This window comes from Lynx rufus, unplaced genomic scaffold (assembly GCF_022079265.1).
Source record: "Lynx rufus isolate CCGP_SWC_20201006 ecotype Redwood Valley unplaced genomic scaffold, mLynRuf1.p SCAF_17, whole genome shotgun sequence".
Classification (NCBI taxonomy): Eukaryota; Metazoa; Chordata; class Mammalia; order Carnivora; family Felidae; genus Lynx; species Lynx rufus.
The window spans coordinates 39,706,680-39,850,858 of record NW_025814831.1 but is presented as its reverse complement, the minus strand read 5'-3'; the positions used below and the strand labels follow the sequence as shown (position 1 = coordinate 39,850,858).

General features: G+C 38.2%; 1 protein-coding gene across 1 annotated transcript; it reads left to right on the top strand.

The window, feature by feature from the left end:
- Positions 1-31,467: 31,467 nt before the first annotated feature.
- SYT16 (synaptotagmin 16) lies at positions 31,468-125,184 on the top strand. Its single transcript, XM_047079921.1, has 6 exons — positions 31,468-31,990; positions 95,880-96,092; positions 101,654-101,910; positions 107,189-107,629; positions 110,461-110,650; positions 124,871-125,184. Exons 1-6 carry the CDS (start codon positions 31,468-31,470, stop codon positions 125,182-125,184), a joined length of 1,938 nt encoding a protein of 645 aa, XP_046935877.1.
- The last annotated feature ends 18,995 nt before the right edge of the window (positions 125,185-144,179 follow it).

The window sequence follows — 144,179 nt, the reverse complement described above, 5'->3', positions numbered from 1 at the left end:
AAAATCCAAAATGCTGGCAGTGATGAGTGGTAAGATTCAAAATGACCATTTTTTACATCTCCCATTATTATCAACATTTTCTACTACATGAATGAATTGTTTTTTCTTTAACATCTCTAAAAATAATAGAAATTTTATCCAATAAAAATATTTTATGAACCAAGAAGGTAAAATCAATACAGACAATTTAGTATTTTCCCAGTAGTCAAAATGACTGGAAGGAAGTACAGAAAATCTTAATAATGGTTTTCTTAATTTTTTCTGTATTTTGCAGATTTTATGTAATGAACCTCATGTTGCTTTCTAATGGAAAAATATACCTTTTTCAAAAATAAAGATTTAGTTTTATTAATGAATGACTTTGGGTACAAATGTTTCTGCTTATGAATGATAGATGAACTCTCTTTTTTCCTAAGGCTGAATGTTATGTAAATCATGTTCTGTGTTTAGTGGTACTGACCCACTTGAGGTATATCTTTACTTTCCAGAAGTTTTTATTGATAGGTATATTCATCAATGTACTGAACACAGATGAGTTCAACATTTATTCATGTATTAAATATTTATTGAGTACCTAACCTATGTTAGCTGCTGAGAGTGCAATGAGTAATTAAAACATAGCCCTTATTCTTATGAAGTTATGTCTTACTTGAAAACTGTTGAAAAGCTTTTAGGTGTGCAGTGGGTGGGAACACACAGTAGAAGCATCTAGCCTGGTTAAGAGGAACAAGAAAGGATTTCAGAAGAAGTGCAGTATCAGAATTAGCCAGAAGAGAGGTAAGCATTTGTCCCACACAGTTGAAATAGCCTATCCAAAGGTCTGAAGGTGAGCTAGGTTTGGGAGACCAGATATAGATGAATACACTGGCAATAAAAAGTTTGATGTTGGGGAGTGATGAGTGATAAAGGCTGAAATCAGTAGCTATGTCATAAATGGACTCATAAACCAAGGCAATAAATTCAAATTTTGTGCTTTGGGTAATGGGAAGCCATTGGAGGGTATATTAGTTTCCTGGCAGTCCCATGACAGATTACCAGAAAATTTATGGCTTAAAACAACAGCAATTTATGATCTCTAAGTTTTTGATGCCAGAAGTCCAAAATCAAGATGTCAGCAGGGTTGGTTTCTCTGGAATCTCTGGGGGAGAATCTGTTCCCTGACTCTTCCCTAGCCTTTGATAGCTGCTGGAAACCTTGGTATTGCTAATCTAGTGGTGCTAGATGCTAATGCAAGTGGTTTCAGAGGTAAGAAAGTAGAGAACAGTACAAGAAATACTCAGAAGATGGTTGTAGAGGGGAAAAGCGAGAGGGCTGTGGTTGAGGAGCACATGGTGAAGAGAGGTTTTTAAAGGTTGGGAGATACTTGATGCACTAAAAAAATGTTTATCTTATTTTTGAGAGAGAGAAAGCATAGGTGCATGTGAGCAGGGGAGGGGCAGAGACCTAGAATCCCAAGCAGGCTCCACACTCTCAGCACAGAGCCTGATGTAGGTAGGGCTCAAACTCACAAACAGTGAGATCATGACCTGAGCCGAAATCAAGAATAGGATGCTTAACTGACTAAGCCACTCGGGCGCATTGATGCATTTTTAATGCAGGTGAGAAAGATGTTGTATATACAAGGGGAAGTAGCTGAAAATACAGAAGCGAGGGGCAAAAATATAGGGATAATTGTTTTGACGAAAGGGAGAGAGATGGGGTCCAGAGAACAGACTGCACACAAAGCAATACATGCATTCCATATTTGACTGCTCCTAGATATATTTTTTAAATTAAAGTTTAGTTAATGCAAATGTTACATTAGTTTCAGGTGTACAGCATAGAGATTCGACAAGTTTATACATTATGTCATACTCACCACAGGTGTAGCTACCATCTGTCACCATACAATGCTATTATAATACCACTGAATATATTCCTTAGCCTGTACCTTTCATCCCCATGATTTATACACTCCATAGCTGGAAACCTGTATCCCTCTCTGCCTTTCACCCATTTTGCCCAGCCCCTCCCATCTGGTACCCATCAATCCTTTGTATTTATGAGTTTGTTTCTGCTTTTTTTTTTTTTTTTGTAGATTCCATACCTAAGTGAAATCATATGGTATTTGTCTTTCTCAGTCTGACTTACTTTACTTAGCATACTACCCTCTAGGTCCATCCATGTTGTTCTAAATGACAGGGCCTCATTCTTTTTTTATGGCTGAGTAATGTTCCATTGTGTATGTACACCATATTCTCTTTATCCATTTATGTATTGATGGACAGTTAGGTTGCTTCCATATCTTGGCTATTGTAAATAATGCTGCAATAAGCATAGAGGTGCATATCTCTTTTCAAATCACTGCTCCTAGATATATTAACAGCTCTGTAAAGATGAAGGTGGTGATGTTGGGGAAGATGGTTGCTCCTGTTTGAGAACTCACTATGTGTCAGGTGCCACGCTGATTATTTTCCATGGGTTACCACATTTAATCCTTGATATAGCTGTCTTTATTATCTCCTTGTATTGCTTAGGAAACTGAAGCACAGAGAGGTTAAATAATTTGCCCAAGGCCACTTGTGGTAGAGTGTGATTTCCTCACAGGCAGCATAACTACAGAACCCACACCACTAAGCACTACTACCTATGCTGCCTCTGAAGAGAGGGGAGACAATGAATATGTGCATACTTTCCTCATGTTATGTGCTGGCTTTGATTGCAGACACTATCATTTTGCAGACTACCAAGCTATTATCTTGCCTGCCATTTTTTGTTTTGTTCTTTCGTCGGCTTGCCACTAGGTCAGTGAGGCAGTACCACTTACTTTCTTGATCTTTTCATGGCATCGGACCTAGTTTGAATCATCCTTTCTCTGTTTTTCTGGATGGTAGGGTGAGGTAAATATTATCCCTTCATATTATTAGTCTACAGATTAAACCTGCCCAGGGATTAAAGCTGCTTTTAGGAGACTCATTTTCATAAGCTTTCACAGATACCCAACTCCCTTGAATAACTCTTATTGACACCTGCTCTGTAATTAATTCCTTAATACCAGTTGATTTCTGGATTTCTTTACTGAGAGAAGTCTTGGCTCAAATGCCATTTCTTTAGAGGAGTCTTTCCTCAATCCTGAATTAGTTCTGGTCTCCCTGCTATATGCACCTCAGAGCTGAACTCAAAGGTTGGGATTCTTTAAGGTAGGTATACTGGGTAGCACTTAACCAAAGTTAAGTAACACTCAGGATATTTTGATGAGGAGGAGGAGAAGGCAGAAGATGGAATTTAAGTTTTTAGAATTCTAAAATATTAGCAGTCAAAATATACTTCTAATTTCTTACATGGATGGCATGGATGAGGAATTTTCTTGTCACCATTGATGATGATAATCATCATATTACATAGTTGGATTTGTAAAAATATATCCAGGAAATGACTTTTTCTCCAGTTGCGAATATTGATAAATGCAGATGTCTGAAAGTTTGTCTCAAGTGATTATTTTTTTAAGCTTTAGGCAGCTGTGTTTTTAAGGGACTTGCTTTTATAACACTGATCAACCATTTCCAACTCAACCCATTTGACAGATGTCTCTCTTACAGTTTGTGTGTTTGAAACTGAATATTAGTCTGAGGATAGGAACAAGAGGAGTTCTATTCCAGATGGAAGAGAGCACATGTGCAAAAGTATACAGGTCTGTCATCTGAAGAGCCAGCCTAGCAGGATGTACCAGACAACAGTCTTTTCCCTTTCTCTGTACACAGTCCTGGGGATGCCAGCAAGTGTGAAGACTTGTAGAGTATTTGCCACTCTAATTAACAAACATAAACCTTAATCAGTTGATAGAACTAAAAGTTGGTTTACTTTAATAGTGATGATTTTTTTTTCTTTTGTGTTCTTTTGCCAGTTCCTCCTGAAGCCATTGGCTTCTTATCTGCAGTTGGTGTCTTTATTGTTCTTCTGGTTGTCCTCTTCCTCTTCATCAATAAGAAGATATATTTAGAAAAAATAGGACTTCCGTGCCTGGAACAACGAGGGAAAAGGAAGCACTCTAAAGACAAGATTGGGATCCGTGAGGGACTGGGTAAGGATGATGTTTCACATTCTCTCGAGCTTGACGACTTGCTGTGGTTTGGGTCGGTGGGGGGAATGTCACTGTTTCCAGGATAGGCCCCATTAAGAAATCACATGTGAGCTGTTTGGCCACTGCTGTGGTAGACATGATGAATGGATATTACTAAAAAAATACATTAGTCTTATGAAAGTAATGCCCTCCTTCGTGTTTGAAGAGTAGATGGGAAAAGGCTGACCACCACTTCCTGTCATCTTAGCTTTTTAGATGTTTGTGTTGAGTTTCCCTCTGACTAATGCTTGACCAAAAAATAGTTTTTCACTGACAAGAGCCTTGATATGTTTTAGTCTCATTATATTGGAACAGTGTTGACCTTTCAGTTCAGTTGGATGTTTTTGACTTTTGTTGCTCAGTACCATTTCCCACCCCATATGGCAACACTTTTCCAAAGGTGGTTTTTACTCCTTAAGCTCACCGAATCTAGTACATCATTTACTAACAGCCTTCAATTTGTTGGAGGAAAATAACATACTTAAAGAAATAAGTGGCTTCCTGTTCTTAAAGGACATATTTTATTTTCAATTGCTGAAGTGTAGAACTTTGTGGTACAGGAGGTTACCACAGAGTGACGGTTATCATCACACAGAAGCCAGACATTTAAAGATAATGCTCTTATCTTACAGGTAACAACTTTGCTCTCTCTCTCCCTCTTTCTTTTTTTTTCTTTTTTCTTTTTTTGTAAATCAGTCTAATTTTCACTTCCTCCCATGACCCATATGGGGCATGATGTCACTGAGGGAGGAACAATCTTATTTTTTTGAGCAGGGACAAGGCCTTGAGAAACACACATTCCTACCTCCTGGGCATGTGTGAAGGGAGCGTGGACCAAGGAATATACTCAACTTATTGATATGGCAGCTTTTGCAGCCGTGGTTCAGCCTTATTGGTCTAAGAAAAGGCATATCCAGAGATAAATGTGTATTAACTATCTACTGCTTCATAATAAATATCCCAAAGTATGAGCACCTAGAACAATAAATATTTATTATTATGCAGTTTCTGAAGTTCACAAATTTGAGATTGGTTTAGTGGATAGTTATAGATCAGGGTCTCTCATGAGGCTGCTGTTAGAATGTCAGCTGCGGTCATGTAAAGGCGTGACTAAGGCTGATGGACTCGCTTCCAGGATGGCAGGAGGGCCCAGTTTCTATCCACATGAAACCCTCCACAGGGCAATTGGACTATATTTATGACATGGCAGCTGGCTTCCCTGAGTAGGAGATCCAAGAGAAGGGAGCAAGAAAGAAGCACAGTTCCTTTTAGGACTGAGTCTGGGAAGTCCTACATTGTCACTTCCACCATATGCTAGTGATTTACTACTTTGTGCTTAGAGTCTGCACTCAAGGGAAGGGAAATTATGCTCCACTTTTGAAGGGAAGAGTATCAAAGAGTGTGTGCACGTATTTTTATAATCATAGGAGATAACGTCGGGGGTGTAAATTGCAGATCTGGAAATCTGTTTGGCATTGCTGCTGTTGTAGCCTTATTTTTTGAATACCACTTGGGACATCTGACTCATCTTCTGAAAATAGAATGAAATATTTTAAATAGAGTTTGTCAGGTGAAATCTGGGACTTACAAATGGTTTAACCACTACTATCCCAGCTAGGGCATAGATGTATAAGATAAATAGACTTCTACTTGGTCATGGGGTGGTATGGAGGTAAGATTCATAGTGATTCCACCTTTCCCCTTAAACAGTTGGTGGCCACTAGTTGTGTGACCTGGCGAATTATGGAGCCATTCTTTTTTTTTTCTTTTCAAATTTATTTTATTTTTAAATGCTTATTTACTTTGAGAGAGAAAGAGAAAGAAAAAAAGAATGAGCTGGGGAGGGGTGCGGGGGCGGGTAGAGGGTCTGAAGCGGGCTCTATGCTGACAGCAGAGAGCCCAATGTGGGGCTCAAATTCACAAACCATGAGACCATGACCTGAGCCAATGTCGGAAGTTCAACTGATCCACCCACCCAGGTGCCCCAAACATTTCTTTTGAGAGAAAGAGAGAAAGCGTGCATGCAAGCAGGGGAGGGGAAGAAAGAAAGAGAGAGAGAGAATCCAAGAAATCTCCCATCAGTGCAGATCCCGATAGGGGGCTCAGTCCCACCAACCAAGAGATCATGACCTGAGCTGAAATCCAGAGTTGGACACTTAACCAACTGAGCCACCCACGTCACCCCTGGAACCATTCTAAACTTCAATTTCCTCATACAGTGTGGAGGTTCCTCAAAAAATTAAAAATAGACCTACCCTATCACCCAGCAATAGCACTGCTAGGAATTTACCCAAGGGATACAGGAGTACTGATGCATAGGGGCACTTGTACCCCAATGTTCATAGCAGCACTCTCAACAATAGCCAAATTATGGAAAGAGCCAAAATGTCCATTAACTGATGAATGGATAAAAAATTGTGGTTTATATACACAATGGAGTACTATGTGGCAATGAGAAAGAATGAAATATGGCCCTTTGTAGCAACATGGATGGAACTGGAGAGTGTGATGCTAAGTGAAATAAGCCATACAGAGAAAGACAGATACCATATGGTTTCACTCTTATGTGGATCCTGAGAAAGTTAACAGAAACCCATGGGGGAAGGGAAGGAAAAAAAAAAGAGGTTAGAGTGGAAGAGAGCCAAGGCGTAAGAGACTCTTAAAAACTGAGAACAAACTGAGGATTGATGGGGGGTGGGATGAAGGGAGGGTGTGTGATGGGTATTGAGGAGGGCACCTTTTGGGATGAGCACTGGGTGTTGTATGGAAACCTATTTGACAATACACTTCATATATTGAAAAAAAAATTAAAAAAAATTGTTAGAGATTAGCACAATGTGAAAGCAAAAAAAAAATAAACTTCAATTTCCTCATCTCTATATTGGCATAATCAATAAATGTTCTATAGGGTTGATCCAGATAAATGAATTATTTTTGTAAAGGTACCAGCATGGTGCCTATGGTGAAAGTCCTAGTAGAACCATAGCTGTGCAGTGTTAGCAAAATACGAATCACAGTAATGGCATCTAGGAATGACATCACCCACAAACACATCACATTCATCGCTTAAACTGGGAGATTAAAATTGGTGAGGTTTTCTCCTTTGCAAACTATAATGGGTACAAAGAACTAAGGTTAGAGCTATTTAAGATTTTTGTCCTGTTTGACATGTTATCTGAGTATTTTAGAGACAATTACGAATTATACTTGCAAATAAGTTGAAGTTTGAAGATAATGTTGAAACAATAACAATAAAGCATGAACTAGGAGCTGTCAGCTGAAGAAACGCTGAGAAATCCATGTCTCAAACTCAGAGTGGGTTCATAAAAAGGGAGCTTTAAAAATAGTTTAATTAGGAGACTCTCCAAATTATGTCTAAGAACCATACACCTTCATTATGACATTTCTCCCTTTAAAAGTTTAATTATCAATAAAAAAGTCTAATTATCACCGATCAAAAGTCTTTTTGAAAAATGTAGTTCTAGCCCAGATTTTATTTAGCATTGATATTTGCCTTAATTATCATCCTCAGAGCACTGCTTTCTCAGTGAAATTGGGATATTCTTAACATAATTTGACAAATGTAAAGAAGTAAGGAAGGCAGCCTGATGTGGTGGAAAGATGCACAGTAAAGGCAGCCAGAGCTTAGTTTCGTCCTAATTAGCTGTGATATTTTGGGAATCTCGCTTCACCTCTCTGGGCCTTAAATCTTCATTTTCAAATTGATGAGTCTGGACTAGGTTTCTCACAATTTCTATTGTGCAGTCCTGACAGATTCTTAGGGTTACTATAGCAATTTCTTCTCTTGGTCTCAGTCTATGAATGGATGAGACCTAATAAAAATGATTAAAAATCAACTAGAGCATCCCACTCTTAGATTGAACCATATGAAATTGCCATTTTTATGGATCAAAAAATGGCTGAATATCTGCAACCTACTCATTGTATTCTAATATACATAAAGTTCTGAAAAATAAAATAATTATTTTCATTTGTGTGGTAATATCATGGAGGCAGGACTGACAATCTATTTTCTGAAACCATCATGCACAATAACTTACCTGACAAAAATGCTTTCTTTTAGGCTATAAAGTTTTCAAATTTCAAAGAAATTTATACCTATGGTTCTATCTGGATTTAGGTATCAGGAGAAAGAAACTGTTAACTGTTTCTTCCTAATAACACAGATAGTAGTAATAATTAGACAGTGATAATTAATAGCTATCATTTACTTAGCATTAATATTGCCATGCACCTGCTAAGTATGTTACATGCATTACTTTTCTTTATACAAAGAATGTGTGTTGTTTGGGGAAAGGGTGGATGCTAGTTGGAACAAAAGAGGCATTGTCCAGCTTTGAGATAAAAACTTGATTAAAAATAAAATTCCAATACTGAGGTAATAGTTTTTAAAGAAGCCTGGCCTTGCAAGAGAGAAAGGGAGAGAGTAATTTTGTTTTTTTGTTTCTTTATAGATCAAAGGCACCATTTAGAAGTTGGAGCAAAGAACAAACAGAGGGTTACTGGAGGGGTTTGGGAGGGGGAATGGGCTAAATGGGTAAGGGGCATTAAGGAATCTACTCCTGAAATCATTGTTGCACTATATGCTAACTAACTTGGATGTAAATTTAAAAAATAAAATAAAAAATAAACAAACATTTAAAAAAAGAAAGTTGGAGCAAAGAGCTTTAGTTTAAGAGGCACAATGTAAGAAGGGATAGAGGATATGCTATGTGGAGAGTTAGTCCCAGCTCATGGCTTGGAAAGATGGCAGGGAAAGAGAGACAGAGGGCTTGAGACATTGTATGGACCCTGAGAAGGGTGGTGGATGTGGGTGTTAAAGTACTTGAGGTGAGATTAGAATCCAACATGGCCTGAGGAGGAGGCAGAAAGCAGTGTCCCTTGTGTTTCCCATTTAGAACTGTGGTAGGAGACTGCCTCACATGTGTCCCATGTGGGCCAAGGGCAGCTGCAACAGGTAAAGCATAGGTGGGACTGGAAGGAGAAAGAACTTAAGAAGACTCCCAGGTAGTTCCTCAAGTGAGCATTTCACAGCATGGGATTTAGAAATTTGTGCATGGCCCTGTGGGTAGGAGAAGATAGCAGAGGGATGAGAATCCATTAGCCTAGCAGGGAACTGTTGCAACTTGGGGTGAGGCAGGACTGTATTAGAGGCTGGGGGTGAGCTACCTGGAGCCTCCTGCAATCAGGGCCTGTTTCATGGGCATGCACCCATGCCTAGAAGGAATTCTGTGCTTGGTTTAATGCTCTGATATTGCCATTTAAAAATTCTTAATGATTTGTAAGCCAAGGTTTTTGTGTTCTCACTTTGCATTGGGTCTTACAAATTTTTTAGTTCATGTTGCCTGAAATTATCACCAGGAAGTACTGCAGATGTGAAAACGTCACAGGGAAAGCTATAGGGATAGAAGCCAATTTCTCTGAAAGTCAGGTGAGCCAGGGCGGGGAATGGCACATCATGGTAAATAAGCTTACACCTATGCTCCCTAATATATTGGAAAAAGAAGGTGGGAGTGGAAATCCCAAACACTGGGTACTTATCCAAAATGAAGTTGACTGAATTACTTTCAGTGGCCAACCTGAAGTTTTGTTTCTTGACACTGAACATGGGGTGGGGGGGAGGTGCACAGAGAGACAGGAGTGCCGTGAGACAACATGAAGACAAGCTTCTGTACATTTAGGCAAAGCTGGTGCTCACCTGGTGCTCAGCAGTAAAGCTGAGTATCAGCGGGAGCTCAGAAGCAAGGTGGTTCAAATGTGGCAATTTCTCCCTGCCAGCTGAGAAGAAGGCCCAGTTGACTGGTTCCTCCCCAAGACCACCCTCACCTCTTTATCTGAAGCTAAATGGTTAGCTTCTGGCCCAACAGGGGCCTCCCAGCTATGCCATTTCCTTCTGCTTGAGATGTGATGGCTGCTGTTGTCAAATATTTCTTATCTCATTTCTGCATTTAGGTTATTTAGGTCAGAATACGTACAGGGGCGCCTGGGTGGCGCAGTCGGTTAAGCGTCCGACTTCAGCCAGGTCACGATCTCGCGGTCCGTGAGTTCGAGCCCCGCATCAGGCTCTGGGCTGATGGCTCAGAGCCTGGAACCTGTTTCCGATTCTGTGTCTCCCTCTCTCTCTGCCCCTCCCCCGTTCATGCTCTGTCTCTCTCTGTCCCAAAAATAAATAAACGTTGAAAAAAAATTTTTTTTAAATAAAAAAAAAATACGTACAAGTACAACTTTCTCAGTCTACAATTCAATAAACAGATCTTATTATCTCCGTTTTGTTGATGAAGAAACTGAAGTTCAGAGAGACATTTTTCCTCCCCAAGCTATTTTTTTTAAATTTTTTTTTCAACGTTTATTTATTTTTTGGGACAGAGAGAGACACAGAGCATGAACGGGGGAGGGGCAGAGAGAGAGGGAGACACAGAATCGGAAGCAGGCTCCAGGCTCTGAGCCATCAGCCCAGAGCCTGACACGGGGCTTGAACTCACGGACCGCGAGATCGTGACCTGGCTGAAGTCGGACGCTTAACCGACTGCGCCACCCAGGCGCCCCTTCCTCCCCAAGCTATTAAGTGGCAGAGCTGGGACTCTTGTTCAAGAGCACCTTATGCTGGAGGCCCAGACCTTACTTTTTTCCACCCACCTAATCTTCCCAATTCAGTCCATTATTTCATGCTTTTGAACTTCTGGGATGTGAAAAAAATAAGGGAAAGGAGGTTTTGGTTTCTTGTGGCTGCCATACAAAATGTCATGAACTTGGTGTCTTATAACAACATGAATTTATTTTTGGTACCATTCTGGAGACCAAAATTTTAAAATCAGGGTGTCAGCAGGTCCATACTCTCCTAGCTCCAACCTCCTTCTCCATCTTCACATTGCTTTCTCCTGTTTGTGTCTCTGCTGTTTCATTTGTTATTGGATTTAGGTTTTATCCTGATAATATAGGAATATCTCATCTAAAGATCATTAACTACATCTGCAAAGACCCTCCCAACATTTGTGGGTTCCAAGGATTAGGACACGGGCATATCTTTTTTGTGGGGGACACCGTTCAGCCGCTACAAGGGGGGAGGATGTGGCAGCATCACCTGGAAATGGTTTTTAACCATTCCAGATTATGAGAGTTGATGAAGAATTGAATGCAGGATTCTCTTTTCTCCATTTTCCTCAGTGATATTCCACATGTCCCATCTGGGGTTAGAATGATTCTTACAAAGAGACAACAAAAGCTTATCAAGTGTTTATGATATGGATTGTGATATCCATCAGGGTGCTTTCCAACTGAAAGCCCATTTGAACTACACTGGGTCTCAATCCTGGAAAACTTAAAAAAAACAAAACAAATCAAAACCCAAATCCTACTGCAAACTAATTAAATCATAATAGAGAGCAACAGTGGCAGTGACGGAAAAAACTATATAGCTTTAAAAAGAATACTAGGTGACCTAAAAGTGCAGGCAGGGTGGAGTACCATTGATGGATGCAGGGTAGGCTTATGGCTAACTTCCTCTTTCAGGTCAGGAAGGATAGTATGTGAGCAGAGTGGTCTTTTTGTATATTAATATAATTTATTGTCAAATTGGCTTACATACAACACCCAGTGCTCATCCAACAAGTGCCCTCCTCATCCCTATTACCCGTTTTCCCCTCTCCCCTACCCCCCATCCTCCCTCATTTTGTTCTCTGTATTTATTTATTTTAATTTATTTTAATTATGAAATTTATTGTCAAATTGGTTTCCATACAACACCCAGTGCTCATCCCAACAGGTGCCCTCAATACTCATGTTCTCTGTATTTAACAGTCTTTATGGTTTGCCTCCTTCCCTCTCTGTTAACTATTTTTTTCCCTTCCCTTCTCAAGTTAAGTTTCTCAAGATCCACATATGAGTGAAAATATATGATATTTGTCATTCTCTGACTTATTTCACTCAGCATAATACCTTCCATTTCCATCCACATTGCTGCAAATGGCATGATTTCATCCTTTCTCATTGCCAAGTAGTATTCCACTGTATATATAAACCACATCTTCTTTATCCATTCATCAGTTGATAGACATTTAGGCTCTTTCCATACTTTGGCTATTGTTGAAAGTGCTGCTGTAAATATTGGGGTACATGTGCCCCTATAAATCAGCACTCCTATATCCCTAGCAGTGCTATTGCTGGGTCATATGGTAGTTCTAATTTTAATTTTTTGAGGAACCTCCACACTGTTTTCCAGAGAGGCTGCACCAGTTTGCATTCCCACCAGCAGTGCAAGAGGGTTCTCATTTCTCCACATCCTCGCTAGCATCTGTAGTTTCCTGATTTGTTCATTTTAGTCCCTCTGACAGGTGTGAGGTGGTATCTCAGTGTAGCTTTGATTTGTATTTCCCTGATGATGAGTGATGTTAAACATCTTTTCATGTGGCAGTTGGCCATCTGGATGTCTTCTTTGGAAAAGTGGCTATTCATATCTTCCTGCCCGTTTCTTCACTGGATTATTTGTTTTGGGTGTTGAGTTTGGTAAGTTCTTTATAGATTTTTGGATACTAGCCCTTTATCCGCTATATCATTTGCAAATATCTTTTCCCATTCCATCGGTTGCCTTTTAGTTTTGTTGATTGTTTCCTTTGCAGTGCAGAAGCTTTTTATTTGATGAGGTCCCAATAGTTCATTTTGCTTTTAATTCCCTTGCCTTTGGAGATGTGTCGAGTAAGAAATTGCTGCAGCTGAGGTCACCCACAAATGTATGGCCAACTAATCTTTGACAAAGCAGGAAAGAGCATCCAATGGAAAAAAGACAATTTCTTTAGCAAATGGTGCTGGGAGAACTGGACAGCAACATGCAGAAGAATGAAACTAGACCACTGTCTTACACCATACACAAAAATAAACCCAAAATGGATGAAAGAGCTAAATGTGAGACAGGAAACCATCAATACCCTGGAGGAGAAAGCAGGCAACAACCTCTTCAACCTGAGCAGAGTATTAACACTGGCCAAATACACCCGTCCTTCTGCCCCCAAGGTATCGAAACAGTTCTAACTTGGTCATTAAGAAAGCTTTTTCCTTTATGATAGCTTCCCTTTCCAAAGCTCCATGAATACCATGACACAACCAGCAGTTTACTTCTGTATGTAGATTAAAAAAATAAGACAGATGCCTGGGTAGCTCAGTTGTTTAAGTGTCCAACTTTGGCTCAGGTCATGATCTTGTGGTTTGTGAGTTCAGGCCCTGCCTCAGGGGCTCTGTGTTGACAGCTCAGAACCTGGAGCCTGTTTCAGATTCTGTGTCTCCTTCTCTCTCTGCTCCTCCCCCGCTTTGGCTGTCTCTCTCTCTTTCTCTCTCTCTCTCTTTATCCATTCATCAGTTGATAGACATTTAGGCTCTTTCCATACTTTGGCTAAAATGAATAAACATTAAAAAAATAAGATATTTAGAAGAAGTACCTACTTTGTAAGGTTATTCAGAGTTTCCAAATTATAATCAATTTCAATTCATATTCAAGATTCTGAAAGTTTTATAATTTTTTAGTGAATTTGACCCAAACAGAAGAGTTTGGCTGTTTCATTGATAAAGCTTCCAGCATTTTCTGAATGATTTTGATAATATTTCATTTTCCTTTTATGCCCAAATAAGAAAGAGAAATGACAAATAGATAAAAAGAAATAAAAATATAAAGAGTACTCACCAGCAGATATGAATGGTTTCACTTTTTATTTTTGACTCCTTGAGGTGAGAGAGACTTTTAGCCATGTGCACATCTTACAGTTGTAAGTAACTAGCATCAACTTCTTTGTACATTATGTTTAGTATGATTGATAAATTAATTATAGGCAGAAAAGGGTGGGGTTTTTTTAAAGGATACTGTAAACACAGCCTGGTCCATACTCTACTGAAAGGTTTTAGATGCCATCTTTAGCGCTGTGCATTATTTTACCTGTACCCAGAATTTAGGTTTCTTCACCTATAGATCTGTGCATTGGTTTTAGGCTCAGACTACTTAGATGAATTGTAAATGGATCAAATAGTTTGGAATTTTAAAGAAGTTCAATATTTTCTTTTTCATTTCTTTCTAATAGGATAAATGAAAACTATAAATGCCATTGAAATGCTTTTTATACAATTTACCAACTTTGGGATTACACAATAATATGTTTTAGAATTATGGATTAAATAATATATAGAACTACCCTCCATCTCTCCCCATTTTTGCTCTCAAATGTGGGATTTCAGAGTGGAATAAATGGAATAGCCCCTCTATACTTCTGATGTCACTCTTCCCCAGTGAAGAATACGCAAAACGAGACCCAGCTTGAAGTGTAGCACCTAGAGTAAAAGATTCATATCTTTTACTATATCTAAATTGAATAGTAATCTCTCTTCTGATTTTATTTTTTTATTATTTTTTTTTGTTTTTATTTTTGGGACAGAGAGAGACAGAGCATGAACAGGGGAGGGGCAGAGAGAGAGGTAGACATAGAATCGGAAACAGGCTCCAGGCTCTGAGCCATCAGCCCAGAGCCTGATGCGGGGCTTGAACTCCCGGACCGCGAGATCGTGACCTGGCTGAAGTCGGACGCTTAACCGACTGCGCCACCCAGGCGCCCCTCTCTCTTCTGATTTTAAGGCCTTAATTTGTGTAGAATATGCATTTCTCTAACTATGTGTTATATTAGGTTGAACTCTATGAAATTACTATTTTTGTAGGTTGGCAGTTTCATATCATTCAACATAATACATGAGACGAAAAATTGAGAATTAAGGCGCTGTAAAGGTTTCAACACTAAGACAAGTCATGGCATGTGTCATTGTGCTGTCTAGGTACTTGTTTTATTGACTTATTTTAATTGAGAATATTTCTTCATGGACCTATCAAAGTATGACTAATTGCACCTTGTTTGGTGGATGCAAATTCCAAGGAATTCAGTTGAGAATTTACTGGTTTGAGAATTTCATTCATCCATTCAGTACTATTTGTAAGGAATCTGTGTTATGCTACAGTGTGCTAAGTGCTAGAAATAAAATGGTGAAAGAGAAAGATATAGTCCCTACTCTCTTGGAAATTAATTAATTAAATTTTTATATGAAGAAGGACAAAAAACTGAAAGTAAAGAGACAAAATGTAGATTGTTACAAATACTATTGGGGACTAAAATAATAATTGTTAAGGTGGGGAGATTTACTCTAGATGGGGTTGAACACATCTTGCTCATTGCTGGGTAGAGAGAGAAACACACACCATACCACACCACACCACATTATTATTGGGTCTGTTTCTCTGGAGAACCCTTATTAATACAGCTCCTATAGCTGCTACAGACTTTTTAGTTATCATGCCCTTTATCTAAATTTATCTCTATATCTATCTTCACCTATAACTATGCCTATATCTAAATTGTTAATATAAATATAAATAAATATATAATGGAGAGAAATATAGATCTCCATCTGTATGTCTGTGGAGGTGGAGAGATGGAGAGAGGGAGAGAGACAGAGAGAGAGAGAGAGAGAGAGAGAGAGAGATTATTTTAAGGAATTAGTTTATGCAATTATAGAGGCTGGCAAGTCCAAAATTTACAGGGTGGGCTGATAGGCTAGAAACCCAAGGAGGAGCTGATGTTGTAGTTGAAGTCCAAAGGTTGTCTGCTGTCTGAATTTCTTCTTGCTCTTGGGAGGTGAATCTTTGTTCTGTTAAGGTCCTCAATTGATTGGATGAGGCTCACCCACATTATGGAGGGCATTCTGCTTTACACAAAGCCTACCAATTTAAACATTAATCTCATCCACAGAAAACACCCTCACAGAAATATCCAGAGTAATGTTTGATCAAATACCTAGGCACCATGGCTCAGTCAGGTTGACACATAATATTAACCATCACATGCACTTACTTAACATCTGCGTTTTCTTGTTTCCTTCAATGTATTATGGTAAAGAGGTTGAGAAGAGAGCTTCACTTTTTAAAATTTTTTATTATTGAAATACAAGAAAGTAGAGAGAGAATTGTATAATGAACCCCCATATACCAATCACTCAGCTTCAACAATTACTAACACAGACCACTCATTTCTAAATTATACCCTATTGTCTCCATTTCCTTATTTTCCTTGGGAAATAGTGGGAATAAATTTGTTCCTTTAAAATCTCTCAGCCTTTACTATTTGTTTTCTTGCAAGTTAGATTATGGGTTATTATCCTCTGCTCAAGAATCTGACCCAGCAAATGAACATGTTACACGCTAGCTGATTGCTGGAGATGGGAGATATTAGATTAAAGGTTCAGAAGACCTTTGACAAATCTGGGTACATTTACAGTTGGAATATGAGGAGCTCTGCTTTTTGAGCTATTTATATAAGAGTGTATAATGAGTTACCTTAGAAACAGATTCTTGTGGCATTTGAGCTTCCTCTGTGATGCTAGGATATTAATAAAAATAAAGCTGAAGCTCTCTGTAAGTGTGCTGTGAAAATGTTTAACACCTAAGTTTGAGAGCTCCCTAAACACACATCACTATCTCAGAAGCTGTAGAAAATTTCTTTCATGATTTTTCACTTTACCAATGACTCTGTAACATATGGAGGTGTGTGTGTGTGTGTGTGTGTGTGTGTGTGTGTGTGTGTACACTTAGGAACAATTAATGTCAGTGATATAACATATATGGGCAGAAACTTTGGGGCCTTTTTGCATTTGAAATAGTCATAGAATGGAATTTTATGACAGAGTTCTAGGTAGACGTCTGTAAACCTTAGCAATCTACACAGTATACCATTTATACAGAAGTAAGTGTTTATTGCTTGGTGGATTGAAGGTCTTCCTCCTCTCCTTCAGCACAGACCCTCAAGATTATATGAGGAAGCCTTAAACACACATCCTTTAATGGAGATACTGAAACCAATTCACCAACTTTATGGATAGCTTTGAGAGACTTTGATGCGGTGGAAATGAACCTGTTAGTTTCACTTATAGATCAAGAGATTGCTTGCAAGTTTAAAGCTTGTGCATTTACACATGCTAACAAATGGCATAATTAACAACAGTTCTCTTTGTGATATCTTCCAGGTCTACAGAGTGTCTGGAGGATACCAAAGGTGGTAAAAGTGACATTTACCAGATTTTTGTAGGTTTTTGTGCTTTTCTTGTCAGCAAGACAACCATGCTCGTTATACTTTAAGAAGATATATGCCTTAGTTAAAAGAAAAATTTAGTTGATGGGTGGGTGGCAAGAAGAAAGGATTGTTTGCATAGAATAGTTAGTAGTATAGATCATTTTCTGCAGTAAAGTGGGTGTCTATCCTTTTTTATGCTTAACTAGCTATTTGAGTAATCAGTTTTAAACTAGTTATTGGAGTAACAGCTTTAAAATATCACCGTTTTTCTTAGCCTGACAGATTAAAGTAAAAGAAAGGGCATGTCTGTACTTACACGTTTCCATAAAAATATCTGCATTCCTCTAAAACCTCTTAAATGGAGCAAATGCTTTATTCATAAAAGCTCTCATAATAATTGCAAGTCTATGTTATTCTGGGCTGGCTGAATGAGGTTTAACAACAAGGTGACAGCTATTATTTGAAGTGTGTGAAATTAGGAATTCCAGAAATGTTTTGAATCTTACTTTCTTAGTTTTTATACTCCGGGTCTTCAAAACAGTTCTCAATACTTAGGAACAATTAATGCCAGTGATACAGAATGAAATTACTATCTGCTTGAAAATTTTTCTTTTTTGTTTTTCCCCGGTGAGCAATGGCTATAGAATGGTAATTTACAGTTGTCATTCCACAAAAGTGTGAGCCACTTATTGCAAGACAGGGTGTTGGAGAAAACCTTACCTTTAAGGCATCTGAATGTGTATTATTTTAAAATTATTTTTAAACAAAAAATAAATCATGGCATTATAAGGCACATTACAGAAAGTATAGTGAAATTCTCAATGTCTTACCTGGACTCCTTGGCAGAAAGCTCTTTTAAAAAATAAAGCTTTTTTTTTTTTTAATCTTCCCAATTCCCTCCATCACTTTACTGCCCCTAAAGAAGTAATGCTTACAAAGCTGTACTCAGTAGCTCATCATTCTATATTGGAAAGATGTCAGACCTTTAAAAATTTGTTATTTTTCTCATGGGTTGGCTTTGTGTCAAAGACCTAAGTTGGTATTAGTTTGAAGAACATCTTAGGGCAAGAGTTCCATTTAGAATTTCCTCCAAAGAACCTGAGAAACTTAACAGGAACCCATGGGGGAGGGGAAGGAAAAAAAAAAAAGAGGTTAGAGTGGGAGAGAGCCAAAGCATAAGAGACTGTTAAAAACTGAGAACAAACTGAGGGTTGATGGGGGGTGGGAGGGAGGGGCGGGTGGGTGATGGGTATTGAGGAGGGCACCTTTTGGGATGAGCACTGGGTGTTGTATGGAAACCAAGTTGTCAATAAACTTCATATAAAAAAAAAATAAATAAAACTTTATCATAGCTTAAAAAAAAAAAAAGAACCTAAAACTAACCAAAATGTGTATTTTGTGTGGCACTGTGTTTAGAAATGGGATCCCAATGTGAAATGTCATTTTCCATATCAGTTGGAGTTTTTTTTTTTTTCATTAGCTGCTCTATTGTAGGACTCCTATTTATACTAGTATGCTTTTTGGAATGAAATGTTAGTATTTCATTACTAGAAAGTAGACTCTCATTCATAATGGGTGATGGTAGTAAATCCTCATTGGACTAAACTGTGCTAACAGAAGACTGCGGGAGTATTTGCTAATCCTCAGCAAGCAAGCTTTCATATCTTTTAGTGAGAAATTGGAAGGATTGAAAGAGAAAGAGAAGAAAAAAGTAAAAGGCATTGTTGGTGTAATAGAAATATAACTAGCATTTTGGTTTAAATGAAGAAATACAATCTGTGCAACTATATATAATGCTATAAAATAGATCACACGTGTATGTAGAACTAGTTAAGAACATTTGGATCCACTATTATGCTGGGAAAACAGTGCTTTCCAGTTCTTATGTGAAATTCCCTGCCAGTGGGAAGGGAAATGTGAAAGGAATGTTTTCAAATGTTCTTTGATTGGGGCCACTTTGGCCAGGCAGACCTGAGAGACATTGTGTACCACCCCCCTAACCTACTTGTGTTTGCAACCACAAACATCCCATTAAATGTGCTGCTTTTGATGGGCTCCCAGGGGGAACTGATTATTAATGTTTGTCAGACACAGAAGTATTGACATTGTTGTGTTATTAGCATTACTATTCTAACAGCCCAGTCATCAAGGACCCCAGGAGACCTTGTTTTGATAACCACTAATGAAGGAGATACAATGTATGGCAGTAGTCATTTTTGTAATGAACAATTTTACTACCTACTTAGTTTGAAGGTTATGTAAACAAATGAAAAGGGAAAACATAAGGAAAAATACTGAACACTTGTTAGCATTGATTTAGGTTATGAATTACAACTCAAGACTATTGATATGTTCATTCATAGACAGAAGGGGGCCAATATAAATAATAATATGAGGCCATGTCCTAAGACCTAGCAGAAACGTGTATAATATAATAGATTAATAATTTGTTCTGGAATGGTTTTCTGGCTATATATGAAAGTTTTCTTAGATATGATTCATCTTTCCTTCATCACAAATATAGTGGGATCAAAATTAAAAGGTATAATTGTTGGTTTCAGGGTGTCTTTCAGAGATGGAATAACGTCACCAATCTGTGCTGATCATAGCAGTGACAGTTGGGAGTTGTGGTTAGAGACCCTTCTGAGATTCTGCAAAAAGCGTATTCTGATATTTACATCTATTGATTGCCCGTTATATGGTAGTCACTCAACTAGATGCTGAAAACAGGAAAAGGCAAAACTTAACCTGCTACCTGATCTCATGGAGCTTCTAATTTCATGGGGAAGACAGATGTTAAAAGAAATAATTACATAAGTTATCAATAAGCTACAATTATAACCCTTTAAGTCTCCACCAAAAGACTGGAACTGAAAAATGAATTTAGTAAAGTTTCAGGATACAAAATCATTGTACAGAAATCGGTTGCATTCATATACACTAATAATGAAGCAGCAGAAAGTGAAATGAAGAAAACAATCCCATTTACAATAACACCAAAACAATAAAATATCTATGAATAAACTTAACCAAAGAGATGAAAGACCTGTACTCTGAAAACTATAAAATATGGATGAAAGAAATTCAAGATGATGCAAAAAAAAAAAAAAAAAAAAAAAAGGAAAGACATTCTGCACTCATGGGTTGGAATTCTGCACTCATGGGTTGGAAGAAGAAATATTGCTAAAATATATATACTACTCAAAGCAATATATGGATTTAGTGTAATCCCTATCAAAATACTAACACCATCTTTTTCACGGAACTAGAAGAAACAATCCTAAAATTTGTATGGAACTACAAAAGAATAGCCAAAGCAATCTTGAAAAAGAAAAACAAAACTGAAGTATCACAATTCCAGATTTCAAGTTCTATTACAAAATGGTAGTAATTAATACAGTATGGTACTGGCATAAAAATAGACACATCGATCAAGAGAATAGAACAGAAAACCCAGAAATAAACCATCGATCATATGGTCAATTAATCTTCAACAAAGGAAGAATGGATGTACAATGGGAAAAAGACAGTCTTTTTAGCAAATGGTGTGGGGAAACTGGACAGCTACATGCAAAAGAATGAAACTGGACCACATTCTTTCACCATACACAAAAATAAACTCAAAACAGATTAATGACCTAAATGTGAGACCTGAAACCATCAAAATCCTTGAAGAGAACACAGGCAGTAATCTCTCTGACGTTGGCCATAGCAACATTTTCCTAGGTATGTCTCCTGCAGCAAGGGAAATAAAAGTAAAAATAAACTGTTGGGACCACATCAAAATAAAAAGCTTCTGCACAGCAAAGGAACCAGCCAATAAAACTAAAAGGCAACCTATAGAATGTGAGTAGATATTTGCAAATTCTATATCTAGTAGAGGGTTAGTATCCAAAATATATAAAGACTTGATACAACTCCGTACCCAATAAACAAATAATCCAATCAAGGAATGGGTAGAATGGGGTACCTGGGTGGCTCAGTCAGTTAAACGTCTGGCTCTTGATTTAGGCTCAGGTCATGATCTCACAGTTTGTGAGATCAAGCCATGTGTCAGCCTCTATGTGCTGACAGTGTGGAGACTGTTTGGGATTCTTTTTCTCCCTCTCTTTCTTGCTTCTTCCCTGCTCATGCACGCATGTGTGCACTTTCTCTCTCTCAAATATAAATAAATAAACATTAAACAAAAAGGGCAGAAGATATGAACAGACATTTCTCTAAAGATATTCAGACAGCCAATAGACACATGGAAAGATGATCAACATCACTCATCATCAGGGAAATGCAAATCAAAACTACAATAAGATGTTACTTCATACCTGCCAGAATGGCTAAAATAAAAAACACAAGAAACAATAAGTGTTGGTGAGAATGTGGAGAAAAAGGAACCCTTTTGCACCATCGTGGGAATGCAAATTCTGCAGCCACTGCAGAAAACAGTATGGAGGTTCCTCAAAAAGTTAAAAATAGAACTATCCTATAATCCAAGAATTGCATTACTGAGTATTTACTCTGCTAATTCGAGGGGATACATGACCCCTATGTTTATTGCATCATTATTTACAATAGCCAAACTGGAAGCAGCCCAAGTGTTCATCGACTGATGAATAAAGAAGATGTGGCATATATATAATATATAACATATAACATATAATATGTAATATATATAAATGAATGAATGAAAGGAAGATTATTCAGCCATAAAAAGGAATGAAATCTTGCAACAATATGGTAGAGGTAGAGAGTAAGAGAAGTAAGTTATTCAGAGAAAGACAAATACCATATGATCTAATTTATATGTGGAATTTAAGAAACAAAACAAGCAAAAGGGGAAAAAAGGAGAGAGAGAGGGACAAACCAAGCAACAGACTTTTAACTATAGAGAACAAACTGATGGTCACCAGAGGCGAGGTGGGTGGGGGAATTAAAAAAATAAGTTATAATTATAATACAACAAGTGTTAATAAGAAGGAATCAGAGGTGTTAAGAGAGACTATTTTAGGGGTGCCTGGGTAGCTCAGTTGGTTGAATGTCTGACTCATGATTTCAGCTCAGGTCATGATCCCAAGGTTATGGGATCCAGCCTCGTGTCAGGCTCTGTGATGAGCATGGAACCTGCTTAAGATTTTCTCTCTCTCTCCTGCTGCACCTCTCCCCTGCACAATCAATCAATCAATGAATAAAACAGACTGTTTCAGGGGGACATAACTGAGGCTGGATTATGGGATGCTGGTTATCAGGCTGAGCCCTGAAAGTGGATGGATGGACTTTGGGGGACAAGGGAAGGAAGCCTGGAGGGAGGAGCACAGTCTTAGATAGTGGGAGGAGCCTGTTGAGGTAAGATGCTGAAGGGAGGAGGTTAGATACTGAAGAACAGAGAGCAAAAAGAGAGTGGTTAAAGACAAGAAGGGATCAAATCATGTATGGCCTTCTAAGTCCTGTGGAAAATTTTGGACTTTGAAGCAATAAGAAGTAATTGTAAGTCATTTCAAACATGGAATGACATAATCAGATATGTTTCTTAAAAAATTATGGAGGCCATTCCATGGATATAATAGATGGTCCAAAATATTCAATGGGCTTATGAAATTTAGAGAATATCTTAAAGGTGCTATTTGTTACAATAGCAAAAACATTGAGCAATTTAAAACTCTTGTTGAGCCAAGATCATCTTTTTAAGATCTTTTTGATATTATTTATGCTCAAACACAAAGCTGTCTGTTGGATAGTTTGAAAAATATATTTAAAAATAAGTTTTCCTCAGGGGTGCCTGGGTTGCTCAGTCGTTTAGGTGTCCAACGTCTGCTCAGGTCACGATCTCGTGGTTCACGAATTCAAGCCCGCGTCAGGCTCTGTGCTAACAGCTCAGAGCCTGGAGCCTGCTTCAGATTCTGTGTCTCCCTCTGTCTCTATCCCTCCCATGCCATATTCTCTCTCTCGCTCTCTGTCTCTCAATCTGTCTCAAAAATAAATAAAAACATTTAAAAAATAAAAAAAGTAAGTTTTCCTCAACTTAAGCAGTAGTTTAGAAATTTTTAAAACCTTTATTATACTTACTTTGGAAAAGTAATCCCAATAATTTTAATTTTTAAAGGTTTCATTAGTGAAATAGGTAGGAAAGGTGGAGTGGAAACAAAATGAGAATAGACTTTGGAGTCAAACAAACCTGAATTTGAACTCACATTGGCCACTTATGAGGAAAGTACCTTTACATGTTTTATTTTGCAGGTTTCTTATTGACATTTTATGAAGATTTGGAGTAGTGGTTAAAGCAAGAATTTGGAATTCAAAGGAGAATTGGAATGCTAATTCCATTCTTTATTATAAGCATGAACCTTGAGGCAAATCACTTGCCCTTTCTAAGCCTCAGTTTTTTCAACTATAAAATGGGAAAGCTAGTATCTTTCACAAAAAGTTTTTATTGATAGAAGTTGTCAGAAAACATTGCATGTTGTAAGATTCTTGGCAAATGTTAGCTATAATGATAGTATTGTGTTTCTGGGGTCTTGGCGTATTAGGGAAAGGATTACAAGAGTTTAATATGTTTTTACCTTTTAAAATATAATAGATTTAGTGCTCGCTTCAGCAGCACATAGACTAAAATGTCACAGATTTGGCTTTAGTCATGAATAACTGATATGAAGTGCCTGTTGTGTACTAGACTCTGTTGTAGGTGCTTTAGAACTGTTGTGTAATTTCATTTCCACAGTGAATTTCAAAACAGGGGGTTGTGCTCCCCATAGTGCAGATGAGGACACAGGTGCACCCCGTTAACATGTTTTGCCCCATGCCGTGGTGTAACTGAGAGATTATCCAACACTGAGCCTTGTTTTGTGTGATTTCAAAGCCATTGCTATTGCTTTTATTCATGCAGTCTCATTTTTCTCAATATCTACTGATGAAAGTATATTTTGATTATAGGGCAATTTCACATTTAGCTTTAAGCTAATTGTCCCCTACCAAAGCCCAATGGCAAAGGGTCTGTTGTATTGCACATGCCCCAGTAATAAAAATATGGCTGTATTATATCCATATTGTTTACATAAATAATCCTCAGTAGTCCATTTTTATATTTAAGATTCCAGCATTTAGAAAACATTTTGGACAAATGCTGTAAAAGTTATTTCATCTTTACCCACATAACAAATTTTCTCTTAACAGAAAACATATTCCTACCCACATAACAAATTTTCTCTTAACAGAAAACACCTGTAGTCTCTTTTGAATCATTTAAAGATGGATTACAGCCCATTTTATAGTTCTTATTTTGACTCCATATATTATTCATGTTTATAAGTTTTCTTGCTCATATTGTCATAAAAATTATAGACTTAATTAGCCTCATGACCACTCTAAGAAGTCAATAATAAATAACCCACATTTAATAGATGACACAAGGAAGTTAACTGATGGCTGTGAGAAGCCACTTTGAATAAACCCAGTATTTAAAAAAATTTTTTTTATTATTGAAGTATATTTGGCATACAGTGTTATATTAATTTCAGTGTATATTAATACAACATAGTGATTTGACAATTCTTACATTATCTAGTGCTTACCTTGGTAGGTGTAGATGCCATCTGTCACCATACAGCATTATTACAGTATTATTGATTTATTATTGATTATATTCCCTAACTTGTACTTTTCATCCTTGTGACTTACTCATTTTACAATTCGAAGTTTGTACCTCTTAATCCCCTTCATCTATTTCACCATTCCAGTACTCTTGACTTTTATTTATGACTGCCCTACTGATCTTGGTAGAAAATAAGAAGAGTAGACTTTCCAAGGTGATTTCTCCATTAAAAATGGCTAAACATTAACACACTTCAATAGATGAACTTGTGTAAGATTTTGATTTGGGGCTAGGTTACCTGGGGACCATATTATTGGAAACATTTTCTTTTCTCCCAGAATGTGTTTGACTCTCTCCAGGAGCTCATAATCCTTTAAAAATCACACACGCATACAGACTTCCACATTTTCTTTCACCAAAATAACATCCATTTTTAAGGCATATCTCCCAGAAGCCAGTATTTCTTCTTAGGTGATAGCTTTCCTCCCTCCCTCCAAACATCTGTCATTAGATAGAAAATGGGGTCAGAAAGATTTAACTAACAGCCTTTAAAGGACCGTGAGCATTATTATTCTGGGTATGGAACCACTCCTTTTCTGCTCACAATTACCCTTGGTGAGGATGGTCAAAATACATGACAAAGCATATGACTCAGGAATTTGATAGTTTCCCCCCCTACAGAAACAACTCTTTACTGTTTAGTTACTTCCTATGTTTAAAATGACCTTAATTAAACACTTTTATAATTAAAATTAATAGAGAAAAATTCTAATTAAAATGCTATTTAAAGAAATGTAATGTAGCCCTAGGAATATATCAATGGTTTTCCTTTCACTTTTATTTATTGGTTGTTACTAATTCTTTAAAAAAATTTTTTTTGGGGGGCGCCTGGGTGGCGCAGTGGGTTAAGCGTCCGACTTCAGCCAGGTCACGATCTCGCGGTCCGTGAGTTCGAGCCCCGCGTCAGGCTCTGGGCTGATGGCTCGGAGCCTGGAGCCTGTTTCCGATTCTGTGTCTCCCTCTCTCTCTGACCCTCCCCCGTTCATGCTCTGTCTCTCTCTGTCCCAAAAATAAATAAAAACGTTGAAAAAAAATTAAAAAAAAATTTTTTTTGAGTAGAGTTGACACATAATGTTACATTAGTTTCAGGTGTATAACATAATGATTCAATTTCTCTATACATTATGCTATGCTCACGACAAGTGTAGCTACCATCTGTCACCATAAAATGCTATTGCAGTATCATTGACTATATTCCCTATGCTGGACCTTTTATTCCTGTGAGTTGGTTGTTAACTAATTCTTTATTAGATTGCCAGTTTATTCTGAGTATTTTGAGAAGCTGTAAACTAGCCTTGATTATGTTTATGGTAGGAGCTTTTATGTTACACACACACACACATACCTTTTTTTTTTTTTTAATACTTGGAATAATGAAGTATCATGAACTTTCAATTTGAATGGTGAGCCTTCTCAGATACCACAGACTTTATCTGTATTTTTCCTTCTAATCCAAGGACCTGGACTGTCTTTTCTTTACTACTTTTCCTATGTGTTTAAAAATAATTATTGTGACACCACACGTCAGTTTGTCTTTTCAGCTGTAAGAAAGTTCCTGAAGAACTAGGATACGAGGTATACATCTGCTATTACCTTTGGTGTGCTCTACCAAGCTAGTTGAGATTTACCCAAGAAACAAAGATATTTCCCTGGTTACTCTGCTAGCACTTAGTTCTTTTGGCTTTATACTGCTTTAGTATAAAATGAAATGTCTCCAGTGTTGCTAAGTAGGTAATTTTTCATGTTCCAGCTTTAGGTGCCCTTTCTTTTTTAGTATTGTAGAATATAACAATTGGACACTGTTTAATATATAGATGGATATTGGATATTTGGCCCCTTTCTAATTGCTCCAAAATCATCTGACAGTGGTTATTGACAAAGGTACAGAACCAATCTTTGAAAAGGCAACTTAATGCTGAATATATCCAGGCTCAATATTATAATGCTTTTTGGCCCACACTGGTAAATTCTTGGGTTTCAAAGCAGAAAGGAACTATTAAGGGTTATCTAGTGAGTTAACTCCACTTTATAGATGAAGAAAATTGTTCATTAGTAACATTCATTCATTCATTCACATAGCAAACATTAGATAAAGAGCCCTTACCCTGTGTGGGTCCTAGAATTATTAATTCTAAATAGTGTCCATTGGAAGAGGAAGATTGACAAATAATTACCATATCCAGTGAAAACTTACATCATAAAGACACATTTAAAGTACTCAGAGGCCACACCTTTGACTGTAGAAGTGTTGACATATGCAATAGGAGTTTCATTGTAAAGAATGAGTAAGTATCTCCCAGGCAGGCCAGGGAGAGAAGGCATCTGGGCAGAGCAAACAGAAGTCAGGGAAGAGCACAGTTACTATGACAAATGCTTAGTGTGTTAGTGTGACTGGAACATAGGACTTTACAATGAGGGGTGGTGAAGAATAGCCAAGTTATCACTGTGGGGCAGTGTTATTGGGAACAGCTCATACAGAGCTAGACATTCTGTCAGGACAAGAGGGATGGCTTTGTGAGTTGTGAAGCAATTGAAATACTTCCAAACTGGTTGATAAATAGCCACTGATCTGAGACTCCACCTCCCAGAAGTCCTCACATCCAGTGATTCATCAGTTAGAGTTGGCAACTTACAGGAGGTCTCTAGGACCCCTCCAGTACTAAGGTTAGTTAGGTAGTGCTGATTGTTCTTTTTTTTTTTTTTTTTTTAATTTTGGATAAGAGAGAGCATGCATGTGAGCCAGGAAGAGAGAGAGGGAGAGAGAGAAAGAGAAAGGGAGGGAGGGAGGGAGAGAGGGAAGGAGGGAGGGAGGGAGGATCTTAAGCAGGCTTACACCCAGCTCAGAGCCCTACCCAGTGCTCCAACTCACGAACCCATGAGATCATGACCTGAACTGAAATCAAGAGTCAGATGCTTAACTGACTGAGTCTCCCAGGCACCCCTGATTGTTCATTTTTTGAGCATCTCTTCTCTTGTATGCCATAGTAAAGAATGTGAACTTTATCCTATAGGGTAGGACTTAAAAATTCAGATGCTTCCAGGGGGTCAGGCAGGCTACATAAAAATGAATAAAGCAAGTAGGTACATATAACAGGGAGAGATGAGGACTGTAGTGAATTGGAGGCATCAAAATTAATTTTTAAAGAACTCTGCATCAATAAACACAGAGTTTGGTGATTTTGACAGATGGGCTGCCAATGCTCAAATTCTGCACTATAAGTAATAGGAAAACCTCAGTAGGGTTTCTTTTTTGATTTTCCTTTTAAACTAGGGGAGTGATATAAGCTTTATTTTTTTTAGAAAAATTGCCTAGAGGCTTTGATAGACAGAGATTACAAAAGAAAGAGATATGAGACCCAGAACATGGGCTGTTACATTTGCAACAACGTGGATGGTTCTACTCATGTGGAATTTGAGAAACTTAACAGAAGACCATGGGGGAAGGGAAGGAAAAAAGTAGTTAGAAATTGAGAGGGAGCCAAACCATAAGAGACTCTTAAATACAAAGAAAAAACTGAGGGTTGATGGGGGGGGGCAGGGGTGAGGGGAAAATGGGTGATGGGCATTGGGGGGGCACTTGTTTTGATGAGCACTGGGTGTTGTATGTAAGTAATGAATCATGGGAATCTATGCTGAAATTAAGAGCACATTGTATACTCTGTATATAAGCTAACTTGACAATGAATTATATGTGTAAAAAATTATCCTATGGACGTAGAATAAAAGGCTGGTTATCTTTGGGTGATGGAGACTATGCCTTATTACCTCTTTTATTTTTGCTTATCTTTTTTCCCTAAAATTTCTAAAATAAACCTATTTTGTGGGAAAAAAAGAACAGAGGCTATTACTAGTTCAAAGATTGGATGAGAAAACCCTGGCTTAAATTAAAAGATTTTGGATTGAATATGAAAATAAAGTTTTCTCTGTGTAATAAAACAATAGAAAGGATTATTAAGGAAGATATGCAATCTGTGTCTTAAAACGTTTCAAGTACTGAAAGACAGTGTTAGAAGCTAAACCCAGTGATTTCTCAGGGAACTTTCTAGGTCTGTGATCATCTGAAGCACAACTGAGGCACAATATTTGTGGAGGAAAAACAAACAAAAACTGTGTGGGTGGTGAAATGGAGTGGAAGAAATGCTGAAAGAACACTTTTATAATACCCTGCAGGGGATTTGTGTGGTGATGTTAAGATGTTTTCAACAATTCTGAGGTCTATTCATCAATTTAGTGAATTTGAGTACACACTTTATGCTACACACTGTTCTAGGCACAATATTAAATAGCACTCATTAGTTCATTTCTTGAGAATTGACTACATACTTAGCACACTTCTAGACATTGTGGATAAGCTAGGGAATAAAACCTACAGTCCCTGCCCTCTAGGAATATCTATTCTAGGGGAGGAGACAGACAATAGACCTGATTGAAGGTCAGGTTATGGTGAGCAAACCTCAAGGGATGGATTGAGGCTGGAGAAGATTTGAGACGGAAACCAACTAGGTATGTAATATCTGGGAAGATTAGAGTGTAGGAAAAGTGATCACTCTACAAACATAATGGAAGAGTCTTCATAGACCTAAAGCTAGCAGAACTAGGAATGTAAGGGAGCAGAGGTGAAGAGAGAAAGTCACAGATGTGAGTCTATGGTGTTGAACCCTTATAGTAGCAAAAGTTATGTGCTAGTTTTGACGGCTGAATTTGAGATTTTGGTGAGACCCCCAAGTGTCGCTCTTTCCTCAGATCAGCATCTCTCAAACTTTGGTGTGTGTCAGAGTCACCTGAGAAACTTGACAAAAATAAAAAGATCCAGGGTGTATTCCTTCAACCAGTCTGAGACTTTTTTTTTTTTTTTTTTTAATTAGATTACCGGGTTATTCTCCCACAAAGTTTGTGAACCACTAGCTTAGATAACCAGGGACACAAACCTGTATAGAGGGATTGAGCTAAGGGCTGGAGATGTATATTTTGTATACAAAAATGTTGAGCCTTATTGGATGGATCAGCTCTCCCAGGTGATGAGTATTGTTTATTGATGAATCAATGCATGTATGAATGGCTATTACAAAAACTAAAAAAAAAAAAAAAAAAAAAAAAAAGCTAGAAGGAAAATTTTAGGAGAAGGTAGGCAATCCTATCAATTGCAGTAGCCTGAGGTCAAGAAGACTGAAATATACAGGAGTGCTGGTAGACTGAGTCAGAAGGAAGCTATTGCTATAGAAGAGATGGGGTAGTTAAGCATGATCAGTGAATTTAGGCTCTGCCATCATTTATAGCGTTCATCCTGAGCTGTTGATGAGCATTGTTAGGGCAATAAGATATATATAAATATTCACACACATATATATAAATAAATAACATATATATATATACACACACATATATATATGTATATATACACACATATATATACACACACACATATATATGTATATATACACATATATACATATATATGTGTGTGTGTATATATATATGAATATATATATGTGTATATATATACACTATATATATACACACACACATATATATGTGTGTATATATATACACACACATATATATATGTGTATATATATACACACATATATATGTACTATATATATATACACACATATATACACATATATATGTGTGTATATATATATACACACAATACACATACATATGTATATGAATTTATGTATATGTTTGTATGCATGCATGTGTATAAAAGTATAGATGTTTAGCTCTAGAATCTTCGTTGTGCCCTGTTGCTATGTTGATGTCCTTATAGCCCCCTCCTTCAGGTTGTGAATCTTATGGGAAGGAAGGTCTCTCAGGAGTCTTGCAGGCTGTAGAGGGATGTCTTGGGGAGGCTGGAACACAGACAAAGGCAACCAGATGTGAGGATAATGTCTCCAGTAAGCTGCATACTCCACTTGCCACTCTGTTTTGCAGTAGTTCTTTGCTCCCCAAGAATATAAATGATTTCTAGAAATTGCACAAAAATATAAAATCTTACTTTAAGATCTGTTAAAAGCTTTTTAATTCCAGACACACATCTCCTTTGAATGGATAAATCTTTGTGTCATGAAGCAGAGATGCTTATTAGCCTGCTCACTGGGATCTGCAGGTTCGTAGATGAAGCATCCAACCTTTCTTGTATTTTGAAATGTCATGTCCAACTGCCTCTTAATGAAGATTCATTTATCCTTTTCACATTGTTAAGTATGGTCTATGGGGATAGACTTCTCTCAGTCCACATGAATAGAGCCCATTACTGCTGATGGAAGTTTTGCACATGCCTGAGTAGGTGAATAGGCATTGAAATAATCTACATTTAGATTTCCACAGTCATTTTTACTTAGCTACTTTCAGACTTCAATGATGATCTCTTTTTGTCTCCAAATGTTGTTTGACATTGATTATAGGTTATCTGGTAATGGGTCTGAGGTTGTTACTTTAATAGGTGTAAGTATTTCTTTCCTCTGTTTCAGCTGAGAAGTTTTGAGAGTGAACTATTCACAGCCATTAAGAGATCTCCAATTTAATTTGTCATCATGCTTATTCTGTAGTTCACATTAAGTCCAGAGTACTGAAGGAACTGAACAAGTGGACTTGTAGACATCAGATAGCTGGCCATGGTGTTGGCCATGGCATCCCAGGATGGTCAGAACTTCTTCCAGCCTCTCTCTTCCTGGATATCCCGGGTTTATGAAGCTCTCCAGCAAGCAGGAGATATGTTATCTGCTTCGCTGGTTAACTTAAACAAGCAAGACTCTAAATTAAGTGAAAAGCTAGACCAGGACTTAGATGATATTCAGATTCAGGAAGCTTACTTTGAAGATGAAGAACAAGGCAATGATTGGCGTCAAGAGGATGAAAATCCCTTGTTTCTTGAAGTGGATCATTTCTCCTGTTGTAATAGTGATTTGCAGGACTCTGCTCAAAGTTCAAGCCCCAGACTTAGCCAACCTGAAAAGGACTCCTGTTCCATAATGTCCCAGTGGCCCAGTCAGACCCTTGATGACCAAAAGCCACCACATATGGTCTCTTCTATTGCTGAGGAACAACGTCACCTTGAAAAGCAAAGAAGTGGTCTTCAGCACAGCTTTGACAGCCAGCTCTCTGGTATTTTAGAAAATGTTAATGGAAAAATGCAAGGTAAGGTAGCCAGTGATTATTTTCTCTGGGTTCTGCCAAAGGACATTTCTACAAATTTTATTTTGACTTGTTTTAGTTATCATATGAATTTTATTTTTCTCTCTCTTTAAACGTTTCCACATACTGGCTTCTTATTGAGAGGTATACTCCTTAGGAATATTTTCAATGTATAAAACGTTGGGAGATCTGTATTTGTGGGTTCCATACTCCAGAACAATAGTTCAGAGCAAGCAAAATGGTGAAAACAAGTTTGTGGGCTCTGTTTGAGAAGCCCTTGTGCATATGTCATGCTTTTTAAACGATCTTTTAAAATGTTCTCTTTTTTTCACTTGGTTAGGAATCTCTAGATGTTACTATATTATTCGGTGTGAAATCCTGTGCAAAAAGCCATACTTGTTGCAAAATTTTTAGTTGATAACACTCCAAGAACACTTTTCACAGCGTTTCACTGAGACGTGATGTGAGATGACAGTAGATAGGAAATCTCTGAAATAAGAATAGCTTGATTTTCTTTAAGCCCTGAGTGGAAAGGACACATTTACAACAAACTGTCTTTAGAGCTTTATCCTGTCAGATATGTTGAATATAGTGAAAATGTAATTAACTCTGTAAAAGTAGCTATAGTATGTCCTGGCATGAATTTCTCATGTTTCTAACGCTCTAAGCCTGAAGTAAGAACATTCGACTTGGTTGAGGGACTGAGGTACCTGACAGGCCAAGAAAGGTGTTGGGTGTGTATATGTGATGTGTGCTTGTAATGCATACATATATCACCAAGATTCTTGGATCTTTTATGTGACTTAAAGGTGATGTCACTAATTCCTTTCTTTTTGGGGGAAGCAGACTTTTCTGGAATACTTCACAGCCTCTTCATCCATTTTCAGTGATTCCTCTTAGTTTTATCTTTTTAAGGAAACATTTTATCCAGATACATGAAATCTTAGAAAATGAGGAAACATAATTTCATATTCTTTTTATAGTACTTTCTTGATACTCTTACTTAAATTAATGTTGAAATGCTAGAATAAATTGGTAAAAACAAGGGAGGCTGATATTCTTTCTGAATATGACAAACTTATAAATAAATTCAATTTCAAGCTTTTAAAAATTATCTGTAGAGATAATTTTAGAAACATCTGGGCAACCAATAGGATTTCTTAGATTTGACTTGAAATTTCTATTCCTAATTTAGAAAATTCTTGCTAAAGTTGAACTGTATTTAAAATGATTAACATGAATTTGGCTTAATAGTTGCTTGAAATTGGATTTTTAAAATTTGTGTAATTGTTGTAATAATCTAACGGCAGTAAAACAATGTGTTTATTGGTTTATTCAGGGGATGTTTATTCTGTGGATCATAGCCTCCCAGAAGGCAGGAGCCACATCATAGATTAATTTTTGTATCCCCAACTTCAAGCATAATGCTAGGTATATAATAGGACACCAAATAATAATTAATGATGGAACATCATTACAACAAGGTAAGCTAACAACTCTAAGATATAGATACTATTATTTTTCTCACATCACAGTTGAGAAGATTATGCTTAGAGAACTTGAGAATATACCCAAGATCCATATTTAGAAAGAGGCACAGCTCAGGAAGTCCAATTCGAGAGTTTATACATATTATTTCTCTTTTTTTTCCTCTCCCTTTTTCAAGTTATAATTTGCATATAGTAAAATTCATCCTTGTTAGTATATGGCTCTGTTTTAATACACAGTCTTGTAACCACTGCCACAACTGAGGTATAAACCATTCCATCACCTCAAAAAAAATTCCCCCAAGTCCCTTTGTACTCATTTCTCTACCACCAGCTCCAGGAAATTGCTGGTACATTTTCTTTCTATCATTTTGTCTTCTCCAGAATGCTATATAAATGGAAATATGCAGATGGTAGCCTTTTGAATCTGGCTTCTTTTATTATGTGCCTACAGTAATGCATTTGAGATTCATCCATGTTGCTGTGTGTTTCAGTAGTTTGCTGCTTCTTTTTTTTTTTTTTTAATTGCTGAGTCGTATTCCACTGCATGAATGCACCACAGTTTGTTGATCCATTCATCAGTTGAGGGATATTTGGGTTGTTTCCAGTTTTTAGCAATGTAAATAAAGCTGCTATAAACATTTGCGAAACAGGTTTGGGTGCAAATGTAAGTTTTCATTACCTAGGAGTAGGTCATATGGGAAGTATACGTTTAACTTTAAGAAATTCTGCTGTTAGCTGAATACCACTTCACATTCCCAAAATTAATGTAGTCACTCATTTTCACTTTACCATAGTGTTATCATAAAATGTTTTTCAGCCATTCTCACAGGTGTGTACTGATAGCTCTTATTGGGAGATCACTCTCCTCTGGTCTCCAGTCTGTCCTATGAGCAAAGTCACAAACAGCCTCTTATTTTAGACTATCTTTTCAAGGATGTTTGTATGACAAAGAGCCTTGGAAGATAGAGATAGCATCTCTCTTCAGAGCAGAGAGAAGATTTGTTTGCCTTTCAGGCTAATAAAGATAATGTCTCTCTTCAGGGCAAAACTTAGGCAGATTTGCTTGCAAATGGTAGAGATTTCACAAGCTGGGTCTTCCTTGGCTGTGACATGGCTTCCATGCTGGGCATCTATCTGAGCCTGCCTCTGCATCGCCCCCGTAGTACTTGGAGAGTGGGGGACTGACGTGAATGTGATGTTCATGTTGTATGTGGTGCTGTAATAAAACATCCTTTGTCTCTGACTCAAGTCTTATGTCTTCTGCCAACATCCATAAAAATTGTAGCAGGCAAAGTTGTTAGTGTGCAAGTAGGATAAAATCTCAAGGCCTTTCATAGGTTTTAACTCTTGTTTTGATTTTAATTTTCATTTCCCCAATAACTAATGACTTCGAGCATCTTTTCATGCAGTTATCTATCATCTGTGTGGCTTCTTTAGTAAAGTCTTCAAATCTTTTGCCCACTGTTATTGAACTGCTTTTTAATCTTCAAGACTTGAGTGTTATGTTTATATTCGGAGTATGAGATACTTTTCTGGATCTTTTCTATTGGTCTACAATTTACAAATATTCTCTCCCAGTTTTGTGGCTTGTCTTTTCCTTCTCTTAATGGTGTCCCTTGAAGAACAGAGATTCTTAATTACATCAAGTTTTTTATTTTTATGAATTGTGCTTTTGTTATCATATTTAAGAAATCTTTGTATAGCCTAAGGTTACAAAGACATTTTTCTGTGTTTTATTCTGGAAATTTTAGAGATATGGGTTTTACATTTAGGGATATACATTTTGAGGTAATTTTTAAATATGATATGAAGTATGGATGAAAGTGTTTCCCTCCCACCCTCAATATAGATGTCCATTATTCCTATCTCATTTGTTGAAATGTTTATTTTCCATTATGTGCTTTGGGATCTTTGTCAGAAATATATTATCTATACATGAGTGGGTCTATTGCTGGACTCTATATTTTCCCAATAATCTATATTTGTATTCTTTCTCTAATATCACACTGTCCTGATTCCTATAACTTTTTTTTTAATTTTAGAGAAAGCATGTGAGCAGGGGAGAGCAGCAGAGAGGAGGAGGAGGAGGGGAGAGAGAGAGAGAGAGAAAGAAAGAAAGAGAGAGAGAATGAATCTTAAGCAGGCCCCATGCCCAGTGTGGAGCCCCATGTGGGGCTCAATCCCATGACCCTTGGATCATGATCTGAGCTGAAATCAAGAGTCAGATGCTTAACTGACTGAGCCACTCAGGTACCCTTGATTCCTATAGCTTTATAATAGGTCTGGAAATCAGGTAGTGTGGGCCATCCAACTTTATTATTTTAAAACATTGTTTTGGTTATATTTGCTTCTCCATTTAATTTTTATTTTTTTATCATTTTAATTTAAATTTTAGTTAGTTAACATATAGTGTAATATTGGTTTCAGGAGTAGATTTTAGTGATTCATCACTTATATATAACTTCCAGTGCTCATCCTAACAAGTGCCCTCCTTAATACCCATAACTTATTTAGCTCATCCCCTTACCCACCTCCCCTTCAAGCAACCCTCAGTTTGTTCTCTATCATTAAGAGTCTTTTGTGGTTTGATTCCTATATACATTTTAGAATAAACTTTTGATTAAAAAATTATGCTGGGAATTTGATTGGAATTGTGTTGAATCCACAGATCAGTTTGGAGGGAATGATATGTTGATAATATTTGTTTTTCAATTCATGAACATGGTATATTGCTTTATTTAGTGCTTGGAATTTTTTCCATCTGTTTTGTAGTTTCCAGCATAAAGGGTCTCATACATATTTTGTTAGATTTATACCTAAGTATTTCCTCTTTGGGGATGCTTTTGTAAAGAATACTTTTAAAACTTTAAATTTAAAACTGCTGCTTGCTAGTATGTAAAAATGCCATTGACTTTTGTATAATGGCCTTATATTTTGCAATCTCTCTAAACCCACTGTTAGTTCTAATTGTTTTTTGTAGGTATTTTGGGATTTTCTACATAGAAAATAATACAATTAGTGGGAAAAAGGACAGTTTTATTTCTTCCTTCCCAATATCCCTGTTATTGATTTATCTTAACTGATTATGCTCTATTGAGCACTCTGTTGAATAAGAGTGATGAAAATGGATATCTTTGCCTTGATCTTGAGCTTACTAGAAAAGCTTTGTCTTTCACTATTACTTAGTATTTAGGTGTAGGTATCTGTAGATGCACTTTATTTTATTGAAGAAGTTCCCTTCTATAGGTTTGCTATGAGTTTTTATCAAAAAGGAGTTCTGTAAAATGCTGTTTTGCAAATATTGAGATGATTATGTGATCTTTCTTGGTTAGTCTGTTGAAATGAATTACACTGATTAATTTTTGAGTGTTGAAGTTGTCTTGCATACCCAGGATAAAATCCACTTGATCATGGTACTGTTCTTTTCATGTATTGCTGGATTTGTTTTGCCATTGTTTTGTTGAGGATTTTGTTTTCCTTCTGTTTTCATTAGGGATAGTAGGCCTTCATTAGGATAGTAGGGATAGTAGTTTTCTTTTCTTGTACTCTTTGTGTAGTTTTGGTATCTGGATAATGTTGGCCTCACAATGAATTCACAATGAATTCTGAAACATTTTTCCTTTCCTGTAGTCTAGAAAAATTTGAATTAAACAAGCATTATTTGTTTCTCAGAAGTTTTCTATAGTTTTCCAGCGAACCCATCTGAACCAGGAATTTTGTGTGTTGAGAAGTAGAGATGGGGAGGGGGAATATTTTCAACTACAAATTCAGTTTCTTTAGTATGTATAGGATTATTCAAGTTATATGTCTTTTTTCTTGAGTGATTTTATGCAGTTTGTGTTTTTCAAGAATTTTTAAAATGTCATCTATGTTGTTAAATTTATAGACATAGTGTTTCCTTGCTATCTTTTAAATGTTTTAAATTTCCTGATATTGGTGATTTTTGTCTTCATATTTTGCAGAGGGTGTGGTCTGTCCGAGTAAATTATTATCTAATTTATATATCTTTTTTTCCAAAGAACTAGTTTTTGGTTTTATTAATTTTTCTCGATTGTTCTTCTGTTCCTGATTTTATTGCTTTCTACTATTATCTTTATTATTTTCTTCTGCTTGCTTTCGTTATAATTTGTTCTTACTTTTTTCTAATATAATTATTAAATGTATACATTTCCCTATAAGAACTGCTTTATGTGCATCCAATAATTATTAATAACTTGTCATTAGAAAATATTTTCTCGTTTCCCTTTGACTTTTTTTGATACGTGGTTTACTTAAAAGTATGTTGGTTATGTTCCAAATATTGGAAATATTTTAGATAAGTTTCTGTTACTAATTTCTAGTTTAATTCAGTATGGTCTAAGTATATATTTTATATAATTTTGTGGGTTTTTTTAATTAAAGTTTGTTTTATCGTTCTGAATATGTTCTGACTTGTTGAATGTTTCCTATGTACTTGAAAAAGACTATGTATTTTGCTGTTGTTGGGCACAGTGTTCTATAAATTACTTCACGTTTTTTGAGGATGTTTTTCTCAGATTTTTTTTTATATACTTATTTTATCCACTGATTTTGCCAACTGATTTTGTCTGGATTACTGAGAGAAAAGTATTGCAGTTTCTAACTCTTCTTGTGGATTTGGCTATTTTTCTTTCCAGTTCTAGCAGTTTTTGCTTCATGTAGTTTGAAGCCCTGTTATTAATTCCATATACATTGTAGAAATATGTGCTTCCTTGATGGATTGACTTTTTGCTCATTATGTAATACACCTTTTTTATCCCTGAAGTCTATTTTGATATTAATATGACTATTCCAGCTCTTTCTTTTTTTAAATGTTTGTTTGTTTGTTTATTTATTTATTTATTTATTTATGTGTTGAGTGAGAGAGAGAGAGAGAGAAGCATAGAGAGGAAGAGGAAGCAGGCTTCGTGCTGTCAGCAGGGAGCCTGATGTGAGGCTTGATCTTACCAACCGTGAGATCATGACCTGACCCAGAATCAAGAGTACAATACTTGGGGCACCTGGGTGGCTCCATCTATTAAGCTTCCGATTTCAGCTCAGGTCATGATCTCTTGGTTCATGGGTTCAAGCAAACATTAAAAAAAAAAAAAAAAAGAATATGATACTTAACCAACTGAGCCACCCAGGTGCCCCTCCAGTGTTCTTTTTTTGTTTTAATTTTTTTAAAATGTTTGGTAATATTTGAGAGAGAGAGACAGAGTATGAGCAGGGGAGGGGCAGAGAGAGAGAGAATCTGAAGCAGGCTCCAGGCTCTGAGCTGTCAGCATGGAGCCTGATGTGGGGCCCAAATTCAGGAGCTGTGAGATCATGACCTGAGCTCAACCGGCTGGGCCACCCAGGAGCCTCCCAATATTCTTTTGATTAGTGTTGACATGTATATTCATTAACTTTAAATTTATTTTTATATTTATAGTGGTATTCTTGTGCATGGCATAAAATTGGGTCTTTTTTTTTTTTCATCCAACCTAACAAATTTTCAGTTAATTGGTCTTTTTTTTCACTGTTTTGTTTGTCTTAATTGTTTATATTTAATGTAATTTTTGATATTGTTGAAATAAAATCTGTCATTAGATTATTCCTATTTGTTTCACCTATTCTTCATTTCTTTCATCCTATTTTTTTTTTCTGCCTTCTTTTGAATTGACTATTTTTAAGATTCCATTTCCTCTCCACTCTGGGCTCATTATTTATATCTCTTTTTTTTTAACTAAAAAATTATGTATCTTTTTAAAAAATGTTTAATGGTCATGCTAGGATTTACAACATATATCTTTAATTGCACTCTACCTTGAAAAAATGTTTTACTGCTTTAGGTATAGTTTAGTGATGCTACAACAGTATATTCCCAATTTTTCCCTCAAGTCCTTTGTTTTATTGTGATACATTTTACTTTTATACATGAAAGAAATACTCAATACATTGATGCTGTTTTGCTTTAGATGGTTGTCTCTAGATTGGTTGTCTCTCTGATTAAAATAAGAATGTTTGCCTCATTTATGCTATTTGAAGTCTTTAGCTTAGGCGTATATGCTGCTAATGAATTATCTTAGTTGTTTGTCTGAAAAATATTTATTTTTGAAATAGATTTCAGCTAAGTATGGAATTCTGAGTTGACAGTTATTTTTTTCCCCAGCACTTTAAGGTTGTCATTTCACTGTCTCATGGCTTGCATAGTTTTCATATGAGAAGTATGCTGTAATTCTTACTTTTGTTCTTCTGCATGTAATGTATCTTTTTTTTCTATTGGATACTTTCAAGATTTTGTGTTTATCTGTGGTTTTCAGCAGCTATATCTAGGGGTGTGTGTGCATGTGTCCGTATGTGTGTGTGTTCTGGTGTTGATTTGTCTTGGTGTTCTCTGATCTTTTTGTGTCTGTAGTTTAGTGAGTTTCATTACTTCTGGAAAATTCTTGGCCACCATCTCTACAAATATTGCTTCTAATACATTCTTTTTGCTCCTCTCTCTAGTATTCCAATTGCACAAATATTAGACCTTTTGATACCGTCTCACAGCTCTTGAATGTTCTTTTCCCTTCACTCTTTTTTCCCTTTTTGTACTTCAGTTTAGGTGGTACAATCTAATGACATCTACAAGTTTACTTTCTTTGTGTTAAGTCTGATGACGAGTCCACTGAAAGTCTGATGATGAGTTCATCTCTGTTACCATATATTTTTATTTCTAGCATTCTGATTTGACTTTAAAAAATAATTTCAGGGGCGCCTGGTGGCTCAGTCGGTTGAGCATCCGACTTCAGCTCAGATCATGATCTCACGGTCAGTGGGTTTGAGCCCCGCGTCAGGCTCTGTGCTGACAACTCAGAGCCTGGAGCCTGCTTCAGATTCTGTGTCTCCTTCTCTCTCTGCCCCTATCCCGCTTTGTCTCACTCTGTTTCTCAAAAAATAAATAAATGTAAAAAAAAATTTTTTTAAATAATTTCAGTGTTCTTTGCTGAAATTTCATATGAGTTTATGCATGTTCCCCCGTTTCCCACTATGACTTTTAATATGTTAATTATAGTTACTTTAACTTTCCTGTCTGGTAGTTCCAACATCTGAGTCATCTCTGAGTTTGGGTTTTTTGATTGCTTTGTCTCTCGATGGTATATTTTTCCTTTCTTTTTATTTTGCTTGTCTTGTAATTTTTGATTCAAATCAAACACCATAGGTAGGGAAAGGAAATAGTATTTCCATCTGGAAGTAAGATTAGCCTTTTCTTAAGCCATACAGAGAAAGACAGACACCGTATGTTTTCACTCTTATGTGGATCCTGAGAAACTTAACAGAAACCCATGGGGGAGGGGAAGGTAAAAAAAAAAGAGGTTAGAGTGGGAGAGAGCTAAAGCATAAGAGACTCTTAAAAACTGAGAACAAACTGAGGGTTGATGGGAGGTGGGAGGGAGGGGAGGGTGGGTGATGGGTATTGAGGAGGGCACCTTTTGGGCTGAGCACTGGGTGTTGTATGGAAACCAATTTGACAATAAATTTAATATATTGAAAAAAACATTAGCCTTTTCTAATGCTGGGAGAAGGTTGGGTCAATTTAGTCAGAATTTGATCTGGGTATGGGTTTTGCTGTTATTGTTAACCTCAGTGTTACATAGGCTTCAAAATTCTCTATTATTACATTGTGTTTAGGGTAGGGGCTTGTTTTCTACAGATTTTTGTGAAAATCTGCTCTATCTTCAGCCTTGAGTCTCCTCTTTTTGCCTGTGCCTCAGAAAGTGTCTCTCTCTTTAGGCTTTTGTCCCTCTCCTTAAGGAGACTTCTTTCTTCTATATTACTTGGTATTTGCTAATGTGGTGTGGTTGTGTTGGAAATTTCTGTTTTCTGCTGTTTTGGAGCAGCCTATTTTAGGCAGTTCTTATGTCCCTGTGTCACAGGGTTAGGGCCTTCTCAATAATTTTGCCCCTCCCCTGATGGTCTGACCCTAAGAATTCTTTCTGCCCTTTTCCTAAGGTGGAATTTTTAATTTTGTTTTATTCACTCATGTTAATGTGTTTTTATCTGTGGTTTAGGAGTGACAAAATTTGCTTCCCTTCCCCAAGTAGCTTAAAGCCTTTGTTCCATAATATAAATATCATAGAAGAATTTTGGCAAGACTTCTTACCTCTCCTATAGTAGCCACTCTTCCCCTCTTCCAGGACTGCACTATGAGAGAAACTTTCTTTACTCCTGTTGTGCCCTGCCTCCAGTCTTTCTTATGAATTTTGTGGAGAAGAGCTTCTAAATGGGTTTCGATTTTCCTTGGATTTGTGACTCCTATGAGTTCTGTACGCTTGTGCTTGTCCATAGTTGGCCTTTAGAAATTCCTTGAAAATATTAGCTTCTTCTTACCATCTTGCATAAATCCAGCATCTGCCCCTAGCAAGGCAATGCTTGAGTCCTTTATGCCTTTGAAATAAGTTTTCTTTTTTTCGCTTTTGGACTAAAAGCAACTTATATTTTGGACTTATATTATGACTAGAGCTCTCTGATGAGTTTAAGAAATGTGTCATTTTACAAATACCTATATTTTATTGTTTTTGTTGTGAAAGAGTGGGAGCATTATTTCCAATGTTCTACATCCTAAGTAGAAACTGAGACTTAGAAAATACACACTTAAAACTATATTCTAAAATTGAATTGGACATTCTTATTAATAGAGTAGCATGTTTGGGCTGGGAGATAAATGTACAACTAAGATATTGGTTTTCCTATAATGAGTTGTGTAATGCCTAAGAGTTACTCATATGTAATGAGTCCTATAAAAAAAGTTTGTGTAAAGTGACAACAACTAGGTACATGGTAACTCTTGAGATAATTTTATCAGAGATGGTCAGAAAAGGTTTCACAAAGCAGGTGATATAGGACTACAAACTGTAAGCATGAGTCAGAATTTAACAGGTGGATGGAGGGAGAAAAGCATTCCTTTTAGAGGAATGGCATGAACACAGATATGTGGACAAGCCTGACATTTTCAGGGATGGAAAATGAGGCTAGAGCTTAGGTTGCAACAGGGAAGGTCTTTGTTTTTTCTGTGTTAGGGATTTAGCATTTATTTTGTAAGCAGTTGGGAATCTCAAAAAGATCATAATCATAAGTGACACCAACAGAGCCTTGTTTTAGAAGGATAACTCTAGCATCAGTTTGGAGGCTAAATTGAAGGGAAGAATGTATGTTGTCTCTCTAGGGAGCTACTGTAAGAAGAAATGGTATCTAAAACAATATGAATACATATAGAGAAATAGTTATCATTATTTTCATGACACAGTGAAGTCATCAAAAAGGCATCTCAGAAAGAGAGTCTTTGACAGGGCTCTGAGAGAGCAATGGGGGCATTGGCTTATTAGTGGAGGCAGAAGTCCAGGTTTCCCTCTTGGCCTCCTTAACTCTTGAAGGGGTGGTCCTCATTAATGTTGGGTGAGGATGGGAGTTCTATCTTCCCATGTGAGTTCCACTAACATTGAGTTGAGGGTAGCCTTAATACTGTTGGGTGATGGTGAAAATCTTGTCTCCACTAGAGCTCCTCTGATACCCCCCAAGTTGGGAGGGGCAGGAATGCCTCAATTCAAGTCTGAGTCCAAGTTCCTCATGTGGCGTATTCTGATAGAGATAGAGGATGCTTATTATTGGCTATCAAAAATGAAATTCCTGGATCCCTACTTTGCCTTCTTTGGCACCCTCTGATGGGGATATTGATCAGGGTGCCTCATTATAGCCTGGTGAGGATGGGAATGTAGGCTCCCCATTTGGACTTTGCTGGCATGGATGAGGGTAGGGAATAGTTTTTTTCTTTCTCTTTTTCTTTTCTTTTTTATTTTTTTACTGTGCTATTTAGCTAGAGTAGAACATTGATTATCTGAGTTTTCTGTTTTGCTAGGCTGCCCCTTCCCTGGTCCTTTGCATAGAAAGAGCGGGCTTTTCTTGGGAACTTTTTTGTCTGTGCCTGTTGGCATTTATGGGTTTCCAGCTTCTTCGGCTTCATGTCTGGGCTATGTGTGGCAAAACAACCCAAGAAACTCACCACCATGCTCTTCCTTGAATTTCATGGTCCCTGGCCATTCTACCATCTTCTCTGTACCTTTTAGTCTTCCTATCTTTGTTTTATATACAGTGTCTAGGGTTTTTGATTGTACTTAGGGGGAAGAATAGGGAAAAGTACATCTATTCTATCTTCCTGGAAGTGAAAGTCTTCCATTTAGTCCATAACAGTATTATGACTAAATCTCACTCACTTTTTTTATTTCACAGTGAAACTAAGAGCAATAGAATATGACAAAGGGAGGCGTGAATGTATAGATCAATATTGGGAGAAAAATTTCTCTAAAAAGAGAGGTTTTGTATGATGGCTTTTCTCACTTAATCAAATGCTTATTGAATGTCTACCATGTATACAAAGCACTATGGGGAGTGGACAAGTATACACACGTATAGATCATGAGCCCCTCCTTCAGATTATTGCAAAGCTTATGCCATTTGTTTAATATGTTCCAGAAGATGCACAAATGCTTTCAATGTCCTGGCTGTTGGTGGTGGTGGGAGTTGGGAATGCAGTAGAGACCTAAAATGAGACAGTCTCATTGGCCCAACTCACTCATGACTTTATAGGTGGGGGAGCTTTACTAAGTTGCCTTTAGGGAGTTTCCATCTTTGTCTCTCTTCCTGATGTGATATAGCCCACTAATTTACTTCAAATGCCTCCTAACCAGTGAACAAAGACTCTTGTTCCTCTTTCCTCAAAATATGTACATACCCTGAGCCCTCTATGAAACCAGGATAAGGGACTGGACTCTCAGCTGTATGACTATTAAACACTTGGTTTTTTTGGGTCTACCTGCTGGCTAGCAGTCTTAAATTATCATCAGTGCTCAGTTTTCTTTTTATTCCAACGGATCACGGCAGCTGCAGTACATGGGTGCTTTGCAGTCTATTAAAGAGATGTATTTGGAGATACACTAGGAAAAGGCGGCATTTTAATCAGTGATTTATATGCACTTTTTAAAAAGCCTTGTCAAGTCTGCTTTTCCCATTTAACCTTGAATTCTTTTCATAACATTGTATCTTGATTTTATGTTCCTTAATGTGCCATATTTTTTCTCTACAATAGATTTTAAGCTAAATTGGCCCAAAACAAGAGGGATGCTGAATGCTTTTTGTAACCATGGAAACATTTCTGGGCACTTACTGAGGATCTGGTTGCCAATAGTAATGTAACAGAGAAAAGAGATACACTTCATTTAGCAGTTGCCTATGATTAAGAGGCAGATAGACTCCTTATAGTGATATCTCAAGATAGGTTTTTTTGGTTTAAAGACCCAAATCCAAAACACCAACTTCTCAGTCAAGAAGCAGTTATGACACTTTGATATGTGATGGGAAAGAGTTCTAATTGCATTTGAAAATCATCTTTGTTTTCAGTTTTTCACCTCATACTTTTTTTTTTTTGAGACTGTTTTTTAACCACATGTATTTGTTTCCAAGAAATATGCTCACTATTTCCTGAAATAGCCTGCTAATGGAATTAATGTGTTCCAAGTACACTGGCATATAGAACTTTAGATACACTCCTTGGCTAGATGGAATGAATTTAAAAAAAATAGAACAGCAGGCTTTGAAATCATGGTGACATAATTTGACTTTTCGGTCAGATTATGAGGCTAATATAACATGAAAGGGAAAATCCTACAGTGTTCTTAGTTACTGGTTGGTCTCAAGATTTTATGGATTGGGGGTATTTTGTTCTGTCAATGTTGTTAGGATTGCTTGTGGCAATTGAGACTAAATGGCATCAGGTAATATAATGCAATTGATTTATAAATCATATGGGCTTTATTTCTTTTCTGTAGGACATGTTATGGCACATGAGATGTTGCATCCTGCCTTTCCTTTGTTTGAAATACTTGAACTTTGCTTTTGCATTGACAAAGTGCTTTCTTGAAAGTAAACTTATCTCTAGTTAAATTTGTCTTCATTCATTAGTCCTTCATTTGATAGCATATGCCATCACCTTCCTTGGTTGTCAAGAATTGGTCATGAAAAACTTTAGTATTCTGCAAAATCTTCAGAATTTGTTTTCTAAAAACTTTTTGAGGTTAATTTTCTTGATATGTTGACTTGCATGTTTTAGAAAAAGTAGGTATTAATGAACATGCTAGGAGCTGATGTACAGTATTCAGAGTCTTGACATTGAAGGCAAGGAGACTTATTGCTACTGCAATGTATTTTGCAATTTTGTGTCATTTTTAAAGGAAATTTTAGGCATGTAACAAATTCCTGCATGGACAGAAGTTGGAACATATGACTTATTCAAATGGTCAGAATGTGGATTAAATTTTTGCCTTGATTTCTGGGTATTATAATAGAATGCTTGAACATTTTTAAAGGCAGCTTTAAAATGAGGAAATAAAGTCCTTTTTTCTTTTCCTATTCTTACCATCATTAGGAATGGATTAGAGAGATAGGAGGTAAATTATACTACAAATGAGCTTAAGTTCCATTTTTCCAATTCCCAAGGAACGAGGAATTTTTCTTTAATAATGGAATTACTTGATAATGAAAAAGCTCAGGGGTCTTCTCTGCCCTGAGACTCAGACGGTAATAGAGCCAGGTGATTCTTTTTTGCAATTATCTATCCTATTAGGGAAGAAGCTGGAGCCAGGTAGGAAGTACAAACTTAATAAGACCTTTTCTTCATTTACTATCTGGTTTTCTCTTGCTGAGCGAGATTTTTACCTGTGTGTTTGTGTGTTGTTTATTCATCTTTTAAAATGCCATAGAGATACTATCTTTTTTTCCCTCTTGTATTCTCCTTCCTTTGGGAAATCCCCCTTCTCCCTCCCCTGGTATTCTTGTTAGATATCCACCTCTGAGGAGAAATGGTCTTGTTTCTGAAAAGGAGCCTTATAAATAATGGAGTTTCTGATTTGTGATGATGAGTTCCTTTTCCCTTTGAGCTCTTGTTAAGTATGCTCAGGGGTGGTCTAGGCCACTGCTAATGGAGTTTTTAGTGCCCTTTACATTTCCTAGTTTTTAAATTTATGAAACACTTCAAAACACAGAAAAATATAGCATGATATAACAAACATCCACAAATCCACCACTTAACACTGCCACATCTTAAAGTTTTGCCACATTGAACTCCAATTTATTTTAAAGACGCCATCCAGGACCAATATGATTGGAACCCTCTGTGAACTCCTCCTGTTTTCTTTCTCTTCTCTCCTCTAGGAGTAAAACAAGTCTAAATTTGGGGGCGTGATTCCCAGCGTGTTTTTATTCTTTTGCTGCAAGTATTTGTATCTGTAAATTTCACACAACATAATTTTGCATGTTGGAAAGCTATCCAAATGATATGATATTAACCATGTTATTCTGCAACCTGTTTCTGTTTACCTCTCAATGCTATGCTTTTGAATATTCAGACCCATGTAGATTTGATTTATTTTAACTGATGTATAATAGTCCACTGTATTAAATAACATGCCATTTATCCATTTACATGTTGATCCAATTTATCCATTCTTATTAACACCTAATTTATTTCCAGTTTTTCACGATAATGAATAATTCTGCCATGTAAACTTATCTATGAGCACATATACCAGAGTTTCTTTAGATGTCATATATGAAGGAGACAGTGCTATTGTGAGCCCCTTGCTTTAACTAGGTAATTTCTTCCTGGGTTGAGGCACCTTGAATAGATTCCTTGGTCCTCCCCCAGTTTTTCTTGAGGTGGTTCCAATTGGTTCTGTAACCAAGAGAGTTATAACCAATGGTGTGCTGAAGGCATTAAAAGAATCTAAGAGTTGTCTGTGCTTTCCATAGCAAGTTTAAATAATGAATGAAAACATGGGCAGTGACACCAAATTTTAGGGGACTTACAGGCTCCTTTGAAACTTTAACAAAAGTTATGAACCTACTTTTTCAGAAAACACATGCAGGATATACCAAAACATTTTTATAATGAAATTTCATGGGTTCATGGACCACCCAAAGTATATCTATGATATTCTAGATTAAAGTCTACAAGGTGTACAAAAAAAGCTAGTGATGATACAGTCAGGAGTCAACCACTGTACCGTTTCATTTTAAATTTGACTTTTTTCCTAAGAAAATAAAATTGGAGAAATACATTAGGATCTCCATTGGTCTTCAGGTATTCTCTCTCTGCTGACGTCTATTCTGCTTTGTCCTGCTTTGGATGTTGAGGCTGGTATTCTGCAAACTACAGTTTTCTTTTGCCAGGGGTATTCTCCTATGTTGTGCCAAAAGGAGCAGTGGAGGGATACTGGAAGATGGAAGGAAGAAAGAAAGGAATTCCTTTTTCCTGCTTTTCCTTACTGTTCTGTTGCAGGCACCACAGTAGAGCCTTCCTTATTGCTACCAGAAGTTTGGGTTCCAGTATCCACTTTCTTTCAGCATTCCAAAACCAACCTCGTAGCTCCCACTTAGAGGTGACTACCCTGTCTAGGCAATTTTCCCTCCCCAGAGTCTAGACTCCGTAGAGCTCCTCTTCTGACACCCTGAACCACCACCAGCAGCCTGACCCACTGTCTGAGCCTCATATCCTTGAAGTCTTGTCTCTGAGCTTCTGGTTTCGATAATCTTGATTGCCTCCCTTTGCTTCTCCAGCTTGAGGGGTGGTAGCTGCTTCCTGCAGTTACAGCCTCTGAGTTACTTCCTGTTCCTCTTTCTATTCATTCAGTACCCAATAGCTGTAGAACCAATTTTCTATATTAAATTCCCTCTATTGAAATACCTATTGTGGTTTTTGTTCTTCTGATTGGATCTTGATGAATATAGTAATTAAAGTGTTGTCCAAGCAGTTGTATAGATTTTGAAGTGGTCCAGACTAATTGTGGAAGAGCTAGAACGTCCATGTGGACTGAGGCTTTCTGGAGGAGATAGGTAACTGGTAAAATGGGCATCTAATTCTTACCCATATTTGATATTCACCAGGCAAACAAATGTGATATGACAGGTAATAAGTACCATGAGGAAAATTAAGCAGGTTAGGGGGGTAAAAATTAATCAGGTGAGTGGAATTTTATATAGGATGGTCTTATATCTTATATACAATGACCTGTATTTTACATAGGTGGTTTTATACTTTGTATATGTGGTGCTATATTTTATATACTATGACCTCTCCAAGAAGGCAGCAGTTAAGCAGAGCTGTGAAGGAAGTGAGGGAGTGGGCTATGCAAATAAATGAGGGAAGAGCATTGTCAACAGAGGGAAAAGTAATTGGGCAAGCCATGGTATGGGGTGAGAAGTGTGTTTGGCAGATTGATTTTAATCTTTGCTTATTTTGAAGGGAGAGAGATTCACAGAGTGTGAGCACGGAAGGAGCAGAGAGAGAGGGAGACAAGAGAATCTGAAGCAGGCTCCAGGCTCTGAGCTGTCAGCACAGGACTTGATGTGGGGCTTGAACCATGAGATCATGACCTGAGCTGAAGTCAGACACTTAACCTACTGAGCCACCCAGGCACCACTGGCAGATTGATTTTAAAATGTGGCTTTGCCCAAGCTTATCAGCATCTGGCCATTGGTAATACTGTCCATTTGTTACTCCAGAATTTTTGCTCTTTGTGAAATTTTCTGATGTTTCATAAATCTTTTGCTTAAAGAGGTCAAGTATGAGATTTTCTTAGGACACATTCTTGTTCACGGAAAGACTTCAAAAACTTTTATATCATCTCAAAAATCAGTTTATTTTCAGGGAGAAGGTGGGAAGAAACATGAAGTTGAAATTTTAAGCATTATCTTCTTAAGCTGTAATGTAAGAGCATATTTCAAAACCAAATTCAAACTTCAGAATTTTCCTGTTTTTTATTGTGTTTTGATCTTGCAATAAAGTAGTCACTGCTAAACTTATGTATGGATAGTTGGAAAATTGTTCTCTTGGTTTTAGACCCATAATGACACACAGTTATTTTTTTAAGTATGTTTATTTATTTTGAGAGAGAGAGAGAGAGAGAGAGAGAGAGAGAGAGAGAGAATGAGCAGGAAAGGGGCAGCCAGAGAGGGAGAGAGAATCCCAAGGAAGCTCTGCAGTGTCAATGCAGAGCCCAATGTGGAGCTCCTTCTCACAAACTGTGCAATCATGAACTGAGCCACAATCAAGAGTCTGACACTAAACTTACTGAGCTGCCCAGGCACCCCCACACAGTCATTTTTATGTGATCACTTTGCATATAAACTATTTCTGACCCTTGATACTTCCCTTTGCAAGGCTGGACTTCCTCTTAACCATAAAATGGCATTGAGGCAATATTGCTTGTGTCCCAGAAACCATGCTATTTACATAATTGAACCAAATTAAAGTTATACTGGGAATTTCTCAATTTCTTACAAGCAAAGAAAAAGAGGGAGTGAACTCAAGTAACTGATAAATTTGGGAGTAAATCTGGCTTTCTGAGTTCTATCCAGGAGTTCAGATGTTATCTTTGGGACCTGATTTTTCTTCCTCTACCTCTGGTCTTGTGTCTCTGTCTCCATCTGGGCTCCATCTTTGACTCCCTGTGTAGTGATATGGTTGTCAGAAGCTCCAGGTTTGTATCTTCGTAGGTTGTAATCTAGTGGAAAAATAAATTCCACTTTCTGGCAACTTGAAAAAGAGTTTTGGGGTTAGCACTAATTGGTTTGATTTGCTTGTCTTGTCTTGGCTGGGCTGGAATTATGTGGCAAATCTTGGCAATCACTTAGAAATCAGGGAAGTGTGATGCTCTGATTGGACAGACCTATGTCACATGTCACTCCTGAAGTTGGTAGAGAGAGACCTTTACCAGAAAAATGGTCTGAGCATGGAGGAAAGTGGTTTACCAGAAGAAAAATCAGAATTCCAGAAGTTGGAAGAATAGATGATGGATGGCCAAACAAACAAAACCCCAAGAGCTTTATTACAGGAGTCAGTGTCTCATGGATCTTTCCACTGTCTGTATATTGTACATTGATGATAAGTCTGTTCCAAGGATGAACCTAGATTCCTTTCATCACCACATATGCCTTATGTCACCACAGGTGCTGTGGATACCTACTTCTCAGTGCTTAGGGATGCATGTCTGCTTCAAGTCAGAAAAAAAAAACAACAATTTTTCATTTGATACTTCTTTTTTTTATTTAATACTTTATTTTTATGTTTATTTATTTTTTAGAGAGAACGAGAGAGCACATAAGCAGGTGATGAGCATAGAGAGAGGGGACACAGAATCTGAAAAAGGCTCCAGACTCTGAGCTGTCAGTGCAGAGCCCAACACTGAGCTTGAACCCATGAACCATGAGATCATGACCTGAACTGAAGTTGGATGCTTAACTGATTGAGCCACCCAGGCGCCCCTTTCATTTGATACTTCTGAACTAGATCATGGCTCCTCTCCTGGATGTTAGCAGATCTTCCTAGCTCACACTTTTAGATTGGCTTAGCTACACAATTAACTGTATGGGATCTGTATTCGTTATCCATTGCTACATAATAAATTATCACAGACTTAGTGTCTTAAAATGACATGCATTTATTATTTCAGGTTCTATGGTTTAGGGATCCAGGTATAGGTTAGATGTGTCCTCTGCTCAGGGTCTCACAGGCTCAAAATGTCAGATGGGCTACATTCTCATTTGGAGGTTGGACCTGGGAAAAATCCACTTCCTAGCTTTCTCAGGTCATTGGCAAAATTGGTTTCCTTGCAGATGTAAAACTGAGGGCCCCAGCTTTATGCTGGCTGTTGGTTGAAGGCTGCTTTAGTTCCTAGAGGCCATTCCTGGTTCTTTGCTACATTGAACCGTTGTGGTTGCTTACTACATCAAGCTAGCAAGGAAAGCCTCATGGCAAAGGAATCTTATATTATGCAGTGTCATTATGAGTGTGACATTCCATCACATTTGTCATACTCTACTGGTTACAGGCACATCACAAGTTGCAGCCATACTGAAGGGGAGGGGATCATACAAAGGTATGAACACTAGGAGGCAGGGATGGGGGTATAGATGACCACCATTTGGGTCTGACCCACCACAGGATCCTAGGTTGGCTATTTAAATAAAGTAGATAAATTACACAAAAGGTGGGAAATACTTACATGCCTTCTTTTGAGTTATTTGAACTTACAGATTTTTTTCAAATGGGGAAATTGTATTTTTATCTTAAAAGGCAACTGTTCCTTTCTCTTGGCTGCTCTGCAAATGGTTCATCCAGGAATTGTTCATAAAAAGATTTTGGTTAGAAGCTAAATCTGTAGACCTGAATTGATTTTGAAATGGTAAAGAGTGTAAAGGGGATGAGGACTTTACAGGAAAACTGTCCACTGGCACATATTCTCTCATGGGAAGTGCCCAAGATACCTTGCCAAGAGTCTTTATTGATTTTGTAAGTCACCCCAGGTGAAGAGTTTCTTGGTTGCTAATATCAATAATAATAAATGTAACAGTTATAGGTATTCAGTAAAGTATAATCTTGACTATGGGTTAGATATTTTATAAACATTGTATCTCATAATCATCATTTTGTGAAATATGTCTGTGGGTGGGTGGGTGGATGGATTATTATTATTTTTAAAGAAAAGACAAGACTTCACGGGAGGCTCAGTTACTTCTTAAATGTCCCTAGCCTGTAAAGAAGCTCAGATTCCAAACTGCACATGTTAACTGAAAACATCAAGTTTCTTTCCTCGTGTAGCCACTGTCCCAAAGTAGGTCAAAGTGCTCTTACTTCCATTTCACACCTCCAGCCCCACATCGGTGACTGGCAGCAAATTGCTGGGCATTACAGTTTCTGACAGTGGACTCCTAAGTTGAGCTGAAGGAATTAATGGGAGAACAGGCTATACTTGAGTCTCCATTTCCCTAGCTTCTTCTTTCTTTTTTACTCACTGCAGTTTGGCTTCCACTCTACCACTGCAACGAACATGCCCTTAGTTATATAAGCAGCACCTCCCCTCTCCATTCATAAGTCAAAATAATAATTTGACTTATTTTGGCTGTGAACATTGCTAGATATTCCTCCCTTGAAACTCATTCTTCACCTAGGTTCTGGATTCCATGTGTTCCTTTTCTTCTTACTACATCTAGTCCCTCCTTTTCTTTCACCTTCCTCTGCCTGTCCCTAGAGTATTGGTTTCTCTCCTAACACAGTCCTCCACGACGTCCACTTCAGATCTGTGTCTCTAGTCTGGACCTTTCTCTCTTGAGCTCTGGGCTCATATATCTAACTGCCTTCACCTGAATGGTATCAAACATCCCAAATTCAACATGTTGGAAAACATGACTAATCATCTTCCTTTGCTATCTAATTTATGGACAGCTAATCATAAAATTAAGATAGAAGTTTCTCTCAGTTCCTTATCCCTCTCAGCTCCCCTACCCGACTTGTATTTTTTTCAGTATGTACTAAATCCTATTGATTCTATTTCCAACTTCCCTTGTGTCTGTCCAGCTCTTCTCTATCCATCTACCTTAATTCAGATATATAGCCTCTTCTGCTTGGTTTATTTCTTTTCTTTTATTTTTTTTACATTTATATGTTATTTCTTCTCTATGAACCTGTCTTCATTGATAATTTTTAGGCACATGATACATAATCACAGACTGCAGAACTAAATGAAAAATTAGGCAACAGTGAGAGCCAAGTTCATGAGTAAATATTTGCACATTGACCCTATTCTATCTTCTTCTTCTTGATCAGTTATTCATTTTCAGGTGTATGAAGTTTTGCAATAAGAATTGGAACTTTTTTGTCAGTCATTCATAAATTTTAATATTTTGCTCATGTGGAATCCTGGAGTTGTTGTTAATAATGGCAGGGACTAAACACTGGAATTTGAACTAATGTGATATAGTAATGCTTTTATTTCTAGTCAATTCATGCAAACTCTGCTGAAGACTGTGTAATGTTTGTGGGTTGTTCACTCTTGAGCAATGAATAGATCACTGGTTAGGTAAAAAGAATTGACCTCTTACCACCAGTCATTCCTGGATTCCGTTATCTAAGAACAATCTTTCCATTCTAGAGAAGGAGACTTTTGCTTTCAGTTACCAGATCTGGAACTAGATGCCTTTTTAACAAAAATCTGTTAATAAAGATAGCCAAATATCTGTTATTACTGGACTTACTCTTCAGTAGAAACTTTCCTCTAGTTTTATTTTATTTTTTTTTATTTTTATTTTTTCTAAACCAGACCATTTGAATATATTGCTAAAATGCAGATTTGTGATTTGAGAACACATTTTATCATGTTGAATAACAGTGATGAAGCATTGTAACTTATCATGCTTGGTCTATTTCAATAATGTGGTAACTGACCTTTCTGTTTTATGTTCTTTCCATCTCTCTCTATTCTCAGGGTTCCCCTCTGGATGTTCATTCTGGACTCTGCATCAGATTTTACACCTTCTTGTACAAAAAGCCTTCCAGGACAATTTCTTTCCTTTGAAAGATGCTTAGTTTTCAGGGATTTGGGCCCACTGTCTTCCAGCTTCTGGAAGCACTAAGTCCATTTCACACCTAAACATTTGGTTTCTTTCTCCCTACTCTTATGCCTGCTTAGTGAGCATTTCTTGTCTTTCAAGAGCTATCGCAAGTATCATTTTCTCTAGGCAGCTCTCTTAGTCCATTCAGGCTGCTATACACAAAATACTATAGACTGAGTGGCTTAAACAATATTTACTTCTCACAGTTTCAGATGCTGGGGAGTCCAAGTTTAAGGCACCAGCAGATTCTGTCTGACAGGGAACTTTCTGGTTTATAGATAGCCATCTCCTTGCTGTGTCCTCACATTACAGACTCTCTGGGGTCTCTTTGCTAAGGGCACAAATACCATTCTGAGGGCTCTACTCTCATGAGCTTATCACCTCCCAGTGGCCCCACCTCCTAATACTATCACATTGAGGGGTTAGGATTTCAATAGAAGGATTGAGGGGAGTGGCACGAACCTTTAGTTCAGAAATGAATCCTTCCATTCTAAATTCTGTTCTATATTCCCCACACTACCTCCCCCCTGTGCCCCTGCTCCCTACCTTTTTTCTGGCAGTTAGCCGCTTCCTCATCTGTGTTCCAGTAGCTTATTGCACTTGTCATTAATATAGGCTTTATATTATATGTAACTTTAAAACAAATAACTGTACTCATCAGAGTCTATAGGCTCTTTGATGGCAAAGCTTTTTAAAATCTTTACATTTGTAGCAGTTAGCACACATCAGTTTCATCAAATGAAAAAAAAAATGACCTAATTATTGAACATAAGCCTAATTGTAGCGGTCACTATCACATCTCTTTACCTTCAGGAAAATGATCAGCCTGTAACTATCCTACCATTAACTATTGATGACATTTTTTTGGAAGACTATAGTCACTGACACCCTCTAGGTTTCTTAACACTTTTGACACTGTATTGAGAGATACAGGCAAAAAGACAGTATCTCAAGATTTGCCTTGACCTTCTCTATCCAGCATTAATGTAAGTGAATGCCTTTCACAAGGCAAGTGAAAATGAATTCCAAATGTTATTGTGTTAGCCTTCACTTGTAGTTGTTAGTTGTTTCTCTGAGATACAAGGCAGGACCCATGAGCAATGCCTCTGCAATCAAAGTAGGGAGCTCTAGGGAGGCTACTATGGCATCATCATGCAAAGCAGTTGTGAATGGACTGGCTCAGACAACTTGGCAGTAGTAAAGCCATTACAGTGGAGAGCCAACTGATATGTCCTGGCAGCATCTTCTGAGCACGCACCAGGGACAGAAGATCAAAGAAGCACCAGCTCTTCTCTGGCACTCCAGCTGTGGAAATGAAGTCATGCCATTTCAGTTCTCACTGGCATGGGCCCAAGTCACTTTTATAAGAGGTGTCTTCTTGTCAAAAGATTTTTAGCTAAGATGAGAGAGATGTTATATATATATATATATATATATATATATATATATATATATATCATACACATGTACATATAACATACATATAACATAACATACATATGTATATATATGTTATATATGTATATACATGTATATATATGTTATATATATATGTATATATATATATATACATATATATAGAGTTCATTCAGTATTAGTAAAGAAGAATATTTATTTTGCTGGTTATGAACTGAGTCTTTGAAATATTTCAATTATATTTTTGGTTTATAGTTATGCATTGATGACAATGGAATTCTTGTTGAACTGTAAGAATTTGACCCGCAAATGTTTTTTCTGAAACTGCTGTGATTTTGTCCACGTTAACATTCTATCGTTATTCTGATATCATGCTTGGGACCTTCCACTAGACTGTAAATTCTTTAGAACTTGGACCATGTATTAATCATTCCTGTATCCCATCAGGACTATATTCAGTGCTGTGACTTGCATATTCTAAAGTCCCAATAAATGTTTCACAATTAAGTTAGTGGAGATGTTAAACTTTGCCAAGGTTCTGGCATAGCTTTGCAGGCAAAATAAAAGACTCTGGGGGACATGTTGAAAGAATTTTTAGTGACTTTATCTTTTGGTCTGTTCCATGTTCAGAAATTTTTTAAATGTTGGGATTTTAAAAAAGAAAATTGTGGAAAACTGATATTCATCAAACACCTGTCTTATTAATGATTCTTTAAAAATCCAAAAATTACATTGTTGGTGTAGGAATGTAAGTGCTTCCTTCTACTTGACTGGCTGGTTTCTCTTCATCTCCTTGATCTTCAAAATCTCCCTGACATCTAAATGTCTTCTCTCTCTTCCTAATCTCATCATATCTCAAGGTTTTAAATAACATTCATATGCTAATCAGCCTACACTCTAGTCTTGAACTATCTAAGTGCTTGCTTGCAACTCTACTTTGAGTCTAATGGACATCTCAAATCTAATACATCCAAATCTGAATTTCTGGTCTCCTCTCAAAATCTGGTACTTCCCACAACATTGCCTGTCTCTAAATAGCAGCTTCATCATTCCAGTTTCTCAGGCCAGAAATCTTGTAGTCCTCATTCACACCTTTCTCTCCTTTCCTACATATCATCCATCAGCAAATCCTATTGGCTCTACAATAAAAATATATCTAGAATCAGGCTGTTTCTTCCTACCATCATTGCTACCATGGTGATTTAAGCAGCCATTATCTGTGTTACTGAGTTTATATCCTGATTTCTCTGTATGCAGCTTTCCTCTCCCATGGCCTGTTTTCAACACAGTGCTCAGTGTTCCTTTTAAAACTTAAGTTTCCATCTGATTTAGAGTGAAAGCCAGAGCCTTTTCAGTGGCTACATTGTCCTTAGGAATCTAGACCCATGCTATCTCTCTGACTTACATTCCACTATTTCCCCCCTTGTTTACTCTGTCCCAGCAACTCTGGACCCTCAGATCTTCTTCTAAGACACCGAGTGTGCTGCTACTTCAGGGCTTTTTCATGAGCTGTTTCCTCTGCTTGGAAGGCCTATCCTCCAGGCCCATCCTCCATCATGTTTGGTCCCTCATTTCACCCAGGTCTTTACTCACATGCCCCCTCTCAGAAGCCTCTCTGACCACGTGAGTGTAGTCTGTACCCATCCTCTTTTCTATGCTATTTTTTTTCTTCACAGCATTCTTCACTCTTTGACCTGCTTTGCTTATTTGTCTCCATGAGGACAAGCATTTTTATCCATTTCATTCACTGATGTATCCCCTGTATCTAGAAGTGCTTGTCTTATGGTGGTAAGAGATGGATACTTGTCAAATAAATGGATGAATACTTTTTGTGTGTGTTTGGCATACCCTCTTTTCAAATAGTTTGTTCTGACAGCATTCACAAATTGAGTGGTAGAATTTGGCATGAGATGTTTTTAGATTTGTAACAGGGGGAACAATAAGCTATTGAAATGTAAGGATTGTAGTTTTTATTTAGTTTTTATAAGTATTAGAAAGAAGTAAGCTAAAACTTTAACAACAGAAATAACACTGTAATATAAAGACTTTATTCTGAGGCTTACATTTTTAACAGACCATCAAGAAGAATTAGAATGTGCTTATTTCTTTTTTTTTAATGTTTTATTTTATTTTTGAGACAGAGAGAGACAGAGCATGAGCGGAGGAGGGGCAGAGAGAGAGACACACACACACACAGAATCCAAAGCAGGCTACAGGCTCTGAACTGTCAGTACAGAGCCTGACACGGGGTTTGAACTCGTCAACCGTGAGATCATGACCTGAGCCGAAGTCAGACGCTCAACCGACTGAGCCACCAAGTGCCCCTGAATATGCTTAATTCTTAAAAGAATCTAGGAATGTGGAAAAAACACACAAATGAAGATATTTTATACCTTTACCCTCATGAAAAAAATCAGTTCCATTTTCTGAATTATCACATTGAGCTGTGTCTGAAGACTTTGGTCTTTGGAACCATTTGGGTTCAAATGTCAAACTGCTACTTCCCTGTGTAAGAAGGAAATATTACTTAACCTAAGGAGGACCTTTTTTTTTTTCATCTGTAACAGGGGAATGCAGTATCTAGTTAAATGTGAGAACTCACACAAGACCAGGCACAGAGTTGGCCATGTAACAATTTTCTTTTTCTCAAATATTCTTGTCTTCTCTCTCTCTCTCTCTCTCTCTCTCTCTCTCTCTCTCTCTCTTTTGGTCTCTTTATGATCTTTTTCAAATAGAATCTTGGAGGAGATACTCCATTCTTCCACGTGTTCATTTCATGTGATACATTTGCAAACACAGTGAGTCCTCTTTTGCTAGCTGGCGATGTAATCAGGCAGTATAAGGAATAGAATCTAAGTCATGGGAAACACCCTTGTTTGGTCTTCGGGAGGAGCATGCCAAGAAGAGGGGACATTAGCCTTTTTTTCCTGGGGCCCCTGTTGAAGATGAGCTGCCAATTGCATCATTTCAAAGTGCTGGTCCAACGCTGTATTCTAAATGGTAGTCAGATCATAATCCCATCAAAGACTGTTATTGCAGTGTTTGAAACCTTGGAAATAGGATGCAGTGAAAATTAGTAAAGGGAATTCTTTTTTTTTTTTTTAATAAAGAAAACCTTTTACTTTTTCACCCCTAACTTATTAGTTAGAGAATACACTTGGATTAGCAAAGGCAGTTGGTTTTATCTGGGTCATTTCATAAATCAAACTTAATGGTTCCTAAGGAAATTGGCCTGACAATCTTGGCATTCTTGTGTTGAATTCTGAAGATTTCTTTACTTTGCGATTCTTTATTTTATCAGGCTGGAAAGACCTTAGAGATTCTAAGACTTTAAAACCCTCACTGCTGTCATTTTCTTAAAGAGTTTTTCCCTCTACCTAGTAGATAGGTAAAAGTAAACTAACATAAGACCTCACTCAAGTTTGCATATTTTTTTTCCTCTATTCCTATTACCTTATTTCTTTTTTAGGAGGGTAGCTATAATTAAAAAAAAAAAAAGAGTAGCTACAACACTAGCACCTCTCTCTAAAATGAAAATGAAAACAAAAACACTTCATTCTGGGGAGCCTGGGTGGCTCAGTTGGTTAAGTGTCTGACTTCAGCTCAGGTCATGATCTCATGGTCCAGAAGTCAAGCCCCACTTTATGCTGACAGCTCAGAGCCTGGAGCCTGCTTCAGATTCTATGTTTCCCTCTCTCTCTGACTCTCCCCTGTTCATTCTCTGTGTCTCTTTCTCTCAAAAATAAATAAACATTAAAAATAATTTTAAAATTAAATTAAAAATTTTAAAACAAAAAAATAAAAAGAATTTTAAAAACCCACTTCATTCTATTCTTCTTTGGAGAGTTCTGAAATATACCTATAAATCTGCCAAGGAAATGTTGAATTGAATTTAGAGAGCTCACTTTCTTTTTTTTTTTTTTAATTTTTTTTTTCAACGTTTATTTATTTTTGGGACAGAGAGAGACAGAGCATGAACGGGGGAGGAGCAGAGAGAGAGGGAGACACAGAATCGGAAACAGGCTCCAGGCTCTGAGCCATCAGCCCAGAGCCTGACGCGGGGCTCGAACTCCCGGACCGCGAGATCGTGACCTGGCTGAAGTCAGACGCTTAACCGACTGCGCCACCCAGGCGCCCCATAGAGAGCTCACTTTCAAAGCTGTCTACATTTTATAAGGGATAAGGCAGGCGGGAAGTAATTGAGATTCCATGTCATCTCCCAAAAGCCTCCATGTTTTTTTTTTCCCCTCTACAATTCATTTTCACCAACCAGCATCCCTGGCTCTCAGCAGGAACCTCAGACCCCAGCCTTCCTGGTGGTGGGTTCATCAACCCTGAACGATTTTTTGTTCAAGCACACAGAGTCTCTGCAAAACTTAGCTGAAATTCCCAGTGAGCACCAGGAACCTCCCAGGATTATCCTGGACATCACTAAATGAGCTGGGAATTGGGTCCTCATAGGTTCAGCAGCTAAGAGGGCCATCATGCTGATTAGGGAAACCCGTATCCCCAGAGCCTGTGTGTGTAGCTTGCATCTTTTGGCAGTGGCCCCAGGTGCAGAAATTCATGTGGACATGGCCAAGGAGTGTTTTTGCTGGAAACTCTAGTCCAGAGTTCTCAGGCTACAGGTGGTAAAAGAAAAAAAGAAAAGTTGTGAAGGTTCACACTCATGGGAAGTGGCATTTTGTTCTTTCTTGGAGTGTGAACTGTTTGATTTTTATTTTTTATTTATTTTTAATTTTTTTAAGCATTTATTTATTTTTGAGAGAGGGAGAGAGAGAGAGGGAGAGAGAGAGGGAGAGAGAGAGGGAATGAGAATGGGAGAGGGCCAGAAAGAGGGAGACAGAGGTTCCCAAGCAGGCTCTGCACAGTGAGCATGGAGTCCCATGGGGGCGTGGGGTCTCCAACTCAGGAACAGTGAGATAATGACCTGAGCCAAAATCAAGAGTCGGCGGCTTAACCGACTGAGTCACCCAGGAACCCCTGATTTCTAAAAACTTGTCTACTGACAGTCCACATAGATGCCCTTCTGGTGGTTTTATTCTTTGTTGGGGGTTTTCTTCTTAAGTCATCCCCTCCTAAGAACTCATCCTGTCATAACTGTTACACTTTTGTCATATTTTGCAAATACTTTTCTAATATGCTTTTATACAATGTCAGTTGGCCATTTTGGGGGAGGTGCCTGTTAATTGTTTTTGTGTTCAGTATCATCAAGAAGGAAGAATAAAACCCCAAATCAGTTTTCTATAAAGTCCTGTTTTTTAAGGTATCATTCTGAGGCAGGAAGTTGCCATGGCATTTCACCGTCTGAATTTGAATTCTGGTCCAATCATTTATTTCTTGTGTGATGCTGGGTCTGTGTTACCTCCTAGTTGTATTTTGTGGGGGCTGTGTGCAAAGCATTTACGGTGGTTCTGACCTGCAGTAAGTTCTTAATAAACATTAACCATTTGAAGTTCTGTCAGCTGAATATTTACCTACATTTTCTTTCAGCCTCTTTGTCCATGGTTGATGGGAAGGGGGTTGTTTTACATTTAACTTTGTGATCCCTTAGGAGTTCGTTTTGGTATATAATATAAGGTGAAGTTCTAACTTGAGGCTTTTCTGATGGGCTATATATATATCAAATATATATTTATATTTTCTGATGGGCTGTATAATTCGTTGAGCAATTTCTTACTTCCCTGTTGATTTTTGTTTTTGTTTTTTTCTTCAAGCTTATTTATTTTGAGAGAGAGAGAGAGGGAGAGAGAGCATGTGTTCACAAGCAGGGTAGGGGCAGAGAGAGAGGGGGGAGAGAGAGAATCCCAAGCAGGCTCGGAACTGTCAGCGCAGAGCCCAATGTGGGGCTCATGACCTGAGCTGAAATCAAGAGTCAAATGCTTAACCAGCTGAGTCTCCCAGGCACCCCTATTGATATTTGTAAAGTTAACTCCCTTTATCATTTATCACATTCTTCTGTCTGTTAATTTGTTTTAGGGATGCCTTATCTAGTCCATAAGCTGTTTGTCAACTCTTGTTCTAGTATTGAGGGTTTCAATTTTTTAAAAAGTTTGTCTTTTTATTTACTCTTTTATTGAGGTATAACTTATATCCAATGAGGTGCATGTGTCTTGAAGGAGGTTTATTTATGTTTCCACTCTTGTAATTGCCATACACATCAAATTAGAGACCCCAGACGGCTCCTTCATGCCTGTCCCTAAGGCAACCACTGTTGTGATATCTATCACCATAGATTAAGGAAATCTCTGTCTATTCCTACTTTGTTTAGGGATAGGACAGGAGATAAATTTTATTACATGCTTATTCTGCATCTATTGAAATAACTACATGATTTTCTTTCCTCCTTTATTCATTATTGGGTAGATTATGTTGGTTGATTTTCAAATGTTAAACTAACTTCGCATGTTTTGAATAAATCCTACCTGGTTATGATATATATAAATTTTAAATATCAAGGGATTTGAATTTCAAATATTTTGGCTATGGTTTCTACATCTTTGTTCATGAAAAGTATAGACCTAACATTTTCCTTTCTTGTAATGTCCTTTTCAGGTTTTAGTTTCAGGGTTATACCTGTCTCATCACATGATTTGGGCAATGTTTACCTCTTTTTCTTTTCTCTTATTGTGCAAGTTTGGTATTATTTCTTCTTTAAAGTTAGTCAGATTTCACCAGTGAAGCCATCTGGGACTGCAGTTTCTTTATAAAAAGAAATCAAATAATTGATTAAATTTCTTTAATAGATAATGAACCTTAAAAATTTTCATCTTCTGTGACATCTTTTCTAACATATAACTTTTTTTTTCTTATTTTAAATTTTAGTTCGTTAATATACAGTGTAATATTGGTTTCAGGAGTAGAATTTAGTGATTCATTATTTACACACAACATCCAGTGCTCATCATAATAAATGCCCTCCTTAATACCCATCACCCATCTATCCCATCCCCCCACCCACTTCCTCTCCATCAACCGTCAGTTTGTTCCCTTTCATTAAGAGTCTCTTATGGTTTATTTCCCTCTCCCCCCCGCCACCATATGTTCATTTGTTTTGCTTCTTAAATTCCACATATGAGTAAAATCATATGGTATTTGTCTTTCTTGATTGACTTATTTCACTTAGCATAATACATTCTAACTCCATCCACATCATTGCAAATGACAAGATTCCATTCTTTTTGATGGCTAAGTAATATTCCATTGTATAGATATACCACATATTCTTGATCCATTCATCAGTTGATGGATATTTGGGCCATTGGCCATGGTTTGACTATTGTTGATAACGCTGCTATAAACATTGGTGTTAATGTACCCCTTTGAATCTACATTTTTGTATCCTTTGGGTAAATACATAGTAGTGCAATTGCTGAGTCATAGGGTAGTTCTATTTTTAAATTTTTGAGGAAACTCCATACTGTTTTTGAGAGTGGCTGCACGAGTTTGCATTCCCAATAGTGTAAGAGGGTTCCCCTTTCTCTGTATCCTTGCCAATACCTGTTGTTTCTTGTGTTGTTAATTTTAGCCATTCTGACAGATGTGAGGTGGTATCTCATCATGGTTTTGATTTGTACATCCCTGATAAAGGGTGATTATATAACTTTCTTATAATATATGCATATAAAGTTATGGTTCCTTAAAAACACTATGTTAGCTACCTCTCACAGGTTTAGTATGTTGTATTTTGCTTCTAATTAAGCTCAATATATTTTCTAATTTGACCTAAAATGTCTTCCTGGTTATCTTTCTTTTGTTGATTTCTAGTTTAATTGCCCTGTGGTTAGAGAATATACCCTTGTGATTTCAATCCTTTGAAATTAGAAAATTGTGATGCTTTCTTTATGGCACAGCATATAGTCTATTTTTTTGGATATGGTCCATTTTTGGTAAATATCCCATGTAAATGTGAAAAGAATGTATATCATGAAGGTGTGTGTGATACATATATATATATATATATATATACACACACACACACACATATGTATACATATATATATATATATATCTCCTATATTAGGGTGATTTATTTAATCATGTTCTATTTTTATATACTTTTATTTATTTTCAGTTCTATCAGTTTTAGAAGAATGTTAAAATCATGAAATAAAATTACAGATCTTTTTTCTTTATATAATTTAAAATTATTTAGGGTTGTTATGTCTTCCTATTAAATTGACCATTTTATTATGAAATATTGTTTCTTATTTTGAATACTTCTTGCTCAAAGTGTTTACTCTGTTTGATATTAGTACAACTGCACCATATTATTTTTGGTTATTATATACCTGCTACATCTTTTTTCCCCCACTTTTATCAGATTTAAAGTGGGCCTCTTATAAATAGATACAGTTGGGTTTCCTTTATGTTTATCTAGTATGATGATATTTATATTTTAAGTGGAGTATTCAGCCCATTTACATTTCATGTAGTTATTGATACAGTTGGATATAAGGCCTCCTCCTCTTTGTTTTCTGTCCTTTTCCTATATGTTCTTTGTTTCGTTATTTTTTTCCTTGCCTTTGGATTAATCAAACACTTGCATTAGTCTAGTTTTCTTTAGCTTTTTTAGTTATATATTGTTTTATTCTTTAGGTGGTTACTCTAGAGATTATAATATTCATCATTGACTGTATAAAATCTACTCTAAATGAGTACTTTTATCACTTCCTGAAAAATGCAAAAACTTTATAACATTTTAATTTCACATATACCCACCTTTGTACTTTTGTGTTTCTGTTGTTGTATCTTTTACTTCTACACATATTTTAAATTCCCAAGGGATTTTAATTAATTTTGTTTTTTAAAGTGTAATTTAAACGTCTTTCTCAGACTAACTGACTTTGCTTAGCATAATACACTCTAGCTCCATCCATGTTGTTGCATGTGGTTGTGTTTTAAACTAAGTGAAATAAGTCAGTCAGAGAAAGATAAATACCATATGATTTCACTCATATGTGGAATTTAAGAAACAAAACAGATGAACATAGGGGATGGAAAAAAAAGAGAAGGAGGCAAACCATAAGAGGCTCTTAGTTATAGAGAACAAACTAAAGGTTGATGGAGGGAGGTGGGTGGGGAATGGGCTAGAGGGGTGATGGGCATTAAGGAGGGCACTTGTGATAGGCACTGTGTGTTATGTGTAAGTGATGAATCATTATATTCTACTCCTCAAACTAATATTGTACTGTATGTTACTAACATGTTAGTTGAATATGAACATAACTTGAATATGTATGTTCCTATTTACTTCCTCTTACCATTCATCATCATTTTGCTTTAACATATATTCGGAATACCCAAGATACTGTTATTATTTTTGCTTTAGGCAGCTATATTTTAAAAAATTAGAAATAAGGAAATGAATTTTTAAATATCCCTTCATTGATGTCACTTCCAGTACTCTTCATTTCTTTATATAAGTTCAAGTTTCTATCTGTATTTACAGTTCTTTACTCTGAAGAACTCAGTCTTTAGTACAGGTATGCAGCAAATGATTTCTCTCTGTTTGTTCGACAATGTCTGTATTTCTATTTCATTTTTGGTAGCTATTTTCATTGTTTGGTAGTTTTGTTTTGTTTTGTCTTTTCTCTCCACACTTAGATGCCATTCCCATTGTCTACAGCTACATAGTTTTTAACAAAGAATCTGTCAAAATTTTTATCTCTGTTCCCCCGTATGTAATGTGTCCCTTTCTCTCTAAGCATTGGCAAGAAATTTGTTTAACCTTGTTCTTCAGCAATTTGAATATGAGATGTGTGTGTGTGTGTGTGCGCGCATGTATTTCATTTATCTGGATTCGTGTTTTTTAGGCTTCTTGGATCAGTGTGTGGCTGTCTCTTGTGCCCTAGGGGAGATAGAAAGGAAGAATCTGCATGGACTTTTCCACAGTGGCTGCTCTTTGCTTCCAACAAGATTGCACCAACAAAGAGGCTTTCTCTAGTTTCTCCCTCTGCCTCCAGTCTTTCTTATAGGATTTGATAACCGTAGTTAAGAAGGGCCTCTAAGTGGGTGTAAATACCTTTTGTGTCTGCAGCTCCTAGAGGTTGTAGGCTCCCATGCTAGCTCATACTTGGTTTTTAGCAATTTGTTAAAAGTTTTAGCTGAATTATTCATAATGGTTTGATTGGGATTCAATGTCTATCTCAGGTAAGCAAGTTTTGGTCTCTTGAATCTTTTTTGGAGGTTCCTGTCTTTCCTTAGTCAGTTGGATTAGTTGGTTGTCCTGAAAGATAAGCTCTCTCTAATGGATTCAAGAAAAGTTGTAATTTTGCATTGTCTTTTTTTTTTTGCAGGAGTAGGGAAGAATCTATTCTAGTGGAAAGAATATTGTAGTATTATAGTTATTGTCAAAGAGGCAAAATTTATTCATCCATTCCTTTGTTTTTAATTCCTCTCCATCTCCGTAATTCCATATAAGATCATTTGCCTTTAGCTTTAAGAATTTCATTTAGTATTTATTATAGTGCCAGTTCACTGGTCATGAATTTTTCAGAATTTATGTATTTGAAATGTATTTTCCTTTCTTTTTGAAGTTTATTTTCATTGGAGATAAAACTCTAAATTGGTGTTTCTTTTAATTTTAGTACTTTAAATATGTCATTCTGTTGTCAGCTTTCAATTTTATTTTTTAATGTTTAGACTTTAGGGGTGCCTGGCTGGCTCATTTGGTATATAGCATGTGACTCTTGATCTCAGGGTTTTAAGTTTGAGCACCCAACCTTAGTCTTAATGTTTCTCCTTTGAAGCTAATATGTTTTTCTCTGACTGCTTTTATGAGTTTATTTGCAATTTTACTACGATATGTTTAGTTGTGGTTTGCTTTTTCTTTATTCTGCTTAGTGTATAGAAGGTTTCTTGAATATGCGGTTTGATGTCTTTCATCCATTTTGGAGGATTTTGAGCATTATTTCTTCATATGTTGTTTCTGCAATATTCTTCTTCTAGGATTTCAGTTACATATATATACATACATACATGGTATGCATTATATATATAAACAAATAGCATATATATATATATATATATATATATATATATATATATGGTACTTTGACTTTTATTTTGTATTTCCAGTCTATTTCTCTATGTGTTTCAATATAGGTATTTTCAATTCACCTCTGTTTTGCTTTGTCCAGTCTGCTATTGAGCTCATCAATTGAATTCTTAATTTTAGTTCAAATTCAAGTTCTAGATTTCCCATTTCATTCGCTTTTTTTTTCAAGATTTTTCTTAAGTTTATTTATTTTGTGAGAGAGAAAGAGAGAGAGAGAGAGAGAGCAGGCAGGGAGGCAGGGAGAGAGGGAGAAACAGAATCCCAAGCAGGCTCTGCACAGTGCAGAGCCCAACATGGGGCTTGAACTCATGAACAATGAGATCATCACCTGAGCCAAAATCAAGAGTTGGACACTTAACTGATTGAGATACCCAGACACCCCCTATTTGACTCACTTTTTAAAGAAACAGATTTCAGGTCTCTGTCTAAATATTTAACCTTCATATTCTCAGGCATATAACCTTAAACATTTTAAATTTCTTGTTTGATAATTCCATGATCAGAATCACTTGTGGTTCTGTATCTATGAACTGATTTTCTCTTTGTTTTGGTGTCATTTGGTTTTGTATGTTGTATTTTAGTAAACCAGATAGGAACTGAATACCAAAATTATGGATCCAAAATTGTAGAGACTCTGGATAATTTTGTTTTCTTCCAAAAAAGGCACATTTTTCTGCTGTCAGGCAGCTAGAGTACTGGTGGATCATCTTGATATTTGTAAGAATTTATTTTTAGGCATTGGGAGACAGGTTTTTCAGTCTTAACTTTACTTCTTGGAATGTTTCTTATTCCTAATCTGTACTGCCTCTAAGGTCTCACTAAAAAGAGTGTTTATCAAGTTTACTCTGCCTTCATGGAGCTTGATCTCCAACCTCTGTCTCTCCTAAAACATGAAGCTGATAAAAATCTATGTCTAGCTTTTTAACCTCCCAGCTATAAGCTGTCTTAAGTGCATGTACAGCTTAGAAATTGGCCAACAACTTGAGGAGAATTTTTTACACAGATTCTTCTGAGACTAGTTTCTCCCTAGGATTTTCCCCAGAGCCTCAGCTGCTTTTGGCTGCTCTAAATCCTGACTTTTTTCTTTCCCTCTAGTTCCCAATCCTGGGATTTTGAAAAGTACTCTCAAGGAGGTAGTAGAGGTGAATGTGTAGTTCACCTTCAATGCGTCCTTACTTTCGAGAATCATAGACCCTAATCCTACCTATGATGGTTGTTCTTGAAGAACTTCAAACATTTGTTCAAACAGTTGTTTTATGTGCATATTTGTTCATCTTTTGTAGATGGTTTTTGATTAGCAAACTATTCCTTTCCCTTAAGTTTCACATAGTGTGTAGGGGGCAGACACTCCATTGACTCATGTTTTTCTTATAAGGAGGTATATTTCAAACTATTATAATTACTCATTATTTTCTCTTCCTTTCACAAGCTCTGTGAGAACTCTGTGGAGGCAGGCATCCTATCTGCCTTGTTTACTTCCGTAACACCAGAACTAGCACACAGCCTGGCATGTCGTAGGTGCCAGATAAAACTTGATGAACAAATAATCTTTATTTCCTTCTAAGAATGTGTTAGGGTTTTCCTTCAGGACCAATTATATGATCTGTTGTAAGTTCTTTATTGACATTCGAAAATAAGGTGTCTGTTCTGCTTTTAAGGCGTGGTGTTTGATGTATTGGAGTTACATTCATAGTTTTGACTACTTTTTGCTTGCTTGATCTGTTAAAGACTGGGAAGTGTTTTTCATCTGTATATTAAAATATTTTTTACTTAAATGCTGTGTGTTCTCTACAGCATTGTTCATAATGGTGATGTCTTCATTGTAGATTTCCTCTTTTATCGTTTGTAAAACTAACTTCTCTGTCCATTTAATGCTCTTTGCCCGAAACTCATCTTTTCCTGAAATTAACCTGTAACTTATTTCATTAAAAAATCTGTGGGAAGAATGGGGAAAGTTCCCTGAGAGTGTGTTGAGCATTTTACTTTTCCTGTTTTCTCTTCTAGTGTCTGACTTTACCCATAAGATGCAGTACACGGCTTAATATACCAACTCAGCCTTGGCCATGTTGCATTCTTTCTGGAATGAATATAGACCTAATGGTATCAATGTGGGACCAGGAAAGAGAAATGATTTTAGTCACCTCAAAAGTACAGCCCAGGTTGTCCAGTTTGTTGGCATATAATTTTTCATAGTATTCTCTAATAACAGAAGACCATGGGGGAAGGAAAAGGGAAAAAATAGTTTCAAACAGAGAGGGAGGCAAATCATAAGAGACTCTTAGATATAGAGAACAAACTGAGGGTTGTGGGGGGTGAGGGAGAGGGGAAAATAGGTAATGGGCATTGAGGAGGGCACTTGTTGGGGTGAGCACTGAATGTTGTATGTAAGTAGTGAATCATAGGAATCTACCCCCAAAACCAACAGCACACTGTGTATACTGTATGTTAACCAACTTGACAATAAATAATATTTAATAAAATAAAATAAAATAAAATAAAATAAAACAAAATATATTTGAATAATAAAATATGTAGAGCCCAAGAAGGGGGGACTGTGGTCTGAACTGGAGAGAGAACTTCTTTTCTGGTTGGTGGTTCTAGACCTGTGTTTCCTAAGAGTACATGGCAGGGATGGGTAGAAGAGCTTTACAGCCAGAGATCCCTCTGATTGGTTGGTGCCAATGTCTTATTGTCTGTTAAAAATGTTCAAAATCCTTCTTTCACTGTAATATTCTGCTTTTTTTTAGTTTGAAGCATGAGTTTGCCATCCATTGTATTTCAATCCAGCCTTACATGTACTGAATTAATACTCTCAGAGGTAACATTTCACTGATCACTGTCCTTTGATTCCTGCAGTGTCATGACCTTGCATGTTTGATGTTATGTTGGGAGTTGATTTCTCCATGACCTTCCCATTGAGTCAGGCTTGGGTACCTGATTGGAAACACAACTCGGAAGTCTCAAGACAGCCATGTTAGAGTCTTCTGTTCCTTCTGTTACCTCCCCCAAACTGCAGAAAAGGAGCCTTTGTATTTCAGAGGGAATCTTACACTTTATGCAGTCAGTGCATCCCTGAAAAGTTGCTCATCTTTATTGCAGATTTCTTCACTGTTGGGGTTATAAAATGTGCAATATTACTCCTTAGGTAGGAGAAATCTCCGGGTTTTGTGATTGCTTTTTTTTTTTTTTACACCAAAAAATGTTGCTGTATCCTCCTTGTCACTGAAAGCTTTGATGTTCCACCTGAACGTCTTTTTGTTTAGGGACCATGCCTGTGCTGTTTGTCTCCTGGTGGGGCTTTGGAAGGTAGAATTTGCTCAATCAGGGGGCGTCTTGGTGGCTCATTTGATTAAGTGTCCAACTCTTGGTTTCAGCTCAGGTCATGATCTCATGGTTTGTGAGATTGAGCCCCATGTGGGCTCCATGCTGACAGCACAGAGCCTGATTGGGATTCTTTCCTTCCTCTTTCTCTACTCTCTCTCTCTCTCTCTACCCACCCCCCAAAATAAATATATAAAATTAAAAAAAAAAGAATTTGCTCAATCGGCTTGTGCCACCATGCCATGCCCTGAATAGTCATTTATGTTTTGCCTCTGCCTTCAACTGGTTGTCTTGAAACTGTTTGATCAGAGCCTCAGATAAATGGATGACACACTTATTAGACAGGTGTTGATGGTGATTAAATAGATATCATTTCCCGAAAGCTCACTGTGTGCCACGCAGTTCTAAGTGCTTTAAATATATAATTCTATACGTACTATTATTGAGTCTACTTGACAAAAGAGAAAACTGAGGCACAGAGGATTTTAAACCCAGAGTCATATAGCTAGTATGTGGCAGAGGAGAATTTGAACACAGGCATTCTGACTCTTAACCACAATGTTATGCTACCTCCATAAATAGTTAACCCATAGCATCTCTCTGTTTAAACTTTTAGGTAAGTTGGGGGATATGTTATAGGAATGCTCACATTAATTATTGTCAAAATAGAATTAAGAATTACTTGAAAGGACTGATTAAGAGCAGATTTTATTATTGAAAAGTCACCAAAGCATAAACATCTGAATGGCTGAAGTCTTATGTTATAATTACAACCAGTGTTGAAATATGTGTGTATGTGTATTGCAGTGAATTACACTAATATTTTCAATTGAGCTTAAAAGGCAATTTTAAAAGGGAACTTGAAAATTAATTTATAAATGCAAATTTGAAAGTACTAAGTATATAGACAATACCTTGAAGTATAATCAAGGAAAAGAAGCAGGTGAAACTTAGTGGAATTTACTAGTATAATAAAAAAACCCATAAAACCTTTCAATATCAAACTCTGGGAATTATTTCTTTAAAGCAAAAGTAGCTATGTCTATTCCTCAGTGAAAAATTCAGGGGCCAGAGTTTCAGGCAGCATGTGATGCTTTGCACAATTACCTTTCATCTGAGTGGCTCCCATAGGGACAGTCTGAATATCACAATTAGGAATGAAGTGGCCCTTTTAGAGCAAAGTCTTGGTTGAATGTGAGGTGAAAAGGAGATACAAAGAGCATCTATCACAGTCTTCCAGTACTTATGGCAGCCATAGTTCACACGAGGAACAGACGTCAGACTTCTCTGCTGCACCTGTGAGAACAAATAGTGATGCCCACCAGTGGTTTTACCATGATTGTGAAGATTCTTGATGAGTGTATGGAGATCATGTGGAACTCTAAAAATGATATGTTACACTCCCTTTCGGGAATGCTATTCCCAGAATAGCATAGTTCTTTGAAATCCTCATTTGAATAAGCTTCATGATTTGTGGAAGGTGAGAATGCTCACACCTGCTTTGCAAATTGATAAGCTATGCATGAGTTTGTAACAGGTGGTTTGCTTGAAGTCGGTGATGAGTCATCAGTGGGACTACCAACAGAATCCAATTATTCTGTTACCCGACGACTCTCTGATCTCCCTTTTAATTACTGTTAGGGTAATTAGGGGGAAAAAAGCTTAGTAATAGGGTTGTTGGTTTATCAACTTGAGGGCATTGCATTTCTGTGTGTGTACACACTGATGTGTTTGTGTGTGTTTCTGTGTTTGCCTGTGTTTTCTGAAACATTTTTGCCAAGTGGTATCTTCTTCCCACTTCCCAGATGGTAGTTGTGATTTTTTTTTTCTTTTGGAAATTGCTCACAAATCAGGAGGCTTCATTTGCCAGTTGACAGATTTTAACAGCAGCTGGTAGGTGACCACCCTCCACCACCACTTCCTACCCTCCTCCATGGCTAGGCATCAGCAGTTAGCACAGAAAAGCTAGGGGATGTTTAGCTCCTTTAGGGAGGTTTGGACAGTGGGAAAGTTTGACCATTATTGAAAAGACTTAATACAGAGTCAAACTGAAGTGTATCTTTCTGCTCAGATTAAGACCATTTTTGCCAATCTCTCTTTCTTTTTAAACATATTTTCTTAACAATAGAATGGTAGCTTTGTCCACTTTATATTGTGCTGCTCGGGGAAAAGGAATTTTGAAAGTGTTATAAACAGAATCTTCTCATATAATATTGAAGATTCACCCATGGCATAAAGTGATGAATACCTTGCATAGAAATAATTTTGAAATGCTTCTGGTTGATGAGTTGTACGAGACCAGTGTGACTCTGATTTACCTTAATTTGTTGGAAAATAAAAGATCCACAGAGGCCATCTCCATACTAGTTCAAGTGCTGTCTTGTTTGGTAGACAAGTGCTGTAAATTCTTTTTTTTTTCTCTCACTTTCTCTTTCACAGTTACAGTTGAACTACCTGTTTCACTTCCTTTCCAGGAACAAAATATAGCTTTAATCAGTCTGCAACAAGGTTACAGAGATTTTAATTTTGCTATTTGTTAGTCAGATTCAAAGGTGGCTTGAACCTTTCTCTCAGTTAGTGAATAGAGTGTTTTATTGATTGAAGCCAAGCATAGATGAAAGAACATGGATTTTTAGACAGTGGCCTTTTGTATTAAAAAAATGAAAAGCTGCAAAAAAAAAGAGAATTAAGGCCATGATTTATCTATTGCATTTGGTTATTAATAACCATCAGAGATGCCGTATCACTTGATTTCAAGTTGAACTTGTGATGTGGAATCAAGCCTAGGTGATTTTAGGCATGCTAACCTATCACCTCTGTGCCTTAGTTTTCTTATCTATAAAATGGGGGAAATAGTAGTACCTGCCTCATAACCTTGTTGTGAGAATATCATGAAATACTGAAAAGCATTCAAGCTACATAGAACAGATTTTCTTGAACTATTAACACCTACTTAGTTTAATAATTTAAAAGTTTGCTTTAAAGCCCCTTTGAAAATATATGCCATGTGTTAAAAGATGGAAGGTTTGCACAATGTGCAAATAAATACATGCCTTCCTGTATTAAACACAACCGTGTCCTCAAAACTGACTCCTGTTCAGTTGAGTTCAGAGAAAGAGACGTGCCGATTTGGGTTTCGAGTGAGCTACACTGCATTAATTTGCAGGTCTATTCACATTTAGCACAAACACTATAGTTAGAAAAACACTGTGGAGCTGTTCAGAAATGGAGATGATGTTCACAGTATATTTTGAAGGTGGGAAAAAATAGTTCAACCTCATTTGAAAGGCAAATGGCTACTAATCTACATGAACAGGTAGTTGAACTTTTGGGCATCTTTTCTACTAATCATGAAACCAGGAAAGGCAAATGTGTGCTTGCAAGTGAGAAGAATGGTAGTGAATTAAGGCTAAAAGTGACTTAGAAACCAGAAGAGTCCCCTTATGTCACAGTCCAGGAAACAGACCTGGAGGATATAGTGAACTTGCTCTAAATCACATGAAGAGGTGGTGACAGGGGACACATGTCATGACCCATGCAATGATTCAGTATCAAAATTGCCTCCCTGGGTAAATTGGAAAATCTTGATGAAGTGGTAACTTCTAATTCAGTGATCCTTGACATCAGGAAGCCAGCCCCCATACTGAAGATACGAGTATGTGAGATACTTCTGTGTAGCCTGAAGAGGAAGGCTTTGGATTTATCTGGCACTAAAAGACTGTTAGGACATGAGGAAAGACCTATATAGGAAAGATGGACCTCATCTGAACACTAAAAGCAAGAGACTGCAGACAATAAAATCTGAAAAAGGCAGCAGCATGATTTTCAAATGATAAAAATGGAAGGGAATTTAATGTAGTGTAGAATAGCAGGTGAATTACCTTGGCAATGGCTGAAGAAGTTAGAAGGGAATTGGTGGTTTGGATGAATAAAGCAGGAGTGACAAGATAGTTGACCCAGTAAGCTGAAAGAAAGGTAAGCATGGGAAGTAGAAGAAAGTCAACGTACAAAAGAAACATGGTAGAAGCCTAAAAATAAAGAGGGTGCATGTTGGCATTATTGCTAGCAACTGAACATCTTAATAAAACTGAAAATTTCATAGAAATATAGGATGCTATTAAGATGACTTGTCATTTTCTTTATTATGTAAAAACAATTTAATCTTTCTGGGTTTTAATTACTTTTTCTGTAAGATAAGAATTAAAATAACATGCCATCCTAAAGTTCTGTTTTTCTAGGACATTTAGAAGAACCAAGGATCGTTTATTTAAAAATTCCTTCAAATAGCGATAATTTCAATTCTTTTGTAATACCTATTGGCTTGAGATGCTTTTGTTTATTCAATATATAGCAAATTCTAATGAATTCATAAATATTTATGTATTTGAGTTTATAAAAATGAATCTACATAGGATAATGATATTGAATCTACATAGGATAATGATCTTTTGGCTCTAAATTCCTGTTTGGTTTGCAAGCAACGCTCTTATTCTTATTCAGAAGTTTTGAAAATCTGATTAAACATAACATTGATGGATTCAGGAGCTTCTAAACTTAGTAAAAAAAATTAAGATACATGTATCTTAATGATATATGATATATGCATCAAAAAATTTAAAAACATTTCATTGAGGGGGCACCTGGGTGGCTCAGTCAGTTAAGTGTCCAACTTCAGCTCAGGTCATGATCTCACAGTTTGTGAGTTCAAGCCTCATGTCCAGCTCTGTGCTGACAGTTCAGAGCCTAGAGCCTGTTTCAGATTCTCTGTCTCCCTCTTTTTCTGCCCCTCCCCTTCTCACGTTCTCTCTCTCTCTCTCTCTCACTCTCTCTCTCTCTCTCTCAAAAATAAATAAACATTAAAAAATTAAAAAAGCATTTAATTGAGAAATGTTGCAAGTGGGGGTGGTTGATGGTTTTCTCAGGAAAAGAATATTTTGGTAAACAGAAAATTTTAAGCCCAATTACCTAATGAAAGTGTCATTGCAATGGATGAAATATTTGTCCCTAATTATTTCAGGTGTACTCATATAAGTTGGTTCATTTTGAGTTCTGTAGTTTTAAAAATACACCAATTAAATATGAATCTAATTCTAGATCACAAATTAAGCACAACCCTTGACAGATATTACATTTCGTGAAATAAAAGTGTGTATCATGTAAAATTAGCATCATGAACTTAAGAAAAATACTTTTCTGTAAATATTTTATTTGAAAATATTGAGGCAAAAGTACATCTCAAAAACCATGGGGCAATTGAAAAGTAGGTGCCGTGAGACATTTTATGAAATCGGAGATAAAAATACATCTTCAGACTCTGTTACTAATGAAATAAGTTGAACTTTCTCCTTGTGCACATCAAAAATAGAAGTAAAATGTTTGACAATATGAAGAATATACTAAGTATAAGTTTTGGTTATCAAAATTTGTGCCCCAAAGCACAAAGCATAGAAACTAGCATAGTGTAACTCACTTTTTAATTTTCAAAGTAAAGACACACATTCTGGAAGAAATTTAACAATCCTGTGTCAACTGAATTGTTTAACAAGAACAAGTTCATTAGCCATTATACAAAAAGAGTGTATTACAGCATGAGCAAAGTGGAAAATAAGAGATGTAGAGACACATTGTAAGTTGTAAATATACAACTAACATCCAATTAAAAAACAAAACTAACGTATAGCACAAGCAAGAATTAACTCTAAATGGGTCATAGACATAACTGTAAAGCCCAAACTATAAAACTCTTGGAAAAAAACCTGGGAATAAATCTTAGGATGTTGGTTTAGCCAAAGTCCTATTAGATATGATACTAATATCTAATTAGATTAGAAGTGACACACACATAAACTAAATGCATTAGATTTCATAAAATGAAAAACTTCTGTGCTTCAAGTGATATCATCAACAAAATGAAAAGACATCCTAAAGGATGAGAGTAAGTACTTGCAAATTGTATATTTGGTAAGGGACTTATATCTAGAATATATGAAGAACCCTTACAACTCTTACAATTCAATAAAATGAAAATATCCCACTTAAAAATGGGTAGGGACCTAAATAAGCGTTTCTTCAGAGAGGATGTATAAATCGCCATCAGCACATGAAAGGATGCTCAACATCATTAGCCATCAGGGAAATGCAAATTAAAATCACAATAAGACACCACCTCACACCCACCAGAATTGGCTATAATAAAAAAGATAGGTAATAACAAGTCTTGGTGAGGACATGAAGAAATTGGGACCCTCATACACTGCTGGTGGGAACGCAGAATGGTGCAGCCTCTTTGGTAATGGGGAGTTGTTAGCCTATGACCCAGCAATCCCACTCCTAGGCATGTATCCAGTGGAAGTGAAAACATACCTCCACACAAAATCTGACCCTTGAATGTTCATAACAGCATTATTTGTAACAGCTAAAAAGTGAAAACAACCTAAATGTCCATCAACTGAATAGATAAACAAATGTGGTATAGTCATACAGTGGAATATATTTGGGCATAATGAAGTACTAATTCATGCTACAACAGAGTTAAACCTTGAAAACATTATGCTGATGGAAAGAAAGCAGTCACAAAAAACACATATTATATGGCTCCCTTTATATGAAATGTCTGGAACAGGCCAATCCATAGAGACAGAAACTAGATAAATGGCTGGCTAGGGTTGGGGAGAATAAGGTGATTGGTGGTGGAAGGGTGATGGGAAAGAGAGTGAAGGTTTTCTCTTGGGGTGTTGAAAATGATCTAAAATTGTGATGGTTGCACAACTCTGTGAACCCCTGAACTGCACACTTAAAGTTGGTGGATTATGTGTTATGTGAATTATATCTTTGTAAAGTTGTGTAAAAAATAACCCTCCTCACAAACAAAATAAAATGAAAACTACTCCACATAGACATCTTCTGGCAAATGACAAAAGTTTTACTGTCAACGGTGGGATTGACTGAACGTCATACCTGCAGACCACAGGTTTTTTCAGTTTGCCTTGAGGCAATTCCTTTTTCAGCAATGACAGATGCAATGTTTTTTGAAGTGTCCTGTGTGTGTATGTGTGTGTGCATGTGTGTGCGCACACATGCATGCACATGTGCTTTTCTTGTGTAGACAGTGGATAATTTTTGATTTGAGGATCAAATCTTCAAGGGCACTTTTGGCATCTGGTTCCCCATGTAGGTTAGTCTGCATATTGCTAGATGTGGTAGTCTCCTTAAATCCAATTTGCATCATGATCAGTTTTAGCATATGTTCTAGAACTCAGCATTAAGTAGTTCCAAGGGCCCATAACCCAAATTCTTCAGTATCTTATTTTTGAAAATATGAATTCTTTCCATTTGTGCTGTACACAGCCTTGATTTTTACCTTGTCGTAATTATTTAGTCAGATGATTCTGTTCATTTTTTAAATCACATAATAGATCCTAATAAGGTTGAATCCATTTAATTAAGAAAACACCCATGAAGATAAAGAAAGGAAGGACAGAATACAGGGAAGAAATAATGAGAGAAAATATTTGCAATTCCATTAAAGATAGAAGTAGCTGTCCATTGACAGGTTTAGTGAAATAATTATTTTTTTTAATGTTTACTTATTTTTGAGACAGAGAGAGACAGGGCATGAACAGGGGAGGTCCAGAGGGAGACACGGAATCTGAAGCAGGCTCCAGGCCCTGAGCTGTCAGCACAGAGCGCCACGCGGGGCTCGAACTCAGGAACTGTGACATCATGACCTGAGCTGAAGTCGGATGTTTAACCAACTGAGCCACTCAGGCGCCCTGGTTTAGTGAAAAATTAAAATAGATTAATAGAAGCTAACTTTTATAAACAGTGTGTCCCTATTGTATATACGGCTCCCACTTCCCAAGGAGGTGTGTTCAAAGGGGGCCTTTGTAAGCTGTTTGGAACCTGAGAGACATTTTCCTTTAAAAGTTGGGGCTCAAGTCCAGATCACAAAAGCTCATTTAATCAATACAAGACAGAGTCCTATAAATGCTAATAAAATATACAACTGATTCATTCAGCACATCTGTGTTAAGCACCCACTCTGTGCCTGATTATGGTGATAGGTGCTTTTGGGGTTCCAACTCCCCCACCACCACAGCAGTGGGATGGGGCTAATTAATTACTGCTCTCAATCAGTAAATAGTTATTGAGCAGTTGTTTTGGGCCTAACCCTACACTGTCATGGTTCTGAGGATGCAGACATAGGGACTCTGCTCCCACTTTTAAGGCGGCACCAGGCTGGACGGAGCACATACAAGTAAATGGAGAGTTTGAAATGATTTTGAGAAGTGCTTCCATAGGGGTAAGCATGGAGGGCAAGGAGAGCAAGAATAAGAGAAAGGTTCAGGTTTGTCTTTTGGGGGGTGGGAAATAGATCCTGCAGGATATGAAGCCGGAAGCACTTTGAAGAATGAGGTTGAATTGGGCATCAAAGTTGGGGGCAGGCAGAGGTCATTGTGGGCACAGAGGCAGAAGGTTGAGAATAAAGGAAAAAGATAACAGATTGGGGAAGACGCGAGCAGGATGGGCAGGGCAGGGGTTGTGGGGAAAGCCAGCCTAGAGGCGGATGTTGAGTACGTTAATGTAGAGCTAGTAAAGAGGGCTGACGGAGGTGTTTTACTGGTCATCATTGTGGATGTGGTAGCTGCAGCTATGGGGGGTTTGCAGGGATAGCATGTGTACTGAGCAAAGTGCTCAGGGTGGAACCCTAAATACTGGTGCCCAGAGATGAGCAGGAAGGACCAGGGTGGAGGATGGGGGTCTTGGGGCTGCTTTGCTGTGGAAGACTAGGGAAGGAATGTCCTCAGTGGTGTCACATTCTGTGGGGGAGTAGTCAAGTAGGACTAAATAACATCTGTGTGTGCAGCAACAGGGATAAGTCAGTGCCCTTCTTAGACACCTTTGCCTCTGAGCTACAAAAGCAAGTGTGAGATGCTTTGAGAGCACTAGTCCCTACATTAAATGATTTTTCAGGAGCATAAACTTTTTGCTGCTCCAGCCTAGTTATGGCAGGAGCCCTGTCCACAAAGTCCTTTCAATTTTCTAGGATTTCCTTTGTGTTTGTGAAATTTCCTTACCTCCTCTGTGCTATCTCCAGACCTAGAACTGGATATTATCCTACAAATGGGCTTCTTTAATATTTTAAAATAAGAATTTTAGAATTTCTGAGGTTCTGCATCTTAAAAAAATACTAATTTATCAATAAATCTTGTGGGAGAAAAGATTTCCATAGCTTTATTAAATACCAACATATGTCTTGTGATGTCTCTTCTAGAAATTAGATACGTAAAATTAGCTTTTGTCTTCAACTGATATTTTCAACATTAGCCTTCATACAAGTGTCCAAGCCCTTGTCCTAAATTCTAAAATCAAAAACATCGGAAACTGGGGTTGTTTCATAAGGCTGAGGATGAACTGAGGTGATTTAGAGCCTTTACTCATCTCTCGGTCAATATTCACGTTTTAATTATTAATGCATTTTATTACAAGGTGTTGCTCCAGACTCCACTGCATTGTTAAATGGTATAGTGTATGTGCACCATACCGGCTTTTTAAAATCCAAGCAAACCCAAATTCTGAAATATACCTAGCCCCAAGTGTTCCAGCAGTGGACCTGGCAGTATCAATACTGACCCATCGAGGCCGTTTCTGCTTGCTTGATTGAGCCTACTTTTTCTGCCTGCTTCATGGGCTTCCATGCCAGGTGAGGGCCAGCATCTGGGTTTTTGTGTGTGTGTGTGTGTATGGCTTTTTATTTTAATTTCAGTTGATTAACATACAGTGTCATATTAGCTTCAGGTGTAGAACATAGTGTTTCCACAATTCCATACATCACCCGCTCATCATGACAAAGTGCTGCCATTACCGTAATCCCCATCCCCTACTTAACCCACCCCCCTCCCCCCTCCCCTCTGATAACCATCAGTTCTCTATAATTGTCTGTTTTTTGATTTCCCTGTGTCTCATTTTCCCCTTCACTCACTTGTTTTGTTTCTTGAATTCCACATATGAGTGAAATCATATGGTGTTTGTCTTCCTCGGACTGACTTATTTCACTTAGCATTATACTCTCTAGATCCATCCATGTGCAAATGGCAATATTTCATTCTTCTTTTTGGATAAGTAATATTCCATTGTATATATAGCACATCTTCTTTATCCATTTGCTGATTGGTGGACAGTTTGTTCACCATTATATACTGACATCAGCCCCAGGGCCTGGCATGTCATAGGGTCCATACTGTTTATTAAGCAGATGGACTTTTAAATGAGTGAATTTTCTTCCATACTCTTTTTTTTTTCTATTGTGCTTCCAGGCTTGGCTATAACTCTGCTCTGCAGTCTCTGAACATGATAGAGGCCGGGTCTTTACAGGGCCCAAGTATGGCCAGTAGTTTCCTCTTGCAGGTAGCTGTGATGGGTGGATTTTGCTGTTTGAAATGATGTTTGCAGATTCTGAAACCACACACAAGCTTATCAGGCAAGAGTGTCGCATCCAGTGACTATCCTCTGCTCTGGGTAAGGAGGAAAAAATTGTAATGGCACATGCTCCATGATTTTGCCAATCCTACCTACTATGCATAAGCAGGGACTCTGGGTCCCACTTCGATTTTCTTTTGTTCTTTCTCATTTTGGTTTTGAGGCACAGACTATTGTATTTCATAGTTTTCTGACACCTGGGGAATGGAACACCTGTTATTTGCATATAACTTTTGTATTTACCAAGTAAAATAATGTGATGGAGGGAATATGGACTTGGGAGTCAGAGTCTATACATTACTTAACAGTTGGGGACATTCGTAATTTTATCTGTCCAGTGACGATACCATAGCTACCTCCAAGGATATTATGTTTTCAGTGGGATATTATATGTAATGTAATGAGTGCATTATAATGTTTAATAAATGTTGTTTGGAGTCCTTATTTGCCTATAAATTATTGCTTTTGCTGCTCACAGTAACCTTAAAAAGTAAAGAATCATTGTTTCCATTTGTATGGAAAAAACAGAAGCTCAGAGAAGTTGAGTAACAAGTGGTAAATCACAGCTAACAAGTGGCAGAACCTAAAACTTGGGTCTTTCGTTTCTAATTCTCTGCTCTTCACTTCTTCTTCCGTGAAAGAGAATACATCTGGATGTAAAGGGAAATTTGAATAGATTTCAGTTCAATTCAAACAATTCTTGCAGTATATGGATGGTGTCAAGGCCCCTATGCTCCATTTTGGGGGCTATAAAGTCCTAGAGTGGACTCTGCTTCCAGTAACTCATGGTTTTTCGGGAATAAGCCATGAGACAGCTTTGTCAATGTGAGTAAAATGCTGTAGAATCAGAGAACAGTCACGATATTCAGGGCCACGGGATTCTTATAGAATCATAAGTTTGTTTTAAACTGAGAGAGCCCTAAAAGATCAGCTGACTCATCTTAGGTGTGCTCTGTGTGTATTTGGGTTCAGGGGAGCAGCATCAGCTATGTGTGAGGAGTCAAGGACATATAATCTGGTTGGGGAAGCAAGACTAAATAAATAAAATATTAATAAGGACTTAAATAGCTAGCCAAGAGAGAAAACCTATCATGAAGCAGTACATACTTATTTGCTTAATGAATTATGCAGATAGCATTTATTGTAGGAATTCAGAGAAGAGAGAGATAAAGTTCCTTGGCCAAGATTTTGTAATTTTGCGTTGAAAGAGGCAGATCCAAAATGGAGATCTCTTCACTGTCACCTATAATAGTCTTTACACTTTACTAATGTATTAGGCACAATCCTTCTGAGTGCAAGTAACAGAAAATTCAAAAGGGGCTTAAACACACACATGCATGTGCACACAATAGTTTATTGGCTCATATGAAAAGGCTAGTGAATTATTCTGTATACAGGAATGATTGGCTCCTGTTCACAATAGGTATTAGGAATGTACAACTTTTGGTTCTGCTTTTTTCTGCATTAGCTTCTTTCTGAGGTGGATACAGGCTTACATCCTATTAGATTATCAACTCCAGCTGGAGGAGTAGGAGTGCTCCTTTTCAATATTTCCAGCAAAGTCCCCGGGGCCAGCTGCCATTGACCAAATTCAAGTTGTTTGCCTATGCTAAAATGAAGGAATATGGGATCATCCTCACTCCAACCTCATGGATTGAAATTTGGAGAGGAGTGGTTTTCCTCAAAAGAAAATCTTTGGTAAAGATGTCATTACCAAAACAGAGGGAAATATTCTAGAAGGTCAAAACACCTGTATAGTATAACACATATAAAAGTGTGTTACTTCTTTTTAAAAGAAATTTTAATACTAAGAACCCAAGTTTTTATGTATTTCCCCACATAGCAGGTGCTCGGCTTTTCATTTTGTTGTATAGATGCACATTTATATCCCTTTTCTGTTTGAAGGACTTCTTTTAACATTCTTGTTTTGTTGTGATGAATTCTTTCTGAAAAGTCTTTATTTTCTCTTTGTTCTTGAAAGATATCTTCTCTGGGTATAGAATTCTGTCAGTGTTTTTCTTTCAACCCTTTAAAACTATTTCTTCACTGTGAGATTTCACAGTGAGAACCCTACTGTCCTTATCTATACTCCTCTGTTCAAGTGTCTTTTTTTCCCCCTTTGACTACTTAAACAAAATTAATAGACTATTTTTAGAACGGTTTTAGGTTGATAGAAAAATTGGGCAGAAAATAGGGAGAGTTTCCATGTACTCTCTGTCCTCCTGCCCTGCTTTTCCTATTATTAACACATCTTGGATTGAGTTGGTGTGGTACATTTGTTACAACTGACAAAGCAATATTGATACATTGCTAGTAACTATAGTCCATAGTTTACATTAGGGTTCCCTCTGTTGTTTTGTTCCTGATGATCTGTCACTGGTTTTCAGCTATTTGATTATGATGGTGTGCCTTGGTGTGGTTTTCACCATACTTCTTGGTCTTAGGATGTGTTGACCTTCTTGAATTGGTGGGTTCATCTTTTTCATCAGATATGGAAAACGTTGTTCATGCTTCTTTCAGATTTTTTTTCTGCTCCTCTCCTTCCTTCACAGTCTCCAGTAATATGTATTTTATGCTGCCTGAAGGTGTCTCACTGCCCTCTGGTCCTCTGTTCATGTTTTTGCAGTGATTATATTTCTCTGTTTCATTTTGGATAGGTTTCTATTGCTGTTTTCAAGCCACTAGTCTTTTTTTTTTCTGTAGTGCACAATCTGCCATTAATTCCAATCAGTGTATGTTTTCATCTTAGTGTAGTTTTCTTCTCTAAGTTTTGTTTGAATATTTCATATTTCTATTATGTTCAATCTTTCTTGTAGTTTCTTGAATATATGGAATACAGTGATATTTACTGTTTTAGCGTCCTTGCCTACAAATTCTGTTGTCTGTACGATTTCTTATATCATTTCAATTGATTGAATTTTCCCCTCATCATTCATGATATTTTTCTGCTTCTCTGCATGCGTAGACATTTTTGATTGGATAGCATACATTGTAAATTTTACCATGTTGCATGCTGGATGTATAACTGTTCCTTGAGCTTGGTTCTGGGATGTGGATAGGTTACCTGGAAACTGTTTGATCCTTTCAGGTCTTGGTTTTAAACTTTGTTAGGTAGGGCTGAAGTAATGTTTTATCTAGGGCTAATTGCTCTTTCCTAGGAGGCAAAACCCTTCTGAGTAGTTTACCAAATGCCCCACTAATGAGGATTTCTATGCTTGCTAGTTGAACCAGGCACTCACTGTTCCTGGTTCTGTGTGAGCTCCGGGTACTGTTACCTCCAATCATTTCCATTAGCTTTTTCCATGGCTCCAGTATTTTTCCTCACATGCCCTTATCAGCATTCATCTGAGACTTCAAATACAGCAGGTCTGTGAGTTCTTTTTGTGGCTCTGTTCTTCCAGACTGTTTGGGCGAGCCCTGACAGCCTTGGCCCCTAGATCCATCTCCTCAAATCAGGGAGACCATTAGCTTTGCCTCAAAACTTTCTCCAGGCAGTCAGTTTGGGTAAGCCTAGAACTCACTTGCTTATTTCTCATCCCTCAGGAATCCCTGTTTGGGGTTGCATAATGTTCAATATTTTCAGAAACATTGTCTATGTCCAGGTTTTTAATTGCTTCACAAGTGAGGCTAAATTTGGTACCTGTTATTTCATCTTGATTGGAGGCAGACATCCCCTTGATGAACCCTTAACAATTTAAAGGTTGACCTGGGCTTCTCATGGATTTTTTTTTAACCTGGAAATTTCAATCTCTTGGCATTTCATTTCTTGCATTACAATATACCCCCTTCATTTATTTTTTGTCTTATAGTGCTTTTGAGATCTCCAATACAGAATTGCAAGGAAGTGGTAACAGCAAGTGTTCTTGTCTTTTATTCTCTAAGGAACGTTAAAATTTACTTTTGAGTGTGATGCATGGTATATTTTCTTTTTCAAGTAGAGCAAATTTTCTTCTATTCCTAGTTACTGAGAATCATTGTCATGAATGATGTTGAAACCTCTTTAATAATTTTCCACATCTGGTGAGATGATTATGTTTTTGATCTTTAATCTATTAATGTGGTTAATTACATTTAAGAGATTTTGCTGATACTTAAACTTCATTGCATGTCTGTTATAAATTCTTATTCTCAATGTGTTTGTTTTTGATATATCACAAATTTTATTTGCTGCTTAGTTTACAGTATTTGCAAGTAGCATCATAAGAGATTGATCTAGGGGCGCCTGGGTGGCGCAGTCGGTTAAGCGTCCGACTTCAGCCAGGTCACGATCTCGCGGTCCGTGAGTTCGAGCCCCGCGTCAGGCTCTGGGCTGATGGCTCGGAGCCTGGAGCCTGTTTCCGATTCTGTGTCTCCCTCTCTCTCTGCCCCTCCCCTGTTCATGCTCTGTCTCTCTCTGTCCCAAAAATAAATAAACGTTGAAAAAAAAATTTAAAAAAAAAGAGATTGATCTACTATGTAAATTACCTTACTTGAGTTTATGCTATCCTTAAAAAATGATACAAGAAGTTTTTCCTTCTACAATGGCTTATATAAAAGAACAATTACTTGGTCACTGAAAGTTGGAAAAAGTCATATAAAACTGTCTGGATAGATGTGTCACTTTTTGAATTTTTTCTATTATTTCTTTAGTAGTTACTGGTCTATGTTTTATCTATTTGTTCTTTTTCAAATTGTTTAGACTGGTTTTTGTTCTTTTCAGATTTTTAAGTGTCCATTATATATGTAAATGTATTATTTGTCTCTGTCTTGCCAATGGCTTATCTTTAAGAGACCATTTTCATCTTGTCTAGTTTTAAATGTTTTCTTTATATTAACATTTATATTAATATCTGCTTTTTATCTTCTCTATTTCTTCCATGCATTTTGGTTTGGTTTAAACTGTTGATCAATAACATCTTAAATTGACCATTTATCATATTAATTTTTCAGTCTTTTTCTTGATTTCTAATATATACCTTAAATGAATCCATAAATTTCCTTCAAGTACCACTTTAAATATATCCCACAAGTATATGATATATGATGTGTTCATTATTTTTCAGCTATAAATATTTTATTATTCCAATTAGGTTTCTTCTTTGACCCATCAATTATTTAAAAATGTGGATTCTGGTTTCCAAAAGGCATTTTTATAATTTTTAAAAAGTATTTTATATCTAACCATATTGAAATTAGAATGTGATATAATGTTTTTGAACCTTCTTCTGTGGCCTAATACATGGCTAATTTTTGTGAATCTTCCACATAGGATTTAAATTACTGTGTGTTCTTAGATTGTTTTCCATTTCACCTCAAGCTAGTTTAATTCCTCTTGTGTATTATATTCTGTGTGTTTGTGGTGTTAACTCATCTTTAGAAGGGGTGTGTTTTTGCTTGGTGAGGGGTGTAATCCTGTGTATGTTGGGTTATGGAAATATTCCTATAGAGCAATTTTGCATTTGCTTATACTGGGTCTCCTGGATCTTGTAGATGCTTACCCATTTCCCTTATTAATTTCTTACTTTCAGATATCTGTGCTTCACTGATACTATATCTCTGAGAGAGGTAAAGACTTGATGTTTTTATTTGTCATAGGGTAATTTTTTTCTCATTCACAGCCCCAATAGATAGTAAGCTTCCTTGCTACTTCTCTAAGTCCAAACTGTTAGATGAAATTTACTAGTCCTCTTTTCATAGAAAGGGCAGCCTTTATTAAAGAGTAATAGTTTTATGCTAGCGTCCTTATTCTACCCTTGCATGAACCCAAAGCCATTGATATCCTAGATATCAGCCAAACAAGTTGGTTATTCCTCTGGGTTAATACCAGGTGTCTTTCTAATTTTATCAGTGTTTCTATGAGTTTGTGGCAGAAAGGGGTTCTATATGTCCTCAGGCTTCCATATAGCCAGAACAGAAAGTTGGTCTGATTTTTAAAGGTGAATAAACTAAGGTTCATGCAAGATCACCCAACTGGGAAGTGTCAGTGCTGGGATAAAAACCTGTACCTGACCTGCTTCTTTTTGGCATTCTTCCTGCTTTGCATTTGGCTTTTATCTGATATTTGTGATGGTTAATTTTGTGTGTCATATGATTGTGCCATGAGGTGCCAAAATAGTTGATCAAATATTATTCTGGGTGTATCTGGGAGGATGTTTATGAATGAGATTAACATTTGAAATGGTAGACTGAGTAAAGCAAATTGCCCTCTCTAATGTGGGTGGGCCTCATCCAATCAATTGAAGACCTGAATAGAAGAGAAAAGCTGAGTAAGAGAGAACTTTGTCTGCCTGTCTGCTTGAACAAAAACATTGGTCTTCTTCTGGTCTTGGACTAGAACGTACACCATTGGCTTTCCTTATTCTTAGGCCTTCAGTCAGCCTGGAACTAGACCCCTGGTTCTCCTGGGTCTCCAGCTTGCCACTTGTAGATCTTGGAAATTGTCAGCCCCATAATTATATGAGCCAATTCCTTATAATAAAAATACAAATAAATATAAATACATATATAAATAAATATAAATATAAATACACATATCTCCCCTATTGGCTGTGCTTCTCTAGATAACCTGCCCAATATACTATTGTATTAATTTAAAATTCATTTGTTTATTCATTTTTGAAGGACCTTTTATTCCTAGCAGTATGTTAGACACTAAGGGGATAGAGTAGAGAACAATGAATTAAGACCACAAATTCCTTGAAACATGTTAGAGGAACTACAGCTACATAAACCCACTTAGAAAATGTAAGTAAGATAAATATCAGAAGGTAAGCTCTATGTGACAGTTAAGAATATGGATGGAACAAGGGACATTATTATACCCAGGGCAACATTTCTAATTCAGTGGTGCCAGCTTTGTTCAGGTGGTTCAATGCCAAAAATGGATGTGATTTTTGTGGCACCCCATGAAATTTTAATGTATCTATTTTCATCACAAAGCAGGAATTATTTTGCCAATGGAACTATGACTAGATGATGTAAGCCATGTAACAATCACAGGCAGGAGCATGCACATCCATGACAAAACAAGCTGAGGAAAGAAGCATGATTAACTATTTCCACTTTTTTTTTTTTTTTACTTGCTTGTGCTTGTCAGCCTATGTGTGATAACAGGAACCCAAGGGACAGAACCTTTATGGGAAAAGTCAAACATTTAGAAAATTTTCCATCAACTGTTCTGCAAATGGAGAAAAGTTATTCATTATCTGATTTTATCAGTGGCATCACTGAGGGCTGCTATTCCAATATATGCATACCACCACTGAATATATGAGGTATGAATTATGTGACTTTTCTTGGAATATGGCTTTTAGTTTTCTTCTAAGAAAGCTCTTAGCCAAGTGAGCATTTTCAGTCCATGCCTTTTAGTTATCATGATATATTTGGATATATTTACTGTAGATTCGGTGCCGGGGAGAGTTTGAAACTGCTTTATAGATATTATCCCAGTAGCCTGACTGGGCTCTGTTGCAAGATAAAACAATAACTTTGGAAACTGCCTTGAGAATGATTTGCAGCATGGGATAAGAAGAAGAGTGAGTGGAATGAATAGCTAGAATTTCAAAAACTCACAACACCTGCACATCTCAAGATCTGTCCATTATTTCTCTCAGCCTTGGTTATCCATCCAGGCCCTTAGTATCCATGGCAATGGAATTTTTTTTTGTCTTCCTAATCAGAACATTTGTGAATTGTAATGTAGGTTCACATTTGCGTATAAGGATTCATTGGAGTGATAGAGAGCTCTTGGGGGTTGGAGAAAAGAAAGCAAGAGCAGCCATTCTGGTTTTATGTTTTCTCTGCATGTGCAGAAATTTAATTACCAGGTCACCGCACTTCTCAGCAGAGTAAATTATAGTCCTGGCCATTAATTTGTATGTAAATGCCACTGTAGCAAGAAAACAACACAACACTTGGGTCCTATCAAGAAATTCCCTTGTTGGAAGCATACAGATTAGAGAGCAGAGCTAAAGAGTCAGGGAGATTAACAGTTTAGCACTTGCTCTTGTCCGGATGAGCCCTGTTGTAGTCATGAACTTCAAAGTGATTGTCAAAGTCAAGTGTTCAGGAAACACTTGTAGTTGAGAGAGTCAGATAATGAGAAATCAGGGTCCAATGAGTACGGACACAGGTCTGTTTAGAATACCACCTATTATAGTGCAGCCTTTGTGTAATCCCCATAGTCTGAGCTAATCACCCCACCCCTGATGCTTTCATGGTGCCTCCTCTCTATCTTGGATGAGAACAGCCTGGTGGGGAAGAGAAATAAGTTCCTTTTTGTTTCAGCCCACAATTAATTGTTGATTCCTTTGATCTGGTGGAGTATTGGCTTCATACTTTGTTCTGCTGAGTTTGTTTCAGTTTTACATTTAGTCTTAGCTCAAAGGTTGCTCCTTCTAGAGTTTTAATGGAATACCTGAGGTGTGTACTAAGCCTCTCTAACTTGGCCAGATTCAAACTCCTAATTCAGTCTCCTCTGAAATAGTCTGCAGCCAAAATGTCTGTGTAGATTTTTAACCCTCTAGCTGTGACTTTTAGGGGGTTCCTTGGATTCTTCCCTATGCAATCATATTTCAGGTGACAGTCAATTGTTTGAGCTAAATTCACATGCAGATTTTGGAGTTCTCTCTCTGTGGTTCCTTCCTTTCTGGAGTTTTCCCCTATATTTCTTTGAATTCTGTCCTCCAACATTTTAAGTCAATAAGGCTTCTGATTTCTTCTGAGTCCTAGATGCCCTGTGCTTCATGGACTTGCTGGTACTTTTAACAGAAAAGCAATGTAACCATGTATCTCATCCAGTGAAATTTCCTTCTTTCAAAGATTGGATCCTCTCCAGATAGTCCCTGCTCTTGCTCACTCTCTATGTCTTCAAATAGTTTGTTTAAATTTTTTTTTCATGAATTTATAACTGTTATTCGTAGGTGAGTTCAAATCACTTATTCTGCTGTTATCAGAACTGGAATCTTTTTTTTAATTTTTTTTTCAACGTTTATTTTTTTTGGGACAGAGAGAGACAGAGCATGAACGGGGGAGGGGCAGAGAGAGAGGGAGACACAGAATCGGAAACAGGCTCCAGGCTCTGAGCTGTCAGCCCAGAGCCCGACGCGGGGCTCGAACTCACGGACCACGAGATCGTGACCTGGCTGAAGTCGGACGCTTAACCGACTGCGCCACCCAGGCGCCCAGAACTGGAATCTTTATGGGGTGCCTGGGTGGCTCAGTTGGTTAAGCCTCTGACTTTGGCCTAGGTCATGATCTCGCCACTCATAAGTTCGAGCTCCATGTCAGGCTCTGTGCTGACAGCTCAGAGACTGGAGCCTGCTTTGGATTCTGTGTCTCTCTCTCTCTGCCACTCCCCCACTCGTATTCTGTCTCTCTCTCTCTAAAAAATAAATAACATTAAAAAAATTTTTTAACGAACTGGAATCTTTGATATTGTAACTTTTCCCTAGTATAGTGATCTGTATGTTATCAACTTTAATCTTTTATTTTTGACTTACTCATATCTGTTAACAAGCAGCATCTCTTTGTAGGAAATAGAGTTGTCAAAATATCTCGCAAAGGTACAGGATAACAAAACAAGTGTGCACAGGAGAACCCAATGCTAATTCTTCCTCTGCCACTAACCAGCTATTTGACTTTGGTGAGTCCCTTAAGTAATCCCAGACTCAGTTTCTGTTCTGTAGAATGAGGGAGTTGGGTTATATCAATGTTTTTCAAACTTTTAAAAAGTGTTGGGACTTCTATTTTTTTTTCTCAACAAAATCTCACAAAAATGTAAACCATATTAGGGCAAAATATCCTTGACTGTAGAGGGTGCATAGCTCAACCTGCTCAGTGCAACCACCCATATCTCCACGTTGATAGTGGTATTGAAGCTCCTTTGTGGAACCCTAGACTTCCACAGAACATAGTCTGATAATAGTTAAGGCTGGATGATTTATAAAAAATCTTTTTCTCTCCTGCCTGAATCCAATAATGGCTGGATTGTGCTTCCAGAAATGTGGCCCCTTTCTTAGGATCTGAAATGGGCAGTTGTCTCATTTGACCTCCTTTCTGCTTTTTCACTTTAACCAACTTCTTATTCTTCCAATCTTATCCAGCCACCACGGGCAGGCATTCATTGTGGGTATTTGAGAAATCTAGTATGTAAGGGATTTCCTGCAATTGTAGCTAAAAGTAACACCCAGGTACTGCACTACTGAGTGCAACCCACCCCCACCTCCACTTCCCATCCAGAAGATGTGAGCTGTACTTCCCTCCACCTAATTGCTCTTGTGTGGGTGGGAAGGAATTAATAAGCTTGGAGCTACACTGATCATTTATAAATTCTAACTCCATCTGTAAAATAGCAGCAGACAGGCTTAAGAAATCCTCCCTTTGTATCACCAGTTGGTAGTTTTGTTGCCTTAAAAGAAACAAGAAAATGAGCAGGTGTTGAGCACTGCCCACAGCCAGACAGCATTAGCAACTCATAGAGTGCTCCACCTCCAAACTTGGGAAAAAGGATAGTGAGGAAGGAAAGTGACACAACTCCTATTATCAACTTAATCTTTTCCTCCCCCAGCCCTTGTTTTCTTCCACCTTTCCCTTACAAAACCCTGATGATGAGTTTCCAAGTTAGACCCTGCAAGAACAGGCACATTCTTTCCTTTGTATGTAAATGGAAGGCTTCCTGAAAGGGTTTCCACCTAGGGTACTGCCACGATGGGGGATAATAATAATAATAATAATAATAATAATAATAATAAACAAGTTTGAGCATATCAAATACCAGGCATATGCTAAGTGTCTTTACATGGCTAATCTCATTTAGTTCTCTCAACAGTTGTAAGAAGTAAGGAATCTCAATAAGGACACTGAAGTTCAAAAAGAATAAGAATTTGCTTCAGTCTCAAACTAGTGAGTGGAAGATCCCAAATTCAAATGCAGGCAGCTTGACTCCAGACTTACACTCTTAACCAGTCTAGCCTTGACTAATGTTATACCTGACAGCAGTTTCTGTGGCCCTGCCCAAGCCCCCCTTCTTTACTTAAATGTGGAAGATAAAGATGGCATTGGCTCTGCCCCTTCTTACTTAAACAAGAAAAAAATCATTACAAATTAGAGTGAGGGACATTCTGACTCCATTGTGGTAGGGATTCAATATTGATGGGTCATCAGTTAGCTCTCTGTACCTGTCCAAGTCATGAACTTGCTGTCAGTGCAAGAAGCCCACAGTAGCACCTTGATAATGTATGAACAAAGGGGTGAAGCCAGGTGGCCATGCATCAGAAAGGTTGCAGAAGAGTCTAACTTCTCTGTGGTGGTGGATATTTGGGTGCTCTCTATGGTCTGTCTGAATTCTGTGATTGAGTAAAATGAACAATCTCAACTTCAAGATGTATCCACATCCATGGTAATTGTGCAATGTTTTCCTATTATTTTAGCAAGCTAATTGGCTGAAGAGGTGAAGATTTTAATACAAATGCCCAATGTGCTGTTTCACAGGTACTTAGCTTGAAAGGGGTTTAAAGTTTATGTTTATACAGTGTTTCAGAGAGTACTATATTATCTCTAAAATAAGCAACACAACTTAGATGAGACTTTGCAATTTTAAAAATTTAAGTTGAATGAAATCCAGATCAGCTATTTAGTTGTTGACATAGAATCATTACAAGGCAAGTAGCAGGGATCTTTAAAAACGATGTTCGTGAAAATTCTTTCTAACTCAGCCTGTGTAATTTTGTGTTCTTAGTGATAAAATACAGTTGTATCAATTTTGACCAGGAATTTAAAAAGTTTTTTTTTTTTTTTTCCTTGAGGCAGCTGATGGTAGAGGGAGCATCATGTCCATTAACATTGACTTTGGAGCAATACAGCCTGGGTTTCGATCTTGGTTCCACTATTTACTAATTGTTATGACTATGGCAAATTACTAACCTCACTTTGCCTCAGTTTTCCCATCCAGAGAATGGGAATAATAAAGTACTTATTCTTTGGGTTATCGTAAGGAGTAAATAAATGAAAATATGTAAAGTTCTAGAACAGTGCCTGCACATGATGCATGCTCTATATGGGATTGCTTTTATTATTGTTATAGCACCACAAGGGACTTCTATTGCTACTCAGTGGTTTTTAGGATGGATGGCAGGTTTTGTTATTAGGTGGAGAATTCCCTGAGATCCTTGGGGTGTAAGACTTAGAATAGTATGTGCAGTTTTATTTATAATCCCCCAAGGATCCATAGGCCACTTATACTGCAGCCTTCCTGTATGTATTCACTCCCATGTGGACTCACTGCTCTTCTCTCCTTTCAAAGGAAGCAACTTCCTGGGCGGATGCAGCCGGGCACCCTGGCCCAACTCTGACAACTAGATATGGCGCGAGTATTCTCACGCAATAACATCTGCTGATATCCGCATGGGCTAAAAACATAAGTTCTATGTTCAAGTTCCACTGTGTTATTTTGCTTACTTTGTTGCCCAGGGCAAGTTACTTAACTGCTTTGTGCCTCTGTTTTCCATCTCTATGATGGGAATAAGAATCATCCCTACTTCCTGGTATTGCTATGGTGGTTAAGTGGGATAATATACGCAAAGTCAAGAAGATGCCTGGTATATAGTGTATGTTGAATGAATTGGAAATCTTTTCTCTGTGGATGATTGATGACTCACTGGAGAAAAAAAAATCAAGGATGAATTATGGTTAATAATGGTAAATTAATGAAGTCTAAAAAATATTAATAATTCTAATTATTGATTTTATAGATGAAGAAAGATCCATGGGCTAACTCAATTTGAAATTGATGACTATGATTATTTACATTTTATTTATTTTTTTTATTTTAAATTTAAAAATTTTTCTTTAAATGTGAAGAATTTAGTCATTTATTACTTATATATAACACCCAGTGCTCATCCCAACAAGTGCCCTCCTTAATGCCCATTACGCTTCCCTATAGCAACCCTCAGTTTGTTCTCTGTATTTAAGAGTCTCTTATAGTTTGCCTCCCTCTCTCTTTTTATCTTAAAAAATGATGTAGTGGGGCGCCTGGGTGGCGCAGTCGGTTAAGCGTCCGACTTCAGCCAGGTCACGATCTCGCGGTCCGGGAGTTCGAGCCCCGCGTCGGGCTCTGGGCTGATGGCTCAGAGCCTGGAGCCTGTTTCCGATTCTGTGTCTCCCTCTCTCTCTGCCCCTCCCCCGTTCATGCTCTGTCTCTCTCTGTCCCAAAAATAAATAAACGTTGAAAAAAAAAAATTAAAAAAAAAAAAAATGATGTAGTGATACAGATGGAATGGAACCTCACACTTGGAAAGAGCTCCCATGTACACTTATTCCAACCACCCCTCCCATGCATATATCCTCCTAACTTTTTCTCAGATGCTTAGATGGTCCTATGCTCTAAAGGTGAAGGGAATTCAATTTTGCTCCACTGGTCTCTGGGTCTCTCCCATATATGATGGTCTATCCCACAACAGGTGCTTTTCCCAGCATTTGAGACATGGGAAGACTGCCCCTTATGATCATTTTCTGTTGAGATGGTTTTTTAGTATTGGCATATCCAGTATGTTTTGACACTTAGCTTTTCAGGTCTTACCATGTGCTGGTCATGGCCAACAAAATTGAGTGAACTGACAGCGATGTGCTCTTGTATTCTTGGGCCAGCTGCTCCATAAAAAGCAAAACAGATCCAGTATACATGTTTGTTGGGTAGGAAGTTTGGAGGCAGAAAACATAGATCTAGAGAAGATCTGGGAAATGACCCAGACATCAGAAATGATCCAGAGTGTTTAAAGGATTTGACCACAGGGATTGAGCTAGTTGATGTGAGCATAGAGAGTTCTTTCCACTCTCTCTCTCTCTGGTTCTTCAACATAATGATTAGAAATGTAGCCTTTAGAGACAGGCTACCTTGATTCAAATCTCCATTCTACCCCTTATTGGAAGTATTATTGTCAGCCGTTGTAGACATCTCTATCTCAGTTTTCTCACTTGGAAAAAGAGAACAATAATGGTGTTTCATGTATATTCTGTGAGCTAATATGTGTAAGCACTTAGGACAGTTCCTGGCACATAAAAAACAAACAAATAAGTGTTTGTTATTACTACATATCTTCTTAACAAACTCAGAAATATCAATTCTTAAATAAGAGAATAAATGTTTTGATCAGGCTGGTACTTAAAGTATTTTCTCTCACTTACAAATGGCTTTATAATTTCTTCTTAGCTTCTGAATCAGATGGAATATTCAGGACCCATCTGTGAATTAACAACCATACGCTTCCCCAGAATTACTATATGACTTTTGGATTGGAGGAGCAAATCTCTAAGAAATAATTCCTGTTATTTATTGTTTCCAATTTACTTTCAGCAAATATTTACAGAGTAGCCTCCCATGTGTCTGGCATAGAGACAGGGTCTTGAGGGATACATAGGTGGGTGGTCTGCTGTGCCCCTTACTCTCCTGATGTGTGCAGGCTAGGTGGAATGGTTGGAAATTAAATAGGTAAATCTGTCACAAAGCCAGAGGGAGCACTGATAGGGCAGGACTGAGCTCATGGAAGAAGCCGTGAACCTTATTTAAGGGATCAGTGAAGGGCTTTCTGGAAGAAGTGATGTCTATGGCAAGTCCTGATGATGAGCTAGATTCTTGACTAGTCTAGAGGGCTAGAGGAAACTAGTCCAGGCACAGGGAACCCTGGGTGAGTGTGGGGGGGGGGGAGGGGGAGAGGTGCTCAGGCTTGGAGAAAGCATTACATCTTCATCAGTTTATTCAATATTTAACAAGTGTTTGTTAAGCACTTACTATGCAACAGACATTGTTTTACATAATGAAGAGACATCAGGTAACAAAACAGGTGATGTCTTTATTTTCATGAAAGTCATGGGGGAGAAGAGAGAAATAAAGACAATTGCTTAAGGTGGGGCAATGGGGAAGGGTTTAGTGGAGCTGACACCTCAGTGGTGAGAGGAGAGGAACCAGCCAGGTAAATACCAGGGCAGGAGAGTTCCAGGTAGAAGGAACACCAAAGGCAAAGAACTCAAAGGGAAGAACTATCTTCGCTTATTGTAGAAGCTGAAAGGACCAGTGGGCTGATATGGACAAAGTGGTATAAATAATTCAAAGGGTATTTGAGTTGGGTCGTTGGTGTTGAGAAAGGCATCGGAACACAATAATATAAGCTAGTTTTGTTTTGTTTCATTTAAATTGCATATACTACTATGGGTGTCTCTTCAAAACTAGGATACTTTTGGAAGATCATTTGCAAGTAGGTCTGTTCTGGAGTGGGGCTTGGCTCTTTGTGTTTTAATAATAGAAATGAGGCTAAGAGCATATTTTCTGTCATCATTGACTAGAATGAATGTAAGTCAAATGTCCTGTTCCCAGTTATAAGCACGTCAGCAACACAAGAAATCAGCAGGGCCTCCCTGCTCAACAAGAGGTCTTATTATGTCAATTAGGGGCGTCCCAATGTTTCCTCCCGGGTTCTAGTCATATATTTCTACTTGCCCTCGTAAGCTTTCTTTTCCTGTTTTATTCCTTTGGGCTCAAATTTGTGCTTCAATAAATGCTCTAAAATCTTTCTGCCTGGTGTGGGCTTGCTTTATCCAGACTCCTCATTCATGTTCTTCTGTTTCTCCAAATTATGTATCTCTGTATTATTGTGGGCTCCCCATGAAACTCATGGCTCTTGTTTGCTCCCAGTTAACAGCTTTGGAGATGATGAAGAGCCATGCACATCTTCTGACAGTGATGAGGAGGTGATCAAACAATTTGAGATTTCCGTGTCCCGGTCCCAGAGTTTTCGTTCAGAAGCATCTAAGAAAGGCACACAGGTGGGATTGGAGCAGAAATCAAAATTCAGCCACCTGCTCTCTACCCATGAAGAGGATAACACAGAAGTGTCTGCCTGTGAAGGTATTTGCATGAAACCCTTCCTTTATCTAGAGCAGGGATGGACAATCGTAAGAACAGCTTTGAGTCACATGATTACTACACTTGTATCTGAGGCTCCAGAGAGGAAAAGAAAAGGGGGCGAGACCCAGAGGCTGAAACAGAGTAGAGGGGGTCTTACCAACCTCACAGAGGGGGTGTCATGCAGGGAACTGGGAGGAATGAATAAGAAGTGACAAAATCCTTACCCCTGATTTGTGGGACCCCTTCCTTCCTTTTAGGTTATCATTTTGTATATTTTGAACACTGATGGCTAGAATTAGAATGGTATTTATGAAGCTTTATAAAATCTTGTTCTCTTCTGATAAATACAAATATTTCACATACCTGTTTGCTGACATTGAGATTCTGTCATTTTTCTCTCATTTGGAATCCTAGAGTCTATTTTCCATATATGTATATGACCTCAGAAAAATTTTTGGAAACTTTCTTTTAGTAGTTGATGTTCTTAAAACAATATGTGTGTTTTATCTTTCAAATAAATATATGTTTTACAATAATATCAAATAGCCTTTTTCAGATAACATATACCTTGTACATTTGTCCTCATTTTCTGTAGTTTCTACCCTCCCCCCCGCCCCCCCATCCTACCCCTCTGTTTCCATCCTCTGCCACATGAGAATTGCTTGCTGGGCAAGAGCAAAGTGTTCTGCCATTCTCTGATGTCTTCAGACTAAGTACCTTCCACAAAGGGGAGGGAATAATACTCTGAAGTAGATCAGCACAGCCTGTGAATTGTTATAGTAGGTAGACCTTGTTAAGAGTCCTCCTCCTATCCCCCCACGTACACAAAATAACCTAGAGAAAGAACGGTGCATTATTTCTTAGTGCTTTTCTAGTGAAGGTCAGGGATCTCTCTGAGTCCTTTATGCCTGGAATCCTGAATAGGCATAGGCTATTGAAACAGGGAAAGGTCTATGAATTGTAGTTGGTAAAAAGCTAGAGAAAAAGAACATTGTCCACTTTAGTGACCCAGTCTAAATGACCTGAGTTCTCTAATCTTTTCCTTCTTTCCTTTGGACATGTGATTAGTCAAACCAATGGAGGCATAGTTGCAGGTCTTCCATATTTTTCCACACTTAGCAATAGAAAGAGAAAAACGAGAGCCTGGGATTGAGAGAAGGTAACAGAGAAGAAATTTCTGACTTGACAAGGTGGATAAGGCTGGCCAAAAAAAGAACAGCAATAAAGAATATACAGAAAAAACCTTATTCTTCAGCAGAAATATAACAATTTGCTATCCACCATGTAATTTTACTTACTGATATGAGCCACATAACATATTTTATTGCTATTCCTTTTAGCCCAAGGTAAGAGAAAAAATAAATGCGTGATGTAACCAAAGCATGGTAGCGGTAGCTACTGCCCTCCGTCATTTCGTTACTCCCTCTCTTGTTTTCTCTTTTGCTGGTGTTACATCACAGCCTTCCCCTCTTCCACCAGGAGGGCAAATGTTAGCTAATGAAAGTTAATAGCAGTTGATTCCCTGGGAGCAGCATGTTGCATTCAAAAGCTAATGGCCCCATTTCCCAGAAGCCCAAATGTCTAGTTTCTGATTTATACAAATGGCTCCTTTTCTGAGAGTTCTGACAACCATTCCAAACTTACCCTTTCTGGAATTAGCAATAACCTCAATTATAACTGGGGATTCTGAAATTTTTGACAGATAGTGACAGAAAAGATAAAATTACTTTCGCTATTGGAGGGAGGGAAAAGCACACCGCATTGGATAATGCAGTAAATTATTTGTAGATTTTGAAGAAAATCAGGATTTTCATAGGAAGGGATAACTGCATGCTAAATTTTAGGTTATCAAATACCATGGAAATGTTAATGTAATTTTTATTGCATGACGTTTTTTTCTGTGTCACTTCTTTTTGTTCATCTTTAGATCAGTGAATTATTTTCCAGCAAGAAAGAATAAGGAAGAGATTAAGCATTCATCCCAGAGAAGATTTGTGTGTTTCTTGTCTGTCCTGCATCTACTTAGCTTTTTTTTACTCTACCTTTTTTATTTAAAAAAATTTTTTTAATGTTCATTTATTTTTGAGAGAGAGACAGAGTGAGCAGAGGAGGAGCAGAGAGAGAAGGAGACACAGAATCTAAAGCACACTCCAGGTTCTGAGCTGTCAGCACAGAGCCCAGTGCGGGGCTCGCGGGGCTTGAACCCACAAACTGTGAGAACATGACCTGAGCTGAAGTTGGAGGCTTAACAGACTGAGCCACCCAGATGTCCCTTTCACTCTACCTTAAACATGATTTTCTAAGATAAAATTTAATTGTAGACAACTCTTACACTTTAAAAATATGTTCAAAATGTTCAACCAGTGAAAGTAAAGGTTTCATGTTTCAAGTGAGGTTCTTTATTCTAGATGGAATAGTGAGGTTATTAGAACCAAGAAAATGCTATCTTCATGTTCCTGGGAGGTTCTCTCTTGTCTCACTTATCTGACTTAGTGTGGTACATTGATTGACACTGTCTCCCCAGTAATGTCAAAGAGGGTTTATGTGAAGTGATCCACCTTGGACCTGAGATATATATATATATATCTATCTCAAGGTGATATTGGGATGCCTGGCTGGTTTAATCAGAGCATGCAGCTTTTGATCTCAGGGTCATGAGTTCAAGCCCCACATGGGGGATAGAGTTTATATAAGAATAATTTTTTAAGGTGATATCAGGGTGATATATATATATATCAAGAGATTTATTGCAAAGAATTGGCCTATGCTAATACTGAAGCTGGTAGAGAAATATAGAGCTCTGAAATCCACAGGTAAAATTTCTCTGTGTCCAGAGAGGCCTCAGTTCTCCTCTTAAGGCTTATGTAGGATAATCTCCATTACTTAAAGTCAACTGCTTAAGGGCTTTAGTCACATCTATAAAATACTTCCATAGTATCACCTCAATTAATGTTTGATTAATTAATTGAAGCCTATAGCTTGGCCAAGTTGACACATAAAACTGACCATCATCGTAGATGGTGAGAAAAAGTATTTGTATATGTGTGGGTGGTGGTGGGAGGGAAGGGTTTGGGAGTATAAAATGAAGTAACTGGATAATAGGGTTATGCCATGGCAAGGTGGGATATGGATTAAAAAGTGCAAAAAAGTTTTCTGCTAAAATAAATATGGTTTATGTGACATAATTATGGCCTATAATTTCTAGGAAGCTAGGACACATTTCTCTGACAACAGGCAATTACTTTCCTGTATGTGTTTAAGGTGACATGATCTTCCTTAACTTACAGGATGGGAAGATGGCTTTATGTGATGGTGAATCCTCTTTCTTTCTCCTTCTCCTTGTGACTTGTACCCTAGCTTTGCTTTTCTAATTCAGTCCTTGCTTGTCTGTCAAAGAAAATGGTTTGTTACATTAATATGGTTCTTATGTTTTTTGGTTATGAATAGCTTTTCAAGGTTTAATGTAGCTTTTGAAAATTCCCTTATTACTGATCTAGGTATTATCACTGTAGGAGTTAAAGTCATGAGACAGTTTTATAGGGGTAATTTCTTGGCAAAGTTAGACTTTGTGCTGAAATCCTGCTGGGTGCTACACACATTGATGGATGACCCACTGTTTAATAGGACATTTTAGTGTTCATGTATATGAGGAATGGATGTGCTAATTAGAGCCTTAGAAGAAAATTCTGCTTTATGTTGTAGGGTTTTGCATATGGAGTATCTCTCGTTCTGTCATTTTCTGTGGCCTTTTTAAAGTGTGTTTGCCAAATAACTGAGTGTGTGAATGTAAAAATGTTATGGTGTCCTATGAAAGTGTTTCCAAGGGGACTGCACTGAATTATTAAGAATAACAAGGCAGATAGGGGAACTTCTCAGTGGATTGCCATGGTGTTGCAAAATCCCAAATCAGGAGTCTGAAGTTGGGCTCTGAGTACCAAGACCACCTAAAGATGTTTTTGTATAGTCTGCATAGGGTGATAATACAATTTTAAGTTTGCATGTTTACTGCAGGTGAGTCATAAACTGTCTGGTAAACGACTGTCACCACTATTCCATATTGCTGCACACCTGAATGCTTCAATTATTTGTTACCTGCCTAGCCTGGAAAGTTGTTTGAGGGTTTAGTGAAACCCACTGGTGGATAAAGACTAGAACGTATTTGTATGTGGCTTAGTACCTTCAAGGAGCTTATATTCTCACTGAGGCTTTAAGACCAACAGCAGAAACGATTGCTACCACACAACGTGTAAACGAGAGCTGAATTTATCATCTCTACTTTGTCATCCCACTCACTCATCCCATCTCTATCTCTAATTTTCTCTTATCCTGGGATTGTGGCTTCTGGAGGAGATTGGAGACCAAAGAGAGAATATGTCATTGAGAGGAAAGTCAGGGTGAAAACTATTGCTTTGGAAGACTCTGCGTTTTTCCTTACTGTCCGAGGGTAACCTAGACTTTAAAGAAGAGGAAGGGGATGCACAGATGATGCAGGGCTGAAAGAGAAAACAGAATAACACCAAGGTCAGGGGAAAACACTGAGTCCAAGGAGTCAGGGAAGATTCAGGAGTTATTGGACTTTGGATGGAAAGGAAAGATGAGAGGAGAGGGGGTTTGGGGACCATTGTGAAAAGAAATACACAACTTGTGTTTTCATGAGCCCATGAGGCCACAGGTGACAGCAAGGTGGGAGGCAATAGAAAATTGGGGTTTATAGGGTTGGAGGAGGCTAGTTTGGGTCAGACAAACAAGCAAGGCTAATATTTATCGAAAACCTAGTGGCTGCCAGGTGGATATTATTTCATGTGCCCACATGACTCTGTGATGGCTCTTATCATCATTTTATGGATAAGAAAACAAAAGTTCAGACAGTCCAAATATTGTGTAAATTCTTAACACAGAGCTAGGTTTTAAACACAGATCATCTGAATCCAAGTCCAGTGTTCCATGGATCAAGTAAAGAATTTTTTACTTGAGAGAACCACTGAAGCCTTTCAAGGAGAGGGTAAGATGGTGAATGTGAAAGAGAGAAAGAAGAATCCTAGAGTCAGGAGACAGTATGATCTCCATAGTAGATTGTTGTTCTCGCTTTCTAGATCCATCCCCAAAGTCTTGTGTTCGTTAGTTCCGACAAAATGCTAATGTGTTTTTTTTATATAAGCACACATCTTTTATATTCATATTGTTAGAAAGTATTAAGCCTTTGTATATTCCATGTAATGAACTAATGGTCTTTTTGGTTATCTAGACCAAGTTTATCCATTCTGTGGATACAATTATATTTCTGTAGGTGTTATTTGATGGGTTTTGTTTTTGAGATTTTTTTTTTACTTAGAGAGAGAGAGAAAGAGAGAGAATCTTAAGCAGGTTCCACACCCAGCATTGAGCCTGACATGGGGCTCGATCTCATGACCTTGAAATCATGAACTGAGCCTGGAGACTGAGCCACCCAGTGCCTCTGTTTTTGAGATCTTGATTTGTGTTGTTGCTACTGCTCAACTTCTCTAGGTAAAAAGGTGTAAAATAATAATACATTTGAAATAGTCTCCTTATTGCACATTTAGGTTTGGATGGAGCCAGCCAACCAAACTATTCTGAGACTCTGTCTTATGGTGAAGATGATCCCATCTCTGCCCACTCACAGTCCCCATGTGAGGTGGGAAACACCAGGCACCAGGGTGCATCTCCCCAAGAGACCAGTGTGCCTCGCAGCCTTAGTCGCCAGTCCACAGAAGGCAGCTTGGAATTGGAGACAGCTTTTAATAACCGGGGATTTGAAGACTCCTATGCTACTGACAGCAGCTCCATGTGGAGTCCAGAGGCAAGTTATTTGTTTTCCATTCTTTCTTTGCTTGAGTATTGGGTGCTCTCTAGTGAGTTCTTGCTTTCCTCTTCCTGCTCATGTCTTAAGGAAAAAATTTCTCCAGAAAGGAAGCAATGCCTTGAAAAACAAAGACCTAAAGAGCCTTTATTTATAAGAAATAAAAATTTTTCAGGTGACTAAGTCACAGCTCCTATGTATACCAATAAAAGAATAGTTAATAAATTTCTATCAAAGTGGGGGAAAAAAAGAAGAGTGGCAGAATGGACCCAGCAGCAATCAGGCTTCTTGTTTATATAAAAGATTTTTTAGTTCTTTAGAGAAGACTGGTTTATTTCCTTCATGGTTTCAATTAAGTGGAGTCGATTTTTATTTACCCCAATCTTGAGTTATAATTATTTGAATATGAGAATCACTTGAAAATTAAACTAAAATACAGTGGCCCTCCAAATGAAATGATGCAAAATATGATGAATATCTTGCAGTGTAAGTATGTTTGTTAGATTTGCATTGAATTCAAGATCTAGAAGATGGCATTAGTTTGTGATGACCCTCTTGCCATTGACTTTGCTTTTTGGAATAAACCTCTGATAAAAGATGCTCCTTCTAAATTTATTTTTTAATTAAAACTTACTCCAGAATATTCCTAACCACCCAGAGGTATGATTGGAGGTGATTATTACAGACACTACCATTTATTGAGCAATTACTATGTGCCAGGCACTGTGATAAAGATTTTACAAACATTATCGTATAGGCATTTATAGTTATTCTTTATTAGCTAGATGTCTTTTATTATGATTCTATAACATTAGGAGATATTAAATAATAATGTCTACTGCCTACTTTGAAATTAATTTTGATGAAATATGTAATATATGTATATAAAATATTCATATAATTTGTGGGGCAAGAGGAAGGAGAAAAGTGAATGGATTTTGTTAACATCGGTCTGCTTGAGAAAATAACCAGGTGGAAGCTCTTAGAAGGACCTAGGCTGTCATACACACCAGATGCTCATCAAGGAGGAGGAAAAAAAATCACAGAAAATAATGTTCCAAAGTCTTATAGTTGATGCACTGGGGTGTATAGAGAGAGCATAAGGAGGTGTGTGTGTGTGTGTGTGTGTGTGTGTGTGTGTGTGTGCGCGCGCGCGCGCACCCACATGTTGGTGTCATAGCTGAGGATGAGAAACAGTAACGCAGATACATGGTTTGTGGCTTGTCAAGGGCATTCCTACATATAGAGACACCCAAAGCTATTAACCGTATAAGTTTTGGGAAAAATTTATGCTTCCCAGTTGATTTGCTGCTGACAAGTCCTATCAAATCCCACACAATAACATTGAATGCTTAAAAATATTCTTTTTGGATTCTCACACAAAAACAAAACAGAAATCGTTTACCTGCCTATTGATACTCTGTCCTCTTGATAATTGCTCCCTCAGGCTTGGAATTGCCAGGTAACCTCCCATCTGCCTGACTCACAGAGCTGTAATAGAAGACTTGGTGTTGAGAGCACTAAATGTTCTCAGACTCCAAAAATACCCAGACATCTCTGTGTGCTCCATTCAACCTCCTATCTATTTTGAGACAAAAACTGTAATTTGGTGCTCCTACAGTAGAACCTCAGATGCGGCTCGGAGGCAGTTCCTGTAACTGCCTGCTTTGCAGGCTTAGCTTGCCTTTTAAGAATTGATTTATTTGCCTCTTAACTGTATTAAGAACCCAGTCTTTCCCTGTGTATCTGGCATTGGGAACATATTGCAGGTCTGTTTACTTTGGGCCACACAGATGACATCAACACTATCTTACTAAAACACAAAGGCTTTCAATTTGATAGAAAATCTTTAAACCTACGAGGGTTTTGACAACGTGGCACAAGTATTCCCATCTTAGAGAAAAATCAGGATCTTAGAGCTAAAGGAATCATTTCTTTTGCCTTAGAAGGAAACCAGTCATACAGTGTGACTACCCTTTAGGCTGATGGATTTTTGGGCACCGCTCTTCTCTGCTGGAAAAGGCCGTCAACTTTTTCCTGCAGACCCAAGGCTTGGCAGGGAAGACAATGGACGGGTGGCTGGTGATTTTGAGCACACAGGGAGGCAGGTGTCCCACTTTTCATCTCTGCTTTCTACTGATTAACTGGTTGGCCTTGAGAAGTTAATTAAAATCTGCCAAATGGGGATAAAAATGAAGAGATTTTTACCTTGCAGGAAGGTCAGATGGATTAGTGGTATTAACAGTACCCGCATGAGGAGAGCCTTTAGTTGCCTGGTGATAGGTAAAGTGTGTTGAAATAATTAATTGCTATAAAAATACCAGCCTTCACAAATCTTTGTTTCAGATCAACCCAGGAAGGGGCCACAGAGCCCAGTTTCCCTGTGCCACAGCTCGGATCGTCCCCGTCCAGAGCCTGGCTAGGGCCTACAGCTCTGTTTTATGCAGGGTTCTTAGGAGAGTTGTTTCAGAGACCTTCAAAGGGCTTAGCACAGACCTGCAGGTGGAATGAGCATTTGTCTGAATAGATAGCCCGATGGATAAGTGGAGAGATAAGTCACTGACTAGAATATTTTTACCTTGGCTTTGAAGTTGCTGACAACTTCTGCTAACTATTATGAAGAGCAGGGACCTAAAAGGATGTGAAATTCAAAGTAGTATGTGTTTCCATCTCTCCTTTTACTCCCGCCTCACCCCACACACTTACTACAAATATAAATAGCTGTGGTGAGAGGCTTGGGGGGGGGGGGTAGAAGGGAGTCATCATGGTTCAGTCTAAGGTTTAGGATTTTGAGCATTAATACTGGTAAATCCTGCATAGCCTTGGTAGGGCATCTGATGTTGGGAGCAGCGAGTGAGTTATTTAGTCTTTCTAAGCCTTAAGTTTCCTCCCCCCACAAAATGAAGATATTAAAATTCCTACCTTGCTAGGTTAATGTGAATATTTTAAAAGATAACATTTCTTAGGTAGATTCCCAAAAAGCAGAGCCTGTTTTGTCAGGATGTACAATCCCTGAGAACAAGAGTGAGGGACAAGGAGGGGAATGAAGCAGGGTAGAAGGGAGAGCCAGTATAAGAATGTGTAATCAAGTTGGCCACCACTAAGTGTGGCTCATGGCTTGATCTTATGGGACTGCAAGAAGCTGTGCTAACTCATCTCAGGACATCTGTCCAAGGGGACACAAGTTTATTGCATGGGGCATTAACCTCCACGACACTCTGGACTTTATATACATGAATGCCATGCAGCATTCTGTAACATTCCAATCCTTGACATCAGTAGAGGCCTGTGGTGGGAGTTGAGAGTTGCATTGCCTGGACAAGCAGTAAGACTTTGTTGGGCTGTGCCAGGCTGAAGCTACTTAGAGCCCAACAGTCTGTGCCTGCTGGAAAGCTGCAACAAAAGGTGAGGCCGAGAAGGTCTGAAGTGCCTGAAAGTGGGCTTTTGCAGACCATAAAGTGTTTAGTATGGTACCTGGCACAAGAGACAGCTTAGTAGATGTTAGCCCTGATTACTTCTGATCCAGCAAGCAATATAGAGATGATCAAGAGGAGGCTAAAATAGATGGGAGTTTTAACAGAAGACTGTGACTTGATTTCTGAGTTAGCCTAACTCCTTGGAGACTTGCTTCTAATATTAAATCTACACTAGTCAGTTGTATTCAGAAGTCTCTATAGCAACCACTTTTATCACTTGAAACTAAGTACCTCTGAATAGAAGCACTCTCACATGAATGCATGCTGAGGAAAGAATATAAGGAGCTTCCCTTATTTTGCAAAAGCCTAAATTTTCTTGGTAGACGAATGTGCATTTTAAAAGAGAAGACATTTATGCCATGTCTCCTGTTTGTCAAGTCCTTTAATTTTTGCAACAATCCTGTAATTGGTTTCATCCCCCATTTTACTGTTGAAGAAAGCCACAAGTGGAAAGATTAAATACCTTGTCCAATGTCATGGAGAGAGTAAGTGGTAGACCTGGGTCGCCTAAAGATGTCTCATTCCAGTGAACTGTGCACTTTCACCTCGACTCTGTGGGGAAGTTTTGATGATGAATGCACGTTTTTGAGGTGCTTTATCATATATTTTAAAGTAGTCTTTAGATTATCGAAGTCTGGTGTTCAGTCACATAAATAAGAATGGTTTCTGATTTATAATAAGAATCAGGCCAAAGTTTAGTTATGAGTAAGTATCATGCCTTCATAGAAAAAAATCAAATTATGTTGACATTCTTTATAGTTTGTTAGAGACTACTTCATTATAATCAGCTCAGTTCAGTGTTCTCAGTGAGGTCATCAGATCTGACTGGCTATGGGTGAATTGTTGTCGAAGGGTGATATTGTATAATGAGGGGGGCCATGTTTGAAAATAGGTGCCATCAGTCCATTGATGGGAATAGGTATTTATGGAGTCTGGTCTGAGCCAGGTGTTTTCCCATATCTCTTAAAACATTGCTGTAACACTCCATCAAATAGGCATCTTAATGCTCATTTTTCAGCTAGACCACAGAGAGGGTGGCCTATTTGGCCAGGGTCAAAAAGCCAGTCCATGGTAGAGTTATGATTTCAACCCAAGTTCTGTCTCCACGTCTGGTATTGCTGTTTGCTAAGTGGCTGCTGAGGATGCCCTCCTAAACCCTCAGTACTCAGAGTGTGGTTTGAGGCCAATGGTGACATCCTTGTGACCTGAGAAATGCAGAGCCTCAGGCCCCACCCCAGTCCTACAGAATCAGAAACTCTGAGTGACTCAAGTCCACACAAACGTTTGAGAAGCTCTACCCTAGACATTTTCTCCCATGTAGCTGGAAAATCTACTGAAGAATCACCTGTCTGTGACCCCCATTAGGATTCTTATCTGCAGGAAGTTCTGGCTCTTGGAGCACAGGCCCAGGCTCAACCATTTTTTCTGGGAACTCCAGAAAAAGTTCTCTCTTGGAAGCTGTATAGGTGACTAATTTTAGACTTTAGACCTCGGTTTCAATGATAGTGGTCAGGTGTGCTTTTTGAGAGTGTATATGACAACACTTTGTAAAATATAAAAGCTTTGTTCATTCATTCCAGAAGCATTCGTGAAGATTCACCTTATGCCAGGCGCTGTACCCCCAAAGAATTTACAATCTAAGGGAGACATACACCAGTAAACAGACCCTTCTAGTGAACAGGGATGTGTGCTAGCAGTCAAAAAGTACAGTGTTCTGATGGAGCACAGAGGGGCTCTATCTCACCAAAATGTATTTGGGCATTATCATTTCCATTCCTAATCTCTTCCTCTATCTGCAACAGGAACAGGATGGGGCCAATTTTCAGGTGCCAACTGGGGCCCTGGAGCCCATCTCAAAATGTGGTGACTTGGATGTCATCTTTGAATATAAAGGTTCCAGCCAGAAGCTCACAGTGACCATTGTGAGAGCGCAGGGCCTCCCAGATAAGGACCGAAGTGGTGTCAACTCCTGGCAAGTTCACGTAGTTCTGCTGCCCAGTAAGAAACAGAGGGGAAGGACAAGCATACAGAGAGGCCCCAACCCTGTTTTTAAGGAGAAGGTCACCTTCACCAAGCTGGAGCCCAGAGATGTGGCTGCCTGTGCTATCCGCTTCCGCCTGTATGCTGCCCGCAAGATGACCCGTGAGAGAATGATGGGAGAGAAGCTGTTCCATCTCAGCCACCTGAACCCAGAAGGGGAAATGAAAGTGACTCTGGTTCTGGAGCCAAGAAGCAATATCAGTGTGAGTATGTTAAATGGTGCTGCTAATGATGCGGTATGTTCAAGGATCTGGAATTGTCAGCTCTTGATTTAGTACATTCAGCCTGTGAATTCAAACACCTTAATTTAATTTTCCATTTGGCTCTCCTCATCCTTGTAAGCCATGATTTGCACTTCATGGTACAATGGGTTTTTTGTGCCCATCTTCCCTATAAGCTGATGGATGTATTCCCTGTCCATTTCTGGAAATGACAGTAACAGTGTGGGGGAAGGGCTTAACCTGTGAATAACTGACCTGTAGTCTGACGATGCTCCTCCTTTCCCACCCTTAATGTGCATTGTGATGAATCTCAGAGATGGGACTTTCAAGGGGAGCTCCTTAACGTGTGTTTGAGTAGGCTACAACAGTAGCCCTGATCTCCAGCCACTTCTAAGACCTGCCATTCATAGGACTGGCCTCCTCCCACGTATCTTATCCTCTGCATCCCTGCTGGGGTCTTGAGGAAGGACAGTGTGGTATGTATGTCTACAAGATGAAAAACCCACTATTGATGGGGGTTAAGTGTCATCTAGTATGTGGGCCTTTGAAAAACCATGTAAAAAGATCACATAGCAATCTTGGGCTCTTGGGCCAATCCGTCATCCATTCAAAAATGTTTACTGAGTGCTTACTATGTCCAGTACAGTATAGGCAGAAGGCATGTAGGAAAGAACAAAACGGGTGATGCCTCTGCCCTCAAGAGCTTCCTGACTGGTAGAGGAGGGGAAACAATAGCAGACTAGGTACGCAAGGGGAGAGAGAGAGTGATAGAGTTTGCTGTTGGTTTAGAAGGGTCAGAGAATGTGTCTTTGAAGTGGTGATCAAACACAGAACAAGACTGGTGACATGTGGATAAGCAAGGGTTCCAGACAGAAGGAATGGCACATGCAGGCATCAAGAAGCGGGAAGGAGCTTGTTCTCAGGATGAGGAAAGGAGCCAGAAAGTCTGGAGTGTAGTGATGGGAGACCCAGCCACTTAAATTTTTAGTAGATGTCTCAAAATTAATATCCCCAGACTTGTCTCCCTAAATCTATTCTACCTGAAGCCTTCCCATCTTGGCTAAAGGAAATTTCATTCTTTTAGTTGTGAAAAACCTTCGAAGTCATTTGTGACTTCTCTCCTTTCCACCTGAAATCCCATTGACTCTATCTTCAAACTATAACCAGAACCTAACTCTGCTGGATTACTGAAATGACCTCCTAGTGACCTTCCTGCTTTGCCCCTTACAGACTATTCCCAAAACAGGGGCCAAATGAGCCTTTTAAAACATAAGCCAGATCATGTCTCATTTCTGCTTAAGTCCCTCTTTTTTCGTAAACTCTGAGCAAAGTATGTCTGAAACCATGGAAAACAGAAGCCAGAGGAGGTCAGAAGGAACATGCACTTGAAGGCATGAGAATAGGTATGATCACACCCCTACTTCTCTGTGCCAGGCCGTGTGCTGGGGCCACAGAGTTGAGTGGGGAAGATGTGCCCGTGTGAAAGAACTTTAAGGTAAAAATTCTTCCATTCATCAGTTACTTGTTGAGCATGTTTACATGTCAGACATTGGTCTATGCACCAGACTGAGTGATTTGTAAGGATTCAAAATGTGATGCGAGAGGCAAGCTCTGTAGTGATAGGTGCCTTGGTGGATGCTTCTGTAGAGACACAGAGGAGGGGCGATCCTTACCCCAGACTAAGCAAATATGTCGCTGTTGGATTATCATAAACCTGACAGCTGGGGCTATATGGTACCTATCAAAACCAGCTAGCCCTATAGTTTACAAATTGTGTTTTTTGAAAGCCCAGGGTTCTACCATGGCCTGGCAAATAGGATATTTTCCTACAGATGTGAAGAGTACTTAATTCCTTTTAACGTATTTTGTTGGGGTTTTGCTAAGAAGTTTTAGGAAATGATTTAAGATGTTGAGAAGAAATTGTGAGCTAAGTCTGATGCACTGGTTTCTGGTGGAGGTGTTGGTGGTTCTGGGAGGCTGGCTCTCTTGCCCTCACAGTGCCATGGCCCACTGCATGCTTCTTGAGTGAGAGTCAACATCCTGGCCTACTTTGCTCTTCTCCTCCCTATATGTCTGGTGTATAAATGTGGGTACTTTGGAAAAGCATGTGTGTGAATAAACAGGACCGAAAGCATAGTCTCTCCCCTAGGCTCACCTGGCGCGTGCAATGTCTCTGAGATCCACAGTCAATGCATTGGCTTTTTTTACGAAGCAGTCATAAAAGTGCTCATTTTCAATGTAATTCATTTCCTCAGGGGGAAAAATGTAGCATCTGGCATATTGCTGACAACCCTAGGAAGCAGAACTAGGGGCCAAATATTCTATGTGGTAGTAGACAGTAGTGGTCATTTCTTTTTCTAGTGAAGACAAAGTGCCTCCTGTATTGCTACATTCATCAGGAAGCTGCATAGAACAGAAACAAAACTCATGCCTAGAGTGGATGGGTTCCATAGAAACATTCAAGCACAAATTACACAGGAGGGAATTTTGGTCTATATTAAATGTATTATTGGCTCTTCACATATCTTAGAGGGTTTGATTTACACTGGTAATAACATCTTTGTCCATTTTGTCTTTAGAGAGGAAATATTGAATGGAGACAGCTCTTGAAGCAACTATGTCAGCTAATAATGCAGGGAATCTCATCCATGACTGCGCTCCCCAGGCCCATTATCATTCACACCAAGTGCGCCGTTAGTAATCTTTGGCAGCAGTCGAGATTGGGCCGCCATTTCACCAAACATAATATCGGCTTTCTGTAAGAGAGTAGTACAGCGTGGGCCAATGGACTCTTTGTTGTTCTTCCCCTCCAGAGTGGAGAGTCTCCGCTCAGCCCATCTGCAGTTTCTCACAGTGATAGTGCTTCATCCACGCAGTCGCTGTCTCATGGAGGGGCGCCAGAGCTGTTGGTGGGGCTGTCCTACAATGCCACAACGGGGCGATTATCTGTGCAAATGATCAAAGGCAGCCATTTCCGAAACCTCGCTGTTAATAGAGCGCCTGGTAAGTGCATGTCTGTACCCCCAGCTCTGGGCCTTCCAGAGGCAAGTAGAAGGCTGTGTTTGCTTTGGTGTTAATTCTTCAACTTTTACAGAGAAATTATCCTGGTATGACTTAGACATTTTTTTACAAAGTGATACCTCTGGATATTGAAAATGCTTTTCTATCTCATTAAATCGAAGGCTTCTTTGATATCTGGATATATCTTGATGCAAAATAGGCTGGCCTCTACATGTATATTGTCAAAGGGAAAAAAGTGGTATGTTTTCAGCAACGTAATGTGTATGGGCAATTAAAATCTGCTAATAGGCTCTAGGCCTGCAAATACCTTAAAGAGGCAGAGCATAGGCTTTGGAGTGAGGCAGATCTGGGGTCAAATTCCAGCTCTATCCACTTACCCATTGGCTTTGCTATGATGCAGTACAATTTAATTCTTTTTTCTGAATCTCAGTAGACTCATCTGGAACAAAGGGATATTAATAGTACCTTCCTCGTGGGTTGTTTTGGGGTTTAAATAAAATGATCTCTACGAAGCAGTTAGCAAAGTGCCTAACACAGTGAGCATACAAGAAATGTTAGTGGTTATGATGTTGACAGAGGAGGAGGTGGACGAGAAGGATTTTGGGCAATACAAGTCTGACTTACCAAGAGAACTACCATTTTGGAGATTACCACTGGAAAGAGGGGCTCAAGACACTCCCCTAGCCGAAGTCCTGGGTTTAGAAAGCCAGAATAAAAATACTGCTGGAAACAGCCACAACTGCATATCAGTACCCAAGAAGTTGGAGATTGAGCATTGGAATAATGCTGCTAAAAATTAGCTCTCCTTTCATGATTGTCAACAAAAATAGCTTAAAAGAGGGCAGGAAGATGGTTTCTGCCTCACTTCTGCCCTCTAGATCTCATGCAAATACATATAACCAGAGGAACCTAATTTGTGTCTAGAATTCTAAGCCGCTAGAGAGTCTGAAAAATGTTGTTGAATTTCCAGCCTTTCAAGTTCAGAGGGTAAACTAGAAGGAGTAGAGTGGAGGGCTAGTGAGCCTGTCTGCCCCAGGGACTGGTGTCTTACTGAAATAAGGATGAAGTGGATAACAGCGTGGGAGACTGCAGGAGTCAGTCGATGGACTCTAGCCTCACATGTGAGCATTAGGTGAGGAGCCAGCCAAGCTGGTAGAAAAGGGTCAGATTCTGTAGCCAAATCTAGGCTCCTAGTCTTCTTAGTCTTTACCTGTGCTGCAGCTTTTAGTCAGTCTGTATTAAACACCATTAGAACAAGCTACTAAGGAAAATCCAGTCCTCTGGACCACAAGAGAACAGGTCCTTAGGCCATATTTTGTGATGATGCTCCTAGCCACGTGAGAGCCATTTAAAATGCATCATAGGTGCTGATTATTAGTTGCACTGCTAGTTTCTTTGCTAGACACAACTTTTCTTTTAATAGTTCTTTCTGGGTTTACTGCTTTTCCTTTAGAGCTTTTGCCAGTTTCTTTCCCTATCCTCCTGAAATTTGGTGAGATCTGGACAATTACTTGGGAAGAACATGGTGGAGCTGCAGAGAATGATGGGGAAGTGAATCACACAGTTATGACCTTTTCCAGTCCATGCTGGGAAGCTTTCAGCTGTGCAGAGGGTAGCAGTATGGTGGCAGAGAAAGCATCAGCTGGAGGCTAACAAACTAAGGAGTGAATTCAGGCTCAGCCACTTACTAGCTGGGAGTTATTAAACTATCCTGAATCTCAGTTTCCTCGTCTGTAAAATGGGATTGTAATCATATACACTTTCTAGGTAGAAATACTACATAGAAAGCTGTGATGTTGAGGATGGTACTATGTATCATTATACATTTCTCTATAAAAGAAAACATGCCAGAGAGGAAATTCTTATAACAAATATTTAAAACTGAATCGGGAAAAAAAAAGGCAAGTCCTAATTTAGAAACTGATCTTATTCCAGGAGTTTAAGTCAGTTTGGCATTTCCTACATGATTTTTCATAGACATGGTGTCACAATTTAATTTAAACCCTAACTAACATGCTGCATCTTTTTAACCAAAGTAATAGGAGACAATGTTTCTGTGACACTATTCATTAAACCAGAAACCCAGTAGTGAAGACAAAAGGTTTTTTATGTAGAATGCTGGTACTTGAGGAAAAGCCTGTTTCATTAGGAGGGGTTGAGAAAGTAGAAGGTTCCTTTGTGGAGATTGTAAAAGGGATCTCTTGGTACTTTCAAGGGCTTCAGATGTTGATGGCACTGGTTCTTCATGATGTCTCACTTTATTATGCCACACACTACTTTGGCAGTCATCAGGCAAGCTTAGGCTACATTTTTAGTTCCCATATGGAAGAAAATAAGAGAGAGAACAGGAGTTTTATGAGACAACTGAGCAAAGTTGGAACAAAGGGAGAGAAAAGAGAATGCAAGCTGGGGGTGGAGGGTGGCCGAGGGAGACTGCCAAGTGCGCTGTCCCCACAAGGCAGAGGGAGGGCGGGAGGTGCCACCAGAGCCCTGCATCAGAGGTCAGAGTCTGCCAGGAGTTGCTGCCTGCCAGGGCAGAGGCATGTGTGGGAATACTTGTGTGAGGGTCCTAAAACCCTGTGCATGAGACTTTGGACTCAGGGACAGTTCCCTCTTCCAAAAAGAGGGAGCATCAACCCTGCTTTACAGACTAGCTGTGATAATCGAAGAATGGTCCTCCAGGAAGCCTGAAAGAGAAGAGGTTGAGCCTGAATATTGGGAGCTTTTCTTCTCTGAATACTGAAGTTTCTAAATATTGCTGGAAGCTGGGAGAAAGACTGGGATTTAAAAGTGAGAATCTTTTGCCTCAAAATATATCATAAAACAAAAGATAACTTTGAACTTGCCAACTTGATCCAGTTGATGACTGTTAAGATATTTTAAACTTTCTTCCTAAGCAACATAGAGGAAAGATGGGCAAATAGTAGACAGATGTCCTCTTCTCTATTGGGGCCTTAGAAGAAATAAACCACTGAAACGTAAGGCTCCCTTCTCAACTGCTGAGGTAAATCCTTGAGGGAGAGAAGTCAGAGAGGCAGGTTTTGCTTTCATGGGCAGGAGCTAGTGAGAGTATTCTTAGGTGTGAGTCTCCATGACACCTGCCAGAATGGCTGAAAGTAGTGTGGATTCCACTAAAGTGTTGCTGAGGATGTGGAGAATACTTTCTTCATGGGAATGGAGCAACCACTTTGGGAAAAGTCCTGGAAGTTTCTTACACAACCAAATTTGCACTGAAAATCCAACAGTTCTATGTTTAGGCATTTACCCATACATTAAAAAAGAAGGAGAAGGAGAGGGAGAGGGAGGGGGAGGGGGAGGGGGAGGGGGAGGGGGAGAAGAAAAGACCTGGACAAGAATGTTTAGAGCAGATTCATTCATAATGATGAAAACTGCAAAGAGCCCTCATGTCCACATGAATGAATAAACAAGTTAAGATATATTTATATAGTGGAATACTATTCAACAACTAAAGAAGAATGAAATTAACATGGGATCTCCAAAACATACTGGATACCTACTACATGACTCCATTTATGGGGAGTTCTAAAGTAGGCAAAACTAGGGGCACCTGGGTGGCTCAGTCAGTTAAGTGTCTGACTTCAGCTCAAGTCATGATCTCATGGTTCATGGGTTCGAGCCCCGCACTGGGCTCTGTGCTGACAGCTCAGAGCCTGGAGCCCGCTTCGGATTCTGTGTCTCCCTCTCTCTCTGCCCCTCCCCCACTCATGCTCTGTCTCTCTCTCTGTCAAAAATAAACATTAAAAGATTTTTAAAAAATTAAATAGGCAAAACTCATCTATAGCGAAAACAAAAAGCAGAAGAGTGGTTGCCTGTCAAGATGAACTGGGCAGGGACATGAAAGAATATTCCATGGTGATGGACATATTCTATATTTTGATGGGAGTATGGGTTAAATGGGTGTTTGCATTGGTCAGAATTTACTGGACGGTACTAAGCTTTGTTCATTTTACTGTGTGTAAATTGTACCCTAAAATAGAAAAAACAAAGTATTGAACTCTGGTTAGTTAAATGCATGCTGAAATGTTTAGGTACAGGTGAAGAGCAAGGATGAATATGGCTAAGATGGATTGATGGGTAGATAAATGCAGATATGTGAGAAAGAAAATTGTCTGAGTTTGGGCTACTACAACAAAAATACCGTAGACCAAGTGACTTCACAGAAATGTATTTTTCACAGTTCTGGGGGCTGAAAAGTTCAAGATCAAAGTCCATCTGGTTCGGTTCCTGGTGAGAACCCCTCTGCCTACTTTGCAGACAGACACCTTCTTGCTGTATCCTCACATGGCAGAGAAAGAAATCATCTCTCTCATGTCTTTTCTTATAAGGGTACTATTCTCATTCATGAGGGATCCACCTTCATGACCTAATTACCTCCAAAGGTCACACATCCAAATACCATCACATTGGGGATTAAGGCTTCAGCATATGAATTTTGAGAGAATACACACATTCAGTCCATAACACAAATAAAGCAAAATATAACAAATGAAGATCCTGGGCATAATGTGTATGGGTGTCCACTGCACAAATATTTCAAATTTTCAGTGTATTTGAATATTCTACAATATTGGGCAGAAAGCCTAGTCTGGTCTGTAATAGTTCAGCTGGGTCAGGTGGGTCAAAATAAAATGTGAGCCTCAGCTTCTGTGTTTAGAATTACATTGTTTTTGGTTATGTTGATATCTCAAGGTCCAACCTTGTTCCCCTGACTCAACCTTGGACAGGATAGAGTACCAAGCACCTACACCTGAGGGCATCTTCTGTAACACCCTCGATAAACCACATCCATCCCAAGAGAAAGTATGTGGCTAAGGCACTACTTGATTTCCAACGTTAACCTTTTCTCTGTTCATCCAATGGGTAGATGGATGGGTGGACAGGTAGAGCTAACTAGCTAGCTAGCTAGGTTTGTATATCTATATTTACATCTATCTATATATCTTTTTCTATCTTTCTGGAAAATGCCCATGTTATAAATTGCTGTGTTTTTTTTCCAAATAATAGGTGGTCTAGGGATGATAAAATGGGCTATTTGAAAATCACTGAAACTATCCCATAGACCTCTTCAGAAACAACATATTAATGAAGTAAGAACATGAACTAATCTTAACAGTGTGGCAAGAATCGTGCCAGGCATTTTCAAGGCAATACTTCATTTAGGATGTGTGGCCAGTGTTCAAAAATATTGTCATTATTGCTGTTAAGGTAGTATAGGCTAGTCTGCAACCTGATGGTAAGGAATAGGCTCTACATCTGTGCATGGAGAATGGTCCAGGTGAAAAAAAGCAGTTTATAGCATCTGGTGGACATAAGAAATCCTAATATGCATTTACAAATGATTTTGAAAAAGTTCCCATGGAGAATTAGAAACATTTGATTATCCTTCAAATTTGGCTTCATGGGAAAGCAATTCACTAACAATTTAGCAGCTCTGTTCTGCCTGCCACCTAATTACTGCATGGCCTCAACATTTGACTTAACCTCTCTGAATTTCATTTCCTTCCCTATTAAATGAGGTTAACAAGCTGATGTTACTCATACAAGTGCTATGTTAAAAAATATATTAGCTATTCTGTTGTCAGGTTCTCTTTCTCCAACTTTATTTTCACTTTGTCTCCTTCTACAGTGCATTACTGCATTGTGTATATGTGTGTATATAGACACACATATAATGGTTCTTGTCAAAAACTATCATTAAGATGTCCCCTCCAGTTAAAAACAACAAGTTCCCAGCCTCTCAGCATGTGCATGATTAGCCACATGTGATAATTACATCCCAAATGATAATACTTACAGCAGCAGCATATTAACCTTGTTAGGCACTCACAATAGCAGAGACTAGAGCAAAGAAAAACAAAAAAACATAGCAAGCCGCCTCATGTCGAGTGTGAAGAACACGTGGGATACGGGGGTGGGAGGGGGTAAGCTATACAAATGGAGTACAAGGGAAAAAGGACTAAATGAAAATAAACAGATATGGAGCATACCACCTTCTTTTAAAGTTCTGGTGCCAGTTTCAGCTAAATATAGTGTTTATTAGTAACCACTATATGCTCAGAATTATGGCCAATTCAAATGAAGATTTATATGTGGCACTAACTTAGTGCATAGGTGATATTCCTTTACTTAATTCCCACGATAATATTTTTAAATTTTTAATGTTTCTTTTTGAGAGAGAGAGAGAGAGCGAGAAAGAGCGAGCAAGCAGGAGTGGAGGAGGGGCAGAGAGTGAGGGAGACACATAATGTGGAGCAGCCTCCAGGCTCTGAGCTGCCAGTAAAGAGCCGGATGAGAGGCTGGAACTCATGAACTGCGAGATCATGACCTGAGCCGAAGTTGGGTATTTAACCGACTGAGCCACCCAGGCGCCCCTTTTAAAAAAAAAATAATAAATTAATGTTTATTTATTTTTGAGAGAGAGTTTTTACATTTTTTTAAATGTTTGTTTATTTTTGAGAGAGAGAATTCCCACAATAATACTAAAGTTAGTCAGAAAATCTAGATAGAAAAGCAACAAGGGGGAAATATGGTTACCATGGTATATGAATTATATCTCAATCAAATCGGGTTTTTTGTTTATTTGTTTGTTTTTCATTGCTTGGTTTTTTTTTAACCAAGTTACCTGCAGAAGAATGGCAGTAAGACTGAGGAAAGACTTCTCAACAGCAATGACAGAAGCCAGAGGACAAGGGGACATTATTACCAAAGTCTCAAGAGAAAAACATTCTCAACTTAGTGTTCTGTTTGAGTGAAGGAAAAATAAAGATGTTTTCCACAAAGTTTGAAAGAGTTTGTCACTGAAATAACCACTAACTGATATATTTCAGGAAGAAAGATTGAACTTAGAAGGAAATAGTGAACTTTAGGAAAGAATAATGAATAAAAATTGGTGAACATATAGGTAAATATCAGCATGTATAAACTGCAAAAAATAAAACAACAGGAAAATTACTAATATATTTGGAGTATAACAGCAAATGGAAATAAAAATCTAGGTAGAAATAACATGAAGGTTGAGAAGGGGAAGCAAAAATCAAAGAATTCTAAGATCCTTATATTGCTTAGAGAAGGGTGAAAAAAATTGATTAATTTTAGATATTAAATCAAGGTACATGTTGAAATTTTAATCTAACTTTCAAATCAATAGAGGGAGTAAATTAGAATAAAGATAATTCAGTGGTTCCAATAGAAACCAGAAAAGGATATTTAAAGGCATAGAAAGTGTAGAATAAAAAGCACAAACCAAAACTATAAAAATAAATCAAAAGATATGTGATATAATAAATGTAAAAGGACTACAATTGCTGTGTAAAAGATAGATATAACACTGGATTGTTTCTCTTGCTCCCAATCTCTCCCTGTTTCCCCTCTGCACATCTTGCCACTCACACTGTAGTTTATGTTGGGCCCACCTAGCCTCATAATGTATAAGGAAAAAAAATACTAATTACTAACACACTGAACTTGGCTCAAGAATACAAGAAGGATTTAACATTACGAAAATATGCTTGTGTAGTTCACCATATTAACTGATTTATGAAAAACCATTAGGATTATCTCAAGAGGTACAAAAGAAGCTTTTGATAAAATGCACTATCTATTATTGATAAAATTTCCTGAGGGGGATCCCTTCAGGAAATCTACAAGTATAGACATCACAGGAAAAATGCTGAAATGGTCTGAGCTGTGTGTGCAAGAAAGGAGTGATTCTCATAAGGATGGTTGAACACATGCGCAAAACCCCTACTTTGCCATCTGCTAATGCCTAGACACATGCCTCTGGAGACATGTGGCTCCCTTTTTCTTCTACCTTCCAGTCTCAGACAAGTAGCTTTCATTTGTGGGATCTTACTGGCAAAAGATTTAGGGAAGTGCAGTTTTAAGTTTTACGCCCCTTTGGTACAGGAAAGTGCTTAGAATGGTGGAAACAGTGTTAAATATCAACAACTAATATGCAATACAGAAGAGAACTTGCTAAACCTTGATAGTGGGCATTTAAAGAAAATCTGCACTAAGTGTCATTCTTAATCCTGAAATCCTTTATTAAAGTCAGGAACAAAATAAGGATTTCCACTGGCATCACTTTTACTTGATATTAGACTGGAGGCTCAAGGCAATTCAGTAGAATAAGAAAAAGAAATATAAATTTAAAACATGAGAGGAAGAAACAAAGCTGCCATTATTTGTAAAAGTATGATTGTCTACATTAGAAAAATCTACAAACTTAATAAGTTTTTCATACAAAACCAATTATTTTCTAATACATCAAGAGCAGTTAGAAAGTAGAGTTTTAAAACACTGCTACCTATGACAGTAAGAAAATATCTAAGGTACCAAAGGATAACATTAACAAAAGACAAGTAAGAAAATAATGGAAAAAAAATACAAAACTTTTTGAAAGACACAAGAGAATACTAAATCAATAGGTAAACTATGTTCATTGGTAAGAATGTTCTATACTGTGAAGACAACTTTTCCCAAGTTTCTATCGAGTACAATCTCGATCAAAATCCCCGGGGGGTGGGTGGTTTTTGTTTGTTTGTTTGTTTTTGGTATATTTTGCTTTATGTCTTTTAATAGAACTTTACAAGCTGATTATATGTTCATGTGCATAAGTCAGCTAAACCAAGCAAGAGCTTAAAATAATGAAAAATTTAAAAAAGACAATAGAAGGATTCTCCCTAGCAGACAGCTAGGCATATTATAAAATGATGATAATAACTATTATCAGGTGAGCCACTCAGGCTTGGAAATTTGATATCTGACATTGTATTACAAATCAGTTGGGAGATGATGGGCTATTTAATGAATAATGCTTCCAGTATGGAAAAAAAAATAGATCCCTACCTCACACCACACGCAAAGATCAATTTCTGGTAGATTAAAGATTAAATATGAAAAATAAATTCTTGTGACTCATAGAAGAAAATATATGAGACTATTGAGTTTGGGTAGGATTTCTTAAATAATTCTGTTAATGAATAAACTAAAAAGGAAAACATTTATAAACATGACTCCACAGAAATTTAAAGCAGTTACTCTACAAAAGTCACTATAAAATAAAAAGGTAAGCTACATGCAGAGAAAAGATACTAGCAATAAATATAAAAAAGATATTTATCTAGAATTTATAAAGAACCAGCAATCCACTCCTACATATATACTGGAAAAATTCTCAAATTTTGGTAGTGTAAAATATAGAAAAATATTCACTGAAATATTTTCAATTCTTGGTTATTACACACAAATATCCATTAATTAGGAGAATGGACAAGTGAGTTGTAGTTTAAACATTATATATGTTAAAATAAATGAGTCACAAGTATATATATCAATACAGATAATATAAAAAACTTAATGCTGAATGAAAAAAGGCATGTTTTCAGGAATAAATACAGTAAAATGCTAAGTACTTTAAATGTGCAAAATACTATTAAGTATATTTTGTGTATATTTATTTATGTCTATTATATGGTGAAAATCTAAAAATATACATGAAAATGATGAACTCCAAATACAGACTAGTAATTACTATTAGTGAGAGAAGCAATCAAATAGGATCAAGGAGGAATACTCAAGGATCTTCAATTATAATATTTTATTTCCTAAAAATCCAACAAAAAGCAAAAGGTCAGTGGTAACTATAACAAATGCTAAATACCACACATCTGTGTGATGGGTATTTGGGTATATGTAATATTGTTCTCTATTCTTTTCTGTATGTTTAAAATATCTTGTAACTATGATAAATTAAAAGAGAAGGGGAGGTTAAATGACTGAATTCCTTTCCCTTGTCTGGTCAATCACGGTACCCCACCCCTGCCCCAAGGCAGAGTCTATGGTACTGCAAATAGGCAGTGTTTCCTATGAGCTCTATAAGTAACCAGTAGGGTATTGTGCTGTTTCTTTGGAAAAATGACTTCTGAGTTTAAAATGACACAGTTTTGTGCCATGATAAATTGAGGATTATGTACTATTATAATTTTTTTGGTATGCATGGCATCTTCCTGTATGGAGAAGGAAACAACTGGTAAAACAACTGGTAAAAGAGACAACTGGTAAAAGAGACAACTGGAAACAACTGGTAAAAGAGACAACTGGTAAAAGAGACAACTTGTAAAAGAGACAACTGGAAACAACTGGTAAAAGAGACAACTGGTAAAGCAGTTGACACAGCTGAGTCAGAAGAGCAGCATCCAGTTCTATCAAGGAATCATGACCCGTTGAAACTTTCAAAAAAATTTCTTTTTAATGTTTATTTTTGACAGAGAGAGAGTGCGCGCACAAGTGGGGGAGGGGCAGAGACAGAGGGAGACACAGAATCTGAAACAGGCTCCAGGCTCTGAGCTGTCAGCACAGAGCCTGACGTGGGGCTCGAAGTCACAGACAGCGAGATCATGACCTGAGTCGAAGTCAGGGGCTCAACCGACTGAGCTACCCAGGTGCCCCAACCCATTCAAACTTTTGATGATGTTTTTGAGTTATTAGTGCCACTGTGGGGCATTCTATACTCATCCATCAGAAGATAAAATATTGCTTGGTGGTGTTTTGTAGCAAGTATTATCAATTCCAAAGAATTAAAACAGAATTCAGTTAAGTTGTATATTTACTTGACCCTTTCTTTGTCAATTCTGGCTGGTGCTCATTGGAATAAGTCATCGAACCCCAAAAACCCCAGCACTGTTTCTCACAGGTAGAATTTCCTGGGCACAGCCTTTGCTCTGGACAATTAAAAATAAACACATCTTTGGGGCGCCTGGGTGGCTCAGTCGGTTAAGCGTCCGACTTCAGCTCAGGTCACGATCTCGCGGTCTGTGAGTTCGAGCCCCTGCATCAGGCTCTGGGCTGATGACTCAGAGCCTGGAGCCTGCTTCCAATTCTGTGTCTCCCTCTCTCTCTGCCCCTTCCCCGTTCATGCTCTGTCTCTCTCTGTCTCAAAAATAAATAAACGTTAAAAAAAAATTAAAAAAAAAAATAAACACATCGTTAATGCTGAGGAGAGGTTCCCTGGAGCTGGAATAATCAGCAATGTTTCTCTTCTTTTGGTTAGGTGTCCTCAGACTGGATTGTTCATAAAATAATTATTGCCCTTTTTTGTCATACACATTCAATTCAGCTTCGGTGATGGTGGTTTAGGAGTAAATGGCCTTTCTTGTAATTAGAAAGGGATCTTGTGACGGGATAAAGATTGAAATTGCACTTTGTGAAATGAGCAAGTCTTTGTTTGCAAGGTGATCTCAATTCCCACTGCCATAACTGACAGCAGAATTGCCAGAGCAGTTCGGTGACTGGGTTGAACTTTTCCTGTAGGAATAATGTAGCTGTACAGCTACGGAAACACAAATTCACTCCTCCATTGTTGGTTTTCTGACAGCTTTCTCTGTAGAGCAGTTTGAAGAGTGGAGAGCCCTGTTTCTGAGACAGAGAAGTGTTTTCACACCTGAAGTGTAATTTCACACCTTGTGTTTCTCAGCAGATAAGTGAATAAAATAACACATCAAACCGGAATAGAAAAAGATCAACATAGAAAGAAAACTGCAGGTTGTAATTTGTTTCCGATCTTACAATGCTCTTGTAAGGAACTGTAAATTACAGAGATCTGGATTTACACTTTTAAAAGTTTGACTGGTTGGTAGGTGGGAAAGTGAGCAGTAAACACTAACCAGCTTTCAGCCTTCGTTGAACAGAATGTACAGAATGATAGAATTGGGGAAACGCCCTAACATTTTGTTTTGTTTTGTTTTGTTTTCTAAAGAATAGGACACACAGAAGTTAGTGGCAAAAATCGTAGTTAAGGAGTGCCTGGGTGGCTCAGTTGGTTGGACCTCTGACTTCCGTTTGGGTCATGATCTCGTGGTTTACAGGTTCAAGTCCAGCATCGGGCTCTGTGCTGACAGCTCATAGCCTGGAGCTTGCTTCGTATTCTGTGTCTCCCTCTCTCTCTGCCCCTCCCCCCTCACGCTCTGTCTCTCTCTCTCCTTCAATAATAAATAAAACATCAAAAAAATTTTAAAAAATTATAGTTAAGAGAGGGTCAATAAATTGATAAATCAAATGATTTTAATAAAATGTAATTGTAGGGATAATCTTTGTAATTATTCAGGAATTTTAGCAGAAGGAGAGACTATGTTAGTAAAATTTGGCTATTTCCTTTCCTTTATATAAGTTACTAAACATATGAGGCTAGTCACCATTTTATAGCATTCTAGTACAAGGGGGTATAAAACAAGGGGTTTATCTTCATTTTTCAAGTTTGAAAACCAAGACCAAAAGAAAAAAGAAAGTCAAGCCTCCTGGATAGTCATGTACATTCATTTCAAAATATTTAATATTTATTGAATGTCTACCATGTGTTAGACACTAGACCAGGAACCAGGGGTACAGTCATAAACAAGGCAATTCCTCTCTCACACTGATAGCCTTGCAGATGAGTAAGCAAGCAATGACAATGCTGGGTGCTAAGTCATGAGATAACCTGAAGCTAGATTTTGATGGACCACACAGAAGGGTTATCCGGGCAGGGCAGGGGCTTGTGGTCAGCAAAAATTCCTGGAGACAGCCACGTCCAAATAAAACTAATGAATAGAAATCGTGGGAAGATAAATATCACATGTGGTATCAGAGCATGTAGAGTTTGTGCAGAAGTTGAAAGGGAGAGAGCAGGGTGGGTTGGAGGGGTGAAGGTACTTCAGTGTAGTGGGAATGCAGCATATAAAGGCAACAGTGGTGCATAGTAAAACTGGAAGGTAAGAGGGTCAGAGTGTGTGATTTATACCAAGACATTTAGTTTTGATCCTGTGACTAGTGGGAAGTATTAAAGCCTTAGTCTTTGTCTATTAGTGAGTGACATGAACAGATTTGCATTTTACAGAGCTCCTTCTGGCTGTGGGATTGGGCAGCCCAGGGATGGGAGATGAATGAAGAGACCTGCTATATTGCAGGTTCTGATAGAGGCTGGTGACCCAAGCTTGCAGTGCATGCAGAGTTCAGTGGCTTCGGGAATGGAAAGCAGTGGGCAGAGTTGGGAGCTATTTAGGACATAGAATCAACAGAACTTGGTGACTGCTTGGCTAGACTAGGGGCGAGGAGCCAGTCTTGCCAAAAATGTAGTCCAGTAGTATTCCATTGTGTTTATAAACCACATGTGGTTTATATGAGAAAGAATGAGATCCTGCCGTTTGAAGCAATGTGGATAGAACTGGAGGGTATTATGCTAAGTGAAATAAGTCAGTCAGAGAAAGACAGATACTATATGTTTTCACTCATATGTGGATCTTGAGAAACTTAACAGAAGACCATAGGGGAGGGGAGGGGAAAAATTTACAGACAGGGAGGGAGGCAAACTGTAAGAGACTCTTAAATACAGACAACAAACTGAGGGTTGATGGGGGTGGGAGAGAGGGGAAAATGGGTGATGGGCATTCAGGAGGGCACTTGTTGGGATGAGCACTAGGTGTTGTATGGAAAGCCAGTTTCACAATAAATAAATAATAAACAAACAAATAAATAAAAATGTAGTCCTGACTCCTGGTTTGGGTAATTTAGTGGATGATGCTACTGTTCACAGAGATGGGGAATACTGGAGCAGCAAGTTTTTAAAAGCTGGGGACACAATGAGTGAGAGGTGTGTGGAATGTCCACAGGAAGAAATGTGGTATTGAGCTGGATCTTGAGCTTGGGAGAGAAGTCTAGGCTAGAGATACAGATTTGGTACTTGTCATTGAGTGGATAAGATGGTCCAAAGAATATAGAGAGAGTGAGAAGAGAAGGCAGTCTGTGATCTTGGCATAAAACAGTATTTTGACTATTAAAACACTCCTGGAACAAAATGTATATATTTATCTTGTTACATAAACAAAATGTGGATGAAGAACCATGCATGTCCACAGACACCATTGCACATATACTTAGGCATGTATACACCGACGTAAATGTAGAGCTTCTGATGAACATCAGCAAGGTGCCTGTCGTGGGCTGCATGAAACATTCAACGTTGAAGCTAATAATCCCTTTCCTTAATAATTCATGGAAAATATGTTAGCCCTGCAGCAAACACCAGGCCCAAGGATGCTGATCAATGTGTTAAAAAGGAAAAACTTGGAGCCCATGTAAGTATTACAACACAACTAGCAGAACAGAAAGTCCTGATGTTTTCTTATTTGTTTTGTTTTTTTTTCTTAGATACATACGGGAAGCTCTTTCTTCTCAATTCTGTGGGTCAAGAGATGTCCCGCTGTAAGACATCCATTCGACGTGGTCAGCCCAATCCTGTCTATAAGGAGACCTTTGTTTTCCAGGTGGCCCTCTTTCAGCTCTCTGATGTCACGTTGATGATTTCCATTTATAACAGGCGCACTATGAAGCGTAAAGAGATGATCGGTTGGATTGCTCTGGGCCAAAATAGTAGTGGAGAAGAGGAACAAGACCATTGGGAGGAAATGAAGGAAACAAAAGGTCAGCAGATCTGCAGATGGCACACCTTGCTCGAATCCTAGTTCTGCCAACAGGCATTTGTGTGCTACGTATGGCCCGGTGACCCGCATTTTAGCCACTCATACCAACTCCGCATATGCTGGTGGGCTTTTTAAAGACAGGCTTACAAATAGGGATTAGGGTCTTCTAACCTCTGGGACATTCTGGGCAGGGTCTTTGGGTCTCTCGAAGGTTTGATTTGAATTTAAATATTGTAATTAAAAAAAAAAACCACATACACATGGTCAAGTGTATTTGATGGAAAATTAACCATAGTTGAGAACAGTGATGAGTCAATTTGTGTTCATAGGTTAGTGTATCTGGGTTCAGCCTATGGAATAAAGCTTTTCTTGCTGTCTCTGTTTGCTTGAAGAATAACCTGAGATTTCAGGGGAGCTGTTAAATCTTACTATTTGTACCCAGGTATGTGTATGAACCAGAATTTTGTTAATATGGTGCCAAAACCCCCCAAATAGAGAAACGAATCATATGCTGAGGCTCATAAAAGAATGTAACTGTCATCTATCATTCCCTATTTCACATTTTTGTCTTTATGAAAACACCCCTCATTTATTTACCTAATAAATGTTATAAATGTGTAATTATACAACACATTTGTATTCATTATATATATACCTTTCTTTATCTCACTTATACATTGTGGTTTCCTGTGAGATTTTGTTAAATGAATCATTTTGAAGGTTAAAAAAAGAGTTTAAAAACACTGTTGAAAGACAACTTGTCTCCTTTTCATTTGTAAGATTTCCAACTTGTAATTTTCAAGGGTTTTCTGCCATTTTTCTTACCTAATATATTCTTACAGAATGAGAAGAAAACCAAAAATACCTATTGAAGTCATGGATTTGCTGATTTTCTGAATCAGGCGTTTTCCTTTAGATTACACTTTTTCTATATTCATTGGAATATACCCATACATATATTTTGAACATACACCTGCATGTAAACCATATTCTTTTTCATGCACTATTTTCCATGATTAGAGCAGAGTAAGTGGTACACAGTGGGTCTTTAATAAATGTTGATTTGATTGACTCTTAGAAATGAACATGTTATGACACCTGTGAATGAAGAAATATTTGCAGCTTGTATGAAATGACACTGAGTTCTTTTTCTGAGCATTTGAAGTGCCTATAATTGTCATTTCTCACGGCATTTGCGGTAGCATATATTAGTCACTCCTTGCATTCCGGGCATGTGCCGTTCGGAACGCTGATCTTGTGTGGTTATGAGCATGAAATTTTATTTCCCACTTTGACATATTTGTGCAGTGCATGTTTCTTTTTCTTTTGCTTATGTCTGCATCCTTAACTTCAGTTACCTTAAATTGTCAGTAATAAAGAAAGGGAAGGAATGTGTGTCCGTGTAGAGCCGGTGCCTGTCGCACGGCTCTTCTGAGCAATTGCTCAGTTGCTTATTTTTAGCTTTTATGTTTCATTGTTGACTTTTTGCTGTCTGTGGGGAGAGTGATAGCTAGTGATGGATGTATACAGTGAAAAACACAGAACTCCTCCTCAGCTCTACATTTTGACAGATTGTAAACGTAGGCTGTAACACTTGAAGAACATATTTATCCCTCGCAGTGCAGTGTGGAATGGTTATCCTGACAAGAACAGACTAGGGCACTGGCTAATTCTACTGTGATTTCACATACCAACTTGTGAAAGAAGTGATTTCCTATGGAAGAATAAGAATTAGCAAAATAAATTAATACCTTAATTTCTTTTTAGGTCACGGGAGTTCCATCCACAATACTGCTTCGTTATTGGGAATAAGTAATAAAACCATGCTCCTTTGGGTTTTTACCCTACCTTTCTTTGGAAGACCTCAAAGTGCTTTTCCAACATTATATCCATTAACTGCTGAGTGGTCTTTGCAGTGTGGCTGTGTCATCGAGTAGAACTGAGTGCAATTGATTAAGTAGCGGCACAAAGAATTGGCTTTTCACAACCCTTACTCTCTTCATGCGCTTGTGTTTAAAAGGGAAGTAAAGCAGCCTTGTTATGCTTTCCTTTATGCAGAAACATAAAAGCAGCATTCACTTTAAAATTTACATTTGAAAAAAACCTGCATATATTGTACTGACAGTCCTGAATCCCCCCCACCCACCCCACCCCCGCCTCATATTTTCCTGTTCTGTGTTTTGCTGCGTCCCTTGTTTTATGGTGCCCAATAATCACCTAGACTTCATTTTCTGCCTTGACCCACCCACTTTTAGGGCTTTCTGCTGGTGTAGTGAAGATATCCTTGTGTGTTTGATCTTTTTTCCAATAGTCTGTTTATGAGACAGTTACAGGAATGTGCAGCATTTTAAGGGATGAGATGCCTGAAAAGCATTTTTAATTTTTTGTAATTTTACTATGTGGGTGCTATTCACCATGTAGGATGCGTGTACATCTTGAATATACAGCAATCTGAGGCTGATTGTGTAAATATGAAATGCTAATGACAAGATACATTAAAATATGAGGCTGAAATTTTTTTTACATTGATTCGAAATTCTGGTGTAGCAAGATCTTTTGATTTTGTACGTTTTCTCTCCCTTACTTGCTTGGCAAAGTCTAGACACAATGCACTTAACATGTTTTTCTTTTCACTAGAGCTCTTACATCTACCTTCGCTTTTTAAGAGTTATAAAAGGTAATTAGTTGGTTCAGCAGTGAAAAGGCTGCTTTTGCCTGTTTTATCTAGCTAACAGTTAATATCCCATAGAGACATTTGAGAGTGAGGAAGCACCAGTGTTTGTTGCGTGAGTAGTTCCTTCCATGATTTTTCCTAAAGACAGTGCTTTTTAAATAACAGGGTAGAGGGTAAATGATGCTCTAGGTTTATGGTAATCTGCTTTCTAGCCTGTCTTCTTTCAGGGCATTGACTTGCACTGGATCCAGAAGGGCTGGTGTCACCAATCACGGTGGTAACTCTTGTGCCCCCTGCTCCCCTCTGACTATTGTTGAGTTTGTAAATGGGCCATTCACCAGGCAGGGAGGCATCTGCTCTGGCTTCCCTCTCCACTGGCTCCCTGTGTGATGCAAGTTGTTTGGGACCGTTTTGGCTGATGTAGTGTAGCTGTGGAGGGAGGTCTTGCCTTCCTTAATGGAAGAACTTGTACTGCCATTGGATGTATTCTGCTTGGCATCTGCCTGCACAAAGTTGGAGAAAGAGTCCGTGCCATGATGGCAAGGGGGAGAAGAGAGCAAGCTCCCACGTCGTTGTTCACGTTAGGCACCGTGTCCTCTGCTCCTTCTTCAATGACAGTAACTGATTGACTTCAGCACTGATGCTCTCCATAGTGTGAGGTGCCTCAGCGAGCCTGAAATGGCCTCTGCCTTTGCAGGGTGGGGGCTTGCGCTGTATTGTGCAAACTGTTGGCACTTCTCAGGCAGTCACTGTACTTTACGTCCTGCTTGTCCTAGATGGTCTTATCTGAGAACCAAAGTTCTTTTCTTTGCAAGTAAAGCATCATTTAAGTTGCAGCCACCATCAGGTTAAGAGAGAGTGCTTCTCTGATGGCCACAAATTTTATGAAACTGATGGTTCAGTGTGGACATTGAACTGTGAGTTGCCCCAAGGCCTGGCTCTCCTCTTGCAGCAGAGAACTTAGTACAGTAAGATCAGAAAAGTGACAGAAAATAATTATTTGTAGATGACATAAAACCACATGGAGGAATAAGCTTTAACAATAAACAGGACTAGAAAACACATGCGGTATCTCCTCCCACTTTAAGGGAACTGTGGCCAAAGCACATTCTGTTCCATTTGATCCACAACAAAAACATGATAGATAATCCGGAAATGGCAAAAGCATTTTGTCTTGAAAAAATCATGCATTTGTTCAAAAGAAAAGCTAGGCAAAACTGTAGAAAACAAAGAAATCATATAGTTTGCGTAGGGAAGAATTAAAGAATAAATACATATGCTGGATACCTTTAGCCTCCACTGGCATATTTTCAAGAAGAGTAAAACCAACAAACCAAAAGACATTTCAGATTAACTAGCTATCATTTTTTCACAAGTTGTGGGATTCTCAAAAACACTTAAAGATGAGGGAAATGAGACTGGTCTAACATAGCTCAAGGAAGTTGGCATGGGCTGCGGTCTCAGCCTGGGTTTGAATGGAACTCCACTAGCTATGTGGCCTTTTGAAAATTAGTCAATCTGTGTCCCTGATTCTTCAACTGGAAAATGGAAAAGATATCTACCTCATGAGGTTTTTGAAAATATAGTAATGAAATAACAGCATTGAGCCTGACATATAGTAATTATTCAATATCCACCCCACCCCAAGCCATACTTAAAAAAGAATAAAGCATTTAAGATTTGTTTCTCTGTCTAGTGAAAGTAAGAGTAACCGTAGAAAAAGACTAAAAACAATTTTCAGATACTTTAAAAAGGATAGACTCATAAAGCTGGTCTGAATTTACAAAGGAAAGTAGTCTTAGCGGGTAACCTAAAAAGAGATAAGCCTGGTATATTGAGTCTTAATAAATCCCAAATGAGATTTAATAACCAAATATTTTTGTCTTTCACCCCCTTAGTCTGGAGGGGATGCAAAACCTTGGTGCTTGTGTGCACATCTTGCTAAATTAGACACCAGGCCTCTCTTATGCCCATTTCTTTTCTACAAGACATACATCGACCATATACCCATGAAAAGAGTGACAACTTGAGTATACATTTCAACTTTGGTATGAAAAATAAAATAAAAGAAAAAAAATAGTGTGGCAATTTACTGACACGCATTTAAAAACAGACAATTTTTTAGCCCATGTTATACACCCTTGTAATATCTTCATAGGCAAATTTTTTTTTTTAATTTTTTTTTTCAACGTTTATTTATTTTTGGGACAGAGAGAAACAGAGCATGAACGGGGGAGGGGCAGAGAGAGAGGGAGACACAGAATGGGAAACAGGCTCCAGGCTCTGAGCCATCAGCCCAGAGCCCGACGCGGGGCTCGAACTCACGGACCGCGAGATCGTGACCTGGCTGAAGTCGGACGCTTAACCGACTGCGCCACCCAGGCGCCCCTTCATAGGCAAATTTTTAAAACTGATCCAATAGGGGCGGCTGTGGGGCTAAACGTTAGTTAAACGACTGACTTCTGCTCAGGTCATGACCTCACGGTTTGTGGGTTCGAGCCCCACATCAGGGTCTGTGCTGACAGCTCAGAGCCTGCAGCCTGCTTCAGATTCTGTGTCTCCCCCTCTCTCTCTGCCCCTCCCCAACTATAACTCTGTTTCTCTCTCTCTAAAAATAAATAAAAACATTAAAAAAATTTTTTTTAATAAAACTGATCTAATAATGCAGCTGTCAAGTCATCTAACTGTTTGGAAAGTTCTTTCCAGGACTGATTATTTACCACTGTGTCCCTTGGGAGATCACGATGAAAGGAATTCTATCAGAGTTCATACTGACTCCTTTTTGAGAAGGGCTCTAAAGAGTGACTTGTTGATGTCATAGAAAGCATGTTGCGTCGCTCTCAAGTGTTCAAACCACGAGTAAGAAGGAGAGTTCCCGGAGAATTTAGAAGAAGGTTTGTGAACATTTGGTCAGCAGAAGCGGTCAGGAACACACCATCTCCAGTTTAAGGTAACCAAGTGCCAAGAACCAGTCATGTGCTACTTGCTGTTTTAAACCGAGTGTGATTCTGGGATGGGCAAGAATGAGCCTGCATTCCCAATATTGCCAGATCGCCAAAGTGCTGACTCGGGTTCTAGGATTCCCAATTAAGGAGAAATGGGAAGACTGGAGAAGAATCACTTAGCTTAGGGGTTTTTGTTAGGAATAATTCAGCAGGTAGGGAAGTTATGGGGGACGGATGTCTTTGGTCATGTGGGCACTAGTCAGAGTCACCATCTAAATCAGGTAACAAGAGTTTAACTTGGATATAAGGAGAAGGATATGAAGATGGTTTTGCATTCATTCAAAAATGTGTTCCTTGGATTTCCTTGTGTCTAGCACCTGGTGATTTGGGCTAGTGCAGGACCTAAACTCTTTTTTGGAGTAGTGTGATTATATACTGAAGCAATTAGTCACCATGATAAAAACAATGTTTATCAACAGTTACTCAATTGGTCCGATCATATGACACAAAAAGCAGAGCTTCTTGTTATGGGTTATCGTTGGAAGGAGGTGAAATGTATTGACAGAATGTAACAGAGGCCGTGTCTAAGAAGCCAGGACCTGAGGTAGGTCTCAGTCACGTCGGAGGGGTAATTATCCAGGGAGAGCACAGAATCAGCTCTGGAAGGCTTTTAAATAGAAACCTCTGTGTGGGGTGTGGGTTCTGTCTGAAGGAGAACAGAAGGGCACCTGGGAAGACAGTCTTTTTAAAGTTCCTCCTAATTGTAATATTTTGTGTATAACCTCCAAACAGAATCAACAAAAACAACACTCTAGGCCTCTCCTCTCCCCCTTTGGACATTGTTTCCACATCGATTTTTCTGTGCATAAGAGGAGGTTTTCTGTGGGGAGTTCCTGTTTGGGCCTTGTTTAGGTGACTCTGGGGATGCCTGTAGGCTCTGGGTGAGTTTCCTCTCCTATGGTGTTTTTGTTTCCCTTGGGTCACAAAGCAGTATCCTGAGCTGTATTTATAGCCACTGTGGAACCTGTAAAACAGCTTGCGGCTTTACAAAATGAACTCAGAGACAGTCATTGAGGCCCGTGGACATTCTTAGAATAAACCACCCCCGGATGTTGCTACCTGCTCACCCTTGCTCACTAATGCTGCCTCAAACTATCTTCATAGGAGTTTTTACTTCATGCCTTTGAGTAACAATGCTACCTACCAACTCTACTTTGAGGACTGTGAGAAGGCTGCCTTCCCATTGAGACCGCCATATTTGTACATTCTTTTTGTCTACTTCATTTTCCCCTTAAAGTATCTACTTACTGTTTTTTTTTTAATTTTTATACAAAATGTATTCATTCAAAAGATAGTTATCCCAGACTCTCGACTAGGGGCTGCAGAGTAGTAGATGAGTGAAATACTTTGAGTTCAACAATTACTTTTGTTTCTAAATATTCCATTTTTTTAAACTGGGTAAACAATAAGATCTTTTATTACTCTTTAATTTTTGTCTAATGTATTTCTGTAACGATTTCTTTCCTCCCTGTGGAAAGGGAGAAGATTTACGGAAAGTGGGAGTTATTACCCTGCCTCTAGTTGAGAAATAAACGTACTGTTTGTCGGTCTATACTTCCCTTCAAAATAAACAGATGCGTTTTACAACTGAGGGAAGAAATGCACCATTCCATTTGAGTAATGAAATAAGTTCTAGCTTGAAGTAGAAGTTGGATATTTCCCATTTTTCGCTTTTATAATTGAATATTGAATACCTTTTGTAAAGCAGTAAGCGGGTCAGAGCCTGGAACGCTAGGTCTGTACAAACAAATGTGACACAGTTCTTATAAGCTCCATGTTTTAATAGCTGAAAGGCATTGCTACCTTTTACTTTTTTGAAAGAGTGAACTGGAAACAGTAGCTGCCAGAAAAAGGGAGGATAAAGGCATGAAAGAGATCCCTGCTTACCTCTCTGTTTCTTTGGATTAAAACTTGTCTTAGATATCACACACTAAACACATTTGGGACATCCCTGTCAAATGGGTAGAGGTCAACATTGGGAGTGTCCCTTCCTTGGCAGGCAAGCCAATAATTGTTTTCTAGTCTTAAATAAGTTTAAATTGGTCTGAATGTAACTCTTAATTTCAATTTTATAATAGGAGACAAAAGTGGTTTATCCAATGGATTTTTTGCTTAGTTACAAGATCATAGAAACTGATCTCACATATCTACTAAATATGTCTCAATCCATGATTCCAGGTCAGAATCTTTGATGGCCTAAAAATTCTTACTGAAGATGTCTTTTAGTGTTGCCCAGTTGATGGTCCATTATTAAAAAAAAAAAGCTTATATCTCTTATTTGATGAAGACCTTGATTTGGGGGGAAAGATATTAAAAGGTTGCCATGAAGAACTCTGATTGGTGAGATTGGTACACTAACAGAAGGATATTTCCATGTAAGCTATTCTGTGTACTGTGTTCACATTCTAGGGCCACACGTCTCTCTTAAGAGTTTGTCAAGTTCCTTATAGGTGGCACTTGAGCAGTTTACTAATGTTGCCATTTTCCTGTGGGCCATGCTAATATTTATTAATTTGCAACTACACTAAGTTATATTACAGTCTTTTATTATGCCACCATACTAATGCAGCTATGAATTTTGTTATTGTGAAATATAAAATGTTTCCCAGAATTTAAAATTTTAATTTTATTGCAGTCTTTATTATTTTAAGTTTGTAAATAAGAAGTTAGTATTTTCATACTTTAGTGTGACCGAGACATTTCTGTAATAATGTCTTGAATTAAGGTTTGACCTCTATTTTCAGAAAAAGGCATAATGGCTTTTGTGATCTAATTGCTTTTTAAAAAATTAATAAACTTTTTTTTGAGAAAATTTTAGGTTCATAGCAAGTTTGAGTGGACTGTAGGGTTCCTATCTGCTCCCTGCCCCCATGCTTGCACAACCTCACCCACACTATCAGCATACCCCACCAGGGTGGGTCTGTTTGTTACTCTGATGAGCTTACACTGGCGCATCATTACCACCAAAATTCCATATTTTACATTAGAGTTCAGTCTTGGTGTTTCACTACCCTAAGAATTTTCTGTGCCCTGCCTATTTATCCCTCCTCCCTAACCCTTGGCAACCAGTGATCTTTTTATTCTCTCCATAGCTTTGCCTTTTCCAGAATGTCATATGGTTGGAATCAGACAGTATGTAGTCTTTTCAGATTGGCTGCTTTCACTTAGTAATATGCATTTACGTTTCCTCCCTGTGTTTTCATGGCTTCGTAGTTCATTTCTTTTTAGTGCCGCATAATAATATCCCATTGTCTGGATGTACTGGTCTGTTAATTATCTGTTTATTTTTATTTTTAGTTCTAATTGCTATTGTACATTTTGTTGATGTGCATATTCTCAAGAAAAATAGGTGGATCGATCCATGTGATGCAATAACTAAAATGTAGCAACTTCCAACCTAGCATGAATTTCACCTATGTGATATTGGGCTTGTTTCACCTTTGAGGAGAAGATTCCTGGAAAATATTACATGATTTCACAATTGGAATCTAAGCACAGAAAGTTCTGAAGGCAGAGAGGATATGATCCCCAAATTTAGTGATTCTGTAGTATTTTTTCCTGCTGAGTACTGATTTAAATACACATTGATAAAAAGTGCTAATTACATTATTACTGATTCAGGATAGAAAACCACCTTCTGTTACTGGTTTATATGACTTTACATTTACCACTGCTGCCAAGAGAAAGGAAGTTTCGGGATTGCACCCTGTCATAGTCAATGGTGCAAATGAGCTAAAAGTGAATATAATATCTGGATCATACAGGAACTCTGAATTTTGAATAGAAGGATGACCCATGGTAATGCATAGGCTGAATGAGCACGTAGTAGATATTGGAGTAGTAACACTGATAATCACGCTGGGTGAATGGGGAGATCTGACTGATGATCAATATCTGGGAAACATTTTGACATTTTCACGTGCACTGACTGCCCTTTGCTTTGTAGCTGCAGCAACCTGCGGAACCGGGGCATTGTTGCGGAGCTGAAGGTGTGGTTGCGGAAAGAATATTGGGTTAGATTAAAATTAATGAGGACTGTGTTCTATACCAAATCTTCCCCTAATGAGCTCTCAGATCAATGTCAAGTCACAAGTTCTCTCAGCCTTCAATGTTGCGTCTGGCAGATGGTAATAGTAATACTCATTTTACTTATTTTCACCAGGTTATTATAAGATTCATTCATTCCTTCATTAAAACCACAAACACTATGTACCAGGGCCATAGGCATGACAAGGTAATAGGTGGAAATCCACTCTGCAGAACTGAAGAGTTTTTGAAGGCTGTGAGATATTTTATTATTTTTAAGGCCAAATCAGTTCTTTGTGTCAGTATATCAAAGTAATTGACACTTCTAGATCTCTGCCAATCATTGAACTATATTCATAGACAGTTATTTGACTAAAACTTACAGTTGGGATGGTCTTTAGCCCTTCTGCCTCTGAGAAGATAGAAATGAAGTATTAGGCTCTAATTCTTTTGTTTAGACACCCTGACCACAGAACAAATTGCGAATCCATCTTTTCAGCAGGCTTGCCAATCTGAGTTGAACACAGACCATTCTCCTTCAGAACAATTTAACTTCGAGTACCAAGAAAGTATTAAGGTATGCATTTTTTTCACAAAAATGGAATTTGAATATAGCATTTGGAAAGATGTTTCCCCCAGCAGAGAAGGTCCTGCCATCTACATTATTGTATTTCTCTTGGAGAATCACACTTCTCCAGCTTTCCCCTCCCAAGTGACTTTCCTCACCGACATAACCATTCTTTTCCTAAATACCACTTATCTTCTCCCAGAAAAAAGTAAAGATTAAAAAAAAAACATGTTCAAGGTACATCCAAGATTTCATAGCAATATTTGGTGTTCACAGTGCAAGATAAATCTGACTCTCAAGTTTTTTGGTCTTCATATGGCATCCGAAACAGTTGTTCATATTCACACATTTATGTTTTACCATATGCATACTGTGTGCAACTCTGTTGTTTTAAAATATTTTATTGGTTTTCCTTTATATCTTAAGTTTTGATGGGTGTCCTTGAAGAACTTGCATGCCAAAAAAAGTAAATGTGAATGATTCATTCATTTTGAATATATGAAACTATTTTGGGGAGTTTTTACCCTTACATGGAGCACACTGTTCTCAGCAGAGAATGTACTTTGTATTTCTGTTCAGTTCACAGCTGGATGCTAGAGTTGTATTAATATTGTTAGCCTGTACCTTCTACATCCCACGTTTACTTTCGTGAGTTATTTATATGTACTAGACTGTCCTGAGTTTTTGGTGCTTGTGAATGGTGGTCAATAGTTTTACGGATTTCACTTATGGGGACAATTTAATGTAACATGGCTTACAATCTGGTCTTCCTTTAGAAGACCTTTAGTCACAAGAAGGCTTTCATGGGCTAATTCATTGTTTCAGGCCAGACTTGTTAGTTGTAAGGTAGGAGCTGCCCCAAACCTGTCCCATCACTTCATGGGCATTTCTAGATCTGGCTGCTATTATATTTCTTCCTCCAAAGTTTTCCAGCAGACAATCAATTCCTGGGTGGTCCAGAATTTCAAGAGAGAAGAAACAAAAAGTATTTTCTCCTACAAAAGGTTGAACTCTCATTTTAGAAACTTTGGAAATCTTCAGAACATTCCATGTAGGTGTCCCTGTGTTCCTCACAGTATGACTTATTGACTTATGGTGTCTTCTATTTAAGAAGCATGAATGTATCTCCAGCTGTTACCAAAACAAACAGCTATAGAATGTAATGACCCACCCCATTTCTAAAATTACTTCTGTTGATGGATAGTGTATAGGAAGACGTTTGGAAATTTTTTTAATTGTTAAACTTAAAAACTAGAATACCTTTCTACTTTTTGTAATGTCCCAGATTTCATAACACTGGTTTTAATGTATTATTGCTGCACTGTTACGTCTGTGTTTTACCTGGGCAAACTAGTGAAATATTTAATGTCTATACTCTTGTGATACAAACACCCTTGAAAATACATTAGAAAATATGAAATTGTTTACCTGTGATAGAGAATAGGTTTGTGATTAGAAGAATTATACTGTTTTTCTTATACAAAGAATGCTTAAAGTGGAATTTCTGTCTCCCAGTGATGTTGGAAGCATATTTTATGCAGCCTAAAAACTCTTTCTGTATTAAATATTTAAATGCATGAGGATAAATTCGAATTGCTTTTTGTTTAAACCAGAAACATAGAAGAAGTATTAGCCCCAGTTTGTACAAAATGTCTGCTGCAACTGAACTCATGATAGTTCAAAACTGAAAATCATTCTAATTTTGTAAAACTGGTTTTATCAATAAAGTTTAAGCAGATGGCTTATATGTATATGTGTGAAATTTTTTTATGCTAAAAAAAGATACAGTTTTGCAGCATCAACATGCAAATTTTATGGGCCTGAATGATACTGCTTAATTTAGTATATACAGAAACCATTAACTCCAAAACCACGCCAACTGCAATATATATATATATATATACATATATATATATATATATATAATGATAAATGTTATATTTATGACCCCTATAATTTATTTTGGTTTTAGGATGCTCTAGACTTTTATGTTAAACACATATATGAATCAACGTATTTCAATTCAAATGATAAAGTGTTGAATATTGGGTAACTAAGGAGCTATATATACATAAAGATCACCTGAAATAATTAAATTGCATCTGAAGAGGATTCTGAGAAGGGAAAATGTAAGTATTGCTATACAAAAGGGTAAGTTATTGTTTATCAGAGAGGCTTTTGTTTGGAGTTCTGGCTTCTCTGTGTATAACCAGTTTGAATAGGTTTATAAGAATCCAGTGCAGGAAGCTAGAAATACCAGGGCAGGGCTATTATGGTCAGACCTCCATAGCTATAAAAACATTGTTGATGTCCCCTAAACAAACAAACAAACAAACAAACATTCTCTAAATGTTACAGGGAAAATCTATTTTTACCATTTTTGCATATTGTATTAGTTGAAGTAATTAATGCTACTTGTTATAATAAACAACCCTAAATGTCAGTGAGTCAGCATAAGATAAGTTTATTTCTGACTAACATGCTTTTGCCCATGCAGCTTTCTTTATTAGCAGCATTTTGGGGACCGAGAGCCATCCCAGAGTTCTTAGGGCCTCTGAAGGACTATATGGCCAATCAAATGAAGGAGGAAGAAAAAGCACGAGAATCAAATGTACGTTCAAGGAACCAGGCTTAGAGGGTGCTCACCACCTCTGTGTAAACTCCTTTGGTCAGAACGAGTCACATGGCTCCACCTATATTTAAGAAGGCTAGGAATTGTTCATTTGCATGTACAGGAAATTGAATCCATTAGGATTCTTCTACACAGTATCTAGCACACAGTTTTCCTTTTTAAAAAACAATTTTATTTCAAATGTTGTAGCAGTGGTGATTATTTAAGGAAAACCTGCTAACTGTAAGCTTATCTGTTACTTCCTAACCCACGGTGGCACTAGAACATCATGGGCTGATTAAGGATTTTAGTTGCTCACATTAGCCATTGTAGAGCATTTCCACACTGTTTGGGGGTGCTTCTGCAAATAAAGATCACTTGAGTTCACATTTCCAGAGCCACAGGGCAGAGTTTGAGATGACAGCCTGAGTATGGCGGAGCCTTTCTACATGTGTATGTGCACTACATACATATGTAACCTGTTAAAAACACCAAAGCAAAGCATATAAAACTGTGAGCAAAAACAGAATATTGCAGAGGGAATAGAGTTTTAAAGTAAATCATTTCTGCAGAACCAAAAACTTGACAAAGGATTCCTATTTCTAACATTCCTTCAATAGAGATTTACCCATCTTTAAATGTTAAAATAATTGAGACAGTTATCTAGGACTATGGTTCTTAAAGTCTTTTGTAGTAATTAAAAAAAATCTTGAGTAACATTTTATTGATGAATCAAATCACATTATCTGTCTTATAAACTACATAGTGTCTTGACAGTTTCCCTAGGGTTTCTCTAGGGAGATTCAGAGACATGGCTCAAGAAGAAACTTGGGTGACAGTTCGGAGCACTGATGAATTTTAATGTGCATTCTACTACATAATAAAACATCTCATTCTTTTTACCAAATAGATAAGGAGTAGGAGACAGGATTAGCATTACATCTGTGGTCGTCTCAAGGAGGGACAAGATTCAAGGGTTGTCTTGAGGTGAGACGATTACAATTTAGATTAATTCTAAGGTGGACTGTATGGTATTTAAGTATTTAATTTTAAAATCCAGAATGTTTAGTGAAAGATGTGCTCTGATCTCCTGCCAGGAGGATTGAAGAATTTGTAAACTTATATGTGCAGACATAAGTAGTCCAGTAAAGATTAAACTCATACCTGTGCTCTATTTCTGGCTTTGCCACCAAGCAATTCCATGATCTTGAGATTTCCCTGACCTTTCCATCATGTTTCCAACATCTATTATTTTTCTTGAGGTGGTCCCAGATGAGGAGGGGATTTGGCAATTATTTGGAGAGTTCTATTGACAACAGAAGAAGGTTTCCTGGTCTCTTCTGATCAACTAGACTAGAAGTACTGTCCATATTGGTCAAGTTATCTAGCTGCTCCCCAGCGAGGTTTTTTTTTTTAACTTTTAATTTTTTGCTCCATAGAGATACAGCCTGTGATGATGAGGGCTCCTTTTTACCTGAGGTAGAGGAGCATTTTAAGGAAAGATGAAACACATCAGAGGATCCTACTTACTTTGGAGGACACAGAAAGAACAGAATTAGGAAAATATATAAAGAATTTTAAGGTTATTTCCCAATGCCAGTAAAATCCACGTTGAGAAATTTATAAGATGCTGTAAGAAGAAAAAGAAGTTGCTGTAATTGACATAATATCTCATTAAGGGGAGAAAACAATGTTCTATGTAACAGGCTTTCCCCTCTCCTTTACAGGACAGCAACTAGCTGCTACCCTCAGGCTTTGTAAGTTCACCAGCTGATAGCTACATAGCTAAGGAAAAACCAGGCACCTTGAGCCAGACAGGGTGGCTCCATCCATTCACATGTGCCTATGCTTACCTCTGATGGACGAGGCCCTGGGTGCTCAGCACTGGAAACACAGTGTTAACAAGGCGGCACTAGCCGGAAACCTGGTGTGGTGATTCTGGTGAAATGGGGCCAGTAAGGTGATTTGGGAATGTAATTAGGAGGCTAACCTAGCCAGTGGGAAGCTGTGAAGGAAAGCCACTGACGAGGAAATGGTGTTTAAGCTGTGACTTGAAAGCTGAGTAGCAGTAAGCAGGTAAGAGGGAGGCACGTGAAGGAAGCAGAAACAGCATGTACAAAATACCTGAGACAAGTGAGAGCCTTCCTCATTCAAGGGAACAAGAAAACTAGTGTGACTGGACCTTGAGGTGTAACTGGCAAATAGAATTCTAAGATATTTAAAGGGCACCTGTGATGATTTGATCTACATCGCTGTGGGATTCCTATAGTCAGGTTCATCATTAGCGCAAGGTGATTGGCTTTTCAAATCTTTGGGCTAACAGATTGTTAACTCTAAGTTTGGTCATAGGTGTTCAGTTGGTAATGGGTGCCTGAGGAAGCAGGGCCAATGAGATACGTAGGGCCACTTTGTGTAGCCCCTTCAGCCTTGCAAAATATCTGCCATTGCAGAAGTCAACATGACACTGCACGGCAGCCCTGTCCTAGCTCTGAATACAGCAACTTTTCTTTTTAATTGATTCCCAAGTGGTGCTCTCTTCCTTCCAGGCCCTGGCCTGACCCTATAGGGAGTCAGGGAAGTGGTATATATCCTTCTTCAATGAGATTCCCTCTCTGAGGGATTGCCTATCTGCTTTGGGAAAACTTTTTCTACTGCATTTGTCATTTTCCCTTCATTAATTTGGCTCACTGGCTACCTGAATTTGTCCACTTTGACCTCATCATCCCTCCCTGACCAAAGAATAACAACTCCATTGAAAAACAGCAACAACAACAAAAAGCCATGATTAAGAAAGAAAGAAAGAAAGAAAAGAAAAAGCTTACCTTGAGTGCACTATCAGAGATGATACAATCAATCCTTTGGGTGAACTTATACTAAAGTGTAAATGACTGAAACATGAATACCTTCTCCAGTCTCCTTTGTGAAAGGTATCTTCTCTTTTGTATATTTTTAAAGAAGCTTACAAATTAGCCTGAGGTTTTAATTAGCCATTGGAACAAAAATGAAGACTTTCTAACTCATAAAGGGAATATCTGAGACCACAGGGTCATTTTTTCTGAAATCCTTGGCACAGTACCAGTAGGCAGTCATAGCCAGTGCTATAAGGAATGAGACTCTGGTCTGATTTTCATGGATTAGATTCAAAATCTATCAACTGTTCAAACCTGAAGACACAAACTGCAACACGCTGGGGAGGAGAGCCCCAGAAGGCACAAGTTCCTATTATAGTCCCCAACCCACACCCCTCACCCCAGGCCATACACATACTCCTCCATCTCTCCCATTGCCAGGGTCCTGCCCCAGGGTGCAGAGCATGCCGGTGGGCCTCGGTGTTTTAAAGGCACCAACTTATGCTGCTTCCTCAGCCACTGAAAGCACCGCCCACTCCCATTCCCAAACCTGATCACCTCGGGCGACACCCAGCTGTGGCCTGCACCGAGTGACCTGCCTGGGGAAGAGCGGCCCCCATCACCTGCCCAGGCCCTCGGAAGCAGGGCCCCAAGGCCCAAGCGCAGAGCTGCGGCTCTCACCGACCCGCAGCTCCCCAGCCTTTCAGGACCCAACGTCGGCAAGGAAAGGACCCCCCCCCCACCCCCCCGTTTGGGACTCTTTGTTCGCTACGCTTCCTCGTTCCTGTTCTCAAATCTAGCTCCCAGCAGCCCCCGCCAGCGCATCCGACCTACAGGAAAGTTGCTCCTGAGCTGTAGAGGGGCGTCATCGCCTCCTAGCAACGCTCCTAGCAACCGGGTAACATCTGCTCCCTCTGGTCCAATGCGAGCGGAGAACAGCTGCGCGCCCGCCTCGCGTTCCGAACCCGGAGCCGGAGGCGAGAGGCGCTTCAGAGACTGGAGGGACGGACCTGCAGGAGCCAGGGCTGCCCGCCGAGCTGCAGTTGCCGCTGCTGCCGCTGTCGCTGTCGCGCTGCCGCCGCCGCCGTTGCTGTCAGCGCTCGAGTGAAGAGTGACAGCGCCGCAAGAGCGGGAGGGAGCGCCGAACCCCGCGAACCTACGAAACAGGTGCATGCGCCGATCTCCTGGCCAGTGGACCCAGCTCGCAAGGTACGTCTGGACTCATCCAGCCATGTGCCTTTCTCTGAGGCTCAGAAAAGACCCGTTTCCTTGAGGGTGAGGATAGGGACTGTTCTGGGATCCTACTCCGCTCCCGGTCATTGAAAAGCGGCCAGGTGGTGGTCCCGAATTACCTGGCTTCATATTTTAAAAATCATGGAATTGGTTCTTGAGGATTCCCCTGCCCATCGATACTAGGTTTGTGTTCGGAAGTTTTCAGCCCTCCGTGTTGTTCCTTTGACTTCGCTGCTCGTGTGTGTGGCGAGGAGAACGGGGAGCAGTAAGCCTGCGGTTAAGGCTAAAATGCCATCGTGCAGCATGGACTAATTGAATCAACACGTATGGAGAGCAACAATCTTTTTAGGTCCTGCTCTGGAAAGGGTCCATTTGGCCGGGAGCAGCCATTCACTGTTACTCAATCTCCTGAAAAGTAACCATAGTAACTCACCTCTCTTTTGATGGGATCCTCCTCATTGGCTGCCTATCTTCCTTTGGAAAGCTCATCTCTCTAAATATAGAAGATGATGAGATCTGTAAGCATACATCCATGTAGAAAAGGTGCAGTTAAACATGGCCCTTTAAAGAAAAACTATCTTCAAAGAAGAAGTACCATTTGGCTATTTCAAATCTTGCGAGAAATCGTGTGTAGTACGGAGAATGATTGAGTTGCTGTTTTGAGTTAACTGATGGATTGCAACTTTAGAGAGAATGTATCTTGAAATTATACAACATCTGGCATTTAAAAACAAATTAAGTACATCTGACCCCAATTTCAAAAGAAAATCAACCTACCGATAACATCCCCCAAATAATCTGCCAGTAAATAATTGGAGAAATTGGTTATTCACTTTTTTCCAAATTTCTTAGGATAGCTAAGACTCCTTCTGTTTAAAATTAAATCTGGAGAACATGAAAGTAATGGTATGTGCTTGAAGGTTAATCCAGTTAATCCATCTGGTCCAGAACAGCTCCACCTTGAACATCTTTCATAGTATCCCCCTGCTGCATGCGTTCTCCTGACTTGATAACCAGTTCAAATCAGCGCAGTCCTGGCTCTCCCCATGTTATTTTGCATCTGTCTCCGTTGTTTCACAATCTCAGGTTGCCATTCATGAGCCCGAGGCTGTGAGAAATGCTCGCTGTGCAAAGGGGAGCTCTCACCAGATTTTCTGAAGCTGTCCTAGAAATACACTTTTCAGATTGATTCAGCTTTACCAGGTAATCACTAGCTTAAAAGAAATTACTGTTTAAATATGTATCCAAAGAAATAAATGCTAATGTAGCATTACCATAACTCACAAGATCAATATAAGGGGTTGTTTATATAGATGGTTGCTGGGTAAACGTCGATAGAGGTTTTCCGTAGAGAGGACATTTGTGGGCTGGCAGATTTTCCTAAGACCCAAGTGAATAGGGTGGGCCAAATTAGGTAGCCTGCCTTGGGGAGCATGTCAAGCGGAAGCCCTATGAGCAAACTGGTGCATGTCTGAATGAAAGAAATGAAAAGGAGTCTCCAAGTCGCAAAAGGAGATCTTGGTGATTTTTTTAAATTTAATTTGCACTAAGGTCATGAGGATAGAAACTTAGGAGTATTAAGCATCTGAAACCAAATTTTCAAGTCAGAATACATTTAATGAGTGCTAAGCTCTCCAGTGCTGTGTTTAACTTTCACATGTACAGTTCCTGTAGGTAACCGGCCTAGCAAATTGCAATCAAATTCATGAAAATACAGCAGGCTGCATTTCTTCCCTCATTTTACGTCTCTTTGTAAAAGTAAATAACTGAGCGGTTTTATTTAGAAACCTGTTTGAAAATTTATTCTGGTCTAATTGTAGGTTTTTTATGATTATCATGAGACTTTAAAAGTACTGGTGTCCATAGTCACTTATTGAAATACCTTTGGTAATTTTAAACATTAAAGATGACCACTAACACTATCATTTGCCTTTAGTACCATGACACCTTTTTCCTTTCTCCATTATAATTACTTTATTTTATGGTAAGCAGCAAATCCAAGGAGACCAATAAGATTTATTGTCATCTGCAATGAGATGTATGTAGAATTCTAGCCATGCTATCAATCTGA

Excerpts from the sequence above, each read along its gene's own strand:
- SYT16 (XM_047079921.1), top strand. The coding sequence starts at position 31,468 with ATGGTGTTGGCCATGGCATCCCAGGATGGTCAGAACTTCTTCCAGCCT. Across the intron at positions 96,093-101,653 it reads AGAAGTGTCTGCCTGTGAAG|GTTTGGATGGAGCCAGCCAA; the intron begins GTATTTGCATGA and ends TTGCACATTTAG. Across the intron at positions 110,651-124,870 it reads CGCTGTTAATAGAGCGCCTG|ATACATACGGGAAGCTCTTT; the intron begins GTAAGTGCATGT and ends TTTTTTTCTTAG.